Below are 144,179 nucleotides of genomic sequence, written 5' to 3'. Positions count from 1 at the left end.
AAATGCAGTGCTGGATTGCTTTAGGCATGCATCCAGACTAGCTAATAATTTAAGCCCACAGTCGCTAGGTTGCCAACACAACTCAACGCATCTTTGAAAAGGAGCAGCTTGAACTGAGCATAAAACCCACTGACCCTGCGCACACACATACACACACACACCTCCCCCCTTCCTCTCTGCTGCACGTTGCTACGGCATTCCAACAATAGCTGGCATTTACCCTCTCCTTCCTTCTCTCTCTTTCTCTCTCCCTGTCTCTTTCACACTCTCTCTGCTCCTCCAGCTTCTGTTTTCCAACCAGCTGAAGTCCATCTATGTTTGTCTCACTCTTTTATCTGCACTTTGCTCTCATTCCAACAGTGAATGAAGTTCAGAGTTCCAGAAACACTGAGGTCCTTTTACCAGCTTTACCAGCTTTTCTCCCCGCCGCTGTCATTCACAAGTTTGATAAATGTGGCCATCATTCATCAATACATCAACTGTCCTCAGCCAGAACGCTGGAGCTATTCTGGAGGTTTTATTCACTCGACATGTTCATGATGACAACACGATTAAGCATGTAATCTTGCAGTGATAGTTCCGACTTTTGAAAATGTCATTACCAACTCACTGGAATGAGGCTTACAGTATGTTACAGCCAACTCTACTGGGTATTCAAATAAATCTTTGATACATTTTTTTTTTATATTCCCTTCTTCTTTTAGAGCAAAAGAAGATGTTTAAAAATGAGATTCTTCAACTGGGGGCAAAGCTAAAGGCTTATTTCATTGCTGATTCACCAAAAATAAACTGCACTATTATGTAGATCTACACTGGGACTCATACAAACGTGGAGAACAGACAGTTTTACACAATACCCCTTTCTCACAGACAATTCCCCTCTCAATAATACATCTTTTTTTATTGTTATTCTGAACAGCCACACATGTATTTTATTTGCATCATTGTCCCTCTTTTCTAACCTTATCACTTTCCTTCCGTCTTGCATTCGCAGTTCATCTATTTTTTTATCACGTACTTTCTCTTTCTCACTGTTTGCACTTCACATTCATATCATGTCTGTGAATTTTCAGTTGAACTTGCAGCTAACTTTGCCTGCATGACACGTGCGCTACCACAGTGCTAGTGAACCACATACCACAGATAAAAAAGGTTTTCCTCTGATGCTAAACAGGTAACGCTATAGCCTATTTTAAGGGGTTTGCATGAATCTTGCATCTTTGTTAAGACTTCTAAAATGCATTTTCTCCTTCTTCTGTTCTTCTGTCTCAACATCCCCCTCTTCCTTCTCAGTGTCTCTATCTTTTCCCGTCCCTCCCTTTGTCTCTCCCACTCTATCTCCATATGTTTGTTTCTGTTGGTCTCAGCAGACCTGTCGACCTGTCAGCTGTTTCTGAAGACAGGGCCTTGCGCTTTTCTTGTTCCCTTCTTCCTGTTTTCTGTCGTTTTTCACCCCTCTGTTGTGTTCTGCAGACACCAGCACACACATGCGCTTTTCCTCGTACACAAACGCACGCGCACACATCGCAAAACTCATTCTCTCACTTTCTGTCTCAAGTACATCCTCCCGCTGTCTAGCTCTCTCACACTCTCAAAACTACACGCACACAAAAATACACACACACACACACACACACACATTGTGCCAATAACACACTCCTACACAGAGATAGTGTTCAAATGTTCTAACAAGTATGAGTGGGCACAAAATGATGAGTGTATGTCTAAGTAAACGCTTGTGCACGTGAAAGAGAGAAAGTTAGAGAGAGACTGCTAGTTGCTTTTAACAGTGGACATTCTGAGTGTGCATGTGACCGGTTGCCAGCTTATAGAGGTAGATTATTTCACCCTTTACTTTCTTTATCTCTCACTACATGTGTATGCATCTATGTGTGTGTGTTTGACAGCTGTGTGAATTAACTCTCAGAGCTGCAAACAAAGTTCTGACAGCCTGTCTCGAGATTCATCGAAGGATGCCCTCTCGTTTCCTTTCTGTTTACGCACAACAGAAACGTTCACATACAAAAAAGAAAAGGAAAATCCATATTGGCATAAACGCATATAGGCAATGCTGAAACACAAGCACTGGAAGGCACATTATACAGGCACGCATGAGACTCCTGAATGCACACAGGATGAGTTCTGTGGCTAGAAAAAAGCAGCTTTTTGATGCTCCAGTTCATACATGTCTTTAGGGTTGCCGACAAAAATGTAGTACGATATCATTCATATTTTATAGGCCACTTGCAGAATCAGCTCTCAGCACGTGGCCACCTCTAAGGCTGCATCTGCGTCTGTGGGTTGGAGTTCCCTGTAACTGAAACAATTCGGCCTACTTCCTTGTTTTGTTTTGGGGGGTTTTTTTTCATTTTGTTTTCCTGCTGAGTCTTTGCCAGGGTCACATGACAGCCATATGACCCCACTGGTGGCCAATTAATCATGCTGTGCGTCTGTATAAAGCTGCTGAATAACAGTACATTAAAAATAGCTTGTGATACATTTAAAAAAGTGCTCAGAGAAAGAAGAATGAGGATCCACCAACAGATGTAAAGACACACAGTCAACTTTTGAGCAGAGCCTTCTGTCTGGTGATAGTGCAGTTTTTTTTCTTACTAAGCTTTATTCCAATTCAGACACTTCTCTAAGAATTTTTCAAAGCCACAAAAGAACATGACTTCCTTTATTTTCTATAAGCCGTTGCAACATGATAGAAGCATGACACTGACTCGTAACCGATAACCTTTACTGTACGCCATACAGCTTTTCTAATAAGTTAATGTAAGTAACAGCCAACTGACCAATTATCAGCGATGATTTTATTGGCCAATAGCTATCTGCAAATCTACCACTATCAGTATTTATAACAGCTGACAAATTAAAATGTAAAAAGTAATGAGCAATTCAATAACTACACATAACAAACGTTACAGAAAAAAACATATCGGCCGTTATATGTAATAGCAGATTTTTAAATCACCAAATATCGGTAGCAGTATCAGTCTTAAAAATCCTATATCAGTCAGGCTCTAGTCAAAAGTACATTGTATTAAATTTTGGTACAAGGGATGAATACAGTAATGGTTTGTCTCTTTTGCTCCAGACAGAGAATACTGGCCCATGAGCAGCAGAGTCCATTAATAATGGATTTTTAAGAGCAGGCCTGCAGCCCTTGTGAAAGCCACTTTACAACATGTGTGAGGACTTTTACTGACTGCATTCATTCTTTCATTCCACAGCCTAACCTTAATTCTCTCCACTACATTCCTAACTTTAACTCCTATCTAACCAAAAGCTAATCCTAGCTCTAACCTTAAAAATTAATGTTAAAACCAGAGCAAATTACTCACATAAAATCCCTATCAGGTGATCTAAGCATGGCTGAATACACATGGAAACATAATCAATCTGATCAGAACAAGTTGCATGCAAAGGCCATAAGAAATGCAGCTGACTCTTAAATATATATTGCTTGCTCCAGCGGATTACAAGGCTGAGAAGTCCATGTGTAAACAAGGTAATTAAAGGTTTTCAGTAAAGCTATTAATAACGAATCAACTGTCACTTACAAAAGTAGACTCACCCTTCTTAAGAAGTAATGTATCACTCAATGCTTCATTGCCTGACACATTTTGATACATTCGAAGTATGTGAATTCCTTTGACAAAACCACACCTCGATGCCATTGTGTAAAATCTAACCAAAGCCACTTTTACTCTCTAATGCTGTGTCTGTCTGTTCATTGTATCAGCCATATATCAGCTGTGTTATGAATTAAACCAATACTAAATCTAAAGATCACATTGCAGGATACTAGAGAGTAGTCACTAAGGTCTTTGTATGAGATTTCACTCAGTTCTGATTTCTCTTATCAGTTCAGCTCCAAACATTAGGATTCATATCAATCACACAATACTGTTACACACTTTAAAAATATGCACAAGTGACATGTGAATTCAAATTAAAAGTGGAGAGGAAAAATGAAAAATAAAATTGAGACAGATAGAGGCAACACATTTAACACACAAAGACAGCAGTACAAGAAGTGAACATTAGAGTCCCGATAAAATTGAAAATAATCACTGCAGATGCTGGAAATCTAATCTGTGACAGTACGTTTACACCGTGACACAAACAATTGTTCTTCAGGTTTAGTGAATCAGTTTGCATCTACATCTCAATCACGCTACATTTTATCAGCTATCTTTATCTTTGTGAATGACAGACCTGCAGACAACAGCAGATAGCTTATTCAATGTAAAGTTTATAGTCATATATTTATAATATAGCAGAGAAAGACAGAAGGTCTATTAAGGTTAAATCATCACATCTGAGAAGATAAGCTATGAGTATTGCGATTAAGATGATGATCTACGAAACCACTTCTCAAATTATTTGTTTAAAAGAAAATTGGCTTATCAGAAAATAACACATTTTTTCAGGTCTTTAAGCGTATGTTTATTGTACATTCCTGCTGCGAAAAAGTAAGACTTTGAAGTGTCTTTATAGTCATAACAGTCATGATTATTTCAACCAGACCCAGCAGTGAGTTGTGCAATCTTTGCAATGAAAGCTAAGGAAATAAAATTAAAACTGCACAAATCTCTATTTTCACATCAACAATTGCTAAACTTGCTATGTATAACTTACGTGTAATGTGATGTGGGTCTAACTAACAAACCACATGACTAAGACAACTGGCAGTTGATGTGAATACTGTTGATCATCCTGTTGCAATGAACTGTTTTGAACTTTTGGATTCTGGCAATCATTGAATCTTTCGTGATGCAACTGCAAACTAAGAAAAACCCCACATGGCAATACTACTGGCCCAATATACTGCCCACACCCCTATACCGCAAAATTGCTCTAGAACGTGTTAAGGATTGCGACAAAGAGCTCAAGGGGTTGACTCCAGATGGCCAAAATGTGTATACCATATAAGCTGACAGTACACCCATATTGTGCTTAAAACTTAAAACACCCTGAATTACTATAACATGGCTTATGTATAGTTTTGTATCGCACAACAGCACTTTAGCATTATATCACCAGCATTTATGCAGTAAAAGTTCAACTCAAAATGTTACTTTTTACACTCACCAAGATCAAGATTTTTGCCAAGCTCATATTTACCTATTGTATATCTGTAGTATATCTTTCTGTGCATTAGCCAGTGACCAGGTGAGTGCAGTTAATGTTTGTAGAAAGTGATTTTCAGAGATGTGAGGTGGATTGAATTAGGGACTCTAAGAGGATGATATAAGTCATGCTGGGGCCAGCTCTGCCTCTTATAAAACCACTTACACTTAACAACACAGCTCAACACTGCTTGTTTTTACAAGGAGATGTCGTTGTAGCCCAATTCCCAGTACATCTCACCCAGACATGTACAGTACATTAGCAGGAGTCCACTTCTAATCACAGATTAACAGGCCACTGAAGAGGGTACACGCTGCAGGGTTTGTTCTGCGATGCAACAGAACCTCTCGCCACCCGATTCTGCCAACTTGCAATCTCACACCTTTCCCTATCCCCATTTGCCCATCACTCCTTCCCTTCTGCATGAATTGCTTTTCTACATCCCTCTGTCATTTCAATACATTTTTCTTTCCTTGCTGCCCTGCACAATGTGAGTGAGACACAATGGAGGGATCACTCCTATTATGGACTTGTTTGCATGCACATGATTCCTTCAAACACTTCAGATCAAGTGTGAGTGTGCACTTGTGCGTCACTGAATGAGAGGGGTGAAAAAGGAAGCTAGTATGTGGTGCAGTGCATACTTTCAAACATGCTAGAATAGAACGCATTAGATATGTTGCACTTTGACTGATCTAAGTCATGGAACTGGAGCTCTTGATGTTTTTCGTGATGTTTAAGTGCCACTATGCCATGCATAATGCAAACCAGGAGTTTACAAACTCATGGATGACATCAAGGTGGCTACGTGCATCTTTTTTATACAGTCTACATTTGTTTTTGTCAAGCACTTCTAAGAAGTCGTTTAGAAAGCAGACAGTGTGGTCAGTGCTTACACACAACAAACTACTTGTGTTAAGGAATCCTTTCCTTAACATGAATACTTTTGATGACAAATCTTTTCTTGGCTCATTTACTTTTTTCCCGAAATGAGCTAGCAAGTTGCAAGAAGCAAAAAACCAGCATTTATTAATTTGATATGATAATTTTATACACTAATTTTTACATTTTTAAAGGATTTCAACCATTCACAAACACACACAAAATGTGTAATGCATAGTTTACAACACTAAAATAGTTATAGGCACATAACTGTTCACAACAACTCTTTCAGGTATCATGTCATAAGTGATGTTTTTTATAGATCTAATAAAGTACAATAATTAAAATGTGCCCATCCATCCTTATAGATGCTTACAAATATATTATGGTATGTTATAAATAATTAATTAACTATAATCCTAATAAAAGCTACACTGGAGGGCTTAAATAAGTAAAACATGCATGCAGACCACAACTACTTATACATTTGAATACTTATGGCAGGGAATTAAAGCTTTAATCTAACTCCATTAGTGACTTGAGGGGGAAAAAATAGGTCAACTAGAAGCAGGCAGGCAGGCACAGTGGAAGGGAGGGTGAGAGGGAGAGGGGCATTTCTCAGCGACAGTCTGCCATACAGTATATAGACTATTCATGAATAAGCTCTGTGTAAGCCTTGGGCACTGCTGTGGCCCCGTTACTATGGAGTCCATAGTGAGGGGCAGAGGAATGTGGCCTTACTGGGCAACAGGGATTGAGAGGGAGGGAGAGGCTCTAGAGATGGGTCTTTGCCTTGAACTACTTTAGTCACTGGTCACATCTCCACCTTTACCCCGAGCTCAGCCCTCTTGTCATTTTCTTCTTCCCTTCTTGGGTTCTCTCGCTGTCTCTCAATGTTCCTGTAAATCTCTCTAAGCTTCCTTCATCTTCAATCCAGCTTTCTCCCTCTGCGTTTTCTCTTAGTCTTTCTCTGACCATGTCACTATCCCTTCATCCCTTCACCTCTTCTCTCTTTCATCTCAGCTTTCACACCTGACTCCCAGCACAGCACATTAGTCTACTGCCAGTATTAGTGTGTGGTGTCTGTGTGTGTCTGTGTGTGTATTCCTCTGGCTGGACTTCCTGCTGGTTTGCCATCTGTTGCTCTCGTCAGCTGACTAGATGAGCCTGTGCTTCTGACGCCTCTGACCTGTGTGTGTTCGCATCACTTTGCATAAGAACCACTGTCTGTATTTAAAGAATTTTTAAAGTATTCAACCTTGTATGATATTTTTTTATGGTTATTGTGGGTCATGGTAAGATGGGCCGCAGCAGAAACATTTCTGTGAATGCCTCTAGTCAGTCTGGCCTTCCCCACTAAAATGAAACATGATGCATCTATGCAGGTGCTGCAGGGTTGATGTGTCACACCAGCAGATGTTGCAGAGACCTGACAAGGCATATGAAAACAAAGCAAGAGAGGAAAAAGTGCAGAGGCAGCAAACATGAAAAGCCACTTCTCTTTCCACTTTACTTCCCACTCAATTCTGTCTGTCTCTTATGAGTGTGTGTGTCTGTGTGATGGTCATTGTGCCTATAAGGAAGCTCTAGCCCTGGAACAGCCCCCCACCCCCCCATCCATACACTCATATAGACTTTAAAACACAATGCCCCACCATCATCACCAAGCCCAGTATTTATAAGCCCCCACTCAACCCTACCCACCTCGTCAGAGCCGGCTGACCTACTTCCTGTCTAGCCAGTCCAGCAGTGGATGACTGTAAATTCATCTTAGACCATGTGTGTGTCTGTCTATGTGTGTGTGTGTGCGCGTGTGTATTGCTCGGGAAGATGGGTATTGTTCGTACATGTTGAATGGACAAACCTTGGTTTGTTTAACACTTCTCTGGAAATCATTGTTTATTTCAGCTTGTAGAACATGTTGTTCAGGTTGTGTAACTTGGTTACGGAGGAAATCACAAAAGACATTCACAACATAATATTACAAAGGAAATAGCTGGAGTATAGTTTTGGGGAAAAAAATATTAAAATAAAGGTTTTGGCTTCCCTTAATGTAGCATTATGGTGGTAGGAAATCTTTATTCTATTTTTTCTCTTCTATTTTTTCCACTTCCATCTTTTGACTCAAGCACTATTTTTATGAAAAATATGAAAACTTTTTTTTAGAGCTGTACCACTTCATCAAATGAAATATCTAACATAGGAAAAAAATAAATAAAATAAAATAATAATAACAATAATAATAGAATCTTAGCTTTGAGGCTAATGAAAGTTTGAACTAACCTACTGCTCTTGCCTAAAACCTTTAAGGCTCTTAGTGTTGTGAAATCATCACTACTTTTAAGATAGCAGTAATCATTTGACATAATTATATATTCCCATACTCCTAAATGCACTTCTATGTAAAGGCAAACATGAGCATCTGCATGTGTTTGCACGTCCTTGTAAGCTGCCTCTAAGTCACAGTGACAGACACTTGAAATCCTGCCTCCTAAAGAATAAGGCATCCATGGCTGAACTCCCACTCGCCTCCTCATTCCTCTTTCAGTGTTTCTCTGTCTGTTTTATTCTACTCCTCTTCTTCTTTCAGATTTCTCTTTCCATTCTGTCTTTAATAGAGCTCGTCACGCTGATGAAATTTTGCTAGGCGTAAACCTAAAAAGTAGCACTTATTTTCCTAAACACTTGATTCACAATTCCTTGGAAATATTATTCTTCTTTCAAGCAGTGCAAGGAGGTGGGCGCAGAGACATAATGCTAGGAGACAGAGCAACTGGCAGAGAGACAGGGAGGTACATTCAGTCAGTCAGATAGACAAGGTGATAGAAAAACAGGTGATGAAATTGATAGAAAAGAAACGGAATGGAGGTAGATGGATGAGTTGGTGTTAGTGAAGCAGAAACAAATAGGCAAGAAACCATGAAGCAAGAAAGAGACCAGCAAAGACAGAACTGGAGACAAAAATGGCATGTGGGCACAAACAGACGACAACTGCGCTGTGTGAGAGAGACAAAGCAAGAGGGATGTGGTTTTGTTTCTCAAAGCGGCAAACGGGTCTTTAGCTGAAGCATCCCTTACTGCTTTATGCAGTTGACTATCAGCTTGGCAGACACCTACACATTAGAAACACACGTACTGCCCAGTGAAGTGAAAATATGGGTCTCCACACATAAACACAGGCTGTTTGTGTATGCCTGTCTGTTTGTATGCACGTGTGTGTGTGTGTGTGTGTGCATGTGTGTGTGTGTGTGTGTGTGTGTGTGTGTGTGTGTGTGTGTGTGTGTGTGTGTGTGTGTGTGTGTGTGTGTGTGTATTATGGTTTACAGCACATACTGGATGAACAAAAGAACTGGCTATTGCAGCATGCAAGGCTTCAGTTGTGACTTTGAGTAGGTTACAGTGACTACAGGTAGGTTGGCACGCTTGCCTCTCTCTCTTGCACACACACACACGTACACACACACACATACACACACACACTGAGTAAATACCATGAAGAACAGCAAGAGAGAGGAAATCTGGATGAATATGAGTTTGACTTAAAAGCAGTTTCTGTCCTGTTCTTACAATACACTAGAAATAGGTTAAATTCCACTCTGAATCAATTCTGATGAGGCTATAATAGGCTGGCCCACTGAAAGAAGATACACAACACCCCCTATCCAGGTCAGCAAAATCACAGCCTCAATCTCAATTCAGCATCACACACAACACCGACCTTCCGGTAACTGACTTGAATGAAGATAAGCCTTCAGATGTGCAAGCCAGCTGTAATGTTGGTTAATGTCTATATATAATTTGATCTATAATTTGACACACTGTGGCGGCCCGTCTCCCACACATCCGCCTTTTGCAGCCTCCTCTGCTCTGTGCCGGTTGTTATTCAGGGAGCACTGTCAGGTGCAAGAGAAGGAGGAACGCGCGAGCGCACACATCAATTTTCTTACACACAGACACGCACACACACTCTTTTTTTTTCTTTTTTTTCTTTAACAGAAATTAAACGTAAATTAATCTTACTCTCAAAGTAGATAGGTCGATTTCGTCCAGACTCCGTGCTGGAGAGTCACTCGCCATGATGGAGGACACAAAAAAGCCACTGTCTGTTGTCCGATATCCAGAAACGGTCTTAGCTGTCACGACTGTGAGGTCTCCTCTGCTGCTAGGTCTCTACTATCCCCCCTCTCTCTTGCACAGTGATGTGTCAATGGATGATAAAATAATATCAGTCCCTTTCTCGTCAGCAGCTGGACGCTCCTCGGGCCTGGAGCGCACAGCTAGAGCGCAAACGCGTGGAGGATAGAAAGCGATAGCACCGTGTACATCAACACTTGGAAGTCCATGTCTGCGGGATGTAGACCATACAGAGTAAAGTGAAGCAATACGGAGACTGATTTGTTTCTGGTACAGAAGCTGCTGTGACAGCCAGCCAGTAAATATAGAGAAGGAGGGAGGTGGGAGCCGCTTTCCCTCAGCAAACCACGCCTGTTACCGGGCGGGGTTTACTGAGGCAGCGAGGACTTCCAAACTTTTTTCTTCCTCGTGTCTAATAGCAATGTCCTTGTACAAAACAAAAGAAACTGAGTGAAGAAATACTTTCTGATTTTTGCTTGTATTTCCCTGTGTACTTTTGATTAAATAGAACACTATGTGTATTTTCTTTATTTATTCAGTTTTTTCAGGAAAATCGGTATATTTTAATCACAAAAAATGTAACCTGGCCCAACACACACACAAACACAGATAATTATTGAATCCATCAAATGTAAACACACAAGGCAACTGAACTGGTGTCTGTTTATCAGGTTTCCTGTTACCTTGCAACCCCTTTCCCGTTACACTTAGGAGCCTGAAGCATTTTCATAAATCTGTGGAAACATGATAAACAACGAATAACATTCTCATTCCACCAAAGACAAGACGAAACCTCTCTGGTCTCTGGATCCAACTCTAGGTTCCCCTGAATTTGCCTGAGGGCAAGCAAGAGACAAGAAAAACACAGTAAATGATTTATTTATTAATCAATTATTTAAAAAAAAACGACAACAACAACAATACTACTACTACTGATAAAATAATAACAATAATAATAATTTTATTTGTATAGTACTTTTCTACAAAGTGCTTCACAGTGTCAATAGAAGCCACAGATTAAAGTTAAGTATGCCTGTTCAAACATACAGACACATTAATGGACATTAAATCAACAGTACGGTCAGACATTCATTCCAACATACACACTTCCATACATACAAATAGTTATAAAGTATAGCCCAAAGCAAAGGGGGAAATTAAGGGAAAGCTTATAAAAATGTGTTTTCAGCAGTTATCAGTCGACCTGATAGAGGCTAAGCGAGGTTGTCCCAAAGGAGGAGTCTGCTGATTCTGTCAAACAAGAACCTTGGATTTTGTTTATCATCGTTAACCAAACCAGCAACATAAGATGTTCTCGCATATTTCATGAGTGAGTTGAGTGTGGAGGAAAAAAGTTTCCAAGTATTTACGTTACAGTACATCGTAAAAATAGCATTGACTTCCATCCAAATTCAGTCAGTGTAGTTTAATATTATTAGCACTAGGCAAAGCAAGCAAAAGCATGCCAGTAGAAAACAGATGGAAACATCAAGACATTAAAACACAAAATTCCACACTGACATACCTGTGAAAGGAACTTCCTTTTCAGTGGTTTTCATCATACCCTTAACCGAAGAGGGTTTATTTAGCTTCGAGGTGAATTTTTTTTCCATAAAGTTCAAACAAAAATAAGAACAAGGAACAAGGAAAGAGAAAGGGAGCTCTTTTCAGGAAGAGAAAATTGAAAATTAATTATTTTCCAGCTGTGTGTTTTTGGCTTTACACCATTTATTTCAAACTGATTTTTTTTTTTTTTTTTGAAGAGAATTTAGACATTCAAGCAGATCAGAGGTTTTTTTGTTTTGGCTTTTCTTGTCACATTTTGGAGTACTGCCATGCATGACTTCACAAAACCTGTGTCACATGCTTATGAGAATTCTTAATGACAAATAAAGTGAATTTCCGATCAGGTCGCTTTATATCCTTATGTGTCTATGTTTCTAAACCAGCAAGCAACTAGGCCATCTCACATGCCATAACATGCAGCCAACGACATTCTACTGAATCAGGCCTCCTGAGTTTTATGGAGTGTCATTTTCCAGAGAAGGGAGGAGCGTTCTGTACTCAACTGCCTTCAAATGGAAAAACATAAAAATTAAGCCTTTAGCATTTATGCTCCTTATGTTTTTCTATTTCTGTTATGCTCCTTATGGGCATAACCAACAAATTGGTTTGTTAGTACTTCTTTTGCTATAGCAGAGCTGATTGGACACATACACAACTGGCCAACACCCCTGTGATTTTTCACAATAGAAAAAAAACCAATCGTTTAGCATATTATTCACCACTTTCCACTATATATGTTCGGCAATTTGTAATTCTCCATATACATTTTAATGTTTGGTTCATAAACAGTGGGTCTTTTATACAACAGTATAGACTTTCCTACTATATTCCCAAATAACTGAAGATGTCCTCCAGCCTAGCTTTTGCACCCAACTTTTGTTTTCAAAGTTAATGAAACATATTGATTTATTTTCCATATTGCAACTGCTGCTGATTTCACTGTTTCATGAGAAAAGAAATACATGTTTGCTCACATTCTTTGACCATGCAGGAGCTGTTTTCTGGGGGTTAACAGGTTCAACAGTTCTTATTTCTCATGCAACAACCTACCTGTTTGTTCACAGTTGGAGCGAGAGCCGTTGTTTTACTCATATTGACGTGTACTAGAGATGGGAATGTAGTCACACAGGCATTATAACAAATTATTATGCAGGAGCCTATTATTGAAGCTGGTCTGTCAAGCCATATATCTTAGAAATGATCAAGTTTCATAGATGTGCCTATTTTCACGTAAAAAGGAAACAAAAAGTTCAAAGATAGGCGTATTTGTTAGTCATTTTAATTACATAGTTTCAAATGAACAGATAGATATCGGAAATCTTTTAACTGTACAAAAAGGTTATTGTACATTAACTGAATGAAGGCAAGAGGTCCAGAGAGTTTACAGAAAGAACAGCTTCAAGGTGGCTATGAAAAAGAAAACGAGTCCAAAATCATCCATGTGAACGTGACATACATGTAAAAATAAATGTTAAAGAATGCTCAATTCTTTAAACTCCATAAATAATAAACATAGCAGACAATAATGTCAAATTCAAAACAGTTTAAAATGTAAAAGTGTTTTTATCATTTTACTAACAAAGAGAAATAATTTTCAAATAGAAGCACTTGATTTTACATCTGCCAATTTTGTGGTCCCAGTCATTTTCTCTTACATAAATGGCAATGATTCACACACTGGGTAGACAAAGGGTGCTGCCTTTACATGACAAAACTGGAGCTCTATGCCAGGTCAAAGTAATTATGTGGTTGATTTGTTAAATACCTTGTGATTCCAATGTGTCATAATTAACCGACTGTGTGATTAGTTTCTAAAGAAGTGGTTATTTATCTTCACATTTAGGGGATGGTGATGCTCAAATAAGACAACATGGAAAATATTAAAAATTAAAACAAACTGGGTAACACGAGTCAATATTTTCACATTTACAAAATATATAAACTGCTCGTGGATCACCTATCGCAAGTATCTCGAGAAAAGGTCATTTTACTCTGAACTGTTACATTACAATAAAAACAAAAAAATAAAGTCTTTGAAATGCTGTTTTCAATCTGGAACTACACAGAAACTGGAACAAAGCAATTTCAAAGCCTGACTTCATACGAAAGCTTTACATCCAGTTTCATCTGCATGCTTAATGACAAACATAATTGCTGTAGTTTTGCTGTTTGTTTTTGTTACAATGTTCAAAATCCACTTTTACTTACCAAGAGGACCTTAAAGATCCTTGAGATCTTATTTTCTAATTTTGCAACTGATTTTTAGGAAGCTAGCACCATCTGCTGAACAAAGAAGAAATTTCTCTTCACGCCGATTGTCTTAAAAAGCCACTCGAATCATTTTACCAGGTCACAAAACATCTTCAACAACAAATAAAATGTCAGTGATGAGGTTTTGCTTTTTTTTTCTCAGAGGTGCGATTGGTACAAGCATCATGGCAATCAGACTTCAGCATAGTTAGTAAATTGTGCACTGCTCTCGAAACGGTAACATTGTTTCTGTGCAGTTGGAAACAAAGCAAAGAGCAAGCATAACTTCAATTTCTTACACAAACAAAATCTTCAAAACACCTCTGAGATTACATGCTTGTAAATTTAAATAATTTATCAAAAGCAGCACATACTTAACAGAGAACTCTTCCGTGAGCTCATAAACAGCATACATGGCACTAATGCATGTTACGGGCGTACATAAAGAACTCAGTTAATCACATTTTACCACCTCTAATGTTTAGATTTTGTGATTTCTAAACAGAGCTGAATATCTGTTAGTGTCATTATTTGGTTATAGACTTCATCATCATGGTCCCATACAAGCTTTAGCCATCTTATGAGCTTTTTGCACAGTTCAAAGGTCTAAGCATCTAGAATTTAAGATAAAGTGATTCCCAAAACCCAGTCTTCATGTTGTCTTTCCACATATTGAATGCAGTCACACTGCTATCATAGATGCCCGTGTTCTTCACATAATACATCCAAAAACTAACAAGGTATAACTACTGTCTAGTGTCTTCCAGTAGCAAAAGATCTGAGAGATTTGTCATTGCTCAGCAATCGTATCAAGCAAAAAGACAAAGTGTTAATCTGACTTTCATCTCAGAAATATATTATTCAGAAGTGATCTCTTGCGACTTCAGTACTGAACATTTATCATCATTAAACTGTGAAAAACCACCCAGAGGCTTCCCACAGGAGGTCTTCTCAAGGAACAGTCCATTTCATTTTGTGGGTAATGGGGCTGAAACCCTTCATGTCCAGATCTCAGTTGGAACCATGGCCTCCTTTGTCCCAACAGAGGGCATGAGATTATGCTCAGACAGGAAGTCCAGAGGAAATTGCACTAGGAAGCCACGGATTTTGCGCAGCTCCTCCTGAGCTCGGGCAAGATCAGTCTGGGCCAAACCTGGCTTGGACTGGTACTGCTCCAGCTCCGACATGTTTCTAATAAGGGATGAAGGAAGGCAGCGAAATACCTGCAACCAAACACATGCCTCATTAACTGAAACCCACGTTTGTGCCACTCTGAGTGGACCATGAGATTTTAGTTAACTGTTCTGTCCACGACTTTGTCTTATGTTTGAATTATCTTTCTTAAAGCCACATACTCAAAACGATTTCCTACCATTCACTAAACTGGAAGTTTTGTTTCTACGTGTGAAATTATTATATTCACTCTACCTTCTCATAAATGGTGGCATTGCGGCCAGCTGTTGTCATCCACACCTCCTTGTAGAAACGATCACTGATGGGGTCAGACAGGTCAATGCTGGTGTCAGAGTGTCCTCCAAGAATAGTTCTGGTCAGAAGGGAAAGACAGATAGATAAAATGTTTTAGTGATTACAGAAATCATCAGGCATTAAAAAAATGTACTTATCAGCCACTTTGTAAGGTCAATCTACTGAACTGCTTGTTGTCGCAAATATCTAATTAGGCAGTCACAGGGCAGCAACACTTTGTATTTAGGCATGTAAACCTGCTGAAGCTAAAAATGAACATCAGAAAGGGAAGAAAGGTCATTTATGTGACTTTAAAAGTGGGATGGTTGTTGGCACCAGCCAGGCTGTTCTGAGTATTTCGGATTTTGCTAATCTACTATGATTATTCCATAAAACGACATCTAGGGCTTACAGAGAATGATCTGAAAAAGGGAAAATATACAGCTGACCCGCAGTTCTCTGGGGCTGTACATGCCAGAGGTCAGAGGAGTAAGGCAAGACTATTTCAAGCTGATAGCAAAGCAGCCATCTCTCAGGCAACTCAAATAACCACTAGTTATAACCAAGGTATCCAGAAGAGTATCTCTGAACACACACAACACATCAAACCTTGAAACAGATGGGCTACAGCAGCAGAAGACCACACCGGGTGCCTGTCCTGTCAGCTAGGAACAAGAAACTGAGGCTACAGTTCACACAGGCTCACCAAAATTGATTCATCTTGCCTTCTATCAACAACTCAAACAACTACTGGTAGTGTAGTTATCTGTGTGATATTTCCTTGACCCTCTTTGTGCCCTGTAGTATAAACTGGGCAGTGTTTAAACAAGCCTGACTGCTTCCAGGAAGACATTGTCACAAAGCTGAAATCATCTCAAACTGACTTAATTATACTCAAATGGATTCCACAGTTACCAGATCTCAATCCTATGGGATTGGAATAGGATTAAAAAACAATTCTGGAAAAACTGTGTGATGTGATCATATTAATATAGACCAAAATCCATGATTAATACTCCCAGCATCTTGTTGAATCTATGTCAGCTCTAAGGCAAAATTGAGTCCATCCCAGTACTAGCAATGTGTACCTAACAAGGCAGCTGGTGACTGTATCTCTTTTGCATTCTTTCTTTCTTTATTCTTTCAAAGCCATATGTACATTAGCTGTTATTTACATGTACGCATGCAGTGGGATTTTCGGCATGATAAACAAAAATTTCAATATATAAAATGTCAAGCAGTTAAAAAATAGCAATGTGCTTTTAACGTTGTCTTGCTATCTCATACACACATACAAACAGACAAGCACCTGAAGCATTCGAGGCGCAGTTGAAGAGCATAATGCCCAGCTTCATACTCCTCTCCATCCATTACTGAGGGAACCTTTTCAGAGTCTTCAACGATCACTGCCACCTCACTGTCACGTTTACCCAGCATACTTCTGTCATTGATGTTCGCAGAACCTGCAACAGACACAAAGAGCTGGTTAAATGTTGTCTATGACTTGAGCTAACTTCTGCTGTTGGTATGTAACCCTGTTGTTTTGTTATTATTTTGACCGATTCAAAGTGGCGTGATCATGCTACGGATTGAGTTACATATACTGTCATAAACAATAACTTTTAACCTTATTTACATTGATTTGTATATACAAGAGAACAGATTTAAAGAGAAAAGAAGAGGAATAGTAACAAGAAGGCATGAAGTGCTTTTCCTTTTATTGAAAGGGTGAGCTGCACTTTATACACCAGCAGGTGGCACAACAGAGCAACGTACCACTCCACACACATTGACACAACAGCATTATTATGCAAATTTATTAGCTATTCACATGGTGAAAAAAGAGGAAATAGAACCAGATTTTTAGCATTATCACATTTTGATGGTGTCGAGCCAGAGAAGCCAATTTCTTCAAATAGTAGCTGGTGAAAACAGCATAACAAGAGAAAGTGACAGAAGGTGAGACGAGAGAAAGACTAACCAATGATGACTGTATTGTCGTCAGCGATGAGCATCTTGCTGTGGACGTAGATGAGCTCTGTGACGAGGCGTCCCTCTAGCTCAGCATGAGTCCGAAGTCCAGCAAAGGAGATGTAGTTCATCCACTGATCGCCCACTGGGAAATAGAAGAGATCAAAACTAGAATTGAGATAATATTAAGGTGGCGGGTTAATCTGAAAGAATATCAGGAGTTTGTCAGGTCTCAGAATACTTAATTTTATAGCTTATCTCTCAACTTACTCTCCTTTTTCAGCTGGGAGATGATAGAGTACTCTCCTCTGATCATGGTTCTGAGGAGATAACAAATTAAATCTCACCACAGAGCATGTAAACGTCACATGAGAAAATCCTAGTTTTGTGATAATAGTTCCATATGTGCTTTCTCATTTCCCTTCTCCCTTCCTCTTTCAATACGTTCAATACAAAGTTCAATACAACATTCAATACAACACTCAATTCTTCTGAAAAAGTCATGTCATCTACCTGTAGTTAAAGTGCATGACGGCCTGGATGGCATTCCCTCCACCAGTGGTGATGTCGCCCTCAAACCCAGGCAGCAGAGGGGTGACCACATACACACGGTATTTCTTACGCTCTCTGTGCGCAAACAAACATGATTTGTAGACTTAGGCCCAGAAGCATATGCACTACATGTGACATCTTTATTACAGTACAATCAAAACCACTTCTTAAACAAACAAGCTGCTTTAGTAAAGGGAAGTACTTGTGTGCCCTGATGATCCTTTCAATGATGGCGTCTCCAATCTTGTTGTAGACCGTCCTGTTGTCAGCACAACTAATGAAAAACTGATTCTAGGTGAGAAAGAGAAAGAAAGGGAGGAATGACACAAACCCAAAGTGCAAAAGCAACAACAGTTATGGCTGCCAGGTTTGGATTCCCCTAAAAGAATTTTAGTTTGATGTTTCTGACTTGATAAGTTTAATTTCACGATGTGAGAAAGCATTTTCGCTGACATATAATAAAAGGAGTCATCTCTTTACTGGCAATATTTACACATTTCAGACGAGATTGGCTTTCTCATCATCATGTGTTGTTTTGCATCGAAGTCAAACATCAATGCTTTGATAATAAAGTTCGCATATCAGCTTCAAAATGCAGTATTTCTCTTTTATTTTTATACCTGAGTCTCTCTGTTGTTTTACCTCTATGTAGATGTAGTGCTTGCTCTTGGCGATGACTTGGATGTAGGCATTGTGGATGGACTCCTCGTGGTATTTTATGCCTGCCGACCAGTCTGCAGATGACCGTAACACCTTTAACACAGACACAGAGTACAAATGTGTGTGTTGATTCATTTCATGTTTCACACATACAGTTGTGTTCAGAAGTTTACACACACTAATAATAGCCGTGGATGTCATGGGCTTGTAAAAATTGCAGATTTACAGAAGTTGTAAAGGTCTCTAAAAGCCATTTCTAAACAAAGATTCTTAGAACATCAGTTCAAGACAATTGTAGGTAAGTACAAGTCCACTTTGCCATTTGGAAGAACATCCAGTCTGTCACCCTAAGAGGAAATTTGTTAGGATGTTCAGGAAAAACTAGGAACCACCAAGACCTGCCATGAACTGGAAAATAGTGTTAAGTTTTGCATCGCTATATACTGAGAGGCTGCCAACTGAGAAAGAAGCTCCTGCTTTAAAATCAAAACCTTCAAGCTTAATTGAAATTTGCAGCTACCCTCATAGACAAGCCAAATGCCTTCTGGAGAAAAGTTTTAGGGTTTTATGGACAGAGCAGACAAAGACTGAGCTGTTTGACCACAATGGCAAGAGATCTGTTTGGGGGACTGCACCAATTCTGCCAAAAAGACCAGTTAAATATCCAACCAGAATTATGTCAGAAGCTTATTGACAGCTATCAAGTGTCTGGTAGAGGTGCAATTTGCTGAAGTGTCAGTGGGGATATATGCATATGTTTGAGTCTGTGTGTATACTTTTAACCCTGTGGGAATTACAAATATCCAAAATAAATTCAAACTTGTGCAACCAAATTTTTTAAAGTCATTGAAGATGTATATGTTGTACAGTTTTTCCACCCTGGAAAAGGAACAGTTCAAAGAAATCATTAAAAGCCATGATGATAGACAATCATGTGTATGTAAACTTCTGACCGCAACTGAGAACTACATGCAAGAAAAATAATATGATTTCCAACTGTGGTTGTCACAATATTCCTTATCAAGTACAGTTTACATATTTTGTCACTGGTTAAAATATATACTTAAAGTTAAATATAAACTAATTAAGCATATAAGTTAGTTAAATGTATACTAATAGACACAAATGGAAAGCTTGCACATTATGTTCTTAGAGATGTTCCTTTAGAAACATGGCTAACAAAATAAAAGACATAAACAAACTCAAAGCACAATGAAGTAATGGAGTCATGTTTTTTCTGTCCACTTCTTATGTTAGGCAACAATTTCAGTCAGAGGGTTGGTTCTTTTTGGGTAAAACCCTTGAGTATCAACTTTCTGGCCCATAGACAGTTGGATTTTTATCACTTTGTTTGCATTATGTACATGTTTTGGCTTGTTTTTGTTATAGTTTGTACTTCATATAAATATGACATTCACAATATGTTTTCTTTTGAGCCTGGAATGTTGCCTTACCTGAACTTTGGCATTAACACATTCGGGAACTTGGTATCTGAGCTCATTGGCAGTGGAGTGAGATTTAGGCAGCAGGAATGGATAAGACAGGGAGCGATACTTTGGCTTCATGATCTGCAGAAAAGACATGTGGAGAATTTGGGCGGGAGAGGGTAAATACAGTCTCTATGGGAGAAGCATTCTTTTTTGGAAACGAGGATAAACAGGGGAAAAAAGTTGGTAGCATGGAAAGCCTGAGCACGAGGATGAGGATTACATTATATTTTCCACCTCTCCTATGATTCAGTGAAGTTACTGTTTTATCCTGCTTTTTATGAAAGTGAGTCATGATTCCCCTCATTTGAAGTTAACACCATCTTTCCACAACTTATAATAATAAGTAAAGTATTTAATTATTAACTAACAAACCACTAAAATGTGGCTATAAATTCCCAGTTAAAGAAGTTAAATTTTAAGCTTTGCTCCTGCTCTACAACTCTTCGTGTTTTTGGCCAAAGTACACTGCTTGCCTTAGTGAAGTTCCAACGCTGAATAAAGTGTCTTGCCACATCCCGGGCAGCTCTACCATGAACCACTGAGGCAATGTCATGCCAGGGCATTCTGGGAGTGGTGTACCTGTCGATGAAGTCTGCAAAAACAGGAACAGATCCAAAAAGGATTTTTTTAGATTAAGGACTTAAAAATGTGAAAGAAAAGAATGGCTGCAATAATATGGAGAAATATAGAGTGATAAAAAATAAATAGTGAGACCAGCTGAAACAGTAAGAAGACATAAAGTACAGTGAGGTCAGGTATTTTAGTGGAGAGGATTTTAGTGAAAAAAGTGGAACAAATGTTGCCAATGTGACTCAGATCGACCCTATTTGGTTTTCCAGATGATTATATGTTTCCATCAAACTGCACAGAAATTTGCTGTATACAGGATCTGTGACTTCCTGCTAAAGGAAGCCGTCAGGAGCAAGTAAAATCTTGAGTGTCCGTGCGTGTGACCGACCATCAAAAGGTTTCTCCAGCTGGATCCAGTCCTTGTACACAAAGTTGCAGTAGTCCTTTCCATGCCAGAAGCGAGTGTTTCCTTGTAATTCTCCCACACCTGTCTTCAGGCTTCGTACCGAACCGCTCCCTACACATGTGCACATATACAGAATAATGTTACAGTAAATGAATCTACAGCCTTTAAAATATTGACTGCATTTGAAAGTACAACCTTTTACAGCGCGCCTCTCATTCACTCACATTCACATTCTCACCCACACAAACACCCCCGCTGTCGTGAGAGGTGGCGTAACAGAGCATCTCACTGCCAAAATAGCAAAGCACGATATTTTTTTTCTCTGCCTTAACATACCTGCGCTATCAACACTGCTGACACTGTCCACATGCTGCAGAGTGTGTTTGTGCTTCAGTCTGTGCAGACTGAAACGAGCCATCCTGTTGCGACCGATTCCCTTCAGCTTAGGTAAATCTGCCGGATCACTGGGCGGTGTCCCTCGTCCATTGCTCTGAGAGACGCCATCAACAGAGGACAAGCCCTTACTGGATGGAGTGTTGGTGGAGCCAGCCTAGGAACATGAAAACAATCTATAACTGCAGTTTTTTACCTTAAACTACAAGGTCATAATGGAGACAGCTGTTTTAGTGGGTGCTGTTGATTCATACTCCTGCCTAGGGGTGTTGCTAATATTTAATAGAGCCAAATAAGATTTATAAGAAAAGGTTGAAGTCACAAGCTAGAGAGACATTTGCTTTTGTGTGGATATTTGCGATCTTTTTTTTTTGTCAAGCCAAAAGTGGAACAATTCAAAAGGTTTCATTTGCTTTCTGGTTTGCATGGCGTTCTCTAAAGTGGAAACTGTCATCACAGGTATTATTAACAACACATAAAGACTTATTCTCACTGATGTAAATCATGTGAGGAGTCCAAAATGTCAATGCAGTCGGAAAGGTGATTACAAAAAAAAACAAACAAACTTGATATTAGGAATCTTCTTGCTGGTAGCCTGCAGTAGCTCTGTAGCTGTAATGCTGTATGAGAGTTACAGAGAATAAATATTTTATGGTCAGCAGAGCATAATGCGATTGAGTACTTGTGTATAGGAATTCAGCTCAATAAAATTAAGAGCTTGCCAGCTTGCATTGTAATACTTCATTCCCCTCATGCAGCAGTGTGTAAATGGAGTACTTTTGTCAGTCTGCTCTCATCTGCTCATTTTTGCAGCATTCGTCAGGAGATGAAAGCAACGTTTTGAATCTTGTCTTAAATCCTAAAGTAGTGACAGGACATTATAATTAACTGTGCGTGTCTGACCTGCTCTGCAGCCACAGAACGTGTCACACTTCCCACATCCGTGAGCCGATGCTCTCTGTCGTCCCAGCGCCCGTACGCCAGGTCAATACCGCCCACAAAGGCCACCGATTGGTCAATAACTACGATCTTCTCATGATGTGCCCACAGATAGACAGAGGAGGAGACGTGATCCGGATGACGCATCACCTGGAGCATGAACACACAGCACATATGCAGTACACTTGTATACATTGTAATATAAACAAAAATCTTATTTTATTTATTCTCACTGTCAATCTAGTTCTGGCTATGGCATTGAATAATTTGGGAAATGTGGCACCGCACTATTTATCACACCTTAATATCACGTCACTTACCTTAATGTTCGGGTGCAGGTGCAAAAGGGTTCTTTTGCTGTAGCCTGAGTTGATGCCCAGAGCGAGTTCCACCTCTTTATACAACATTACAAAAATTCGGACTCCCTGTTGCTGTGGAAAAAGGCAAATACATTTGGTTATTCTCCAAAAGTCTGTTTCTAATTCATCTATAAAAGCAATGGGAGCAGGTAAGGATGTGGAATATGTGCCCTTAAAGTCGCAAATTCCAGTAACACTAATTTCTTTGGCTATGATAAAAAGGCCTTTGATTTATACCGTCTACAGATGTGGACTGGATGTATTCTTATGTTCAGTTCATTATGAGAAGTTTAGTAAACATAAACCTTGTGAATACTGGGAGAACAGCTTTATCCAACTAAAAACAGCAATTTTTCACAAAAAATGGTTACATTAAAAAAATTAATTAAAAGGAAAGTACAGGGAAACATTTACACTGACTGCTCAGTACTTGGTCTGATGTCTGTTTCTTAATGAATAATGCTGGCAGTTTAATGTGTACGTACTGCTTTGCGCTTGAGGATGCAGTCAAGCCTCCACCTGTTTCCTTCTACAACAGGTCTTTTAAGGAAGATCTCTGGACTGAGCCTGACAAAACAAGAGCGACAGAGAGGGATAAAAGTCAACACTAAAGGACAATAAGACAATAAGACAGGTGAACAGATGAATAAATGATGCATTCCCACTTATTAAGACAGATTAAAAGTAATGTTTGCCTTCACCAGTCAGAGCCTGCGGCACATTTCCTCATAGAGTATGACAGACATGACATAATGATATAGTCTCATGAGTCATTCACATTGGCATCCTGAGCTTACATGTCTACAATACCATTGGCTCATATTACACAGGGTGACACCTCATTGGTTAAGACCATAAGCCTAGTGATTACTGGTTTGGAATGCAGGGATTTCAGCCACGTCCAAACACTGGTGCATTTGGCTCTGTGGGATCATAAACTATTATATTTTAAATTACAATGTCAAGAATATTACACCTCTGTTAGCAGAGACAAATAAGTTGGAAAACTCCTTAAAAAATGATTCATGATTTTAAAAACTGTAACAGGTCATGGGCAATTTTCTTTACCATGCAAACTAACCAAACTGGTTGTATCTGAGATAAGATTTAGCATGAGTTTCTAGGATACTGTAACCCCCCGGGGATATAATGCAATATAGGATGTCATACTGACTAACGTATCACAAGAGAAAGAAAGAAACATTTCAGTTTTATTTTCATATATTTTCATCTAATTATTTATCTATCTTTTTATAGAGTCCTTGGACAGACTGGCAGTCTGTCCTGGATGTTCCATGTACCAGGGTGCCTCTCACGCCATGACATGGATGAATAGAGGGATTTATCTACACATATATTTGATAGCCGATAATAAAAATATAATACGTAATAATTTCTCAGGTGATGATAGACAAGACAGGGATAAAAGGGTTGGGGCAGAAGGATAAACTGATATGGAGATTGTATCTTTGTGTCACTCTATTTCTATGCCCGAAGCAAGGAGATAATAATTAAAGTTAACAACATGTCATGACTCTATAGTACAAACTTGTTGGTTATACATAATGTAATGTTTAACTGCATTTATTACTCTTACAGGTACCAAAGTATCAATCTGTTGTTTCATTCCTTGGAAGCAGCTCAAATAAGCCATTACTATTAATCTGTATATTTATCTTTTGGGGCTTTTGATGACATTATCTAGTTCAGAGCCATCAATTGCTATGGAAACATCACCGAGACCGGAGACGTGGATATGCACTTTAAAATATATAGGTACTATTATTTTATAGATGTATTATTAACTGTGTTTCCAAGCAGCCAGGCAGCTGCTGAGGGCCTCAGTGAGGGCAAAACAAAGGATGTTGAGTAGTTGTGTCAGTATAGTGCAACAATTTCCACTGGGCCTGACCTTTAAAGTTCGCAAAACAAGAAGAGTTTAGCATATAGTGGGAGTGAAAAATCTATGACATTACTCTGGTAGTGATGCAAAAAAAATATGTTCTTTCCTCCAGTTCTTAACCAAAATAAGAACTTCTAAGAACTTCAAAAAGTAATTCTCCAGCATGTTAGCAGGCTAATACAGAGAACTGAAACATGAAGCTGTGGACTGACCTGTTTCTTGTGGCTTTTGTTATAACAATGTCTTTTAAGCAAGGTAGATGCCACAAACTATGCTAATCCAAGGTTCACTGCAGAGGATCAAATCAGAATGTGTCAACGGCTTACTTACTAAGCAACAAACAAACCAATCAAATCAGGCCAATTAGGATTTTTCAGTAAAGGAACACAAAACACAAAGAAACAGCTTTTTCCCCTCAGCTATGGCCTCCATCAACCTCATCCAACCACACCACATACTAAAAAAACTTGCACTCATACCAACTTTCAAGGCTCTCATTCCACCCTGTATAATATTATCTATTATTATATTTATTACTGTCTATTTGATGTTTTTTAGCATTTGTGTTGGGGTTTTTTTTTCTTATGGACATAGTAGAGAAGAAATAATTTCTTTTCTGTAAGAATTTAAAATAGTATGGCTGTCTTTACTTTTCCTCCATAGTTTGCATACATCACACATTTTAACTGCTTGCATAAAAAATTCACTGCATTCAGTGTATTATATGCATTCTTTAAAAGTAGTTTACTCAGCTGTTTACTTACTTAACTTAAACAGTTTCCACAATACTTCTCATGAAGTGCACCCATAATGAATACCTTTTTCTCCCTCACTGAATATCATTTATTGATTTTCTGCATATTCACGGTTTTGTTGTTTCTCCTTCTAGCTATAAACCTCGTCTCTCTCGCATGAACAGGCTCTTACTTGAATCAGAAATCCAGAGCCCCTTGAGCCAGTTTATATCTTTGTATTTCATTACCTAACAATGCCCGAGTTAAGCTCAGATTACTCACGGAGGGCTAGACTGAGATAAATATGGTTTGCAATACATGGCCCCAGTAAAAGCCGTTTATAACACTGGCACATTTTTCTCTCTTATTTTATGTCTGCAGGATTATTATTCTATCAGGTTTGGATGTTATGGTTGTAAAGTGTATGCAAGCAGGGCGCACATATAAGACCTTTATTGTTAACTTGTTTACTCTGGGCTTTCACACTTCAGTGCTGACAGCAAACACTACTTAACCACATCATTTGGCAGCCTGTGTGTTTACACAAAAGACACTAGAACTCACCACCAGTCAGTGATGAAGATTTCCTCTTTAGCCTCCTCCAAAGCATCAGCCACATCCTCCATGTAGGTCTTTCCATTCACATACCTGCAAAGATATATTGCGGTCACACTTGGGAGAACATTTTGTCACTTGAGCTTGTGATGATACATACAGACATATGAAAAAATAAAATAGTTCACGTTGTGTGTTTTTTGTTTTTTTTAAACACACACGAGCTAAATGATGGCGCCTTTCAGTTCATTGACCCGACTGTCATTACACTTTAACAGCCTTACAAACTTAAGTCTACACCCATAGACATGTAACAATGGCGTAATCTTTAAACATTCTCAGCTTTCACCTCCCAACACGTTTTATCCTTCCGACTCCATGCTGAGTACATAGACAATGTAATGACTTTATTACACTGATGATTCAGTCTCACAGAAAGTGCCAGCTGAGGGGGAGAGAATGCAGATAAAGAACAGCACAGCCAGAAGAGAGAGAGTCCAATACATTTCCATAGTTACCAGTGAAAGACTAACAAATAGAATATGTCCTGAAGATTTGCCTAATTTGAGGGGTTTTTTTTTCATTTGCTGTATCTTTACCCAAAATGTGTAAGTTTCTTGTAATAAGAAGCCATAAAACATTTTTCTAAATAATACATTTGGTTACAGTTGTATTGTTCCAAATCCAATATGTATAATAGATACAACACATCTTAAATGTATAACATTGTATTTGTCCGTTCCAAAGAAACAAATGTTTCAGTTTGAAACTGATGCAAACATTGTTGGAATTAAGCATTTCTAACCCCACACAAACTTCCCGACAAAACCAGCGCAGCCAGCTGTGTTGTCTCCCAGTGTAGTTACCATTTGGCAGGGATGTCTTCCTGTTCTTGTGCAAAAGATCCAAAACGGTGATCTCGGAGGAAAGCCTTCCCATGATTCCTCACGAAGCTTTCAATGCTCTGACCCCACCAGCGTGCATGTCTGTAACTGCTGCACTTAAACACAAGGGTCCTGCCAGTGGGATATTTATAGATACAAACATAACCGGAGGAAAACAAGATTATACATATAGTCTAAAGCCTACATGAGAGTGAGGCAGTCGTATCGTTTCACATGTGTATATATGCACATTAGTTGATCAAGGCAGTGGTATCTGTTGTCTTTCTGAGAGATATGAAAGCTAGTCAGTAATTCCTAAAATAAAAGCAGCACTGATTAAGAGCCTTGGAATGAAATGACGCTAAAGAAAGCAATTCATCCTGTAATGCAAGTCTCACAACAACAGCCTTATAAAAAATGGATTTGTGGTTTTTGGGTCCACTCATGAATGTTTTGATTAATATTTTTCTTTTTGCTAAGATCTGTATGAAGGGTTCATCTTCTGGACTAGGTATTGTTCATCACAAACTGATTTTATCTTGAAAACATCTCAGACAGGATTCACTTTTTAACTTGTATCCAGATACGTAAGCCTTGAAATCTCAGTAAGGCTTCATTCAAAACGTAAGCACTAGTATATGATCACTCTCTGGGTAATCTGCTGCAAAGATCAACTGTTCAACCATAACAAACACAAATACACACACACACACACACACCTGGAGAGGCTATCAATCCGGACTCCGTGTTTGGTCTCTGTGTCTTTGGAGTCCATCTTGATGGTGAACTCTTTATCCACCAGCAAGACGAAGGAGATGGCTCCCGTGTCTGGCTTCATGTACAGCAAGAATGAGTCTTTCACCACAAGCCAGCTACAACACACACAAAGTGGTCATCGCAATTAGCGACATGGACATTAATGACTTCTGTGTAAGTTCTGCAGCTTTCTGCTGACTGCTGTGGACCATTTCTTATGTTTCTCGTTTGGAGGAAAGGGTGTAGGAAGAAAATCTTCATCAGGATGTAGGTGGATGGGCTGAGCGTTTCAAACGTGTGGGATTATTTTTGTGTTGTGTTTAAAGAAGTAATAACAACATAAACTGATCGCATCATAAATTGGATGATGTAAAGTGGAAGAGAAAGACAAAGTCAGATGTGAGTGAATACCACTGCCGTCAAGACTGAAGACTTTCTTACAAATATAGAAAAAATGAAAAATGTTGCATGACAGCAAAAATGACCGCCTATTAAGATGTCATAATTATTATGTTTGTAAATATGGAATGCACAGTTGTGTAATACATGTTCACTATTCTTTGACACCCACACTCTGACAGCTCCCTGCCAGGAATTTGAGAATGAACGTTCAAGAAATCCTCCTTCTTGCGTTTACCATAAGACGTTCTGGAGTTGATCAACTATAGCACTAGTCACCATGTTTCTCGCCTTCCAAAATAAACTGCACAGTATATTTAAACTGCTGGCTTAGACAGCTTAATTACAAGAAGAAAAAAACAACTAGAAACAGTAATACTGCTAACACTGCAGCTAAAGCAGTGGGATTGACTAGAAGATGCACAGAGAGAAATAAATTGGACAGACAGCGATAGCTGAAGAAAAACTGCAACATTCACACACCGTTTGGACCAGCGATAGCAGGCCTGGCTCTGACCACAGCAGTTCATTCCAGGGATACGATGTCCGCCTGAGCGTTTAGAAATCATCCCTTCCCTGGAGGAGGGAGAATAACTGGTGAATATTTTCCAAAAACTGTATCATGGGGCTTAAGAAGAGTGTAAAAGAAGTTTGCAATTTTAAAATAAATACACCTAAAGAAAGAACAACTTTGACATGGGACATATGACCCTGATCCCCAGAGATATAGGCACTAAGAAAATGCTCACAGTCCTTTGGGCCCCAAGTCATGAATGAAACTCATCTGGCTGACGTCAATGAACTCCATCTGTGTAAAGAGGGCAAGCACAAACAAGAGACTTCACATAATGATTCTTGCATAGACACACCACTCATTGTGTAATATATTGTTACACATCATCATGTGAACTAGAAACTGTTAGTCCACACACGTAGAGTTAATATGACTCATCTTAAATTGTGTGTTGTCATGTCTCATAATAACTTTAAATGCATAACAGCGAGTTTTCTGCCTAAAATATGCTTTTAAATGTGGAGGACTTATTTAAGAAGAGGCACAGCATAAAGACAATTTCACTTCACTTTATATGAAAAAAGCAAAACAGATAAAACAACTTGAGGCTTTTCCAAATTCCACAATAAGGGAACTGAATTATAACATGTAGAAAAAGACTAATAATTATTTGCTTTTATTGCACATTATCTATAGTGGCTAATAGAAATGAGGCACAAACACAAGTGGTATGACATTATGTTTAAGTGTGACTCTTTGGAGTGTTTCGTATTTACTCACAGTATGGTGATATTTTCGGTACATGGCCATCCTCAGCAGCTTGTTCAAATAGTCTTCTAGCTGTCTCTGTAGGAACACAAACACTATATTTGGACACTGACAAAGCCCATGCATATAAACACTGACATGTGCAAAACAATGTGAAACAGTAGTTTAGAGGATAGACTTGCTGGCAAGGAGTTAAGTACCATGGCAACAAGTGAGTGCCAGGAGAGCTCCTTGCAATAAAGTTGAAATATCACAAGAATCAATTTCATGGCCCTGAAAACAAGGCCAAAGGGGACAAACACAGCGCTCTAACATACCTTCCTGCTGGAGACCTGCTCATCTCGCACTAACTCCTCTCCTCCTCCCCTTGGCAGGGAGGGCATCTCTCTCACTTCGCTCTTCCTCACCGTCTTTCTCCTCACTGTGTGGCTGAAAAACAGAATGTGGGAAATTTAATACTTATCATTTAAATATATAATAACATAAACATAATAATATAAAATAATAACATAAACATAACAAGTTTAAAGACAGAGTATCGTTGGTCCTTAAAGTATAAGATAGAAGAAAGAACGAAGGTCCAGAGCTTTAAAAACACTGTTTAAGTGGCGGATCAGAAATAAAAATCTGTGTATTTCACAGGTGTGTCAGACTTCAGAGAATGCCAAAGGGAGTAAAAGTTTTCACTGGATTTTAAGCCTATTGTTTACTCCAAAAAATAATCTATAGACTGCACCAAAAACGTGAATGTGAAAAGTTCATAAATTTCAGTGGCACTAAAGGACAGTATGTCAATACTTAGCATTCAAGCTAAAAAACCAACTCCCTGCCGGCAATAAATTTGTTGTTTTTACATCTGTGCTTATGTGAAGAAAAGTGCTGATTATATCATCTACATAAAGTAAATACAATACTCTCTTGATACTAGGATACTAGTATGATGGTTGCGTCTATGCATTTGAGTAAGTGTACTTTTGTCACATCATAGACATATATCTCCCATTTAAGGACAAAAAGCTTAAGGTACAAAAAGCGTTTATGTCCATGTGAGACTGCAAATTTATGTTTTACTGTATAGAGTGCGTGCCAACCTGCGTGATGGCAGTGGTATCCTCATAAAGGTTTTGTACGTCCTCAGCTCTCTGTGCAGCTCCATGAAATGCTTCTCCTTCCTCTTAACCATCCAGGTAAATTCCCCATGTTTCAGTTCAATCTTAAACACTGCTGGCAGAGACTACAGAAACATGCACATGCTTAACACCTGTAATCATGGCAATGTCATCAATAACATTAAAAATGTTCAACATTTAATAAAAAGAAAAACAAGCAATACAATGGAAAATGGAAAAATCTGCGGCATAAGTAAACAGCAAGCGCAAGAATCAGGGCCATATAGTTTATAGAGAGGTGTGTGTGCAGTACCTTGTTGACACTCCTTTGGTGTGACGCATTGAAGCGGTCCTGTGCAGTGGTGAACCTCTCCACCTCTAGGATTCGGGCAATAATGGGTACAGTGGGGAGGTACACTTTTGCATTGGCTTCCTTAAAGCCCACTGTGGCATACACTGCTGAAAATGGGATACGACAGTCCCCTGGGACAGAGACGAGGCGGGTGTTTAGTGTGATCTTTCTGCTTGTACATGTAGGAGTTGCTCAGGCTGTAGGAGCGAGTAGGATGTATCAGTGAAAACTCAGCCTTTGTTCAAGACCGTTGTAGTTCGCGAGTTTGCAGTGTTAGGGCAAATGTTACCGTATATTTTCTGGTAAAGTTTGCAAGACTTCAGCAGTGGAACCATCCACCCTCATGTGCTGGCACCGTTAGATAGTGGTTTGGAACCTCTATGTAGTAAGTTGCTTTTTTGACTAATTGAATTATGTTAATACAGTGTGATCCCACTTTGAATTAGTTTGACGGTCATTAAATTAGTAGCGGTCTTGAGAATAACTTTAACAGGATCGTTATAGACTTTTTTTTTGCTCATGTATATTTAAGCTCATATTCTGACAAGTGAAGACTAATAACATTTAATAGTGAAGTAACTGACTTGACCACTTGCTTTTGAACTCTGCGGCTTTGCTAGGTCTTCCTCCTCTTCTGCTCACTTTAAGGGTTATCACAGCTTCTTCTGTCATACCAGTCAGCTCCATATCCTCCTTCACTAAAATCATGATCGTTCACTTCAGCAGCTCCATATTCAACATCCATCATCCATTATATCCGCTATCCTTCTACTCCACATCTCAACCCTGCCTCTCTGACTTTCTTCCTTCATGTCACTGTTACACCTGTCTCCTTCTCGTTCACACACACGTTTTGCTTTGTTTCTACTGACTTTCATTCATCTTCTCTGCAGAGCATATTTCCACCTCTCCAGGCTCTCTTCCACCTGCTGGCTACAGATCACATTATTGTCTGCAAACATCACAGTCCACAGAGATTCCTTCCTGCCTTTCAACCTTTTCATCACCCCAGCAAAGAATCATAATCATAATAGTTTATTAAGGAAATTATGTATAATGTAGGAAGAAAGGGCTCAGAACTGTCTCCTCGTGTAACCCCACCTCCACCATGAATCCATCTATCACTCATACCGCACACCTGACCTCGCTGTCCCCATACAGATCCTGCATCACCCTCAAATACTTCTCTTCCTCTCCCGACTCCTACAGTACCTGCTATTTGCCACAGTTCTTCTCCTGGCACCCTATCATATATTTTCTCTAGATCCACAAATACACAGAGCAACTCCTTTGACCCTTCTCTGTACCTCTCCATCAACTCTCCATATAAAGTAAATATTGCATATGTAGTGGTCTCTTTGCATGAACCCATAATCCTTGACTGGCATCTCTATTCTTCACCTAGCTTCATCAGCTTTATCCCTCTGTAGTTGCCACAGCTCTGCATAGCGCCCTTGTTTTTGAAAATCTGTACCAGTACACTTCTTCTCCGTTCTTCGGGCATCCTCTCACTCTGTGGTAAACAATCTGGCTAAAAAGTCCACTGCCCTCTCTCATATACCTTTCCATACCTCCATACCTCTTCTCAACACACTCTTCACTCATTAGTATCCTTAATCATCCTAACCTGCTGCACATCCTTTCCAGCTCAATCTCTTTGACACAGCCAATCGATACAAACATTTCTCCTTCCTTGTTTTTCTTAGTACTTCAAATACAAGTAATATCAACCAGCCTTTGCCACCTCTCTCTCTCTGTGTTGTACTGCCAGTACCTGTGTCTACATTCTTTATCTCCCTGACCCACTTTTTCTGAGCATACTTTTAACTTTTTCCTGTACTTCCTCATTCCACCACCAAGTCTCCTGGTCTTCTGAGGATACAACAAACACCTTCTTTTGAGTTTCCCTCACCACTTTAGCTGCCACTTCATTCGCTTCCTCAACTTGATTTCCAGAGTCATTATACAGACTACCATTCTATGCTGCCTAACTACATTCTCATCTAACACCACCTACCCCACATTTGCTGAGTGTCCATCAGACTGAGCCCACAATTAGTAGGATATGTCAATATTTTCTTCTTGCTGTTGAGATTTCTTTACAAGACATTATACTGTAAATTTTGAGAGCAACAGGTACATAATAAGTAATTACAATAAGTAAACATATATATTTTCTCATTTCCATAAACTTACCTATGTTGTTTCCATCATAATCCACATCTTCTCCCTCTCCTATGTCCAGCTCTCGGGTATCCAGGCTTTCCACCAGATCTGCCATCTTGATACCGTCGTGTGTGTCTTGAGCCGCTGTGCTGTCAGAATCTACAAAGTTCACCAGGTTGAGGTCACTGGTAGCAGTCTGAGCCTTACTCCTCATGCTTAGCAGTCAGACCCTGGAGCAGGGCACACCTAGAAGAGAGATCAGATGTATGACCATTTCCTGAGTGTATATGTACTCCCACAGAGCAGGACAGTCTTGTGACATTTAATCTTCCAGTGACCTTACTGTGACTTTCCTTTTTATCATGTGAATCAGATAAGAGCTGCCAGGAATACAAACTCTTTAACAAATATGCCCCAAAACAGACGCATATAATGTAAACGTGTATTTCAGCTTGTGCTGAAAATCAAAAGAAAGGTAAATGAATGTATTATTTTTTACCAACAGCTAAGCTTTAGAAGAAGCGTAAATCATGTCCAAGTGAACACCAATGTATCTTAGTGTCTTAGCAGCTTTTGAGCACTGCAGGTAGACATTTACTGTTCACCTCTCTCCTGACCTCCTCTAACTAAAATGATGATAAAAGAAATAAGCAAATTTGGATTCACTCTGTCAGACCTGTGTCCACTCATTTTCATTCCAGTTCTTGTGTTATTTGGCATACCCCAGCCTCTTCTAACCCTTTCCAATGAGCTTTCAGTGAACAACTGAGGGGTCAGAGGTTCTTATTTCTTAAAGACATGATTTTCACATACTCTTAATCTGCTAGAGAGTTTTTTTTAATGTCTGTCACTTCATTTGTCCTCCACCTGTCCAGTTTCCTAGATTTTTTAAGAACACATAACACATGCAGTGTTATATGACCTGCATGGCTAATATCTCTTTGGGAATCACATTATTGCTGCAAAAATACTCTTTTATTCCAGTCTAATTATGATATCCTTTGCATTTTTCATAGATTCAACTAAAAAATGGGACCGAATCATGTCTTTTTGTGGCATACTGCTAGTAAGAAGGTGCCAAAAGATACAGTTAAAAATATATCAATATAAAGAAATATAAAGAAATGAGAGGTAGACGTCTGCACAATACCATATCTATACTTTTACTGTATGTGCATTCCTACTCACAGCACTATTAAGTCACCTCTAATGACCTTTTTGGAAGAATCAACATCTGTAATGTTTTTCCATCTGTTTATTATGTCCCAGCAGACAACCTGCTGGTCACTTCTCCTGGAGATCATAAAACAAACAAACTAATGGTTTTTATATTTTAATGAAACACATGTACAACAAATTACCTCATTTTTCAGTAATACAGTAATAAGATTGTGTATTTTGAATGTTGTTTTTTTTTTCAGGAAGGGGTATAGCACTTAAACTACTATTGTTTTTTTCTTTAAGGAAATCACTTGTAAAGTTCTGCCTGAATTAGTTCAATGGGACCAATAAGTTAATGTAAAAAGAAAAAACACCCTTCCACTCCCTAAAACACTCCTTTAGAAAAATTGATGCCAAATAAAACGTGTCGTCATGTTGTGGTTTGTGACTTCAGAGACATCGTGAGTAGAAATCAACTATGAATCAGACACAATCATCAAATGAAAAAAAATCAGCTGATGCCCTTCATTCTATCAAATTCAGAAAATATGCTCATATTTTTAAATTACTGGTCACTTTGTTGTATATGATACACTTGCACACTACTAAGCGCAGAAAAAAAAACATTTAATTCACTGAGTGGACTACAAACAAATATTTTCTATTAAAATGTTCCTTGAATAAAGCGAAACAAAATACACTGAATTATCAAAAGTAGGCAAACCGGATTTTTATGTAAAAAATTGTGGAAATTGATGTTTTTTGTGTTAAATCTACAAAAGCTCAAAATCTGCTGAAGTCAAAGGCAGTGCAGTTCAAAAACAGCTAGGTTTTGGTAGACTATAAAAATATAGCATAGAATAGAATTAAAGACTAATAATTAGTTTAGACTAATAATTATGTAGTGTGCTCAGGTCTCTCTTTTACTCTCAACTTTACCTCAATACAGAGAGTTCTGACACAGTTTTGTATACCAAACAATTATTGAGACACCAAAACCTGCTAAACTCGTCACAAACATTATTTCTCACGTTTGCTACACTTTGCTTCACTGTAAATCCAATATTTGTTTTTAAAGTTTAAAATATCTTCTTTTATATGTCTAGATAGAAACAAAACTATTTGGTTGTTTTTAAAAATGATGTTCACTAGAACGTGATACATTTTGCTCAAGAGCTTTATAAGAAGGCCTGTTAGTTTCAGACAACAGATGCTCCTGCCATAAAAAAGACAAGAAAATGTGTTAAATTTTTTTGATTTCTGATTAAGGGCAGGTAAAAAGTCACCTATAATCTGAAAAACATCCAGACAGAAAACCTGATTTGGTTTTACAGAAACATAAAGGTTCGAGAGACAGCAATTAAACAACAACGACTGAAAAATAATCAAAATAAATGTTCAAACAGAAGAAAATAGGGCAGAATCTGTTTTGCCTATGGCTTTTCATGATTCAGCAGTGTTGGTAACAACACTCAAAACACACACGCCCAGAGAAACAGAATAACGTCAACTGGTTCTTCAGAGCATGTGAGAAAAAAATGAAACCACTTCCTGCATTTCATTAAAAAAAAGAAAAGAAGGAAACTATGTATGCGTCTTTTTAATTTCCCACAATTAACTGCAGTTTAGCATTAGGCTGACACCTGTGTGGTCAAGTTTGAAAGAGGAAATGATCTTCTGACTTTCTTCTGACCAGCATCAAATTCTTCCAGAGCAAAAACTACTTAAAATGACACAAGCACGTACACTAAGAGATAAAGAGTTGACAGTAAACATTCCCACTACTGAGAACAAGATCCAACATGCTCGAAGAGTCAAAAGAGTCACCAACTGCCTCAAGTGACTGCTGTCTGCTTGGTTTCTGTTGTCCTTGTGAAACTATTTATTCTCTCCATTTATTAAAAAAAGTGAATGAATGGGTTTTGATTAGTTTCCTATTTAAAATAATGCTTAGAATACACTAACCATTGGGTCCAGATGTTTTTTTAAATACTTCTTTTACATTTGGTCTTGATTTGGTTCAGTTCGGTTACTATTATAGCTACTTAAATTTTCATTGTCTGTCACAGCAGACGTGACGATGTGACAGACAATGTGGAGTGGTGATAGAGTGTGGACCCAAATGCAGACACAGACAGTGATGGACTTAAAGTGAGCCTTTATTACAGCCAAGCAAAATACAAACAAACAAAAGCAAAGGAGAGAATGACTAAGCTAGTAAAAAACCTAAAACCAAGTATAAAGAAACTAAAGACCTGAGAACGTGGGGCTTGGAGACATAGAACATGGAGAACTGCAGTGAGTGACACGCAGACGATCCAGCAACAAACAGAGGAAGACAAAGGGCTTAAATACACAGAGAGATAATGAGGGAATGAGACACAGGAGGAGAGCACAGCTGGGAGTAATCCCACATGAGACCGGGAGAAGGCAAAACTGAAAACACTAACATAGGACGCAAGACTGTCAAAGTCAAACAGGAAACAAGAGACATTCACAAAGACACAGACTTGACACTGAGGCCTGGAGACAAGACTGACTGGGGAGACACAGGATGCACAAACATAGAGACCAGGGTGACTGGACATTAAACGTGGAACACGGGAAGGCTTAGTAACAGAAACCTAAACACTAGAAACTAAGGATATAACACACACAGAGAACAATAAGAAGAACCAAACCCATGAATAACACTAAATCAAAGAATATAAATTAATCAAAAAACACAGCACTGGATCACAGACCCAGTATCTTGACACACATAGCCCCAATATTCATTTGAACACACATTACTACGCAAAGCATGTTAACTGAGTCAGCACTGGCTATAAAAAGCTCACTTTGCATGGCTTCATTCTGCACAAAGCAACAGTGTGGAATGAGAAATAGCCCGCTGACATGAATGGTTTTACATCTACAAAGCATCGACTATAGATTAGTGTATAGTGTAGACTGTGCCCACTGTTTCACCATTACCGTAAACACAATAAAATTCCTTGTTAAAAAGTAATTGCTCCCCGTGTTAAATCATGAATTAACCACATTTTTTGGAAAGCTGGGTTCAGTTTCACTAACCACATCCAGCTATAGTTACTATCAGTCCTGTTGAATTAAGAAATCACTTATATAGAACTTGTCTGACCAAATGTAGTATGCTAAAAGATCAACACATCATACCAAAATCTAAAGAAACTCAAGAACATACGAGAGAACATATGAGAAAGTCACTGATATCTACCAGACTGCAGGCTTACAAAGCCATTTTAAAGGCTTTGGTACTCCGGCGAACCACAGTTAAAGTCATTAACCACAAATGGACAAAACTATGAAAAATAATGAACCTTCCCAGGAAAGGCTGGCCAACCAAGAGTGCATCAATGACTCATCCTGTAGGTCACAACTTGCCATAATTGATGGAACCACGAACTCTGCTCTCTATCAGAAAATCCTGAAGGAGAATGTCCAGCCATCGGTTCGTGCCCCGAAGCTATAGCATACTTGGGTTATACTGCAGAATAATAGTCCTAAATACACCAGGAAGGAAAAAGAAAATAAAGGTTTTGCAGTGGCCTAGTCAAAAACCAGACTTGAATCTGATTAAACAGCACATTCACAATCATAAACCAGCTGGGATAAATTACAGCAATTCTGTAAAGAAGAGTGGCCAAAATTCCTCAACTGTGAGGTGGAGGACTCACTGCCAGTCACAAAACTTCATGACTGTACTTCTTGCTACCAGGAATGGCACAACCAGCTATTCAATGTGAGAGACAAACTACATTTACTGGGTTATCTTTGTTTAACATTGAAATTTGTTTCATCACAAAACTTTAAGTGTGGGAAATGTACAAAAAAATGAATCAGGAAGGGGCAAATACCTTTTTACAGCACTGTATATCTGTTAGACAGTAGTATTTTTTTTAAATTAAATATTTTATGCCACCTATAGCTGTACATGTGAACTGAAATCCAGGAAGAAAATTGGCATGCTTGGATTGTTTAAACTGCACATGATTTTTTTCTACTATATAGTACAGCCATGACATTAAGCAAGGCCCTGTTTGCAGAAATTTTGTGTGAAGTGTGTGCTCCAGAGGAAGAATTTATGACAGTCTGGTTATTTCCTGCTCTGAGAATATCCATGACCTCCCAAAAACCTTGACCCACAGAGAGGTTAACGAGAATGTCAAAAAGTGTATGTGTAGACTGAGATGTAAAAAGCACAGTCTGTGTTATCTGTGTCTACAATATGCAACCTGAGAGTTATCTCTCTACTCCATTGTAATAAAAAATTGCCTACTTCCTGCTTCCTGTCCTGTTGTCATGGTGATAGCTTGAGCAGCTAGAGCTGCTTATATATAAATATCAACAGAAGCGCACCCGCCTCTCCCTTCGTGTGCTAGCATCCCTCTTAAATGTCAATTAGTGGGAGTGTGTCAGAGAGTCAGAAAAAAAAGAGGAATTACAAGTAAAGTGGCTGCTCATCAATCTTTTCAATGAGACACATGGGAAATTTAATCTCTCACCATGTGACACAAAGTCATTAAATACATATCGCTTTACTTGCCATGCAGGAATCGGCTGTCTTGCATTCTAAAAAGGGCTAAATCCATTACTGGGGATGTGAAATTTAAAGTAATTTTTAACTAAAGATTTTGTGATATACGTGTATATCCCAGATAGCAAAACTGGTATGGCCCAGATCTGGCCCACACAATGTGCTTACACATGGCCCACATACTGCAAAGAATGACGGCCCTTTGGTGGTTCAGATCAGGTTTGCCACAGGTGGCCCACACATGGGCCAGCACAAGGCCAGTTGCAGACACACTGGTGGTCCTGTGCTGACCCAGAACAGTTTCTGCTCTGGACCCAGATGCCAGCCTAATGTGAACCTTAATCACGGCCATGTAATAACTGTATTACATGCTAAACCGTGCCTTATTTAGCATAGATTAAAAATGTCCCAACAAAGGCAATGCAGCAAATTTATTTTGAATTGAATAATTTATATAATTTATAATTAACAATATATCAAATAATACTGCTGCTGGAACATAATAGTTCAAAAGTAACATGACAAAACTCTGTTCAGACAGTGAATGGATTGATTATTATATACCACTTCTCTACTCTCCTGGAGTACTGAAAGCCACCTTCACCCAATTACTTACTCTAAACTGAGCGCTTCCTAACTACATTCATACTCTGATGGATGCATCGGAAAGCAACTTGGGTTAGTATCTTCCTCAAAGATACTTGACATGCAGACTGGAGGAGCCAGGGATCGAACCACTAACCTTCCGATCAGTAGGTGACCTGCTCTACCTCCTGAGATACAGCCACCCAGTGCTAAACATGAGTAAATCCTCACTAGGTTCTGGATAAAGTGTACACTTACAAACCTGTCAAACCTGCATTTGAAACGTTGGCTACCATAGCAGTATAGTTTGCAACATGGCATTTGGGTCTTCTAACTAAAATAGGAACATAAATAATGGCATCATTGCGAGACCTGACCCACATCTGGTTGACATACACCCTGCCATGACACCAGTCAGTCAGAAGTGCCAACTTGATGCCAGATCCAGCCCAGACTTGTTTTCAATGAGCCTGGGCCACAAAAACCAAACCACAATCGGGCCAGATGTGGCACGCCATCACATAAACAGTGCCATCATTCCCAGGCCTGGCCCATATCTGGATGACATACCACTTACCATGCCAGAAGTCAGCCAGCAGTGCTGGCTTGACATCAGATCTGGGCCAGACCCGTCTGCTATGTGGGATTGTCAGCTGCAGCTTGCTTGGTCTGTAATACTATGTTCGTCAGATAAAGTTCTCCAATGAAGAATTTGTCTCACCTTCTGGAAAAGGACTGCAGAGCATCTGAACCAACATACAGCAAAATTCTTCCCAGTTGTGTGAAATAAATAATTGGACATTTTTGGGGGGAAAATACACTTGTTATTAGAGACGTGATGCCACACTCGAGTCAGTCGTAATGATCCACAGAGGTGTTACATGCATGACAGTTTGCCTTTTTATAAGTGCCTCTATCCAACACTACCAACGCCGCCACGTCTAATGACCAATTTCAAGCTGAGACTTGGAGAGGTTACTACTCTAGCTAAAAGGCAGCCAAGATGACGCATGGTTCTGACAAACCAAGCTAAATGGCCAGCGGCAGCAGATTCATGTTCAATAAATACCATAATAGTTACATTAATAATTTATTAACATTAATAAATCGATAAGCTACAAACTGAAAGGGCATTATGAGAAAGTGGTACTAATAGTTAACTATTTAATCCGTTATCAATACTGCACTATTGATTCATTCACAGAGCAACAATGGCTCATTTTTCTCTACTGCGTGCACACGTTGCATTTACAATCCCTAATTTGGTCCCATAAAGTTTGCTCAAATATACGAATCGATGACTTACTTCTCTCTGTGGTTTTATAACAAGCAAAATTGAGATATTTATGAGCGTTTTTGCACCAGAGCCTCTAGCAGCCCTGTTCCTGTAACAGTGCAACGACCCACGAGAGACACATGGGAAGGAAGACACGGTCACAGCGGATGTGTATCTGCACCCAGAAAAAAAATATATATCTGCATCCCAGTTCAGTTCCGTGGCTGCTAGTGTCCCAAATCAAGTTCAGCCAAGAAGTTGTGTATATTTTGCAGCTAAAAGTTTGGCTCACTCCTAATATTTTGCAGAAAGACAAATCAACATAGATACTTACTTGCCTTTTACATATAACTACAAATAATGACACAAGATACTTTGGAGCAAATCGTGTTGAGTGCCCTTTTCAGATTACAATGATGGAAAGGTGATGTTCAAAAACTGTTTTGAGGTCTATACAGTGCATAAGTTCTTATAAAAGAAACAGAAAGCAGCGAGACCTTGTTTTCTAAGGTGGCTCACATCTGGAAACATGATTCTAATTTACACAGCAACTTGCTGTTTTGGGTGGGAACTTGCACTGCAGTGGTTACTTCTGGGAAATTGGTTGTCTTCCCGGCATGAAGCTTAAACCAAATCCTAAACATTTTGAACAGAGCCGTCTGTTCAAATATACTAAAAGGAAAATATTCTGCTGCTTCAGGGCATCCTGGTGGCAAAAGGGACTTAAGTGTGCAACACAAACACTTTTTTTAAACCATCAAAGGAGATTTCATGCACCAGTTCTAAAATCTCATGCTTTCACTTCTCCACTGTATCTCAAAGTCATCACCTTTTAAGTTGTCTAACAGCTTTGAAGAAGCAAAAAGATGCTTTAATAATAGATCATTAAACAACAGCGACCGGTACTTGCATTAGTGACTCTTAACTGCACTTTTGTTTACATTATAGGTCAAGCAAAGACAATATAAAACCATTACACTGTCTTTTCAGGGCAGCCACATTCAAGGTTCATACCAGAAACTGCTAAAGACATCAAAAGACAAAAATACAGTGTACCACTTCTCTCTGACACATTCACTAATTACGCTCAGTGCAATCAACACATTCATCTAATGTCTACCAAATTAAAAAAAGATTAATATCATCATGATATCATTTTTGCACATTTTTGTTGTACTCATGAAGATTTCTGAGCAACATGAAATTAAAAATGAATAAAAGTTGCTATTCAAGCTTTTGTTTAGACGCATTTACCATTTATGGTCTGTGCCATTGCATTGTGGTAGAAAACAGATTATTGTTTTGTAGATTACAATAAATAAATAAAATTAATCAGTATAAAAACATCAGTGTATTATCTAGCTTCAAACAGATTGGAGATTGTGGGAAATCACCTACTCAGGCAGACTAAGATATGACATATGACACACGCTGATTATATGTTTTTGACACAATAACCAACTCTATGACTACGATCATCACTGCTTATTTACAGATTTACTGTAAAAACTTTTCTTAATCACCTCTAAAACAGACTCTGATGTCTTCATATATGCGTTGATAAACAAATTCATTTTCAGAGCTGCTTCTTGAATCCAAAAGCACTACTTAAAAACACATTTCTACCAGTTGACCTCAGCATATTTGTCCACCTTAAATTGGCATCCAGTACTCCTACTTTTCTCCCTCTATAATAAATCTGCTTGCAATACATGTTTTAAAGTGTCAAATCATTGAAAGGAACACTGGAGGCGGACTGAACATGTCAACCTCAGCAGAGGTGCTGTCACTGATTATCCATTAAGTGTGAGGAAAAATAGGTAGTTTGTGAAATGTACCATCTATCCTGGATTCCTGTGCGATAGCCAGTCTGACATTTACGAAGTGCTGTGGCAAACACAGTGAATGACTGAAACCTTTTTAAACATACAATACATGTAAACGGCATCTTTGCATTAGAGACTACAAGTCACGCTCGCTGATACACGCCATGGTACGTATATAGCAGCGCAACAAAGGTAGCATAAATGTAGCCTGGCATTTATAGACTGAGCAGTGCCAAGCTCCTCGTGGCGCAGATGGTACAAAGATAGAGAAAAGAAGGGAGGGAGGGAAGCAATGAGAGAGGTCTGTGACACCTCTTTTTCTCTGCCCACACTAAAGCTGCCTATTATCTAATCCTTCACACCATGGATAGGGGGATTGGGATGGTCAGAGCGGCAGAGAAAGCAAGACATACAGTAGATGCCAGAAAAAGAGAGCGAGCAATCGTCATCATTGCCAGAGTGTCGTTCAGCTGATGGTAACACAAGGCGTCATTGTACTGAGGGAGTGAGAGAACTGCTCCCTCTCTCCGTTTCAGCCAAGCCTGATTCGGCTCAACCAGTGTGGCCAAGACCGAGCCTGGAAACTACTTAAGTTTAACTTGCGCCAGACCACTGAAGTGAGTCATGATTACAGTGGTAGGAAAAAAGTATAGAGGATCTCTGAGTTCTTGAATTGAAGGGTTGGTGCATGCAAAATATAATTTAGTGTCTGAAAAAGAAAGCACTATGTTCAAAAACAGACACAATATGAATGCAAACATCTGAGGTGCAGATATGCTGTACTGTATGATGTAGTATGAGTGTCAAATGGCCCAGTGAACGCGGGGAAATGTACACCGTGGAGAACAGCAGCGACAGGTTGGTCTCCTGGTTCATTTCAAATACACTGAAATAGCTCGTCTACAGATATGCTGCTGAAAAGTCAATGAAAAACTGTGTTCCGTATAAGAATTTGGAAAAGAATATACTCTATAATGCCTTAATTATACATATAGATATATTTTAAATCATAGTTGGAAAGCCCAAAAGAATATTTGTGGGCTTTTTGATGGTGGCACATTGTCTGGCAGGACACAAGCCAGCCAGAAGTTCACATCTGGATTTAATTTATAGTACTAAATCTGAGAGCCTTGCTAACAACACTGATCCCCTCTGTCCCTTCTAAGCAGCAAACTGCAATGATGCAAAACTTATTATGCTACTTTTTTACTTTAAAAGAATGGTGGGTGGTTATAGCAAAGATCATAGCCAAGAAATCTTCAGCTCAGTATTTTTCTTACACAAATACTTAATAACAAATAAGAAAACACATAGACTTAGGTCGATAAACTTAAACGCATGCATTTAAAGCCTCAGGCACGAATAACAGTAATAAAGTTTACTGTTTAATTATGCTGGCATCACAACAAAAAGTATTGAGGTCATGCCTGTGCAAAAGACTATTGAATGCCAGAGGTCAGTATCCAGTGCATCTGTTGCAAAGACAACAGAAGAACTGCAGAGGGGAGGGGGCTGGTTTTCTATGGGCGAACAGCAGGAAAAAAAAAACATGCACACACGCACACCTGTGAAGTCTTATGCAACAGGTAAAACATTATTTGTCACAGCATTACAGTGGTACAAAGTAAACAACAAAAAGATCAGGAAATTCATCTTCACACCTCACTATAGCACCCACTCTTTACATTTTACACTTGACTTGTGACTAAAGCTTAATACAGCATGTATAATTTTGTGACAAGGAACAGAAACAGTCAAATGCACATTAACCACGTATTTGCTCTGCTGCAGCTCAGAAAGAACTAATCCAACTTATTCAGCAGTACTCCAGTATAATCCACTGTACATTTCTTGTCCATGATTCCAGTGATAACCCAAAACCAAAGAGTGTCACAGGCACATATCTCCCAAAGCCCCTGGACGCAAATAGAACAGAGCAGACACAGAAACAAACACAGAGTCAGAGGGACACATTACCAACCTGCTCTTTCTGTGGACGTGCAGTCCACATGTTGCTTAGTCTGATCCACCTGGCTTTACTCAATGTTGGGCAAAACTAAAGCAACTAAGACGCCTAAGCAGACAAAGAATTGCACAGCAGCAGCGGCGGTGGCAGCAGACAGCTCCTTCTAGTCTGCACTTCTGTAAGTGTGGCTGGGAAAAAACTAACAGTGAACTCTCTCCAACTCCTCAGGAAGGGATGGGTCACACAAACTCTAGGCCAATCACAAAAAGAGACTCTTCCCATAGCCTTTTCTCATTGGATAAAAGATAGTGCTGGACTTGTGCTGAAGTAGGAGGAGTACACTTGGGAAATTCTTTGACACTGACTCTGCCTATTATCTCATCACTTCTCACTTTTACTCATTCTCGGTTATTTGTTTATTTTTCTTGCTTTCCATTATTTATAGCTCATCTGTCTGTGTATCATTGCATATGTCACTTGGGTCTTATACTAAATATTTAAAAATAAGAAGAAGAAAAAAAAACAAAAATAGTTAAGCATTTGATTTGGCTGTGTCTTCACTTAAACTTGGTGTATAAATACAAATTATACTCCGTATATTTTGCCTTCACACTAAAAGGAAAGCGATCTCTTCTTCCATCCAGTGGAATAATTGATGTACTGCACCCCTGTGCAGGCCAAGCACAGCCCTAGAGTGTATATTATGGGTTTGATAGGGACTTCAACCTTAAATCGACCACACCCTGGAAACACTTTCTCAGTTAACATCGCAGATAAAAATGTAACCACAAACCTTTACCACATTTACCACGTGCACTTGACACATGAAGGATGATAAATGTGTTTCATTTTCAAATAAAAATAGATGAGAACTGTCTTTTTCTAAATAAATAACACACATTTCAACATTACTAAAAAGAAACGTATCTGAGAAATTAAATCGATCCCGACACTAAAATAGAAACATGACATAACAGGTAATATAACCAGTCTTGCTGTTAACTCGTGTTGTCTTAGAAACAATTCAATTTTGTGCATGTAAATAGTGAGTCAGTCTGTTATTTGGCATTACTTCAGTTGTTATGGGCACACCAAACCACGACGTTTGACTGTGCAGTACAAATGTCTAAAGTCGTGCTTTAGACCATTGTACAAATACACACTTGCATGTGTAAACACACGCATCCAATGGTCTGTACACACCTCTACATCAAATGATGACAGATACATACCGGAGACCTTCAAAGCACGGCTGTCCCGAAAGCTAACGACAACAAGATCAGTCTTTCTCAAGTCATTTCTAACTAACCGGCTTCGTCTCCTCGCCTAAACACACACACATCATAATTCAGTGGTCATAAACGGTGTCGGCTGGTAAGCACTGAGCAAAGGGCAGAGAGATAACAGCAATTGAAACATGAGAATCTCATCCGTGCAGGAAGAACAGAACTATGCTGCCAGTCAAAGGTGTGATTTTTGCTATTTTATTTTTGTTTTCGCTTAAGACAACGGGAAAATAATCTGATATATCTTAATTATGTGTCATTAAAAATGGTGATAAGCTTCTCATTCTTATCGAGGCAATCCTAACCTACCCTAATAGAGTAATTATGTAATTAGTTTATACCAACCAGTTCAACGGGGCCGGGGCCATTCTATAAAAACTACCCTGTGGTGATTGGTCTGCCTTCCATCCACCTTTGTGGGTGTTTGCACACATACATTCACTCACTGCATTTCTTATACTGCTGACTTACACACTCCATTGTTAGTTAGTAGAGCAGAGATGCCTGAACGTGCCCAGAAATTATCACATGGTGAAGGGGAAGTTATGTTGTTGGGCTTTTTGTGACAAGCCCCACAAGTTTGAAGGTCATTTTGGTTCCTTACACAAATGTAAATTGGGAACTTAAAGTCCATTCATAGTGTATATTATACTTCCACTGATCTACAACCCCAAGTTGTAAATTAGTTCTGTAAATAAAGACAGAATGCAATGGTTTGCAAATTACTTGTTTCCTATTTAACTGAATATAGTAAACTGAGAAATATTATTTATTTATCTATCCATCTATTTTCTTAACCATTTAAGCAGTAGCAATTAAGTATAAGCTTTAAATTATTATGCAAAGTAGGTTTGTAGGTGAGATTGTTGTAAAGTAACACATGTTTATTCAAATTCATGTCTTCTTAGATTCTGAACTTTTCATTGAAGAAATAGGTGTTATTTCGTTGTGGGAAATGGTATAATGTACATTGTTGTCCAAACTAGAGAATGTTTATACAGCACTGAACACATCAGGGGGTATATTTTTCATGGAAATCTGAAAATGCACAAGATCGTGGGGATATTATTTATTCTGTTAGTGTTACCTGCGTTTTTGTTTTTTGTATTTTAATTTAAGGCAGAATGGCTAATTATCGTGCCAGTTCTTAGGGCAACATATGATATATTGTGAAAGTTAAATAGGTAATTGGCAACCCTAACCACATTACACTGTGTCACAATTTTAATCTGTCTGAATAAATATTCTTCCTATAGTGAGCAAATGGCACGTTTTAAGTGTCTTTTTTTGCTTTGCGCAAAGGGGTAATTGAATTATAAACCATATTTCTAGGGCGTATGACAATTTGAGACCTCAGCAGCTGCTGCTTCCAGGCCCTTGTTTGATGAGCTAAGAGGTGGAAAATGGGCGGAGCAAGCCTTTATGGATACTTGAAAATTGGATCACACGACAACTCTGGATCATGGGTGGGAAATGGAATTTATTATGTTAGTTTCAGTTAGGTTTTTGTGCGTTCTAACCCCTTTTGTGTCTTTGTGGGCTGATCAGCCACTATTGAAGTTTCCCTTTTGTGTCATTTAGGTAGGTCAGTATTTGTTGCCAGCTTTTGAGTAGAGTTCTGTATCTTTGACCTCTTTTATGGGCCCAATATTTAGATTTTTTTTTTTTTTTGTATAATTTAACCAAGTTTGTTTTTATGGACTTAAACCTGAGCCTGACTTTCCTTGTCTTCTCGGTCCATCACATCATAAAACAGAGAGAGTCGAATTATTCTCCAATTGCTAATGAGGAATACTCTTTCTCATTGGCTGGTAGTAAACACAAAAGGCATGATTGCTTAAAATGCTGAAACCGCTACAAATCACTGTAACAGTACCGGTAGGTGGTGTTGTAGCATCGCACTCAGAGCAGACCACCACAGACTTCACTTGGGTAAGATGTTTTGCGCACCGCGAATCATGATACACACACTGGATATGCACCATAACTACAGGAGCAGAACAGAAGTCTGGTGTTAAGGTGGATTTTTTCATCGGTCTTGACTGATATTTCTTCTTTGACCATTTGGACTCTTAGATTTATTATTCTATTGACAATGCATCGTTCTTTCGTGGTGTTTGTGAGTTTTATTAAACTGTCTCCCTTCCGTCAGACAGTGATTGTTTTCACGCTAGTTGTTATTTGTCCGTTTGTGTTTGGCTGAGTTTGAGCGCCACTGTCATTTGCAGGACAGATGTTTTCTGCTGCTGCTGCCGCATCATTATGACCCTGAGTCTGACTCACCATCACATGCTGCCAGATGCAACTCGTCAAGCGATCCAATATTTTGCTTTTTATTTTGTGCAAACGCGGGGACTTGCTGCTGCTGAGGACTCTTTGGGACTTCTTAGCGCATGAAGGACCTCAGGCTTCTGGTGGGTTTCACAAATATATTTTTTAAAAGATGGAGAAGATAAGATGCGCTTAAATATTAGATTTTTAAATACTAGATCTGTTTTTATTTTCTGTCATATCCGTTTTTATTGGATTACACATCCCCAAAAATTTCGGCTGGCGATTTATAGCTTGCGAATATCCGGATGTAATGCATTTTGTAACCATCACTCCTACTCTTCAGGTACTTTTGGAACACTTTAGTGTGGGTTATGAAGATGGAGTGGATAATTCGGATCGATCTGAGATGGCCTCATATTTCTGTTATAGTCTATTCAACACCGCCCATTTCGTGTTTGATCTTCAAAGTAAAGAAGTGTTAGGCTACACAGGATTGCTTGCACCACTAAGGATATTACTTGTGTTCACGCCTGATCTCCTCCGTTACACGTTTTTCTTAACTCCGGAAATCAAACAATGAATAACGCAGGTGAGTGCGGCATCGAGGGGCATGAGGAGTCCCAGATCCAGGGTGACATCAGCAGTCAGGGTCAGGTGCGGCCGGGAGAATAACCCAGAGGCAACAATGCCCTCCTGGCCCAGCCAACTGGAGTGCCTCCACCGTAACTGCACCTGGGAGGAGACCAACAATACCATAAGCAAAGCTGACCCTTCCCCGCCCCCTCTCAATTATTATTCAATTCCTCTCCTAACGGCCATCACCGTCGCCTGCACACTGCTGTTTCTGATAGGGGTGGCCGGGAATGTTATGACCATTTTGGTGGTCAGCAAGTACCGGGACATGCGCACGACCACCAATCTGTACCTGTGCAGCATGGCGGTATCCGATCTACTCATTTTCCTTTGCATGCCACTTGACCTCTACCGCATGTGGAGATACAGGCCCTGGCGCTTTGGAGACGCGCTCTGCAAACTCTTTCAGTTTGTGTCAGAATCAAGCACTTACTCCACCATCCTCAGCATCACCGCCCTGTCAGTAGAGCGCTACCTGGCGATCTGTTTCCCATTGCGCGCCAAGGCTCTGGTAACCAAAAGGCGCGTACGAGCCTTGATTTGTCTGTTATGGACAGTGTCCCTTTTGAGCGCAGGCCCTGTGTTTGTCATGGTGGGAGTAGAGCAGGACACGATGGGGCCACTAAACTTCAGTTCGTGGATGAATGAGACTAACTTATTCCTGGAGACTGAGGACACCCGAGAGTGTAAGATGACGCACTATGCTGTGCAATCAGGTCTAATGGGGGCCATGGTGTGGCTGAGCTCCGTTTTCTTCTTCATGCCCGTGTTCTGTCTGACAGTGCTCTACAGCCTGATAGGCCGTCGGCTGTGGCAAAGGCACCGAGAGACGAACATGAGCAACCGCGTGTCTCACAGGGATAAGAGCAACAGGCAGACCATAAAGATGCTGGGTAAGTTTCCAGAACGCGCAAATTATGCAAAAATTCTGAAGTTCTTAGATGATTAGAGTTTGAGTTGTCGACACATGAAAGACACCTTAGGCCTTTAAATTGTGTTCATATAAAGTGATATCAGTTCAAATTTCCGAATAAATATATATATACATTAGGTAGAAAAGGTTAATCAGCACCTCCTTTGACTAACCCCTGCCCCTTTTTATGTCTGTTTTCTTCTTCCAAAAGTGGTTGTTGTGCTGGCCTTTGTCCTGTGTTGGTTGCCTTTCCATGTGGGTCGCTACTTGCAGTTCCGCTCTCTGGATGCTCCTTCACCGTTGCTGTCGTTGTTATCCGAGTACTGTAGCTTGGTGTCAGTGGTTCTCTTTTACTTGAGTGCTGCCATCAATCCCATCCTCTATAACACCATGTCGTGGAAATACCGGGGTGCAGCGGCGCGCCTCTTCGGCCTGACCGACAGCCTGCCGCCACGGGGTCGCACAGCGAGCACTGTGAAGGGAGATGGCTCAAACGGCTGGACAGAGTCTACAATCAGCTTTTGAATGCATGGCCTAAATGGCTGGCGTAATGAATAAAGCTATTCACAATACTCACGTAAAGGCCATAATTTCTGTCAGAGCGATGCAAAATTGTGGTGAGCACTTGCCTTTATTTGACTGGAATCAAAAAGGATGATTAAAAAAGCAAGAGCCATAAACGCTCAACATGCATAAAACACCTTTCTTTTAAACACAATTTGCTCAGTTACTTGTCTTGTTCGGTTATTTCAGCAAGTGCCACACACTATTCATAGAAAACAATTAAAAAGCAAAACTGGTGAAGTGCAAAAGTCACTGGCCTGAAATACTTACAGGATATCAATCAAAAACAGACAGGCACGCCTGTGTGCTCACATATAAATGTCACGCACATCTACAAATGCCTTATACTGCATTTATATTCTGGATGACAAAGAAAGCACTGTAGAATTTGTGGCACTGCTCTGTACTCATTAAGATGGGGGCAGAGGTGCAGTGTGTATGTGCATGTGTGTGGAAGAGATTTTTGCATGTGCTTTGCAGGCCAAGTGTCATGCTTTTGGGTATGCTTTTAGTCACGTTATATGAAGATGTTGTGGGTTACTGTTATAAGTTGTCAGAATTCCCAGTGGCCACTTTTATATTCAAATCCATGTTGTGTTTGGGATCAATGGGGTGAGTCAACAGTCCCTGTGAATATTCTTGTGAATCTTTGTGCTGCACAGCCTTTGCTTATTTTTTTGTGATCGTGAGACAATTTATATTTCCAAAATATGTATCAGTCTCTGATCTTGTTGAATGTATTTCACTGTTAAATGATCAGCACTGTTTAATCTGTAGGATCATCAGAAATGTGTATTGGGGTGTGTGTGTGTGTGTGGGGGGGGGTCCTATAAGGAGGCATCGCAAAAGGTTCTTATAGGTCTTTTGACTCTGCAAGTTTAGGTCTGGTGCATACACAAAGAAAGCTGTCTGTTAATGTATAAATAAACATGTTAGCAGTCACTTTCTGGGCCATGTCAACTGTGCACCATTTTCCAGCAGTGTTATCCACATGTTTTCAGTCATCAGCTATAGTTACATATGTTGCACTGATTAAACATACAATGCTATCTTTTGCTGTGGCTGTAAACAAAAAACATCATTATAAATTTGTCTAATTTACCAATAGCAATCATGCTTTTTTGCAGCCATATTTATGGCGATGAAAACATTCATTTTCACTTGTCCTGCTTCTATAGAAGTAGCCTCCACTGTAAGCTACCCCATGGCTTCACAGTTATCTTTAGGAGACATGGTTTTCCACTGACAAACGAGAGAAGTGAGCTCTCACACGATGTAAATTGTATAATATATGTCTTCTTTTTCTCGTTTAAGAATTTACTAAAGCCTGGAAGATATAAAGTCTTCATGGGTGATTAAGCAACAGATTATGGCATGTAAAGTGATTTTAAATGTTCTCCAGTCTGACGAAGTGCTACAACAATGTATAAGAAAGTTTTAAAATAGATTTTCCTTTGAGCTTGCGTAAGATAACGCAACAGGTGGAAATGTAAAAGTGGTACATTTTGTAAAGTGATTTGTAAAGAGCCTTGTCGAAAAGATCTTTGCTATAATTTGTATATAGATGCTTTGTAATGCAGTACACTCAGGTGGTTTACGCAGTCCAAATCACCACAGCAGCTTCCTTGATTTAAAACATGGCCTCATGACTTTGAAGAATGTATCTGTTAAATGAATGTTTATGACCATATACTGATAACATGACATGCTTTTATCAATCCATACTTATTAACAGTCAAAATGTATTGTTTGTTTTTTTAAATCTATGTGACTATCTTCACTTAGTTAATGTGTATGTCTATGATAATGTCTTGTAAAAGAAACAAAAAGTTTCCTCCTCTTTTGTACACAGTATTTGTATTTTTTGTGTAACTGACAGTCAGAAAATGATCCTCAACAGATATGAGATGCAAACTGCAATCAGGGTTATTAAACCAACAAACACCAGTAAACACCTTCTCACTCACATTAAAAAAAATAACAAAAGATAACAAGGGTATGCAGTCATTTCTCCATGTGGCCCAGTAGTACCCCACTATATAATGTTGACCTCACAGGGGTTTAACAGTGGCCACAGGGACACTGCAATGTGCTCTTTCCCATCTCAGCTGACAGGATTTTCTTGGTGCCACCAGGCTCCATTCTATCACATTAGATAGCTTATAAGACAGCAGGTGCTGCCACTATGAAGCAGAGCTCAAAAGAGCACTCATTCATCACTAAATTCACCTCAGGTACTTGATCAAAACACTTACAGGGGAGTCAGAAAAACCCTTTGAGTGCAAAATGTTCAGCAGATTGACTTAGAAAATTAGAATGACTATGAAAGGTAATGAAGGATTCACATTTAATTAAAGCTCAAAGTTGAGTTGGTAACTCACAGGAAACACTAAAGTCCACATGAAATACCTCAGTGGAAATGGACAATAAAACACAAGGTGAAAGAGAAGAGGCTCAAACAGTGAGTCAGACATCATAAGAGGTTGTTTAAATGAAGGTTGTGAGTGAGGATAAATGAACATTACACAATTAGGATGAGAGTGGAATTAAATAAGTATTTTTAAAAATGCAGCACCTTTTTTATTATTTTGACACCAGTTCAGACAAGCTAATGTTTGCTGGTATACCAACACACTGGCTGTTTACAAGAACACTCACAGGGGTGGACCGAAAATGAAGTCATCTGCGAATGGGATAGTGCAGATGGTTCAGACCAGACAAACGCAGCTATATTTTTTCATCCGTCTCCTGATGATGACAAAAAAAATCCTCCAAGAAGCAGTCGTTCAAATAAGATTAGGCATCTGTGTCCACACTAGTGGCACCTAAAGTTATTGTCAATCTCCTTCATCCTGTTTGGGACAAGCACTCTGTGTCTGTGCTAAATTTAAAATTTCATTCGATAGTCAAGTGAAAACATTAAAGGCATCATTATAAACATCAGTCTGTACAAAAAGCAGCCTGCACTGTTTTTGTTAATACAAAACAAGTGCTTAAAAATTTAAGTCTAAATAGTTCAGTATAGACTTTTGAACATGAAATGAATATGAAATGTTGATTTTCCCCATGAGGAGTATTTACATAACCCTATCAGCGTATTAGCAGTCTGGACTGTTAATCATTAAGCTGTCAATTTTGACCCAAACATTTGAAAGCCACAAAGTGACACTTTTAGTTTTGTTTCTCGGGAATCTTTGGAAAAAGGTTCCTGCATCAAACATGTCAAAACTGGAACACCCAACAGTGAAATCCTACCACTTCCAGTCACTTGACTATATTAACCTAAAGAACGGTATTGTTAAACAAATGCTACCACAGTGCACTTAAAAAAAAAGGTTTTGTAGTTTGACTAGGAAAATTAATGTTTGCTTTTCTTTCATAAATGTAATCTATGGTCAGTTTGTACCTCTTAAGACAAAAAGACAAATGTTCCTCTGATGCCCTTGGATTGCCTCCGATTGAGGAATATTGAGCTTGCAGTGCTGCAGTTTCTGTCCGGCTGCCCTCAGGGCCAGCAGGGCATAAAGTCTGTCACAGCTTTCTGGTTAAACAGTATTAAGGCCACCAGAGAGTAAATCTCAACATGACGAAGCTTCACAGACTCACCTCAAATCCTTGAACCCTAAGTGACAAATTAAAGGCAAAAACTATTACATTAATGATTTGCGGTGACATTTCAAATGAATTATAGTGCTCTTAAGATGAGCTCTCCAGCTGAGTAATTCTAATTTAAACCCTAATATTATAAATATTGATTATCAGTCCTCTATGTTTACAACAGTACACAAAGGTGATGCAAATGAAATGACAATAATAACCCTCTTATTAAATCTGAAAGATAAAAATCAATACTGCCACAGAGAATGTCAGAAGTGTGTTTGTACTTGTTTCTCCACCATATATTGGTGTTTTCAGCTGGTTTGGGAAGTCCTATCCAAAACAAGCACAAACCAACAAACTGCAGAGCATCGTTGTGTTGAAGCATAATGTTCACATTCAATAAACGGTGCAATTAAAGACAGAAAAAAATTAAAACATTTATTGGGCATAAATATATTATATATACGCTACCGATACAGTTACGTCTTACATACATAGGGTAGTATTTGCAAAAATCTATACATTAAAATTGATATGGCAGTTTCTTTTATATAATGCATATGAAATTGTCTAACATTTACAATACAAGAAGAAATGCATGAATTTCTTTTTTTCCTCAATTCGTAGACCATGACAACGTTGGAATGTTTATTTTTGAATTGTGAGGTAAAAATATGTTTCTGTTTTTGTCTTACTTAAAAAATAGTTAAATACCTGTGAGTCTCTGTATGTTTGTCAAATCGCCAATCTCTCAGTCAAAATCTCTACATGTACAAAACATTTAAAAAAAAAAGAAAGAAAAAAAACTGATCAGAAGGCACAGACGTGGGGTTGCTGGGCAAAACATTGTCTCTCACTCTTGACATACCCGCCAAATGTACAGGACCTGCAGGGTGGTGAGTAGGGAGGGTGGGGTTCTATAAAATCACCTGTATTTGGGGGAAAAAAATGCAAAAAAACCCCAACAATGCACACCAAGGGAGTACCCTGCCCACAAACACAATGCCTTTTTGTTAACACTGTGCTAACCTTGGACTATTTAACACTAGCATAACTGGCCTGACAATGACCATACACAAAGCAAACCTCTGCTCTTCCACTGGGGAATTAAGGCTTAAAAAGGGGTAGTGTTGGGCAACATAACATCAGAAGTTTAAGGAAAGGACACCTCACAAGTCACCTGTCAATTACAATGCAACAGGCAGATACAAAATGAACACATCAGACAAAGGCACCATACTCCCTATAAACTTTCCTTTCTTTGTGGCTGTACGGTGCATTCTGCAGAGAGCGCAGAACTGCGCCCCAGCAATGCCAATGTCACAGTGATGCCAATAACAGAATAATGCCAATAAAAGTAACAGACAGTGTTGGCAGTAGAGTTTGGAATAGAGCAAAGGATTGCGTTTCCTATCGCTCATATTTACCTCAACAAGCCTAATGCTTGGCATAAAAAGTGCTTCAACTCTGTTAGTCATAATGAATTTACCATCTTCTTCTATAGCTCTATAGATATCTCTGTATATCATCTCTTAGCAATGTACGGACACAAAACGCTCACTACTGCCATACCAGCACAAGCCTGAAAAAGGATTAATCAATATTATTATTTTCATCATCTGCCGGAAACCATCGTATGATTGTTTTTGCTTTCTTTACTTTTCAGTGTGAAATCACGGTTGTGTAAAAAAAAAAAAAAAAAAACACGGAAAAAAACTCCACCAAAAGGGGCTACACATTTCATAATGGCACATTTTGCTTTACAAAACAAAACAATAAAAGATAATATGAAAAGAAGAAATATCACAGATCAAGTTAATGTTTTTTTGTTCCTTTTGAAAGAATAATGATAATAGTCGTAATGCTGTGTCGTTGCAGAAGAACATCACAGAACCCTTTAGACGATTCAAAACGCAACAACTAGTGGACATAAAAAGTTTGCAATTTGGCATTAAAACAGTAAAAATAGATACCAGAAGCTTCATTATAACACTAATCAGAACAAAAGCCAAAGGCAGCAACGTTTATCCCAAAACAGATGACTTGAATTGACCATAAGTCCTGGCTTGCTACATGTCTCTCTAAGCGTTTTAAGAACTGCTCGCCTGTGCACAGCCAAAACAGGAAATGTAAAAAATAAAATAAAATAAAATAAAAATACATAGGCAATTTGGTTAAATGTTTGAAACGGCAATGATAACTGCAATTCATGGACTGATGAGCTACAGGTTCCCAACAGCTGTAAGAAAAATACTTAAAGGGTTACTGAGATAAGGAATGCTGGCCTTAATCATACAATCTAACATACATCCATTAAAACAAAAGAAAAGAAAAAAACATGCTACAAGAAAAAATTAGTATATAACTACACTTGTCTCTTAATCTTTTAACAATAAATAAATGAAGATTGCACTGTAATTGGCATGTAAAGTACTGTATGCAAATATATAGTATAAATAAAACCTAGAAAAGAACTCTACCTTTACTTTCCCACCAACTTTGGCAAAGGTTTTTTAAGCTAGTAAACCACTTTACTTACTGACACATACAGGAGCAAGGCACAGCACAGACAGAGCACAAGATACAGCATCAAAAATGAGAGAACAAAGGGAAGGAAGAGAGAAAAAAAGAAGAAAAGAGGCTAAAATGATAAATGATGACAGCAATAGGGATGACAAGATTAGATCTCCCCTCTGTGAGGCCTTATCCCTGAGGTACGTTACAGGCTGCCAATCAGAGCTAATCATTACCTCCGTCTCCCATCCAATCCCTTTTACCCCCTGCACCCCACCCGACAAACGTGGACATGTCACACATTATTTACGCAGGTCAGGGTGACTTCTTTGGATTATCAGGGCATGTATTGGGTTGTACCTTGGCTTTGTTGCTTCGGGTTGGGGTTAAAAAGGGTTTCGGGGACTTGGGTGGGTGGGAGGTGAGGGGGCTGTTATGTGTGTTAGAATGCCCTGTTCTGATGAGTTGTGCCCTGTCAAAGGCTTGTTTGGTTAGTGAACATTAGTTCAAGTCCTCAGAGAACATGTCCGTCTGAGGAGAGACCACAGACTTGCTACTGCTCTGATTACATATCAATAAAGCACCTTTTAATAGAGAGAGAGAGAGAGACAAGAGAGGGAAAGTGAGAGTAGTGCATGGGCAGACAGATGGGATGGATCGAAAGCAAGAGAAAAGTGGCCAGAGCAAAAAGGGTAATTACAGATAATCACGGGTGGGAAATGAGAAAAGAGGAGAATAGACTTCAAATGCATCAATTGACAGGCTAGCTGGAAGGAGAAACAGCTTTAGCATTGCTCTGGCTGGCTAATTTTTAGTGGGGGGGGTAAAGCACAAGCTAACTCCTAATGGCTTTCCTAGTTAACACCCATACGGCTCTGAGAAGGCCGGTTAGCTGGCAGACTGTTAGCACCTCTGGGTCTGTGGAGCTACGTACATATCGCTAGTAAAGCTACAGATAAATAGGCTGGAGCAATGGTATTTGAGATGGTAGATTACAGAAGAACTGACCAATGGCCCAAAATATGCTCAGCCCAGCCCTTTCCTTGTCTGCTGCAGCCGATCACAATCACAGCCTGGCTCCCTAAAGCCAGTTTAAGCCTCACAAACCAATACCTTCAAGGGCTCATATTCTGAACCAAGACAAGTGTTTAAGGGCTCCTTCAACTAAATGTGCAAGCTGCTGAGCTGACCTCAGAGCTGCTGTCTATGAGCACCTAGAGTCCACTATTCCCCCTTTTACACTGTACTTCAGACCTTACATTGCCATCACTTATATTACATCAATTTATAGCATCATAGTATTTGCTATAATATACATATCTATATATAGAGTTCATATATTAGATTACTGGTTTTCCATTCTTTTGTAGATATAATAAAATCAAAGGATAGCAGCATCTTAAACCATACATGGATTGCATCACTTTGGTAGCTGAAAGAGTGAATGAGTGAATGTAAAAAGCTAAGCAGATATGTGATTTACTTCTTAGGATGAAATGTCTTTCTCATTGTCATTGCATGAGTGTAATTGGATATGTGTGCATGGTTATGCATGTAAGTCTGCACCTTTGTCTGTGCACTGGGTATTTGTCAGTCTGCATGTGAGAACGGGTGCAGATTGCATGAAATGTCTGACAGCCTGTAGAGTTGTAACAAACCGGTTAAGTAAGAACAACTAAAGCTTTGAAGGCCTACATTGGAATATGGCTGAATGAATAAAGACTACAGCAAAAAAAATGCAAATTAAACACTGAAAAATAAACCAAAAAAGTAAGGCAATGACCATCAAGAAATATATGTTCTCTAAGTGAATATGTTTTAAAAAGATACAAAATAAAAACATGCAAGTCAGTCTGGAGAGCAACTGTTTTGCTCACAGCTATTTTAAGGCTTGATTATCAGCTTTCTTTCCCAAATGAGGTACAGCTCAGACAAGGCTTCCCTCGACAGAAATCCTTAACAAATGAGACGGACAGTGATATGAAGACAACTGAGACAGAGAAGGAAAAAATCCAAAGTGAGTGAAGGCAAAAGACAACAGGAACAAGGTGGGAAAAGCCTGAATCAAAAAATAACCCAAAAAAAACCATAGATAGCGTTAGATGTACATCTCAAGTGTTTGTTTTGATTTCATTCGGTTCTTTCATAGATGTTTTTTAAAGTTTTTTTTTCTGCGATTTTGCTTTCTCTTTCTATCCTATAATTAAAAATTCCCTCACTTCATGAAGAAGTACTGTAGCAAGAAGGCCATGAGGATGGAGAAGCCCGCAAACACACACACAATCAGCGCCGCAAAGCGCTCGTCGCTCGAGATCAAGCCCGCTCCTCTGCCTGCTTCCACGGCACCCTGCTCTCCTGATGATGCTGCCTCCTGGCGACGCAGCGTGAACAAAGAGGAAGGGCTCAGTGGTCCACACAGCTCCTGGCACGTATCCTGGCAACGGCGGCAGGCACCCACGCGGAAACGGTAGTCTGTGTTGCTCTGGAGACCGGAGATTTGAAACACACCCTCCTCTCCCTTGAAAACCTTTGACGGGAGGAAAGAGGTGAAAAAAGTTTTACAGCTGACTTGGATAAGAAAGACATTTTAACAAAGTAATAAGATAAGCACAAAGGATGCAGATTTTCATCCAACTAAAAAGCATAATGTGCTCCTGAGTGAAATCATTCAAACAGACATGCACGCTCACGTAAACTCACATTTTATTCAAAGAACACAGAAAAACACAAAACAAATTAGATGTTTAAAGTGTGAAAATTTTAAGAAATTTGGAATTTAATGGCAGCAACACGTCTCAAAAAAAAAAAAAAATCCTCTTTTACCAACGATTTTTGGGAGAGGAATGTTCTTCTATCATTCTTATTTGATAGGTTTCTAGGTGCTCAACACTCCTCATTAAGGTCTTCTTTGGTGTATTTTGTTTCTCGTGATGTGCCAAATGTTTTCAGCTGGTGAAAGGTCTGGTGAGCAGGCAGGCCAATTCAGCACCCGGACTCTTCTACAAGAAGCGGTCCAGGAGACATCTTTTTAATGACTACCCTTAAAAAGATGTCTCCTGGATGGGAGCATATGTTGCTCTAAAACCTATATATACACACCTTTCAGCATTAATGTTGTCTTTCCAGATGTGCAAAGTGCCAGTTTCCCTAGGCATTATTGGGCTCCCATACCATCAGACATACAGGCTTTTGAACTAAGCGCTGATAACAAGCCGAATGGTCCCTCTCCTCTGTAGTGTGGAGGACGTTATTGCCAATAAACCTAACTAGTTGCAAAATGTTCCTTCAGCTGTTTCTTTTTAGCACCACTTACTTTTTTCACTCTTTTGTTATCTCCACCCAATTCTTTTGACACCTGTTGCTGCCATCAATTTCAAAATTAACTAATATTTTTTGATGAAATAGTAAAAATTTCATGTCTCCTATCTTCTACTGTGATTAAAAAACATGTTTAGGAGATTTAAATGACCGCCTTGTGTTTTTCTTTGCATTTTACAGGGTAGAGTTTCTTTGGAATTGAACTTGTAGAAAGGTAAGTGGTGTTTGTGTCAAGTGAGAAACCCCTGTTGCATTTTTCACGTGTGTAGACAAAAAACACCATTTTATTTTTAGTGCTGCAGCAGAAGAAGTGTTTTGATAAAGGTGCACTGAACTTTAGCTGTTAGGCTCTCAAACTGACGAGAGGTAAATATAACTCTGAGTGCATTTGCTGGTCTTCTCAGAAAGAAATTTAAAAAAACAAAAAACAAAAATGAGGAAAAACAATACAAAAAAAAAAGAACACAAAATGTTAAAAGCAGCATCTGATAACATATGTCTGCAAACATAAAGCAGCAACACATATCCACACAGCACAGGTTTTATCTACTTATGAGAGTCTGCAGTTCTTCCCACCAACCATTCTGTAATTCTATAACAGAAGTTGAAATGGCCCTGAAGACAAATAACTTTTTGTCTACCCGCCTGCCCACCGCTGCAGCTGTGAGCAATCAAATCCTATATTTCCAGGTGCAGCAGACTCTTCCTGAGATACTTCTGTTTTGCAATTTTCATTAAAAGTATTTAATACCTCTCAGCAGGGGGGGATGTATATGAGAGAAGTGTTCAAACATGGGTATTTTACTCTTCCATCAAATGTCAAAAGAAACTTGAATTAATTCATTCAAACAGCTTTCTAGTGTTTAGATGAACTGGGCAGCTCTCTTGTCTACACATTTAAGACCTGTTTACATGTGTGTATTACAAACCTGTTTGTATTCTGGCTCACGTCCCACCAGCACCTGGAGCACATAGCTCACAGGGTCCCCCCTCATTGGTGGAATAGTTTCCCATGTTATCTCACACATGTTCCCCTCCAGCTGGTTCACTCTGGGAGCTGTTGGAATTAATAATAACAAATCATTATCTCATATACATGACAGGATATCGTTAAAAGACGCTTGCAAACAGATGAAGGGTATAATTAGAACACCATCTCTTGCGAAGTCAAGAAATGGTGGTTATCATTTTATGACAACCACCAAATGACAAAAATGTTCTAAACAGTAAAGTGTAAATAAACACACAGTTCAGGGATTTGCCAAACACTTAAAGGCTATATTTAGCTGAAAACATTAACAAGATAACTTATCCAGAGCCGAAACTTGATTCAGCAAAAAAAAACAAAAAAAAAAAGTTGGACAGGGCAAATAATAATAAAACTGGGTACAAAAAGAGCATACCCAAGAAGGTTTATTCTTCTGTGAAACAGTGCAGCAAAACACTTCAATATGGCATTGCAATGACTTTGGTGGTATTATAATGTATAATAATAGCTCCATAGGTAGAGTGGTCACCCCATGATCGGAAGTTCAGGGGTTCGAATCCACTGAACGGCTACCCTGAGGTACCCCTGAGCAGGGTACCGTCCCTACACACTGCTCCCCAGGCGCCTGCTAGTGCTTAATGGGTCAAATGCAGAGAAAATAATTTCAATAAAGTATACATTATTATTATTATAAAAAAATACATCATATAAATGTAAGGCTTATCTAAGGGCCAATGTTCATTTAGGATGAACTGAAACAAAGCAGACGAAACAACTGAAATCTTGTATCAATCAAAAATAGGAAAACCGAGAAACATATGTATGAATGTAAATAGTGAACATTAGTTACAACAAAGTGAGTCATGAAATTCATTTTGTTTTTCAGTTGTAACATTTGTTATGCAATAAAATCCTTGGGGATTAATGTCATTTTACACTGTAAATTACAATGTTAACAACAACGACGTCATTTTGACTGCAATAAACTGCTGCATTAAATACAAAACACATTTTACTAACTGCTTTGATAACCAAGTATCTATATGTTGATCCACCTCAACATCGCCTGCTCTTTATGGTTTCAAATGAATGCTTGACCCTTTTAGATGGCGTACACTGCTGTGAGCTTTACAGAAGCTATTCGGTCCCTCGAGAGGGTTTATGGATATGTCGATGCTATGCGGCACAGCTACAGCCTCGCTGTAATACCCATCATACTTTGTAGTCATATCCAGAGAGGTTACCCCTTACTGCCATTATTGTAGCTGTAATAAGCCACCCCCTCTCTTACAGCAACAATCAGGCAGGCGACAGTAAACATCATCACTAACAGCCAAAAACAGATGCATTCATTGCATGTGTAAAACTTGATTTCATCCACGTAGAAGTGGCAAACATCACTGTATGCATGGATACTTGTGCACTGGTGTGTTTGCATTGCTCTGCCATCATATGTGAAATTGAGCTGACACTGGTGGACTGGCAGGACTACACTGTGAGCACATCTTCACATGACCTGACCCCTGAAGATGTTTAAGTTAGATTTACCTAAATGGAAGATGGTGTGTTTAAATATATCTGATAACTCCCCACTAATATCCCTACAGCACAACTGTACGATCTGAAAAGGCAGTTTGTATATAGCTAGTGACAAAGACAGGACTTCTTTGTGTGAATTGTGTTTGTGCACAAAGACATTTTCTCTGCTTCAGTTTACCTTTCAGGGCAGGGGGTATAGACTTGGTGGTGCAGAAAGTATGCGTGTCAGAGAAAGGACCCTCCCCAGCATCACTGATGGCCTGTATTCTGAAGCTGTAGCTGCTGGACTCGGTCAATCGCTGAACCTTGTAGGTGTGGCTGGGACCACGGTAGATTGTCACAAACCTAAACAGGGAACATAATGAAGAAGGAGAAATAAACAATAAGATGTAAATCTAAAAGAAAGGAAGGACGGTTCAATGTGAGAGAGGGAGCACTGACAGGCCTAGGCTTGAAGGATCACTCCATCAGAGATAAAGGAGAAATGGTGAAGGAAAGTGAAGGTGATGGTGTTATGAATACGTATAAGAAGGGAAGAGTTATGTTAATAGAGAAACACATGGTTAAACATCCATCCATCTATCCATCTAATTCAAGGTCGTTGGGGGCTGGAGCCGATCCCAGCTGTCAATAGGGCTGAGGCAGGGTACAGCCTGATCATGTTGCCATCTTATTGCAGAGCACGGTCAAACAAGAAGAGTGAAAAATAAGGCACAAACACTTAGATACTCACTAATCACTAACTTAGTTATAAGGACTGATATAGACCATGTTCGTGACTTGATATAGTTTAACTCAGCACAGCAGGCGTCACAAGAAAAATGACGAACAGCTCAGCAGTGAATGTGAATATTTTAACACAATTATATGTTAACCTGAGGTAAGATTAACTTCAGAAATAAAATGTGGGGACCTTGAAAAGGAAGAGGAGCAGTAGGAGAAAAGAAAGCACCTTTAAAAAAAAAAGATAGAGATGATTGATGAACACGCAGGACAAACAGTGGCAGGCTATAGTCACAAATCTGATGAAAATGAGCACCAAAAGCGTTCCTGGCTGGCTAGATGGACAGATTCATGGAGTGGAGGAGATAAAAGCAGGAAAAAGAGTGAGTCTGGGAGATAAGTGAATGTGAGCTGAAGAGGGGTTATTTATCTCAGCAATCAGCTTTGCAGCAAAATAAGGTAAATGTCTAGGTGGCAAAGGAAGCCATGAAGCAGAGGAATGAGAAAAGAAAGACAAAGGTAAATGGTTAATGAACAAGAGAAGAGGCAGTAATAGAAGAGTAAAGCCGCAGGAGGATGCAAAGGAGAGAAAAGTTAAAGCAGAAGGAAAGGATTGAGAAACTGATTGATAATTAAAGGACATGATGATGATGTTGAAGAGAGAAAAGAGAGTGCGAGACAAAAAGGAGAGGAGAGAGGTCATGGTTTAGTAGAAAGCTATAACTCCAGATGAGCTCTTTATGTAGCTGCACTACAGAAGTGATGTGTTTCTCTGGCTGATATATGATGTTATTAAACCTTGGCCTTACTGGTGGGCCATACAGTTAACACGCTCAGCGATCAACTGCATGCCTTAAAAAAAACCAAAACAACTAAATGCATTAACTTTTCCATCATCAGGAGCTATGACCTCTTTGCAGTCGACCAGACATAAATGGTAAGATATCAAAACAATTAACATTTAGCACAGCACAAACAAACAATAAATACCCTTGCACAAAAAAAAAATCACTAGGACATAGTTAATGAGATGAATTGCCTTGGTGCTGAGCCAAAAAGCTGACCAATTAACTACAACATGGCACAGCAGAGGGCAGGATGAGAGGGGTCAGAATGTAATGAAACAATCTGTTATTGTTCTACTGCAGGCGTCGTCGTGTAAGAAGAATAAAGCCCTTGAACTACACTGCCCCGTGTTGTCATGGCATTCTTGCAACTCTCAGTTTTGACACAAGGCATGTCAGTGGGTAACATGGATGAGAAGAGGGAGAAATGAATAGGGTACAGGAAACAAGTGAAAATAAAAAAGCCCTGACTCAGGGAGGACAGCGCATGAGCAACAAGTCTGCAAACAGGGAGATAAGAAAAAGAAAAATTAGCCTGAGCAAGCAAGGGAAAGGAGGACGGGAAGGTACAAGGATGAAAAATAAATAATGGGAAAAACACTTTCTTTATCATCATAAAATAGAGAAATGCTTGGGTTTTCTGAAAAATAAAGGAAGGGTAAAAAATGACAATGCGGGGGAAATAATTCATGAAAGGAAGCATACATTAACTCACAGAATCTCCACATTCGCAGTCACCTGTCTAACAATAAACCCCGATTAATAAACATGAATTAGATCAGAGGACAGCAAGATACAGAGGAGGGGAGGAGTCAAGGTCAAAAACATAAGTGTAATATCAGAAATTATATTTGCACAGATTACAGCTGGCTATTCAATATGTTTGTTTACAAAGCTAAATACTTCAAGATTTCATTAGTTCCCTGCTTTCAATGTGCCCTTCCAATCTCGCTTATTATGTCAGCAGTGAAGCTTCTAGTTGCCATGGCTAACTCATTCATACTAAAAAATAAAAACTATTCTAATTCATTTTAACAGAGCGCGATGAGAAAGCAAAGAGGAAAGCGGAGCAGCGTAGGAGGAGTGCCCTGTAAATCTTCTACGTCCATTCTTAATTTTATACGCCTTTGCACACAAATGCACAGTGTACAAGAAACTGTGATGCACCACTAACCCCTTATACCACCTTTTTTTTAACACTTTTTTAAATATAAATGCCAGTAGCTGCAAGTGATGAATGCAAAGCAGAGGCAAGAAATACAGACATTTCTTCTCTTACAGTGGCCAAACAATTAAATCTTTCATACACGTCCAAAGCACGTTTTTCCAAAAGCCTGGTCTTTGCTTTTATGTTGTTTGAAAACTGTAGCTCTGCTTGTATTTATTTTTTTTCCCCGGCACACCTCTCAAATATGTAGCAGCTGTATATGTGAAGAGGAAGACACTTTATTGTCATGCTGCTTGCGTTCGCTTTCCTTCCCAAATGCATCAGTTTGCTGGGAGAGCCAGTTATGCACTAAAACAACTGACTTTACCTTAAACATCTTAAACAGATTGTGCAATACTTTTGTTAAAACAGCTGAATTAGAGCTGAAGGTCTGCACTTTATTTTGATCTTTGATTGCAGTGGAAAGATGCTAAATTACAAAAAAGTCTATGCTTATGCACCTAACTGTAATTCAGACGTATTCATGTACAACCTTTTCTCTTCCTAATGGCCTTGGAGAGCTCTTTGCATATTAACATTTAAATGAGCCACTCCTCATCCCTAAGTCTACTGCATAAAGACTTGGAAAAAAAGACAAATTAACCTTTAGTTTAGTTGCTATGTTTAATACTCCAACTTCTATAACTTCATCGGGTGCATACAGACACATGTATAATATACCTAACTGCATCCAAGCATGATTACAAAGAAAGAAAAATGTACATAAATATGCACAAACATTACTGTGGCAGTTAGAAAAGGGTAAACAAAACTGTGAAAGCTGTTTGCATTTGGCTGGCAGAGAGCGAGCGCATACCTCTATGTTTGTTTATGTGTATGTGTGTCACAGAGGCTAACGGACCACAGCCTGCCAGTTAGGGACCCATCTGTCAGTTATGGTACCCATTCCAAGGGTGTCAAGGTGCCAGCTTGATACAGCCAAACCTTAATTCAAACACTGATAAGGGCCAACCAGAAGGATAAAGGAGGGAGTGAAACAAACTGACAGTTGGGCAGACGGGCTGGTGCGATGCATCACAGATACTCTTAGCTCTAGCTACTTGCAAAAATTCCCTCCTGAATTTTTTTTTGCCCCCAGATGTGTATTTGACTCCCTGTCCATGGTTATTTTCCATCCTCTCCTCCTCAGTCTGCTAACACTCTCTTTCCATTTCTCTTTTTATCACTCCTGTCTGACCAGTCAATTAAATGAAGGCTTGATTGTTGGAGGCTGCATCCCTGCTGTGTCCAGCTCCACTCAACATGACTACTCCCAGGTACATCTAGTTACTGCACACACAGAAAAAGGCACAGATCCCCACAAGTACCTTTAATGTTAAATGCACACACTCCCTCAGCTCCCCTCAGCTGCTCTGGTTTTGTCCTCCTAGTATTTGTGTGTTCTTCTCAATGATGTGCATATTTTTAACCTGGGTTCTAATTTGATCAATTGACTAGTTATAGGGTGAGAAGTCCTCTGAGGGCAACATCACAGTTTCAATCCCTCGTTACACATGAAGTTTCATAGATAAACGCAGATTATCATTCTGTCTATTGCTGTCATAGAGACAGGATTAGTAGGTTAATTCGGTGTTCCACTTTTTGTTTATAAATGGGTAAACATAAGCTTTGGGTCCAAGATTTTAATGTGTTGTTTAAATAAGCTGGACTCAGCCTATTTCCTGAAGTAAACAATGATGATGGAGCAGTATAAACTGGTCCGTGTATACTCCACCTGTGGTTCTTGTCCTCCATCTGTAGTGTGTAGACCATGTCATCAGCAAGCAGAGCACGTGTGTGGCTGGTATTTTCGCCCCACTTGAGCTTCAGGCTTTGAGGGCCAGCCGCTGAGCATTCGAGTGGGGGCGGCGGTGGCGGGAGGGGGCGTGTCCTCACGATCAGTGGTAAACTCTTGGGACTGGAGCCAATGGCATTCACTGCCTGGATCTGCACACTAAAAATAATGGGAGAGGGCGAGAGAGAGATTAGAATTCATTTGTTGAATATTACACTGCAAAAATGTTTATTAGTTTTTTATTATTTATTATCTTAGATTTATATTGAGTGGATATTTGTGGAAATGTCTCTAGAAATGAGACAAACAAGCCAGCATTAAATTTTAATTGAACATGTGTGCACTGATTTAAGATCACAAGCCAAAGTACACGACCGTGAAAGTGCTGTACCATGCAACCTTGAATGCTCTCAGACCTATCGGTCCAATGCTGGACACTAATGTGGTATATTAATTTTGACCTTGGATGTTTGTGTTTGCCTGTTACCATTCTCCTACGTACTCTGCATGATAAGCCTTAAATTAGTCAGATTTCCTGGCCTACGGTTTTCCTAAATGTGTACCAAGTTAGGTAACTGCTATCACTGCTACAGGGTGTTTTAGAAGATTTTTGGTAAGGAGAGAACTTACATACTACAATGTATTCCCTAAAACAGGGGTGTCGAACTCCAGGCCTCGAGGGCCGGTGTCCTGCAGGTTTTAGATCTCACCCTGGGTCAGCACACCTGAATCAAATGATTAGTTCATTACCAGGCCTCTGGAGAACTTCAAGACATGTTCAGGAGGTAATTTAGCCATTTAAATCAGCTGTGATGGATCAAGGACACATCTAAAACCTGCAGGACACCGGCCCTCGAGGCCTGGAGTTCGACACCTGTGCCCTAAAACATAATTATAAAGATTATAAATGACAGAGAAACAACATTTTAAGCACATGCATTTGAACTCATATGCCAAAAATATATGGACTCAACTGGACACACAGACACACACAGATCAGCTGCTAATTAAAGAGAATTGGGAGAAATGGATTTCTGTTTTTCAAACTCCCCTGCCGCCTTTCTTCCAGGAAGCCCCCTCTGTTCTTCGCGGTTTTTCTGTCAGTGCCTGATCAGCTTATTAGCATCAATATCAGAGGCCCTCAGCTAGTTGGTATCTTTCTTCTGACATTTAACCACTGATTCTTTGTAACTGCAACCTTTCATTATAATTCATGGAGCTTAGGTAAACATTTGTGTGTTTGTGTCTGTGAGGTAAAGGGCAACATGTATCTATCCAGTGGATAATTAAGGATACGGATAAAAGATTATGAGAGATTGTGAACAATGTAAAGATAAAGCTTAGCTTTTGATGATAGGTGGGGCTACATTTAGTTATGATAAGTGTGAACATGAATGTTTATGTGTTAGCCCTGTGATGGACAGGCAACCTCTCCATGTTGTACCTTAACAAACTTTCATCTTAGAACAGATGCAGTTTAATTTTTTTTTTAAATTTATGAGATTTTTTTTTTTTTTTTTACACTGTCAAGAGAAAAAACTAGGGGACAAGTAATTGAACAATCTTGAGAAAATCATTTCACCTGTGCAAGAACCTGTGACTGGTAAATTACTTAAATCTCACCTCAATGACTCCAAGAAAATCACTAAAGTAAAAAAACACATCTATCTTAGAGGACAAATTGAACTCTCTCCTTTACTTGAAGTTAAGGTTGACATTGCTGATAATACAGAATGCACCTTCTTTGCACTGCAGCTTTACTTAATGTGTATTCTGTCACTGATGACTAGACCACAACTATACGCTTAAGGGGTTTTTTTTGTTTGTTTGTTTTTTTACTTTAATACGGTTTTGCTATTTATTTGGGGCAAAGATGCAGGAAAGATTTTGAAATCTTGTATTTTAAGGAAATATTTTCAACTCCATTGATAGAAAATGCAAGTCGTCTTAAATCTATACAGATATTTAATTTACAAATATTTAATGTAACTATATTTAATGTTTTATAATTTAGCTTAATGTATTGTCGGTGGGAAAAGAACTAAAAACGAATTTCTTCGTTTTAAAAAACAAACATATTTTTCCTTTTTCATCAGTTTAGAACAGATTCAAAAACTGAAGTCTAAATACTAATAAATAACAATCGTGTGTTTAACCTCCAAGCTGCAAAAAAACTGCACAAACATGTGGGTGTGCACACACACAGACACAAACACACACAAATGTTTACTGTGGTCCTTTACAAGGCCACACAGTCAAAGAATATCTGAAGTACAATTCCTGCCGTAAATAACAACCAGAATTATAGCTATTTGGACACACAAAACTCCCACAGATTCTTTCAAATCCACACAAACACACGCACAGGCTCACATATGCTCTGCCTCACTGGCAGCCATTATGCAACAGAGCACAGTGACACTGGGTCAAAAACAACCTCAGAATGAAAACAATGGTGCAAGATCACCCTGCCTCTGCACATGTCCCCTTACCTTGGATAACCTCTCCCTGTTTTTTTTATTTTTAATTAGAATTCAAAGAACTTGCTGCACAATCATATGCATGCTCACAAACACACTTACAAGCAATCACAGACAAGCGGGATCACAACAACGCTGGGCATAAAGATGATTAAGTGGCTGTTTACTGCTGCTTGAGTACAACATGTTTGAGATCCAAGCTCATGTAATCATCAAACAGGTTATCCATAGTTAAATACAGAATGTGTATAAAAAATAGATGTAGCCTGCTTGTCTGTATGAAAAGAAGCCACTGCAGAAGCTGTAAAACCTGCATTCTCCAAATGGCCAAAGGGGACAGTTAGATTGTGTAAAATGAGCTAATGAACCCGCTTCTTACACCCAATTTATGCTTCAGTGGGAAATTTACATCATAGGCTAAGACGTAACTGTAAACCCCTCTGAACCCAATGCCGTAATCTCCAACATAACTTGATGTTGACCTCCCGACAAATCTAGCTGTCCTTTATTCTCGCTACTTTTCTGCTGTGATTTTTGAATTTATCAGTGATAAAATAGCAATCATCCCCCCAGTATAATAAATAATCATAGGATCAATATAACAAATTATAAATATTAGCAAATTCGTAGGAAACTATTGGAACTGATGTGAGGGAAGGTACAAAAAAGTTGAAAAATTAGAGCGCCAAATATGTCTGCACCAGCATTTTATTTCTTTCTCTCGGCTGGCACCGCACATGAAACAATGGGACACAACCACACGGTAATTAACACGTAATGCACCACACACAAGCATAAATGCTTTGGTTTAGCTATCATTACCTGTATTCACTGTCTGGCTGCAGGCCTGTGACAAGGTGACTTGTCCCTGAATCCACAGTGATGGTTTGGTCGTCCAGGGTGATGACGTAGGAGGTAATCTCAGCCCCGTTACAGTTTGGCTCCTCCCACTTCAGGTGGAGGCAGGTAGACGGGGAGTGGCCCGTCTCTGAGGAGGTCGGGAGATCCAGGGGGGTAAGGGATGATACCTGGTCAGGATTTGTAGCTGGGGTCTGGAAACTGCTCTGCTCACTATATGGACCAGCACCAGCCTGATTGACCGCCTGAGTGGGACACAGAAACACAGAGGGGGTGAGAGAGATTGAAGAGGGGAGGAAACTGCTGTGATTGATAGTGCTGAGATAGAGGATCCTGGTGATAGAACAGAGGTGAGGAGAGAGAGAGATAAAAAGAAAGGGATAAGTTAAGACTAAAATCAAGGCAGACAGATGATGATTAACAATAAGAATGGAAGAAGATAAATATGAAGGGATTTAGTAATAAGCACAGGAGAAAGAGCAAGACAAAGTTAAATGGGAGGGACTGATACGGAAAACTGAATAGACAAGAAAACTAGCAGAAAGATATGAATTCAAATTAGTTCGAAAGAGCATTAATCCTGTACTTGTGCTGTCAAACACATTAATATTCAGCTCAAGTATCCACTATTAAATGCCTTTCAATCGCTCGTTGTAATAGTCTCCTTCATTGCCTCTTACAGACTTCGAGAGGAGGAAGGAAGGACAAAATTCGCATTTTATATACATCTTGTCGATTCGGAAAGCTTGAACTAAAAATAAAAAATCTAGATAAATTGCTTCCTTCCATCCATTTGTGAGCCTTGTAATAGTTACATGTAAAAAGCAACATTAATGGATTTAGTGTACTTTGAAAAAATGTACTTAGCACATCCAAGCAGATGAGCAGCGTTTGTTTTCTTGTAAAAATGCACTGTAGCCACTTTCCAAAAACAGCCCAGCAGCATTCATGAGTAGATACCAAGGAGAATGAATCTACAATGTGTACTTATATATAAATCCTTGACAGTTTATCTCAGCATTAAACTATCTAGATAACTCTGGGTCCAGCAAGAAAAGTTATACTTCAGTAGTTTCTCGGATTTATCCTCAGCTGTCAAATTTATTTTGCAGAGGCTAGAAAAACCCATAGAAACTGATTTAACTTATCCTTACATTGGCGTCCCCCCATTCAAAGCATTCTCATAAAACAAGTGCTTGTCAGGTTGTGCAGATTTGAAACACTGCTACAGCAGATGAACCAGTACAAGTTCATTCAGGTATAGAACGTATGGAGTCACAGAGAGTTCAACCAAGTCAGCGCCTCTGGTGTGATCCATTCCTGCAATCTTCTGAAGGTGTACAGATAAGAACACACAGGCGTATACTTCTAGTGCACAGAGACAAAGAGAAATCACGTACATGTAGAAAAGCAATTATTAGGACGGTAGGTTGACCTTGGATTGTCCTCTTAACATTATAAATAATCCTATAAAGATGTGAGCCATAAAGCATGTTGTTATTGGATTCATAGCTTCAGAGGGTACAAGACAGAAAGGGAGTAAGAGAGAGAGCTAGACAAACAGAAGGAGAAAGAGAAAGACGGCACTTATTTATGCACCACATTAAGGGTCAGAACACAAATTGAATCAATGACCATCAATCTTTCCCTGGAGTCTGAGTGTTTGTGTCGCAGCATCGTGGTTTCATGTTTCCAGGCTGAATTTTTGTCACGCTCACAATTTTGTTTCTGGAAGCGCTTATGTTCCATACACTAGTACGTTCTTCTTTTCTCATTGTCAATTTAACTATGCATGGCTTCAACATAAATGAATGTTGTATGCCTGTCTATGTTCATCCACCGTAGGTATATCTAGTAGTGTGTGCACTACCTGTAGCCTGCAGCAGTAATTTGTGGCAGGTGTCAAATCTGACAGTTCACACTGCGTGGCAGATCCGCAGTAGATGAGCTCCATGGGTTCATCTTCCCTCGCCCACTCCAAACGATATTCAGAGATGTCTGTACCCGAACCCTCAGGGCTCTGCAATAGAAACACAAAATCAGCTCAATTTAATTAATAGATACCTGAAAGTTAATGGATTCAGCTTGTTTTGCAAACCCAAAATGAAAAACAAGATTATTTTTTCCCATCTAGATTTAAGTCTATTGAGGTAGGTAAGTATTTGGACCCACATTTATTGTCATTTAACCTTGGTAAATCACCACAGCAGATTTGAAATCAAATGGTCAACATCTGATTAAAGTGCAGACTTAATTAAAAGGTTTTAACAAAAGTACAGCATTAACTGTTTAGGAATTACAGCCATCATGCATAGTCTGATAGTTATATCATCGTTGCATGGTTACTGGCCAGGTGAGGCCTGTTCCTTAATTTTCCAAAGACAAATTAGGTATATAAATCAAAAGTGTGCAACCTTCATTTGGTATATTTTCAGTGGAATGTATGGACCAAAAAATGATGAATGTGACTATTAGACTGAAAAACAAGAAAATACCCTTCAGAGTGATAGGAAAAAAACTTTAGGAGTGGCCAAATCAACAAGCTGGTATATTCTTAAGAAGGAACGAGCCTGCCAAGCAACACCAAAAGGCCCAAAAGATAACTTTACTACTTTTTTTTTTTAATTTTAGCAAAAACAGTAAAAGGAATGCTAGAGCTCTTTAGCCATGTTAAAAAATGTGGCCTGTCTTTTTGTACTTGCTTGTCTGTTTTTTGTTCCTTCCAAACACAGTTTATTTCCTTTGATAAATGCAGCTGTGTTTTTGGTTTGCCTCACCTCCCAGTTGAGCGTTACACAGGTGTTACTGGTGAGTGTGATTATGGGAACGCCACACTGGGCAGGAGGACCCGCTGCAGTCGTCACCTCTGTAGGCTCAGAGTATGGTCCGTACTAAGGGAGACACAGATCGTTCGACACAAAATAAATGAGAAAGTTGAATCATTTAGACAGTAAAAAGTTTACAAAAGCTGAAAATCAAATTCTAATCCCGAACTGAAAAGCTGTGAAAAATACACACAGTCATCTTGTTCAATAAGCAACAGTGCTGAGGTTTTGTCGCCATCTAATTCACTTTCAGGTGACCGGATAATCAAAACAATCAGATCTTATAATAGTAAGTTAATTTTCTAGGGCACACTGATCCAACTACTCCGTGTCTGTGTCTACACCTACGGTTTTAAGTTGAATTTTCTGCTTGTTGCTTAATATTGGATGTGGATTAAGAGCTCCCAAGTTCGTGTGCTCAATATGCAGAGCAAATTTCAAAACCATAAGTAAACAAACGCTATTTAATTCAATATTTCATGCTTAGCTGTTATAAAACATCCATTCTTTTATAGGCTGACCTATTGAAGTGGCTGGATCAAGCTTCAAAAGGTTTCAGCTACGATTTTCTGTTGTTCTTTAATGGATTTTATGGTCTAGCCTCGTGAATTACCAGATCTTCATCGCTTTCATTTATTTATTTTCATTTTTATTATTGATCACACTCTTGCTGTGAAAAGCCAGACAGTTTCTCACCCCAGCCTCATTGGCAGCCCTCAGTCTGAAGCTATATGTTGCACCAGGAAGCAAACTAGCGACAGTGCACTGTAGCTCCGAGCCATGATACACATCCGTTGGCTTAGCGTCTCCCTCACTCATCTCCAGACTGTACACAGGGTCCTCACAAACTCCCTCAGGGGAGTCTAAGAAGATAAAATAAGAGAGAGAGCGATAAGAAGAAACATTTACAATGAAACTGACAATACATGAATTTAAAAATGATTTGTGATGAAAATACACAATACATATGTCACAATATCTTGTTATACATAAATTCTTAATGATGTATTCAGTCATTTCACAAGCTTTTTATACTGCTTACAGATTAATATACAGGATATATTTTTAATACTTTCTAGGGGTTTTTCCCCATAAACCTGGTGCTATTCTGTGCTTGCAGAAAGATGAAAGTAATAAATAATGGTGACAGTGGGGAAAACCCTCCAATACTTTATGTTTGACCTTCAGCTCGAGCCAGTAATTGCAGCTGCAGCAGTGCCTGAATGTGAGCTGATTAGAGACATGACCAGCTGTATTAAACTGGTAAAAGAAAGAACTTCCTCAGCATGGCAGGCTGGAAGACCTTTTCCTGCCAAGAGATAACTGTACTAATCTGCAATAATAGGCTGACATTAGGAGAGTTAAGTCAGATATGAGGCTAGGTTAGGCATTTAATGAGCTAAATTAGGGCTCAATTAGGCTGAAACGTGGTTGACTTAGCTTACATTAGAATTGGCCAGGGAAACATATTAAACAGCCAGAAGGTGATTTAGCTGCCTTATACGAAAATAATTCAAATATATCCTAGTAAATAAAAGTAAACAGTGTGCGTGTATGCCTGAACTCACCCCATTCTAACTGCACCTCCTTGTGTTTGGCTTTACCCACGATCCTTGGCGGCTGGCAGGGCCCTGGCGGGACGCTTAATGTACGGACTTGAACACAGTCAGTGCACTTAACGAGCAAAAACAAAGGAACAAAAGACAATTACAGATGGGCTTAATTATTGGTGCACATGTATAATTTTAGGAAAGATTATTGAAAAGATTGTTTGACAACAACAACTATATTTTTCAGTGCAAAATATCTTTTGAAAGCCTTTCAGTCTACACCATGGCACTGAATTAAATTGATTCCCATCATATTTAGATAGTGAGCAGATACTTCATGTCCCCTGGTACCTATGGATTTGAATGAACAAAAAGTTTGTGGAGTTCCTCAGGGCTTTATTCCTGGACCTCTCCTATCTAACAGACAATTTTTTTCTTTTACTCAGATTATAGAATATTGGTATTTTTGTATTATTGTTATGCAGATGACATACAACTGTACATATTAGTGTAACCTCAGACCGACAGTTTACAACACACTCAAAAAAACTGACTAAAATGTATTATTGGATGTGCAAAAACTTCAGACAACTGAACTTAGAAACTGCCCCCATTGCCTTAAAGAAAAAAGAAACATATGCATGTATATATATGTATATCTATATATATATATGTATATCTATGTGTGTGTGTGTGTATTGCTGAAATTTGTGTATGCATGCATGTATGTGAATCTTACTGGGCTGTGTCCTCCGGTGGTGATACTACACACACGTAGGCGATAAACGGTCCCTGGTCTCAGTCGTTCACACACACACTGTGTTGCTGGACCACTGTACGCTATGTCCCATTGGTTTGCTGCACACACACACACACATAACAAAGAATTACACAATTTGTCATATTCATGAGCTGAAGCGCACACACATAATCAGCTGCTGTTTTGTACGTATTTCTGCAGTTTCCAGAAACAGAATCCCACTGACAACGCTTTGTGTCTGTTCTGTTGTTGATGGATTGCGTATGCCTGTGAAATATAATACTCTCCCTGTGAAGCAGCACTATGCCGTGCAAATATAGGCCTTGTTTACATCACAGTCTAAATTTCCTAGCAGAAGTGTACTGTGATTGTGTAATGCATATATTATGTTATCTCTACAGACTGAATGTACCTAAAAGTGAAGTTTGAATAAACCTAATATGGCAGAGTCATTCATTTCAATGAGCACATTTTTTTAAGAAGAAAAAGGTTTTAAAAAGCCTGTCTTGATATCTTAAGAGCACAGTGTAAATACAAGTCCAGATGACTTTTTAGGTCAATTCTATTGACAAAAGAACAAAGGCTTTTGATATTCTCTTCTTTTGTGACACTCAACAGCAATCTTTTCAGTTCATACTATAGATTGAAAGGAACTAGACAAGATTAGGTTTCCTGTAGGGCAGGTCTGAGCAACGCTGTGTGCATCAATATCTTAATTTGATGCTAAGAAAGACTAAATTATGGCTTCTATTGTTTTTTAGGCTGGCTTGAGAAAAATCAAACAGCACTCGAAGAAAAAATCTCTGCCCTAAGATGCTGGAAAATCTTTCATGGTATGTTTGAATAGATACACATAAATATAACACAGGTACCTTCAGAACATCCCTCTGAGATCTCAAGCAGGTACGTAAGAGCTTCTGATCCCCCATTGTCCATTGGAGGATCTGTCAAAACAATTGATGAACTGATTTTAGTTTGGAATATTATTGCACATAAACAATATTCCCATTCGCAGGAGACAACATGTAGAAAATAACAGTTATTATTTTAGTTACTTTAGTTAGCTAAATTATTTTATCTGGGACATATAATGTCAATAACAAAAATCTATCAGCATAGACCTGTTGCAGTCTTATGTATTTTTTGCAATTATTCTGAAAGTGTGAAACACACTAACAGCAAACAGTGTCAGGATTCAGTTTGATCTGTACGAAGGTATGACTTTTTGGTTTGGACTGTGGTCCAGGGAAGGTTTCACACATAGTTTTAGCTTGGATAAAGCTCTGTACCAAATAAATTCTGTATGAAAGCATCTCAATGCGTCTGTGTATGTATATGATATGATATATGTGCACGCATGTGTGCCTCTTTACCCCATGTGACAGTAAATTCATAGGGTGTTGCCTCGGTGACACAGGGTGCAGATGGAGGGCCCGGTTTGTCTGGATTGGTGGTGCAAACCAAAACTTCACTCGGACTGCTCTTTCCCTCCATGTTTGATGCTATGAGCTGCAGGAAGAGAGGTGGACAAAAGGGACAATTAGAGACACAGAGGACGTAACAAAGGTACAAAGACAAAGAGTGTAGTGGGGGATCAGAAATCGAGAACAGGTTGATAGAAAGGCCTCCATTAGGCTCAGTGATTGAACAGGCGACTGCATGCTGCAAGGCCAAACTGTACTAGCCTGGGTTCAATTCCAACCCAAGGCCCTTTGCTGCACATCATCACTGCTCCCATCCTCCCTGCTTTCCTTTCTCTTTTTACTTAAATCGGTCTAATACTGGTGAGAAAAATCCAAAAAATAGATAAAGGATGAAATGAAGGGGAAGGGAAAAAGAGGAAAGAAGAAAAGGCGAAAAGAATATAGACAGAGTGGAAAACTGAGAAAAGAGCCACAGCAAGCCAAGCAGAGACACACAAAAGAATTTCTGAAAACTTAAATCAATTGTCGTGATAAATAGGAGCCATTAGTCTCTGCCCCTTCACGTGTTGTTGTTTTGGCTTCTCTGCCTTCTTCTCTTTTGTATTATCTAATTCTGTCGCTACATCCAATAGATAATTTTGCTTTGTTACATTATGTCTACACCAGATGGATAGCACAGGGAAAGCAGAAAGACTTGATTCTTTGTGTGTGTTCATGTGTTTTGTGTTTTCGAAGATGCAAAGCTTTATCAAACAATGTGCATGAGGCAAGGTTAAAAAAAAACAAAATAAACACAAACTCACCTGGTGAGGTACGTGCGAGAGGATTTTGATAGATTTGTACAATTTCCTCAAATTATGAACAGGCACAAAAACCACAGCTGAATGTTGTGTACTCAACAAATGGTTAGTGATTTGCAGTGTTTCACAACTCGTTACACTATAGCCAAAATGACATATTTTGCATATTCTCTCTTAGTAAAAAAGCTTCTGATTTTCGATAAGCGGGACACTGAAGTGCAGAAACAAAAACACAAATGCTTACCCTGAATTTATACTGTGTACTCCTCTTCAGGCCTTGTACAGTACAGCTCAAGTTTTCTCCAGTGTACTTTGGATGAAAGTCTGTTCCCTGTGGGAGGTACAGTGTTTGATTCTCTCAGGGTGCATTAGGATCAGCATAAATTATTGAGCATATGGATGCAATAAATGCTGACTTTTAGCTTACATTTTATTGTATATAGATATATATGGATACAGTAGAAAGAGAGCAGACAGCCTGTGGGAACATATAGTGCAGTTTCTTTTATATGTACAGTACTGTGCAAAGGTTTTAGGCAGGTGTGGAAAAACAACCAATGCTTTCAGAAATATAAATGATTGCTTATTGGCCCCAAATGTATTCTGCAGCAGGACAACAACCCCAAACATACAGGCAAAGTCATTAAGAACTATCTTCAGCGTAAAGAAGAACAAGAAGCACTGGAAATGATGGTATGGCCCAACAGAGCCCTGATCTCAATATCATCGAGTGTGTCTGGGATTACATGAAGAGACAGAAGGATGTGAGGAAGCCTACATCCACAGATGATCTGTGGTTAGTTCTCCAAGATGTTTGGAACAACCTACCAGCCGAGTTCCTTCAAAAACTGTATGGAAGTGTACCTAAAAGAAATGATGCTGTTTTGAAGGCAAAGGGTGGTCACACCAAATATTGACTGGATTTAGATTTCTCTTTTGTTCATTCACTGCATTTTGTTGATTGATGAAAATATATGATTAACACTTCCATTTTTGAAAGTATTCTTGGTTTACAGCATTTCTTCCTCACTTGCCTAAAACTTTTGCACAGTACTGTACATGCTCAGAGTTTATGTCTGTTTTGCATATTTGGATTTACGGCTGTGCATCAGTGGCACTTACCCTAAATCTTTTTCACAAGATTATGAATATAAGCTCCAATATTCCTTTTTCATTTGTTATTTTCATGTGTATATCCATAACTTTCAAACTGAGATTTTTCAGTCTTCGGTTGACTGACTGCTGTAGTACAACATACCCTGATGCTGATTTATAAAACTTGGGCACAAACTAACAAACAGACAAAAAATGTTCTAGAGTCTTGTTTTTAAAAAATAAAAGTTACAAATGTTTTTGTACATGGACGGTACTCACGCTGTTGTCCTCCTGGATCTCAAGTGTGTATTTGAGCTGCTCCACATTGGGACTGCCCTCAGGACGCCCCCACTCCAGGGTCACCCAGGACACCCCTGCCCTGACAAGCCGTGGTGCCAGAGGCAAGGCAGGCAGGGTGCCCATGGTGATATACACCACCTCTGAACTGAAGCCACTGTTGAAAAAGAAATTTACATTTTAACCTTTCCTTTAAAACGCTGAAGAAATGATTGTCATGGACTTCAATTTCAGCTGAGATGGAGGCATGAATATTTTTCAAAGTGAAAGGTGGAGAAAAATCAGTGAAAATGAAAAGGACACTGACAGAAGTGCTTCGGTGATTAATCACAGAGGTGCGTGGGGTTGTGAGTGAAGACGTTACAGGAGTTCCGAAGAGGATGTGAAGCAGAGAAAAAAGGAGTGCATAGGGAGGATGGATGATTTGTAGCTGGAAAAAAAATATTCAAGTTAGAATAAAAGCATGGAACCCAGCTTCAAATCTGCCAAGCTGAAGGATGCATTAAAACTGTTTTGAGTTCGTTCACAGAGCTAATATCTCCTCCCTCACTCTCAGTCCCCTCTATGACCTCTCTGCTCCCTTTCACCCTAATGACTGCAGGCGAGATGGTCCACGCTATAATGACAAGGGGAGGCAAGAGAAGAGTGGAAATAGAGGGAAATGGGAAAAGAGGAAGGCTATTCTTCTGTACGTAAGTGATGTTACATGGAGAATAGCAGTTCGGTGCATGCCTGCTGCCATAGTGGTATACAATGAAGAACAACAACAAAAAAAACATGCAATATGCCTCCCATGACACTGTATTCATGCAAGTGTGCGTATATAACATGTATATATACATTCAATAACAGAACTTTACCTTCTGCCCATGTCGTTGTGTGCAGCCAACCTGAATGTGTAGTCACAGGCGGGGGAGAGTCGTGTGACCTTATAGTGCTTCTGGTTCCCAAAGTAACAATCTCTGAAAACGCTGTTCTTCTTTCCCTGCAGAGAAGACATATACAGAAAAGACATAAAGACAAGAATGGACATTAGGATTGATAAGCTCACCTACAACAAAATGTTAAATGTGAAGAAAAAAATAGCACGACAAAGTAAAGAAGTATAAATAGAAGATGGGAAGAAAAGCCAGATATTCATTGTGAGAGCATAATTCACAGTTTTATTCCATCTTGTCTGAAGAGCCCAATGTTGACATGTGTTTAGGGACACTGGTGATAGGTGTAAGTGCTTTTTTGAGGTAAGGGTAGAGCATGACAGATGACAGACTTACCTCATCCCACTCGAGCAGGTAGTTTGTAATTTTGGATCCGTTGTCACCCGGGGGCTACGGGTGACAGTGAAATGGACCGAGGGAAGCAGACAAGAGAGAAGAGAGAGATCGAGAGATTAGCTAAGGATAAAAGACTCTGACAATGAGACGGACAGAATACCGGCTGTGTTTTTATGATTGGCCTTATATCCTGTCTGGGTGACTGATGTCACTCTTTATGAATGACAGTGTGTAAGGATATAAAAAAATACTAAAATAACAAGTCAGAGAGGACACAGGGGGTGCATTCTAACAGAGTTGTGCAACTACTTGTCGGTGCTGCACGGCTGATGCACTCAAACTATTAACGCATCGAGTTCTAATATACTTCATTTAAAAAATCATTAAATGTGTCACAATGACAAATCACTGTTGATGTTTCTTGGGAGTGAAAATACTTCATGGAGGAGTATCTGGACCAGAAGATGTCTGTAGCTGTACCTTCCACTGTAGGGTGAGGCTGTTCTTGGCACGATTCGTGAGTTTTGGCGGTGACGGGACATCAGGGACTGTGGATTCTGTGGTAAACGAGCCGGCTTCTGAACACGAGCCTCGAACCAAATTGTACATTGCCGACACCCTGATACAGAAAGACAAACGAAACAAACAGTTAAAAGATGTTTTTATCCAACATTTCAGTGATTCCTGGACCCCCATACGCTGCAACACACAAGTAGTTAAATATTAAAAGGATTGAGGCCTTACCGTACGTGGTAGTCTGTAGCTGGCCTGAGATCTTTCAGATGATACTCCAATTCTTCACCACTGAAACACAGACAAGACATCCAAAGTCACCAGTGTCCTTTGGATGACCTTAAGGATTAAATTTGGACGCTGTATTTTTTTCCCAACTTCTATGTTTCCTACCTGTATATAAGGCGATATTTTCCATCTCTTCCCTTATCTGAGAGAGAGACCTCATAGGAGCAGGACACAGGTATCCCGTTACTATGCCTGTTCACCAGTCCTGCTGGGGGGGCCCAGGACAGCCGTGCAGTCCGTGCCTGAATATTGGAAACCTTCAGGACACAAAGAAATACACATATTACAAGTTATAGCAGCATTGCTAGTGAAGTCAATAAAAGCCACTGTACAAATGACTGTTTGATTTGCATACAATGTTACCAATAGCAGTCATTAAAGGCAACATTTTAAACCACAATATCTTGTGGTTTAAATGCCAGTTTGATACAAAGCTGAATCCATCCATCCAGGTGGATATATGCTGTTTGTATATCTCTATGTGTACATTTGCAACAGACTACTGCATTCATCATAAACGCTGTAAGTTATAGGACATCGAACACGCATCATGCATCAGCACTGACAAAATAGTCAGTGTCACAAGGAAACCTCAGAATTATTTTACATTTTCTTTTTATTACTTCTCATTCTCAACTATAATAAACTTGATCAGTTTAGAAGTCATCTGAGGTTTTAAGAGTAGATAAATCACTACTACTGGACATCAATCAAAGGTCTATTTCATGTATTTCTCAGCATCTCCATCTCTAGTTATACTAAATATCCTCTTTGTATCATCACTCAGTTCTCATAGTCTCAAGCCGTGGCGTAAACTCAAAGATGTTAAATGGGCCGCTTGCACAGCATGCTGACCAAACTGTTTTAACTTGGAATGAGCAGTTCCTCTCTACTAAACCATGTCTGCACGGAAGCAGCTCATTCATTCAAGCACATTCCCCTCAGGGAAGGAAAAAAGCTATTACAGAGTGTGCAGCTTGGGTGAGCAGATGCTGCCCTCAGGTGGCCAGCATTAGCACAGCTTAAATTATAATTACTCTCCCTGCTGCTCAAGCCCCCAAAATAATGTTGAAAATGAGGAATGCACTGCATATACAAGTCAGTATAGATATTATTCTAAACGTAAGCATTTCATTTTCATGTGAATCAAAGAGACCAAATAAACATACGGAAAAGTCATCACTGCTTAAGCCAGCTGTGACTGCATCGGACCGGGAGGTGATTGATGAGAGCGGTTTGAATGTGTGTGTGCGTGCAGTTGTGGGAAGAGGTATGCCAACCTGTGGTTTTTCGATTGCAGACAGCATGTCTTGAACACGCTTCCCCTCTGAATCATGATCTGAGGAGAAAGACAAAAAAAGAGAGTAATTCTCAAGAATGACATAATAAATATTCCATTGTAAAAGAGAGGCTTTGTGTATAAAGTGAGGTGAGAATTCCCAAGGGCATTTTTCCCCACATGTCAGGCCATAATTACAATCTGTGAAAACTGTTTCCACCTTTCTTAATGTGAGTTTGATTGCCGATGTTTTAATTGAAATGATAAAAGAGAGACAAATTCTAACTTTCAAATCAAATCCACATTGGCTGCATGGTTAAAAATGAGACGATGAGAACATTTTCAGCTCCCAGATGTTACTGTCAAATGTAGAAATCTAGGGCTCATTATTACACAAGGTCGGCCAAGGTTTGCGTTTAAACGGGAGGAATTAAGGGTGAAAAAGTCACCAAAAAGCATTTGCATTCCCTAATCAACTCTAATGTTTTCTGTGACATTTTCAGTCCAGAAAATAATTCAACCATCTGTGGAAAAATGAAACAAAAATAGCCCAAAATACAATAAAAAACCCCCATCAATTCTTTAGAAATTCTGTTGCCTAATGGTGTGTGATGCAACACTTGTTTTCTTCAGTAAGTGCCTATTTCATCTCATCAAGTCGTTACACAGCCGTCGGGGAGGAGGAGAGAAAAAACCTAAATGCATTCCACAGAAAGGATTACTCATAAATTTCTGACCTATGAAAGAATATGGGGATCACCAAAATACATAAATAAATAAATAAACATGACTCATATTCCACAATGGCTATTCTGGTTTGTACATAAAAACTGATGATGATTTTTAGAGTCAACAGTTCATAGAAATAATAATTCTAATCATTATGATGCACCATTTTCACATCAACTATACCTACATCTGTGAGTAATTGTTCACAGGAACGTCTGACATCAGCTTGGCTGTTGTTGTAGCCCAGCTCGTTGACTTTATTGCGCGACTTCTACTGAATACATGTGTATATGATGACTGTGTTTCGTGCATTCTTTAAAACATAGTTAAACGGATTTAGCCCGGAAGTGACATATATGGATATGAGATTGAGAAAAACGACTACATACTCATGCTTAATAACATAGTAGAAAAAGGACATTAATCTGTATTAAAACGGCTCATGTGATATTGATGTGAAAAGTAATTCTGAAGCTTAGAATGAGACAGTTCACATGTAGCTATTTTGAGAATCAAATATTCATTAAATCATTTATTAAGCAAAAGATGACAAAAGCACATTTCCCATTTATTAGAACTCAGCTTTTGCAGTTTTTCCTCTATTACAAAAAAGTTATTTAGATTTTGACCTAGAATCTGAAGCTGTCTCTAACAGAAAAATATGGGGATCACCAAAATATGTAAGACAGTTTTCAATGACTTCTTTCATTTCTAAAATATAATCTGTTCAAAATAATTATAATGAGAATATTTGTAACCCACAAGAAGATAAAGGCTACTTAGAAAGCATAAAACTACCATTTCAGGGTGTGAGTGGAGCTGTTGTTTTTACTGTCCCTTCTGAGTGTGTCACTGGTTCTGCACAGCCTCTTTGAAAGTGAGCAGCATAAACACATGCATATAGAAAACTGGTCCACCGACACATGTAAAGGTGATTTAGTAGACGCTCGAGGTTGTTATGAGGGTGAGCGCAAGTGAATGTGTGCGCACACGTGTGGGAACTTCCCACTCCACCACTGCTGCCGCCCACCCCCACCCCGTGTGATCCCCGAAGTTGAGGTTTTTCCCGATTGAAGGGGATCTGCTTTCTCCATTTGAGTCTGACCACTCGAGATCACACAGGATGTCTCTATGAATCTTTGCGTGAAGGTAAGCAACAGGAAGACCTGCATGAAACCAAGATTGATTGATGCTTGTGCTACAGGAGCGAGGAAACTGTCAAACATGCAAGCATGCGTGCATGCGCGTGAATGGAGACCTTACACACAAGAGCAGTATATTTGTGTAAAACGCAGTTTGGGTTTCAAAGATCAATGTATATTTGGCACAAGTGATGAATGATGGAGTGTGCATGTGTGTGTGTGCATTTATGTCAGTTCCTCTGACGGGTTATGGAGGAGAGCGCCCTAATGTGCCTGGGTTACACTTATGAGTCATGGCAACAGTGATGTCATGGAAACACAACCTCTACTTGCCCTCCCTGTGTGTGAGGAAAAAAAAAAAGGCAAGAGTAAAAGAGAGACTGTGTGTGTGTGTCTCAGTATTAGGTCACAGGAGATTGCTGATGGGCAGTGGGGGGGAGGTTTAAGCTACTGTTTGTACATGTGTGTGTTGGGGCTGGCAGCACGGGTGGAGTTCAACAGATGCACTGCTTGACACATTAGCTCATTAGTGCACTTTTCTCTTCTTTTTTTATACATACACTTATCTTTCCGTTCTTCCATTTGGACAAAACTGAACTTTTTCTCTTTTATGGAATTACAGCACAGCTCCAGACATGAAGAGCTCCATCAAACAGGCTGACCCAGCTTATCAGACCAGCCCTTGAGTGAAAAAAAAGACAGGGGTATGGCCTGCTCAGTGATTTCGCCCCACTGGTCTCAGCTAACCAATAGCATAAAGTTAAGAGGTGGTCTCAACAAATTCAACTTCTGACATAAAAAGAGCACTTATTTAATATTTCAGAAGATGTGTAATAAAGTTTGAAAAACACTACTTCTTTACCTCACCACTGAGTGTTATGACTGGTGGTGGTTGGCGAGTCCATCTGCTTAAGTGTTTAATACCGAGATGAACCAGGAGATGATGCTGACGGCTGAAATCTGAAACTGAACCTCTACTCGGTGTTACTCCACACCCTCCTGTGTCCTTACTGTTCCTCTCTCTTCTGTTTTTGGCGCTGCCCACGCACCAGAACTTCCTATTCTCGTCTGACCTCACATCCCGTCTGTGTCTGACCGACTGTGTTTGATTACCGAGAACAGCCAGACAGAGCGAGGGAGCACAACGGACAGCAGGAAGAAGAGGAATAAGGGAAAATGATGGGGGGGAGGGGACCAGGCGACGGGCAGATTTTAGAGGAAGAAAGAGAGACACTAAAAGACAGAGTGCAAAGAGAGGGGAAGGGATGGGAAAGATGAGTCTGGGTAAGAGATTAGGTATAAAAACACAAGGAAATTGAGAGACAAAGAGCAAGCCAGGGATCAACAGAGAGGAGGACAAAGGGGGGATGAAAGTGGAAAGAGGGAAAAAGGATTAGGATGATGTGAGGCAAGGATTACAGAAACTTTACTGACATCATCAGTAGGTGCAGAGCAGATGCACACCACTGATCTCAACAGCCGGATAAATAAAGTAATGACTCACTTACAAATCCAGGCTGGCTTTTCCTAAAAGTTACAAAAATACAACAGAAGTATATAGTGTATGTATATATTTTTATTTTGTTAAAACAGCGCTCTGTAGTGGTATGAGACATTATACAGAAGCAATGATAATGTAGGTATGTTATTAAAATAACTAATTGTGATCGTCGTTTGGATTTCTTTTGTTTGTTTGTTTGTTTTTGGTCCAATCTGAATATTTTTCCCCTTTATTAATAAGAATAGTAAAAAAAAAAAACCCAGTTGAATCATTAATAGCATCATTTTTGTCTGTAAAACAGACAAAAGGCATTGACAGTTTCTTCCAGATGCTAGCAATATGCCTCCTAGGGAGATTAATAACCACTCGCATACTTTCTTCTCATGGTGCAACATGCCTTTTCTGGCACAACAGCAACTGCAAACTACTAGGAACAATGGAAACCTGGAGTAAATTGGTGTAATGAACAGGAAACTGTTTTAGCTTAAAACTTCTGTTAAGTCATAAACGTAGGAGAGAAGACAGTCATGCTAAGAAAGTGACCACCAGAATTCCCGCCTGCTTCCCACCTGGTGGAAATGGCCTAAATTCTTGGTTAGTCTCATCATTTTATTCTGACTAACAAAACCTCAGATTAGTCTAAGCAGTTCCCACTATATAATTTGAAGCTTCGTGACTGGATGTTTCTTTCTTAAATATATTGAAGTCGACTTAAAAGCAAAGAGTGAGCTTGACTCTTTTCATTCCTGTCTTTGCGCTCTAAATTGTACCGGCTTGCTCCCTCCCTGTTTACAGCATTTTCCTAAATGTTTAAATGTTACACATCTAGAGACTTCAAAATTAGTTATGTCACTTGCAAAGAGCGTTTCAGTAAAATGTGAGTCACTTTGACATTGAGGAGATTGCATTCCTCCTGCATGACGGCCTATGGCTCGTAGACACAGTCTGTCTGCACTGGGACAGAAAAAGACCTTTAAGGCCTGGAGAAAAAAATGTGAAAAATGTGGCAACGGCCGCTCACTCAGCCCCCACTCCACACACGTACTGGGCCACAGGGTGCGTGTGGTGTGTCGCCCAAAAGGAACAAAGTGAGCTATGATACCCATCTTTAGAAGCCTCTAATCAGGGAGAACAAAGCAAAGTGATGGACACTCAATCTGTAGCAGGGAGAGGTGTGGAGATCAGAGAAAGAACAGAAGGGAAGGAGTGGGTTCAAAAGTGAGAGAGGAGAGGAAAGAGGCAAATAGAGGTAGAGAGGGGTATAGACCTCAGATTCCACACTATTATCATCTACTGCATAGCAAGCATTCCATCTGTTCAACAGCTGGGCTACACACACTAGCACACACACAAAGTGGAGAAGTTGTTGGGACATGCCTGAATTTGTGGTTGTCATGGTGAAGGTTTGGTTCTCATGGCCAGAGCCCTTATGGTTTATAAAAGGGATTAGAAAAGGACAGACGGACGGAGGGACCAGAGTAACATGGAAAAGTTGGAGAGCAAAAAAGAAAAAGGCAGCAAATAAGATGAGTGGAAAGGAAAGAAGCGGGAAGTATATTCAAGAATCAAATATCAAAAACAGACGAAGTGACAATTGCAAATAAGAATCTTGATTATGACTCACTTTCTCTAGTAACCTGCTTAATGGACTTCACATAAATGAGAACAGGATAAGGGGTCATCCTGGGGAAGAATTTGGTTACTACTGCTGGATGTCTGCATACGCAACCCAATCTCTTGGTCATTAATAACCGTTTAAAAAGAGTGCATGTAAATGATAAAGACTATGCAAATGAATGGTAAGCTACCAGAGCATAAGAATAATATATAAAAGTTCATGTGTTGCAAATATTGGAATACAAAGGCCTTCTTATACTCAAAATTAAAATTTTTTGACTCCCTTTCCTAGCCTGTTATCTCTTAATATGCATGCATGCATGCCAATGTAGACACAGAGACCTTCTCCACTGCAACCCTCTCACTAAGGAAGAAAATGAACACTTTAACTGCCAGCTGACACAAGAAGTCTATCCACGTTTTCATACCGTTTGCACATGCATGCACATGTGTTTATACAAGAGTGTACGTGCTGTGAGTGACAAAGCAACCTGGCCAAGCAGTGAGGGATTATGGGGGATGCGTTTCTCAGAACCCTGACCCCATTCGACCCTGCTCAGCCAAAAAAAAAAAAAGGTTTGAGGGAGTGAGTGCAGACTGGCAGACAGCGGGAGGGAATTATACAATCCGCAGATAGCAGGGCTGGTTAAAAAGAGGAACAGTGACAAAAAGGCAAACAAACAACCTAGCAGAGATTAAAAACAACAAAGTGGCAGAACAGTAGATGGATAGAAGAAGGGATAGTTGGAGACTAATCAATGCAATGTCTCCCTTACTGCAAAGGTAAATTAAAAATAAATACCTCAATTTGAATTTAAATGCGTTAGGCTGTTGTTAGGCTCTTTTTAGTAATGACAAAAATTGTCTTTACCCACTGTGCATACTGTGCATGCATTTGATGACACCAATAAGTACATTAATAAGCAAGGTGATAGCTGTCCATGCTCCAATATCAGTCATTTGTACAGTTTTACTTTAATCTAATGGTTTTCTGTGACTCATTTCCCAAAAGCAATTTGTGTAAACAAACTGCAAATACTGTCAACATCCAATTTAAAAAAAACACAACTCACTAAATCCAAATCTATTTTTGAGTTATTGGAGCTTTCATGTGTGTGAATTTCAAGAATGAAATTTTAGGTTTGATGAAACGTTAAAATTATCCCACGATTCCCAAGTGACCTTTTTCATGTGTTTCATGTTGGTTTGTTGAATCATGCCTCTTCATGCACATATTTTTAAAGGAGCCCGTTTAGATTTATTATTTCGTAAGATATGGTCAAAAAAATTCAAAACCTAACCAGCAAACCTACAGGTAGCCACACTGGCTAAGCGGCAACCTATAGGCCTGCAGTTCCTCAACTGGCCACTTGAGGTCAAACACAAGTCAATCCCCTTAGACCACAGGTGTCGAACTCCAGGCCTCGAGGGCTGGTGTCCTGCAGGTATTAGATATGTCCTTGATCCAACACACCTCACTTAAATGGCTTAATGACCTCCTCAACATTTCTTGAAGTTCTCCAGAAGCCTAAAACATGCAGGACACCGGCCCTCGAGGCCTCGAGTTGCCCACCCCTGCCTTAGACGGTACAAACAGTAGTTTTTGTGTTTTGGGCTATATAGCTAATTTACACCTTCATAGGGGCATTTGGGGGTGAATAATGTATAACTCAACTACAAAAATTTTTCAAAACTTAAAGTTTACACAATTACAGACATGCCTGCTTTAACAGAGAAATGGAAGCCAATACAGGTGACTGTAATTGCCAGCTGTCTTCTAACTGTGCTTATTTCAGAGCTATTGACAGTGTTTGTAGCGTTGGTGCTTTTTGAAACAATTTTGAGTGCATTTGTCGTATGAGTGGCTAATTGTACAAACACCTACAGTCAAGTCTTCAGTTTTGGTTGGTGAGATCCAGAGTTTGTGTATTATTAAGCACCTAACAGCAGGTTACTGTGTCGGTGTGGTGTTGCCAGACGGTGTGTGCGCTTGCTAACCAACCTTGCTTTCATCTTATATGGATCGCTGCTTTATACTCTGCATTTTTAGCTTTAATTAACACATTTAAGTTTCCTGGGTAAGTGGTATAAAGGCCACCTGAGTGACATAAAATGGAAAAAAATATCTAAAGGGAAGTAGCGTCAGGTCTTTCCTTTTCCTAAAACTGACGACCAAGGACACTAAATTACTTAGCAAGTTTAAATCAACTATAATTTAGTTTTTCTAAGCAAGACTTGCACAAGTCTGGTCAGTGTAGAATGACTAGGTGCTATAGTTTATCACTTGTATCACAAGGTTCATTCAGCTGAATGGTGAAATATCTGGTGTACCCATTGTGACTAACAAGAATACCCTCCACTTCTAATGCCGTTAGTCCTGTAACACGATATTAGCGGGGAAGACATTCCTCTGCTGGTAAAGCCATCCCATACTCGCTTTCTGTTTTCTGTACATGTCTCCTTTTTGACTCTTATTTCCAAGTTTCTGTCGTTTATTTTTCAACTCTCTCATTTTTTTTCTTGTGCATTTTCTGTTTTTATTATCTCAACTTTCACCTTCTAGTCTCTTTCTTCCACCTCACTGGCCTCCAGCTTGCCATATTGCCCTACAAACATGGCCGTATTTGGGTTTGTGGGAAGGGGTAGGAGTTTTTCTGTGTGTCTGTGGGAACGTGGGGGCCTGAGATTATTGCCATGGCAACTCACAAAAATAATCCAGTAAGGAAAGGGTGGGTTTGTGTTCACACATTTTCAGGCCCGCTTCTGCAATCACAGCAGGAGAAGCTGGAAGGAGCTGGATGGTTAATATACATAATTGATGATTCACGACTGGACTCAGTCAAAGGACACACGAGCTTATAAAACCTTACAAAACACTGCAGTACATGCTTCATTTTACCATTACTATTGCTATGAATTTCTCACTAATTGGCATTTTAGCTTAATTAGATAGGATGGCTACATAGACAAATATAAACCATTGCACTAACAAGAGAAAGAGTCCTGGGACTTGCATCAGGGGTAAAATTCTGCTAAATAGAATAAGTAAAAAGTCAAAAGAAGCTTTTTATGTACGGTAGGAAAAAATTAGTTAAAAGGAATTAAACACACTTGCATTCTATTCAGTGCTATTAGATACTCTGTAACTTATAGCTTATGGTGGAAATATTAATAAAAATAAGTTAAGTAAACTTAATGATTATTTTGCAAAGGACATTGCTAATAGTTTGCCTTTAAATTATGCTATAATTATGCTATAATTCTAACTTCTCGTACAGTTTACTTAAAAACTAGCCGTGCTTTGACTTCGCCGAGACAGTAACATCTGAAGGTCAAGTGAAAATGCTTACTTGAGTGAATTTTCCATGCAAAGTGAAGTGGCCATGATAAATCTCAGTCGCTACTGTTGATACTTTTATAACCTGAAAAATGCATGGCGAAAGTCTGAAAAAGGAGGCCACCGTAGAACATGTAAGGAGAATATTTTTCAAGTAAATGTGTTAGAAATGTTCTTCACGTATGAAGCAAAGAAATGGTTAAACACTGAATTAGTCATGCTTTTTTGCTTTTAAAACGTCTTTCTTGGAACACTGTCGTGATTGTTAGCCTATAAAAATCTCTAATAATCTTATATTTGTTAAGATAACTATGCCATGAAAGTCAAATTAAATCCCAAAGCCACTCACATGTAATTTATTTTTAAAGTGAAAAAGAAATCTCTCCACGTAATAGAGAAGGTGGGTTTCCATACCTCTCATACCTTAAGATAACAGACCACTTCCATATCTATGACTGTGAACCCTTCTTATTTTCCACACCTCATTCACAGAGCCGACATAGTGGACAAAGCAGCCACTGCACACATCTGGTTTCTCCTGCTTTCACAGTGCTCGGCAGTGACGTAGAAACAAAGATGGAGGAGCTGAGGGAACTGGTCCATCTGTTTCTGCTGAAATCCCAGGTTTTTTTTGAGTGAGAGACAGGATCTGTGGTGGTGATGATGCAGAAGCAAGATGGAGGAACAGAAGGGACGGAGCCCACATCTGTTTCTGCTCAGCAAGCAGCTCAGTTCTGAGGAAAAGGGCCTGTAGAGCTGGCTTTACTAGAGAATGGACGCTCTGCCGGCCAAGTAAGCCTGCTGCCTTGCTGGCACTGGGGCAGCAGCCACACACACACACACACATAAAGCAAGGGCATCAAGGGCAAAGCGTAGGCGGCTATGTGTGGTGTGTGTGTGTGTGTGGTATTCTGGGTTGGACTCGACTTGGATGCATCGGGCCAAGGAGCAACTTTGTCGGAATGTTTGTACTCTGCTCTTTAACTTTGCGCCTCTCTGTCTTTCCATCTCTGCCTTCTCTGTGATAAAGAAAACTTTGCATCCATCTCTGTCCTCTCTCATCTGTCCTTCAAATCCAGCATTCCACCCCCTTTCTCGCCATTTGCCCCCCTATCCTCTGGAGCCTCATGCTCTGATTGTTTTACAGGAAGCCCAGTCACGGGGTGTTTGAGCATATGTGTGGCTGTGTGTTGGTGTGTGTTGTGTGATACATCCAGCTGACTCAGCCTGATCTCCAGCCCTGTACTGAGACCCTGGTAGACCAAACAACAAATGACACGCTGACATGCTCCTATCTGTCAAGAGTGTTATGGTTGTTTGAGTTGTACAGTATGTGGCACATGAAACTACGAATCCCATAAGCTGAGATGTTGATCTCACTTCCCTTTTCATCCTGTGGCTGATTTTAGCTAATTCCCTCTAGTGTGTGCGCGCACACGTGTGTGTGTGTACTGTAAGCTGTGCAATCTCCCTTTGTTGCAGCTCAATAAGATGTTTGGTTTTGGTTTGCATTTGCAGATGTCAACTTGCATGTGTACAGATGTGTTAGCTCTTTACTTTAGTGTGTACGTGTTTGAATGAGTTGAATGAAAAAAATTTTTTTTTTTACTTTTACTTTTTTCACTTTTCTAAATTATTATAATGACTATTATTGTGAAAAAATGTAAAAAGGAAGTAGTTTCCATACTAATTAAGTCCAGTGTACACGTTTGATTGCGTTATGTGGACATTTTCCTGGATGGAGTTGGTGGTGCTGTTACATTTTTTTAAAGATCATTTTTCAGTGCTGTGAGCAACAAAAACAAAATTCCGGTCACCAACATTGCATGGATGTGGAAAACGAACTCAGAGACAGACGATTGTTTTGTTTTTTTTCTTTACAATGCAATATTCTGACAGTAAATTTATATTCCTAACATGATTCTTTGAAACACAGCACCTGCCTAAGCAATGCTGGAGATCTGTGTTTATTAAATGAACTAACCAATGGTAGTGGTGACCTCAGCAGACAACGTCTCCCAAAAAAAATTGCCTCAGAAACACAAACAAAGGATTCAAGTTGTTGACCCAGCCTCTAAACTCCCCAAATCCCAATCTGATCAAGCATGTGTAGGATGTAACTGATATATCTAAAACAGGGGTGTCAAACATAAGGGCCTGGAGCCAAAATCATCCCCAGCAAAGACATCCAGTGTGGCCTGCTGGACGACTTTGGAAAAGCATATATTTTGGGACTCTATTTTTAGAATTTGTACAGCTTTTTGTACTGATAAAGACCCATCCACAGCCATTCATACTACATACCAAAGGAGCTAAGTAATAGATAAAAAATTAAATGAGAGCAACATTCCTGTTTTTCGCTGTCTACAATAGAAATTTGGGTTAAAAAAATAAATAAAGTCAGCAATGAACAAAAACTTTTTTATAAATATGGGAAACTCTGGGCAGTGAGCTACCGGAACTTTATCTGCAATTTCACACATGCAAATTGTAAAACTACACATTTAATTACAATACATGTACAAAAAAAACACACTTGTAATAAAAAATTGTAATTTACTTGTGTAGAAAAACTGAGATGTGCTGCTGAAATTGCACTTTCTCATCTTATGTTAAGATATCTCAAGGATTAAATGAGTATATAAATATCTTTACACTGACAGAAAGTGGAGTTTCACTCGTCTAGCCCACTTAAAATCAAAATGGATTACATGTGGCCCTCGATGTAAAATACATTTGACATCCCTGATCTGTTCTGAAGGCACCCCCTCCCTTTCCTTAAGCGATCCAGTGTTCACTCCCTGACAAGCCAGAGCTGTTTTGCCATGACAAAAGAAGCCCACATAATATTGGACAAGTGGTTTTAATGTTGTGCCTGATCAGTATATCCACACCAAACCCAGCTGGAAGATCCCTGTGATCCTGCACCATACTGTGAGTGACTAAGCCGAAGTTTTATGGGGAGGGTAAATTTAAAAGAAGAGCCTGACAAGTACAGTCAATCAATTTATGTCTCACTTTATGTTTCTGTCATCACCTTCACAAACATCACTTTGTGTGTGTGTGTGTGTGTGTGTGTGTGTGTGTGTGTGTGTGTGTGTGTGTGTGTGTGTGTGTGTGTGTGTGTGTGTGTGTGTGTGTGTGTGTGTGTGCATAAATGAAATATTCTGTCATTTTTAATAGCTCAGACATTCATCTTATGCGTCAAAAGACCTGCCATTAAAGAAGAACCGCATGTGTATGTGTGCCTTAATGTCTTTGCACATGTGCTGATGTTCATGTGTGTCTGAGCGATAAGGCTAAGCTGCAGTATCTAAATCTCAGCGCTCAAAGGTTTCCTTCATCTCAAGCAGGGCTCTACAGGTATGTGACTCCACCCTCCCCCATCTCTCTCACCCCTCTCTCAACCATCCCCCCCACGGCTAAGCCTTCACCAACAAGGCCAGTATTGTAGCAAGGGTAAAATGATAGCGCTCAGGGACAGATTCAGCTATGTGCTTACCCAGACAACCCTTACCCCCTTTCTCCACCTCCCCACCCACACCTCCCTATCCCTTCACCTCGCTGAGGCTGCATTCATCCATTCATTTCTTTCTGTGTGAGAAAAAAAAAACGGACAGTGATAGAAAGAGAGGCGCAAAGGTTGTTTTATTTGATTTAATTGAATGCAGAGGGGCACTGAGGTTAAAGAGGACAAAGTAAGTCACACAGTGCCAGACAGAAATGTCAGCGAGAACACAAATTATTCCCATATAAAAGATGATCTTGTTGCATGGTGACATGCCTATTATTTGGAAAATAAAGAGACTGCAGTGACATTTTCTGTTGAGCAGATATTTAAACTTTAAAATGCTCACATTGAGACTGTCTCCTTTCTTTTGATTTGGAGTCTCGGATCTTGCGATAAGTGGATACACTGAAATATTGAGTGTCATTTTTTTTCTCTATTTGAAACTATTTGAACTATATCGATGCATACATTTAGGACAGAAAAATATTCATTGACAGTGGGTACTAGTCTCTCTCATGGCCTTGTGTTTGTGCAAGTCCTACCTTGTGTGTGTGTGTCTGGTTCACTGTTTCGCGGACTGCTGCGGAGCCGTCTCTCTGGCTTCTTCCCTCCTGGACTGCCAACTCCACCACCAGACCCCGCTGACCCGAGCGTTGGGCCGTGTGATTTGTTGCTGCATCCCGAAGAAAATCACAACACAATTCATTGTATTTACATAAAAGACATAAAATAAGAAGTATATAAATCATACACCCTGTGACCAAAAACTGCAGTGACCAAATGAGCTGTTTACCTTTCTCTTCAATAAAAATACTAACAACATAAATGTACGCAATTGGGTGTGGAAAATGGAAAAAAAGGAAGTAAAAAAATCCCTTGCAAAAGATTCCTTCACATGAGCTGTTTTCACACATGGGAAAAGTCGACAGAACAACATTTAGCAATGTTGTGTTTGTGTTTATGGATTTTCACACTAATATTGGGTGTACTTTTTGCAGGGGGGTTAACACATGATGCCTATGTAATCCCTGTGAATGCTTCAAACAACTGTGTGCTCTAACCTGAGTCTTTGTATTAGGAAAGGTGTGGGGTAGAGTTCACTTATTTGGACATTTGCAGCTGCAGCATGTAATGACTAGCACTCACGCGTACATGTGAAAACAGGTCCATTCTTATTCCAACTGAACAGTTAACACGTTAAAATTTTACACAGCTTAGTTAACTGATTTTTATATTACCTACATATAATGACATGACAAATGCAATGAATATATAAATCATCAACATCGCGCCTTCAGAAGCCTAACCGTTAATAAGTTGGCTAATCTTAAAGCGAATCTCATAAATGATGATCACCTGTATCCATTGTGTGCTGGCCCAAGGCTGCCCTTATAGGGAGTAGAGGGAGGAGAATTGACTCGATTCTGTCTCGGTTCCTTTAACTTTTTAGGTTGTGGCTTACTGTATGTATCCTCCCTCCCTATGAAGTTTGACATCCCATAAACTGGGATGATTTCTGCAAGGAAAAAGAGCAGAGAAAATATTTCATGTTAAATTCCGTACTGTGCAGATTGTGTGGCGCATATTCGTAACTGAATTTTAACTCGTACCTGGATCGCCGTACATGGGGGGAAGGTGGTGTTGGTAGTACTGATGGGGAGGCAGCTCCCCGGGGCTGACGGGAGGATAGAAAGAGTGAGAGTTGGGGATGAAGTGAGGGTGAGGCAGGTATGGCGGCAGGTGATGTGTGGGGGAGAGGGCTGGAGAGTAGGAGGGAGGGTAGCACTCCGGAGACTGGGGGGTCACAACCACTCGGCGGACCCCTGTGGTATCTTCCAGCACCTGTGGGAGAGAGGACAAAAGCTAAGTATGGGTTCACAGAGCATGAAAATAAAATTTTAAAAAAGCCTAAAAGACTAAGAATTGTGCGTCTGTGCGCCTGAATTTTAGTACCTACAAATCACGCAAGACCTGAAAAGTGCACGCTGCTTTTGACTGCTTTATATACTGTTGAGTAAAGGTTCCTCAGATAGTGCTGGCTTTAATTTAAGTCAAGTGATTCAGAGAACCGAGTGAATTGCCCATCATGCCAAGAGTACTTCACTGCCCATTATTTTACAAGAGCAGGTGCTCTGTCTGTTAAATGGTGGATATTTAATAAAAGAATTAACTGCATGATTTATTTGACAGCTGAGCGTGTACCAACAGGATGTGCGGTCCCTTAAAGCAATGAAAAACAAATGCTGTAACGTGTCCTTAGATGGCCTGCACATTTTTCTGACAACAAGCTTCAGAGAACTGCCTGAAATTAGCATAGACTCCATACATGTATTCATTTTCACTCGGACACAGATACAGACACACACATTCCAACTATTCAGATACTTTCACAGGCCTGCATTCCAAGAGGAGAGCAAACACTCACTCCCTGCAGAGAGGGGGAAGTCATCTGCTGGTCCCTAACAACAACAACACCGCACACTGTCTCTCACACACACACACACATACACTAAATAACACCACCGTGAAATCCCCACACAAACTGAGAAGCAACAGACACCACACAAAGAAAGATGGTGGGGGATGAAAGAGGGTCACGAGGGGAGGAAGAGAGTTACAAAACTAATCTGATGTGAGAAAAACCTTGAGAGGGAGCAAATAGATGCAGAGGAGGAGGCCCGCTCTCTGCCCTTTCATCCCCTCTGTTGCACATGAAAAAACAGCGTGTTTACAGAAAAACAAGGGCAAAGTCTCTGCAGGGGTATTTGCAGACCAGGCCTACACGCGCACACAGTTATTGGCAAGGACACACACATTCCAAATATGAAGCACCCACAAACACACATGGCATCACAATGCAGGCATTAGTGAAAACTCCCAGAGGACACACATGCACATGCGCACTTTAGACACATAAGACACAACTACTTCAACACACTACTGTCCACCACAGCAGTGCTCTTTCTCCTTTCACCCCTTCGTGCAACCCTAACCCCCCCCTTCCAAAAAAATTTGCCCAATGAATGCCTGTCTCCCGTATCATGCTTGTTTATCTAACAGTGACAGTGTTTCCCGCTCAGGCTTGGCTCAGTCCCTACTCACACACACACACACACACACCCATGGTGAGCCAATGACCCGACCTCCATTGGGTAAGAGCACAATCTCGCCAACAGACAAACCACAGGATTTTTTTAAAAATCCACTTGTGAGGACAGTCTATTGACTTCTTTTTCCCTTCCTTTTCTCATTGTTCTGGTGTTGTTATCTAATAGAGAAAGCACATACACTTTTCCTGTAGAGGACTCAAATATTAATTGAACCTAAAACTCCAAATTCAGCAAGTACTGCTTGGTGCTCTGTTGGGTCAAAAAGACCAGCGTGGTTGCTTTTCTACGACAGACAGAATAAGTGACTTTTGTGGGGGTCGAGCACTAATGACCACTAGACCCACTTCTGATAGCTGTTCAATAAAACACTATACAAGTACAAATTGCTTAGTCTATCAACCAGCCAGTGCATAGAAATATGCTATGCTGCTATATTCTCCAGTTTTTGATGCTAACGCAACTACATTTTACTGTTAACGCATGAGTTTGATTTATTTCCATTTACAGCATCATAACAATTTTCCAGTGACAAGAACCAACATGCTGAAACAGTCTTCAGCAGACTAATCGAGTGAACTGAAAAAATAAATAAATACTGGATACATTTACCTTAAAATATATTAAATTAAGGAATATCTGCATCTTTATTACTTAAAGAAGCCTCTTTTTGGTGGAGAAATGAGAAGCACTAGCTAATTTAGTGTAGTCGTGCATGGAGTATGAGCATGCATAAGACTCCCCCTGTGTCCGTTTTTTTTACTCAAACTCTCCCACACAACCCAAACACGATAAACATAAAATATACGTCAAAGAGTATCAAACTGAGGAAAAATACACACAAAAATAAACTAACCTGTGAGATGTAGCCTGGGGGGACGTGGATGGGAGGGATCGACCCATTTGGGGACATCATGGGAACCTCAGCAGGACCTGTGAGGAAGGAGAAGAATTATTTACTCAACCAGGCAACTAATGCTTACATAAATTCTCATTTACATTCATCAGTTGGCAGTTCACATGCGGGGACACAAAGTAGACAGATACACTGAAGGTTGGGCTGTGTTATTTCATATTAAGCACTATAGTTACTTAGTACCACAGTATGAAGATACTAGGAAATAAAGGTAATTAACCACTTAAAAATAAGAGTCTCTTCCCTTCAAATCTGCCTGTATAATCTCAAACAGCTCACACATAAATATAAGCAAGCCTTTTCCTTGTTACTGGCTATTCAGCAGTACTATTATGATAATTATAGGTATAACAAATGAGGGTACATGGCTGCTCACTGAGAAATGAGGTTTCTACACTGAAGGAGAAGTATGCGAATCTAAATAGAATTAGCAGACTGAAAATGATGTTGACTTTTCCACTGTCTAAATACAACCCCCCCCCCCCAAAAAAAATCTCCCCGTCTCCCTCTTCCTCTGTCTTTCTGTGATGGAGGTCTGCGGCTGTTAAAGTCATTGGGACCCCGTCGGGACAGCTGGAAGCAGACCTAGCCTCAGAATAAATCACACTGCACAGAGGCCCTCACTACCTCCAAGCACACATGCTAGTATGAAGACACATTAACATTTTTTTCCCATGTTGACAATACTTACATACTTGTTGACTATTCTAAAATCTCGTCTGCGTTAAAGGGTTATTTTTTATCTTTTCAGCTGCTTTACCCTCTACCTCCATACTTCACACTGTTTTCAGGGATTTCTCCTCTTTCCCCAGATTCTGTTATTACTCACATCCTTTCTTCCCACCAATATTACTCATTTGATCCTTGCCTTCCTTACTAAGTTTATCCTTTCCATACTTCATCAATGATCTTTATCATCTTTTCTCCGTCCTTCACATCAATCCTCCATTACTCACCCACTTTACTGACCTCTCATCAGCCAAACAAACAGGTAACAGTACAGTAAACACACACCCACCTACACACAGGAATACAACCTGAGCAAAGTCTGCAATGTGGATTAATGTGTGTGTGTGTGTCTGTTTGTGTGTGCGGTGAGTAGGTCACAGGTATGAAGAGACAGGCCTCTTTCAGTCTAGTCTGCTCCCCTACCATGGAGACTAGAACTGGATATGAAAGTCTCCATTGAATAGAAGGTCATAGCATGGGGAAACACACACAGAGCTGCTCTACACCTCTTTCCACCACTGCTCATAGCACACTTTCCCCTCTTACTCACACACTGCCCCAATCACACACACACACACACTCACTCAGGCATCGTCACTCAGACACGCACACACACACTTGGCAAACAGACGTGTGTTTGGACAGTCTCTACTGCCTCTGTGCTCTTCACTCAGCAAACAGCAGCATTCCTCCAGTCACACACACACACTGAACATTCCCATCCCTGGCCCCCAGGACTGGACCCAACAAGCCCAACTACCCCCCAAACCATTGCCAAAATACAAGACACTCTTTGTCCTGCTATTCAACACACACACACACACACACACACACACACACACACACACACACACACACACACACACACACACACACACACACACACACACACACACACACACACACACACACACACACACACACACACACACACACACACACACACACACACACACACACACACACACACACAGAGCTGTCAAGTCATACAATATTAGACTGACTTTCATTCACAAAAGCCTGAGATAATCACGCGTTTGTATGTGTCCATCAAAAGGCTTTCAATCATGTTTGTTTGTGTGCAAATGTACAAATAAGTCACTGTGGTCCTTGATTCACACTGTGGTAACGTCACTCTCTGGTCTCACCCCCAGCTCTACCCTTTAAGCACCACGAATAGAGTCACAACTTCCTCTGCCTAATCCTACTGGAATCCTAGACAACACAGCTAACCAACCCCGCTCCCCTTTGCTTTTCCTCTTCTCATCTTCCATCTGTTGCTTCTTCCACCTCTGAGTTAAAGAGAGGTCAGGGCAGAGATGAGATATGAAGTCATATCCTAGATGGCATGCAATGATATGACTTTACCTGCACCACAGCAAGGAGTCAGCACGTGTAATGAACCACAACAAGAGACAATCAGAGCTGCAAAGACTAGTTTAATTCCTCTGAGGAAATATTGCTCTGTTGTGAGGCTACTGTTTTGAAAAACTCTCAAAAATCAGACATACACACATTTGCTATTTCTTGTTGTCAAAGGTATCTTTAGGCATCTCTTTGCTCTAATGGACTCATTGACAAATTAAAAACACCTCCAGCTATGATATTATGGTTGCTAATAATCATTGATAACATGTTATCAAAGTTAAGGCAAAGCTTAACATCTTTGATGTATACAAGGCAATCAGGAATGTGATATGTAACATTTTTGGCTCCAAAAAAAGTCAGTAACATTTATGTCAATGAGTCTATGTCCAACCTAGTGAGACTGCAGTTGCCACTTTGTGACAATGGTCGTCATTCTGACATGAAGCCAACAAGTTCAGAAGCCATCACATAATGGAAAGCAGTGTCTGAGGGTAGGTTTATATCTTACTTATGTTTGCTGATAAAGAACACTGCACACAAGTTGCTTCCACAGCAGGAACTATGCAGTCCTGACTGGAAGGGTTAATGAAATAAATCTGAGGTCTGTGGTCTAATGTGGGGGTTCAACTGGTGGTCAATGACATATTCTAGTTTGAGAGACTCTGCTTCAAGAAATCTAAGAGGACCACAGGAATTAGTACAAAGTATGTTTTGTATTGCACAGAACAGAGACAGAAATAGCCCAACCATGATACACTCGGGGCAATACAGAGGAATGGTTAGAAAGGTGTCAAATGACAAAAAAAAAACCCAGTGTCATCATGAGCAACAAGTGTAGTGAAGTGAAACACAAAATAATTACATTCTAGTGACACAGAAAAAAGCAATGAAAATAAAAAATTCATAGCAACAAAAAACTCAAGCTTACTGAAAAATCAGAACATATTCAGATCACCAAATTAATTCTGTCTAACATACATTAAAGACTTTTTTTTTTTCAAGCGCCACCTTCAAAAGTGTAGTATTTGTCACTGAAGAATTACACATGAAATGTATACACATGCCCATAACAAGCATCCTGTCTCATCCACACACACATAACAAACAGTCTCATTCACAAAGACACATGTAGACAAACAAACACACACCTACACAAACTTGTGTTTTTCTGCGGCTCCTCATACATACATTCATGCACATACACAGACTCGGACTAAGAAGATGATGCAACACTTCAGATGTTTCCCATGTTACAGCTGTCTTTAACAGCTGTGGCAGGGCCCCCTAAACACAACAAAAATGCTGCAAGACAAAAATGTGGCCTGACACACGATCAATTACTTACCTCTGTAGTAACGAAATAACTTATACACACTGCATAAACACACATCTGTTGATGGGCCAACACTGCTGACAGTTAGTGTAACCCAACAGTGTGTATTAGCATCTTGTTTTTTCCAGCAGAATGAAGCAATAATCAGCTTCTAGAAATAAGCGAACCACTTTCTCTCCTTCCCTTCATCACTAAACATGTGGTTACCACATTGAAAGGAAACACAGACCCTCATGGGATAGCATATGTGCACGAGTGAGTGTGTGTGTGTCTGTGATACTGGTATTAAACCGAAGGAGCCTGTTTGCAAGATGACCTACATAGAGAACAACGAGCCACAAATGGATTTCCCGATAAGGGAGAGACACAAAAAAAACTTTTCATTTCTAGAAAAATTTCTAGAATGCTTTTCCTTTATCTTAAAAGTACATCACAGTCACAGACATACAACCTTTATATCACACAATCAGAGCCTCAAGGAGGCAGCTGTTTTATCTACATGGGTGCAAATGTACCAGTTTGTGTGTATGTTTATGTGGGAGCAACTGTGTATGTGTGTGTCTGGGTCACTTGTGACGTGGCGTTGCCTGGAAGTTATGTAAGCATCAGCGGGGTAATGTTATCTGTCCTAGGAGCTGCAAAAGCAAGACACTCCCACGACAGTTTCCTCTACTGCCATGCGCACACAAAATACACACATGCATGAACACTAAAGAGCCAATTGTCATGTCAACGCTGAATGCTAATTTGTGCATTAAAAAGAAAAAACACACAAAAACAAGCAGCAGCTGCCCAAAGATGTTTTGTAGTCAGCTGATATGGGCACTAGAAGCTTCCACAGAGGAAAGGACTCGGAGGAAGGTGGAACGAAACGTGGACCGTGATGGGAAGTGTAATAAAAATATAAGACAATAAGAAGAGTAAGAGAGAGCATGCTTAAGGTGGTAACATGGGAGACAGCTTCAGAACTACACAGTGTACTACATATACACTGTGTACAAAGATACACACTAATACACAAGTTACAGCCCTACAATAAATCTCCGGTGAGTCAACTCCACCGGACATCTTTTCCACGGGGAGGGTTTCTCAGTGATGGAGGAGGAAGTCAGAACTTCCTGTGCTGCTCTGCCCCAAGTCCTCTGCCCTCATGACACTTACACACTACAGTGTGACAGAAAAACTAGCTTTGCATGGCAAAAACCCCCAAAGAGTCCTCTACAAACGAGTATAAAGAAGCACATATTCACACTTCTGATCCTGAGCCCATGTTCTGTGTTTCCAGCACAGACTGTAATTTAAGCAAGCTGCTGATTTGCTGTGGAATGTAAATCAAAAGTTGGGCAGTTTCTACATTTGAACACTGGGTCATATCTTAAGTACATACTGTAGTGTGTATGCAGGTACGTGTAAGCACATTCCTTAATATGACTGAGCTTCTTTGAACTTCTAAACTCAAAGTTGCATAATGGCATCATAAGAAAACAAGCAGAAAGTATTATCGCTTATGCCAGCTGATGAATATCAGTGCCATGATGACTTCATTAGGATCTGACATCAGCACATTATGAGCTAAAGTAGAAGCTATAAGGCTTGTAAAACCAGCACTATATTTTATTAGTCCATTGGCTCAAGCTCATGTTTCTCCTGTCCGTACATATGAAAAATAAAATAATAACCAACTAAGTTTCCACCCAAACTTGCACAAAAAAATTTCTATCAAAGGTTTCATTTAAATGGTTTTGGAATCTGATGGCTTAAACATTTCCTGCGAAACAAAAGAGCCAGACTTGTGCACTGAGATCTTCAGCTCCACCTGTGGTTGCCTGCCCATAGGCACTAGCTGTGGTTGTCACCCTTGTCCCTATTTGTGACAATATTGAAGTCCAAGTATAACCTTCTTCTGCTTTTTCAGTTTTGTCTCTCCAGTTAACCCTGTGGTTGTGCTCATATCCAGCTTCAATTCTTTGATTTTCTAAGATTAATGCTGCATCCGACTCAACAGATAAACGCTAATCTGACAGTAATAAGAACAACGTACATGTCAAAAATATATTCACATATATCCACAACTATATCTAAATAGTAATCTATGTATAATTTGTAACAAACATATACATCATGCATCTATTTAAAATATTCCATAGTGGTCAATCAATTTGCGACTGAAACATGTTTTCCTAAGACTTTTGAGAAACTTTGGCTTTTTTTTACTTATGTAGCTTTTACTTATGCAGATTAGTTTCAATGAGCTCAAGTGTGGCCAAGACAGCAGCAGCAATTTAAGTGTTTAACACCCAAAAGCCCCAAAGCAATAGAAAACATATGTGCGTTATTATAAATCAAATAGTCCTTTTTTTAAAAATTCCAACTTTCCAAATTTTCAGCTTTGTTATCAAATCTTATACGCTGCTCCTGTGACAAAAAATATATATATATTTTTTAACATGAACAATAGCTCTGGGACAATTTTAACTTTTAAAAACCAAATCTTCTTGAGTGTGATAACATGTTTGGGGCGAAAAACAGCCCCCAATTTATCCCAAGGGTTACATTTTTTAAAATAATGTTAACATCTACGTCTTATCCTGTCCTGATAACTGTGTAAACAGCCTCTAAGCATACAAGCCTAGATCTGTTTAGTGTTGAGCATGTAGCCTGGGTGCCAGCCCATACCTCCACCCAACCCAGATCTATTGCCGGTTCTCCCCCACCCAGAGGAGGAGCGCCGTCGGCCGACCTACTTCTGCTGCTGGGTCTGCTCCAAAGGAGAGCAACGTAATGTCTGGAGGGACACTGAGCCCAGCCACGCTTTGTTCTCAAGATCTTAACATGCGCAAACACACACCCTCGCAGCTGTGCACACACTCACAGGCACCCAAATGTGCACGAACACGCAAAAGCCCTCATCTTAAAAACAGCACGCAAGTGGCCAGATACCCACCTGGGCACTGTGCATAAAGACATGATTGCTCATACGCAACTAATTTGTAGAACACACTGACATTTGGATAGTGCACATTGACAAAACCACGGTCACCTTGCCACACGCAACAAACAACAAAATAAGACGCACATGCATTAAGTCAAAGCCAGACATAATAACAAACAAACACGCACACCAATCTTGCTTTTTCCAGTATTATCACGAGACTATTCGCATGCCTTTAGATACAATTGTTTTGGGACTGGTAACCATGCAACACACATACACTGCATGGGTCCAGCATACTTCACTTATCACTTGTCCGGTCATGCACAGATGTATACATGCTTGTACACACTTCTGATGTGCATAAGCAATAATACATGTGCACACACAAATATACACAATCCAGACACTGATGACTCATTATATCCATTCTCTAATCAACTCTACATGTCTGCTCTCTCTAAGGAGAGAGAGAGTGAGAGAGAAAAAGAGAGAAAAGAGAAATGCAACAGCTGTTGGTGTGTAAACAGCGTCAAATAATCATTTCCTGCTCTGGTTCCCTGCTTCTTTCTCATTCTCACTCACTTGAATACTCAAGATGCATCAAAGCCTTAAACCTTGACCCACTAAGAGTCATATTTTTTCCATTTTTTTCCCCTGCTGTACACAACCTGCTACGTTTGTACCCAGCTGTACTCCTCTCCCATCCTCCCCTCACTTTCCTCCTCCTATCTCTCCACATGTTAATGTCGGGCATTCCTACTGTATGAGTCACAGTCTGAACAGCACCAAGTTTGTGTCCACCACAGAGAGCAGAGAAAGTGTGGAAGAGAAGAGAAGAGAAGAGAAGAGAAGAGAAGAGAAGAGAAGAGAAGAGAAGAGAAGAGAAGAGAAGAGAAGAGAAGAGAAGAGAAGAGAAGAGAAGAGAAGAGAAGAGAAGTTGTGTGAATGTCAATGGAAAGAAAGAAGGCGAGACTGGAAGGCCTAGATTAGCAGGGACTTTCCCCTGCTCTCCATCGCTGAATTCCACTCTTTCTGTGTTTGTGGTGCAAGGGTGGGTGTGCATGTCCCCTGGCTGTTAGTTGATCAAACAACCAAAGAGATGAAGATATGGTTGGTACTTTGTTTATAACCTGTACATAGGAAAGAAAAATACTGAAAAGCATCTTTAAAAAAAGTTATTACTTATCCCGTTATTCCTTATATTCCTAAATGGAATTCCCACTAACTAACGTACTTTTGCCCAATAACACCAGATCAAGGAGGGAAAAAAGAGGGGTTTCCCTACAAAATCTAAAAAAACCATGATGTAAACATTCACATGTGGAATTTCTGCAGCTGTGCAGTGCTTTTCACCCTAACTGAATCCAATCTGAAAAGCAGCATGTGCAACCCGTGGAGAAGATGCAATATCTTTAATGTTCCTACTAGTGTTATGATTGGTTTTATTTACATAAAAAATCATGCAAATCAGCAAACTTGTGTCATTGTTGTGAAAATGAGACTAAAATTAAAAAGAAAAGATAAAAACACAGCAAGAATTAGAGAGAGAGAAGCAAGGGAGGAAGTGACCGAGGCTGAAAAGAGAGGGAAGAGGAGGAGGGAATAAGGTTGGAGAGCGGGAGAAGTGCTCCAGCTGTACCCTGAGCTTCAAGAGAGCCAAGAATTTCATCCCTGGAAAAGATCTTTCTTTTTCTCCATTTCTCTGGAAAAATCTGGGAGTACTCAGCTGCTGGTTTGTCTTTACATATAAAGACAAACCAGTATTCTCAAGAGTTTTCGTCACCCTTCTCTTTCCCCTTATGCAGCCTTCTCCAGAGCTGGCAGACCAGACCAAGTCAGCAGCAGGACAGGGGTGGCTGGGGTCATAGAGGAAGTGGCCTCACCCAGAATGGATGGTAGCAGGCACGACCAAACATGCAGCATGTGATTCTCTTGGTCTCCCTCTGCGCCTCGTTTTCATTCTGCCTGTCTTCCTTTATTTACTTTGCTTCATTCTATTTTATTTCAGCTGTATCTCTCCCTCCCTCCTTTCCTCTGCCTTTTCATGCCCTACTGTATGAGGGCATTGAGTTTATAAGGGAGGACTGGGCAGGGCATACACAATTAAGTCTCTTTTTCTCTCTCCCTCTCTGCCTCTATCTAAACCACGCACAGAAAAGTCAAGCTTTTAGCCACCGTGTATCAAATGAACCAAACCAATTATCTCTGTCCTTTTGATACTTACAAAGTACTTTGCAGTGCAAAATGCTGAAAAAAAGCAGGTATCCCACCCACACACACACACACACACACACACACACACACACAAAAATGTGATCTCTCTAGGCACATAGAGATCGCATTCCATTACACACCACCTGGAGGGAGAGTCCGTTCCCATAGCGACCAGTTTCCCAAAACCAGGAGGACATAACACCAAGTTAAGACATACACACACTAAACACACCTCTAGAATTAGTTTTACATCTTGCCCAAGGGCATACAGTCTTGGAGGTAAAAAGGTCTTCCTTTGCCCAGCTGACAAGGTAAAAATAATAAAATGAAATGCATACAGAGACATGCACACACCCAAACACACAAGATCTCTCTATTATTAGATCCCTCTGCACCATGGGGCCTTACGACCAATCCCATTATCCTTATTCTTTTCAGTGAAATATGAAGCACACTACAACAATACCGATTTAGTCGTTATTAAGTAAAAACATCTTTAAACAGAGGAAGAAGAAGAATTAATTAGTGAAGCATATATTCAAGTCCAATAAACATTTTTAAACCACTGGGTTTTTCAGAAGAAAATGCATTGTTGCAATCTTGAACAGAAGCCATATCTCTCTACCCTGTGAGAAGCTGTGATTTTATACATAGATACTGTTTTCTTGGGACAGATTAACCATTCAAAAAAGTACATTAGGCAACTTAAAGCTGTGGATGCAAGTGTCTCGAAAGGCTGCACAGGCAGAGAAAATGGGAATTTGGGGCATTAATATACTGTACAGGAAATTGGCTATTGGATTAATTATACTTTGGGCTAAATGCAAGTGCAATATTAATAAAAAATGCATTCATTTGTCAAATCACACACACAGACAAAAAGAAGGCAAACAGATTGAGAAACACTTGCATGAACACTTTCCATTTTATCAGATTTACAAAAATAAAGCATAAAAACACAATGAATCCTTTTAGCTGACAGTCCAGCTAGATAACAGACATCAGTCAAACCTGTCATTGCACAGCAATTTTCATTCAGTCTACTGTCACAAAATTTAGTATTCCGATTTTAAGGAAGGCTTGTTAAAAGTTCCTCGAACAACCACCCCTGCTTACAAGCAGCACCAGGACGGTCTGAAACAGTACCGTAAATTAAGGATTTCAGAGAAAAATGTATTTGTGTGTTCTCCCCGAGCTTGTTTAGAACCATCTGGCAAGGTGTAAACACAGACTGAGACTTTCCACCGTATTTCTCTCAACCAGCTATTTCCATTTACATCAAAGGGTTTGCAGTGTAGAAGTGTGCACTCTGTGCAGAAGGCCGGTCAAAGAAAACCTTGATAACTCTATGTAGAGACATAGTGAAGCCCGTAAGAGACTGAGGAAAATGGAAAGAGTAGTAAGACAAAGAACAACCACAGAGGAGGTACACCTAAATTTCCTCCATCAACCCCTTATTTTCCATATAAGTTTAGGTTTGTTAAATTTGGGGGACAAAACCATGTTTAAAATAACAATATGATCAATCGACATTTTTTCCACAAATATAATCATCGAAGGTTACGAAAGTGGATCCATGACAACAGATAAAAGCAAGGGAAAAGGGAAGAGAGTAACAATCAGGGGGGTCCAGAAAGATTAGGTATGAGCAGAGCGCACACCTCTAATGGCCAAAGACAACAGATCTTGCCATGATTCATACAGTACCCTGCTGTGTCCAGATGCAGAGAAACACTGGCAGGGTCCACCATAACCATTGTTTCTCAGAGAAAAAAAATGCCTGGGCTAACAAGGCCTCAGCAGAGACCAGAACCACATTTTCCATTATGCCACTGCAATATAACAGCAATGAGAGTGGACTGCATGCAAATCATCCATTGCAAATTCAGCAATCAGCCTAAAAGGAGAAACATCAACCAATTCTCTTGGCTTAATATGAAGTCCCAACAGCCTGCATTTATATTTGATTATATTTCTTATATGGAGAATTGTTTCGTTAATCTTTTTGTGACCCATTAAAATTTGAAGAAAAAGCAATAAAGAAAAGAACAAAATGTCTGATTTGAGCTTTCTCTACTCTCGAGGCACAAAACAAAATAAGAGCAGGATAATTTTGTGGCTCTATACCGTCAAGATAAAAAAATTACGCAAACCAAAAGTTGGAAGTGAAATATACTTTGCACATAGACCTCTCCGAATTGCATTGTGTAACACAGACAGAAAAGAAATGTAATTGAAAACATTAGAAATACACAGAGAATGTTCTAAACCAGGGATGTCAAACTCACTTTACATCATGGGCCACATGCAGCCCAGTTTGTTCTTAAGTGGGTTGGACCAGTGAAACTCCACTTTCCTTCACTGTAAAAACACTTAACTGAACATTTGATCCCTGAGATGTCTTAATATCAGAACAAGAAGTACAATTTCAGCAGTACGTCCCAGTTTTTCTACATGATCTGTGTGTAAATTACATAAAAGATTTTGGTAGCTCGTTGTCCAGGCTGTCCAGTATTTATAAAACATAAAGTTCTGGTTAATTCCTTTTATTTAACCAACATTTTTATGGTAGATTCTAAAAACAAGAACATTTCTGTCATTTAATTGTCATCCTATTGCGTAACTATTTTACTACTACTTAACTTCTCATGTAGTATGAATGGCAATTGGGAAGTACTACTACTACTACTACTACTACTACTGTAAAACACAGTCAAAAGTCCAAAATCTTTGTACACCTTCATATTTTCCAAATCTTTTCCAAACTACTCCAGATTCAAGTCTTCACCAGGCTGATTCTGGTCCACAGGCCTAATGTTTGACACCGTTGCTCTAAACCAACCATCCTTGTGTTAAGGAAAGAATTTACCGATTGAAATCCCGTTGTAGTACCAATATGCCAAAATATAGTTTCTGTGGAAACAAGACATCTGGGTCGTGCGGCTATTAGACCTTTTTACACAGATATTCCACTTTAAAGGCTTCTCAAGGCCTTTATGACACATTTGCTTGTTTGTACTGGCACCAACCTGGTGAAATGGATCTTGAGTGTCTCATTCTACAAAGCATGCCCAATGAGAGGAGCGGTGTTCCATGGTGCCGGCTCTGGCTTTTACAGATGTTCGGTTTGGTTCTTTGGTAGCGGGTCATGCAGCAAGACAACAAGCCTTAGCACACATGCTCCACCAAGCATAGTCAATTAAAGAAATCCAAAATCATAGTGTTAAGCAATGCAAGAGGCAAAAGTTCTCCATTCACTGTCAAGGACACATTAACAGTTCCTACTCATACTTCTCAGCCTCATAGATACATTTATTATATTACAACAGAGAAGTATAGAAAATTCCAACTGTCCACAGAAGACCAAGGCAAACAAACCCCATGTATTATACTGAAATGCATTTTAAAAACACTGCAGCCAGTAAACTGAGGACTTACAGGATTACTGCTCATTAACTAGAAAACTAATCAACTGCTGCCCTGTGGTTATTATCAACTACGCCCTAAATATCAGAAGAAATTAAGCTGGTGCCACCCAAACTTCATGATGTCATATTCTCCCAGGCAGGGCACAGCTTCCTGCTCTTCACCCTCTGGCCTCATCATCCCTCGTAAAAGTCCAACAAAGACCAAACAACACAGTAAACCAACACAGCCTTGTAAAACACACACAGACACACACGCGCACACAACGCATTTTAACACACTCACATTCCAGAGCAGGGTGCTCTAACACACCCTCGAGAGTCTTGTCCTTTGATGTGAGTGTGGGAAAGCTCAGGGGAATTGTCTTAGTGGGGGAGGGGGAGAGACGGGGAGACGGGGGGGGGGGGGCAAAAGGGAGGAGGGGGAAGGTGGGAACAGTGAGAGGGTAGGAGTGTGTGTGGGGGGATGGCGGGTCAGATGAATCTGGCCCCTGGACCACTGAAGGGTCATGCTGTTTCAACAAGGGATGGAGACATGCAGAGTCATACACATGCAGAGATGATGCTAATAAGTTGCTGGAAAGGATTTCAGGTCAAGATACAGTCTTTCACTGGATCAAGGAACATGCAGAAAGGGACACAAAAAAAGAGATGGTAAAACAGATCGCTAACATTACTGAAAAGTGGTAAAAATAGCTTTAAATATATATTTTAGAGCATTGTGAATTATTTCAATATGCACAAAAAAGGCTCTGAAAGGATTTCATACGCCCTGAGGTTATGGAATTCGTGGACCTTAGTAAGATTTTATGTAAACTTTCAGCTAAAATAAAAGAACATAATTGAGCCTGTAGCAGTTAGCAGGGGTGTGGTTAATGAGCAGTACTTAACATCAATCCAGCAAATACAATAGCCTCTTCTCTGCTCCAGGTTTGCCTTAAGGTCAAGACAGATGAATGAGAGGGATAAAAAGGAAAAGCGAGGGAGGTAGCAGGAAAAGATGATGAGAGGAAGGAAGGGAAGAGAAGTGAGGAGAGGAGAGGAGAGGAGAAGGAAGGTCTTGTGGTTCATATGAAAGAATCTTTTCTGGCTGCTGCGTTGACGTCTTCAGGCTGGTCCTGCCTTGGCAGAGCATCCATGTCTGCCTGTGTACGTATATGCATGTTTGCATGCATGCACGTACCACACTGCAGCAGCTAAACAGAGGTTACTTTATATAAAAGCTGGTTCCTGGCTGTGCCCTGAGGTCTCTGTAATCTTGCTCTGTCGCACACACTTGCACACAAGTACACTGCAATGCAAACACACAAGCAGGGCCACAAATACACAAGCATGCGCGAGCACGAACCTCTGAGGTCTCACTAATCACACCGAGTCTTTCTAAAGTGCAACTCGGTTATCCTTCGGAACACACTGCCACACTCCACCTTTCATTAAACTCAGTGACCTCTTGCCGACTAAGATAGACAGAAAGTTTGTGTGTATGTGTTTGTGCGTGTGTGGTCCTTCACATTAATAATATCTGCATTCAAAGAGGGCTCAAAGTCTCTAATGTTCCACCTAATTTGCTGTCTGCGACTGTAGTAAAAGGCACCAAAAAGGTGCACACAGACACATGTTGTGCCTTCGATGCCAAATTTTCAAGTACAAACACGCAACCACACAAACAAACAGAAAGCTGGCAGATCCCAGCTACATCAGTATTGTGTCTTTTTGCAAATCACTATCTGGTATCCCTCTCATATATCCACTTTCTACATTAAACCATTCTTTCGTCTGTCGTTTAGCTGTTTTTCTACAAGTCACTAATTCACTTATCTTATCCGGCAACTGTATCTTCCCATCTTTGCATTCATCCATTAAATCATGCACCGTTTCTATCTGGCTTTATCTGTGCCCATAGCTCTGCCTGGGGCAGTCTCTCTGATTTGAGGGGAAAATTGAATTACAAGGCGGGTGGAGGAAAAGGTGGTGGGATGCCATTTGTTGCCACACAGTGTTGTGCTAATGCGTCTTTTTTTGTTTTGTTTTGTTTTTTAATAAATGGGCGACAGTGACTGAGTCAAGACTGCTGTCTGTCTTTCTTTCTCCCCTACCCAAATAACTTTGAAGGGTAAGGGGAAAAAAAGCGAGCGAAGAAGACGCAGATTGAAAAAGACCGAGAAGAAAACAAAGATGTCCTTTCAAAGTTACATTTCTGACATCATCAAAGTGAGACACAATTTCAGCAGAGTTGCGGGAAATCCCGTGTTACTGCCACCTCCTTCCGTCTTTGAGCGATCCTAAGTGGCTTATATTTCCAGTCTTTTCATGCACTGCTATCAGATGCAACCACAGTGAAGCCATGGCTGCCCACTCTGTCTAACTCTGTCATTGTGTAGACTATGCTTTCAACTAGCTGTACTTCATTTGGAGATAACACCCTTAGATCCCATTCCACTTGCTTTCCTTTTCCTATTCCAAAGTTCTTCCTGCATTATTGACAAGTCTACTAAAAGGTCTCACCGTTTCTGCTGTTTCTGCATTTGTAGTGCTATAAATACACTCGGAATTTCAAAAGGGTTGAAATCCAGCTGGAAATCACTTCATTTCCAGGCTTTCTGGTTAGAAAAATAAACCATTAAACCATTAGCCATTGTGGTGGTTAATGATACAGTCACACTAATACGGACTGTTTAAAAATAAGTAACTTACTGGCCTGCGTGTGCGAACACATGTGAACGGAAATGTCCGTCTCTCTGTGTTGGCTCTACCATGTACTTGCAGACTGCCCGGGATTTAAGTCTGACCAGGTAGAAAGGAAGACTTCTGAAACTCTCTGAGACTTTATTGGACAGCTACTCCTTTTCATTGCAATGGTTTCCTCTGGTAATGGATAATACTCAAAGTAAAAGTCTAATATTTGCATTCACATTTACGCATCAAAGATTTCTAAGCATAGACTGGATTAACATTATTTGTTTTTCCGTAAATGTTTTTAACTTTTAGGAGTCAGCCCAAAGATCTCATTTAAATCTTGTTCAGCCAGGATATAATTAAAATGATGGGTAATACTCTGTCTCACAGTGACAAACATCAGAGCGGCCACCAGGCTACATGTTAATATGATAACGTAATAATATCATAGAGGACTGACCCTGGATGCATTGCAGTGAGCCGTCCTCTGCCCGGATGGTAAACGTCTCCCCCGGGTTCACCTGCACCAGGATTACCTGCACGAACAAATAAGAAAACCAGACAAAAAGAATCAAACTTAGTGACAAAAATATATATAATTGAAGGAGAAAAACATGTGTTAAAAATTTTTCTTTAGCAATCACAGAACAGGAAAGATACTCAGCTAGGCAGAGCTTACAGCGGTGACATAACACAATAACCATCGGCTCTTATAGTAGGGCAGAGAGTTCACACATATGAATGAGGTGTTAGATAAGCTAATGGTGACACTATTGCTGCCATCTCACAGACTCTTATTTAAGAAAAGCCTTCATCTTTTAACCACTCTTACAAGAATAAAACAAGTATGCACAAATACATTTAACGGACAGATGGAAGCACACACAGACAGGTGAGCGCACACAAATGAATTCAAAACACATGACACCGTTTCGATTTCTCAGCGCTTCTGCCTAATGTGCCTGAGGGGAGAACGCATGCACCTTACCGTCATATTTTCCGCATACAGATTGTTCAGAGTGTACACGTGGCTGTAGACATGAAACAGGTGCCCCTCCATTGCACACAAACACACACACACACATACACGTATTCAGCCACACACGCATGCACACACAGGCACAGCCCTGTCTATGCTCTACAGGTGTGCTGCTGTAAAATCCTCATATCCTACGTTCCTTCTGTAGTGACTGCATCTTCTCCCATCTCAGCGCTAACCTGCTCCTCTCCCCCAGTCACACACACTCACACACTTCCTGCTCTGTCTGCTGCAGCGGCTGCTGTTGCTATGGGAACCCCCAGCACAGGGTGACCCATGTTTCCCAAGGATTGAGAAAACCCCTGCATTAGACCATGTAGGTGTGTATGTGTGTGTGTATGTACACTGTTATACCGTCACATGTCAAGATCACTCAATGCGCAAAATAATCATGTAGCACATTTGTTTTGATATTATGATTGATTAATGAGACTATAATGACTCAGTCAGTAGTGATTAAGTGAAAGTGTCCCAATTTTTCTACCTTTAGTTAGGATTATAGAAAACAAGCATATTTAGTTTTAAGATTAAAACCAGAAAAGGCTTCTAAGTGTAACCACTTATGATTTATGATTTAATAGCTCCTTTTAAAAGACATCAATTACAAATTACATAAGTGCAAGAGCAGGGCTCTTTATTAAACACGGGAAGTTAAATTAGCAAACCCATACTGACATTATTCAACATTTTTCATAACAAGTGGCATATGGAAAACATTTCAGTCAATGTTTCTATGGGCACTTTTGGACCACAGTTCTAGGTTTTAGGGTCTATTTTCACTTCCATAGACTTTCTCTGCAAAAGAGCAACTGAAACCAGATTACAACTAGTGCAATTACATCACCTTATAGTTTTGAATGAAAATGGCACTCTTTGGTCTGAAAGTGGTAGTGTGATGTTTTTGAGCTATATCATTAACTGCATGGGTTACCATCTTTGCTCTCATGTTCCTTAAGGTCTGAAGTGTTTCTGAGGTGTTGTGAATATGTTCATTAAGATCTTGTACAGTACACTGGTTTCACACCAACATGGTTGACACTGAAGCTTTTATGTTTTGAACTGTCTTCGGTGCACTTTTAGTGTTTCTTTCTCTCTTTAGATATTTATCTGGAAAGGCACCTATAACAAGTACAGCAGAGAAGCTTTGCACCATTTCCCCACTACTACCACTGCTGTAGGTTAACAAGAAAATTCCTCAGAAATATTGAAGGGAAGCCTGTCCTTCCTCTTTATTCACTAGTCTCTGACCCATTATTCTGATCCACTGATCATAAACAAAAGAAGTAGACAGCCTAAACACAAATACATTTGTGTTTAGGCTGTCAGATTTAAACAGACCTATTCCACTATGGCTTACAAGACTCATGCATAACAGTGGCCAGATATGGAAATGGATATGAATGCCTGAATATTGCAAATGTTTTGGACAGTGCTTTACAGATAATAACTAAAATAAATGTCTTTAATCAGAGTGCAGATGGATTTCATAGCTCAAGCAATAATAGTCAATAATAAATTAGCGTACCTAAGTCCATTATGTGGTTATAAACTCTCATAAGGATGAGAAGGCCAGCACTCCAATTGAAACTGAATAAAATGATTTACAGGCATTTCAGATAGAAGTCCTTCCTCAGCATGTAAAACTAAATGACAGTCTTACAACAAAGAAATGTGACCAATACTGTAGATCACAATAATGTAGCTAGTAGAAGGTTGTAACTGGAGCCTCTCATTGACTACATTGATGCACGTTATTACGCAGCTACTTCAGGTTTCTATATATGTTTCTATATATTTAATTGTAATTGTAAAGAAGCAAACTTTGTTTATTATCTTGCTCTGAAAACGAATATGTCCACGAAACTCAGTCATGAGAAAGAAGCAATCAGAAGCACAAACAGGCTTCATAGTTATAGCTGTTAAGAAATAACAGAGCCATAGTTCCTGAAATTATGCAACTGACCCAGAGTTTTAAAATGTAGTTTTCTAAAAAGCACAAATGCCATTTAATAAGACTAAAGAAAAAAAAACAGGATTATGAGCCTGCACAGCAGCACTCAAGTACACAAAGTGCTCAGTATACCTTCAATATAACTCAGAATGTCTGGACTTTGCTGGGTGCAGTTTTACATTCCCAAATTAGAAGAATGACAGTGACCAAGAATACGGCCTCTCGTTGTTACAATGACACTGCAATGCACATACTATTACAGTAGGACTGCTGTTCTAATCACAACAGATAATTAGATACTAACTTTTAGATTTTTCGAAAATATAACTAAGAATTTTAACACACTGCTGGATTTGATGTGATAAGAGAGTCCCCATAGTACGGTGGCCCTGAGAGGCCAAACGGGCTGCAACTTAAGAAAACACCAGCAATAAGAAAAACGCTGCAAAAGCACACAAAACACAACGGAAATAGGAAAAAAGAAAACAGAAACAGTTTTTCTTATTGCTGGTGTTTTCTTAAGTTGCAGTCCGTTTGGCCTCTCAGGGCCACCGTACCATAGTGAATTTTGTTTTTACAAACAAATTATGACAGAATGCTCTTACACCAAAACAGTCATGTATGTATACATGATCTCATTGCATGTACCAAAGCCACTGACTGATAAACACAATCATAAACAGGTGAAGGTAGGTGGTAAAGAAACACGGAAGCTGAAACTAAAGCAAGCAGACAAACACATAAGTATGTATTCAGACTCAACACAGACACTTGAGTGCCCACACAGAAACGAATACACACACATACACGCAGACAGACCAAGAAACAAACAAATAGACACACACACGCAGAGTCAAATCTATATAATCATCAGTCTAGATCACTGATTCCATACTGGGAACCAAGTTTTAAACTGCAGGGTGTTAGAATAAAAAGAGAGCCCTAACTGCTGTGTGCCGCAGCCAAAACCCCCCCATAACTGTTATGTGTTGCAGCCAAAACACTCCCACGATGCTTCCTCTGGGCTGTGAGGGAACAGGCTGGGGATGGTGCATAAACATAATCATCCTTCATATACCAAAAAACACACGGTGTGGGGAAAAAAAGAAAAAAAAAGTGTGTGTGTGTGTGTGACAACAAGATTAGTCCGGCGTCAATTAACCGTGATGCTTTTCATTACACCAATCGCTTCCTTTTGCCTGTGCAAAGACCAGGTGCAGTTTTGTACTTTGAAGGTGATCCAGTTGGCTCTACAGCACCTGATAAGATCGCTCTGTCACAGAGAAGCAGATGAGTCCGTGTGCAAACTATTGCAAGAAAAGCCTTGAAATCTATCAATAAATCCATTCAGTGTTTTAAACATTGCCTTTAAAGCTGCCCCAAAGGAATAAGTAATGCATTTGAATATACCTGCATGTTATTTAGTGGTTTATCTTCGGTGAGACACGAGGGCTTTTCTCTAGCAATTTTTATGCCAACAATCCATGTGGTATGTGCTCAGCTGACAACAGAGAAGTGCGTGCGCTACTGTTTGATGTACACCGTTACATTCATCTGATTAACATGTTTGTTCAGCAAGCAATGCACATTGCAGACATGCGTGTGCGCTCGTTTGTGTCAGCGTGAGCGAGTATTTACCTGCTGTGTCGCATCGCCGTTAACCATGTGAGGCATGAGAGGGACCTCCCCGTTCAGGAGGGGGGGCGGAGCCAAGTCCAGTGGAATCTGGTCTGTCATCATCATTGTGACGTACATTCATGGAGAAATTGACTGAACTGCCCTACCTGGGAAAGCACAGAAATAAGAAATACATCAGTTATGAGCATTCATTCATTTTAAAGTCTGATACTTCCTTGTGCTGAATGATTTTCTTTCAAGCTACTGTTGGCTATATTTCAAACATTCAGCTAAAAGAAAAGGCACATTTCTTGTCTGACCAGATTTTTAGTTTCAGAACGTTCAAACCTACTTTTTGGAAGGAATTGTTGGACATTTTTGGGAAATATGCTTATGCCCATCTTGGCAAAATGTCTTTCCTTTTTAAACTGACCTGGACCAAGAGGACAGCTAGCCTGACTTAGCCACAATGACTGGGAGCGGGTTGAAGCAGCTAGATAGGCTCCATTTTAATGTAACACAATCCACCGACAAAGCTCCCCAAGTCACAAATTAAGTCTAGTTTGTTTAATTTTTACATAAACTGAGTTATAAAAAAAAGGCTTTCAGTTTTTTATGTTAACGTAAGCTTATGAGCTGCTGGATGTAGCTTCATTCTGAATGGGCAGACACTAAAGAGGGATTGACCTTCTACTAAACTCTCAGTAACAAATAGTATGCTTTTCTATTTCCCAAAATATTTAACCGTTTTGCAATTAAATTTAAACCTAGACTGTGCCCCACCTGTATTATGCCAGCCTCCCAATGTGTTTGCATTAGTGTTTACTGTGCAGATTCCTGATTAACAAAGCAATTTTCCACTTCATGTGAGCGTGAAAACCTTCTTGAGGCACTTTTATTAAATTTGTCTGGTTTGTTTAACTGTAGCCAAAACAATTTTCATCCCAATGTGGATAAGATCGTGGGTTTTTTTTAAAAAGTGCTACATTTCTTATAACAAAGGTGGAGGTGAAAAATGATACAACGACATATACTCAAAGGAATAAAACTAGAATGAGCTACAGCAAAGAATTTAAAGAGTTTGCAGACAAACGCAGAGATACAACAAGGTTGATTTTAACAAGCGTAACAAAAAGTACAGTTTTGCATAAGAGGAAACAAAATAGACACACAGAAAAGGGGCATTATTCCACTGTTTCAGCTCACAATGAATGTGCACAGGCACATCACCTTTCATAAAATACAACAAGTCATATCATGTCAATATAAAGGAAAAAGATTAAAGAGGCAAAGGAAAATGGAGATTAGAGTGAGAGACTAATTCAAAGCTCTTCACCATCAGCAATAGTCTGGTAAAATAGAGGAGAGATTATATCCTGTTTGGAGGATTAATTTTATGAAAGAAACACTAAATGAATATGGTCTGGCACTTATAGGCGAATGGGGATAACTGCACCTGCTCGTAGCTTTGAAAATATAACACAGAAGACGCGTATTACATGTAAACATGCAAAGAGACTGCTGGAATGGGAAGTCTTTTGAGGTCTTCTGAGGTCAGCTGTGTTGGCACTCTTTGCAGAGTAACTGGGAGCTAAATCTGGAGATGGTTTCTTTGCTTGCATAATAAAGCGGTAGCAGTAAAACCAAAAAGCATAACTATGAAAAAAATAAAAACAACAACCAGTGCCATTCATCTTAAGTGGAAAATAACATGGCATCACCTAAATGGCTACAGGGGGAGAATTTAAAGGAAGCCAACTGACATGTGTCAGCCGCCCACGTGGTCTTCATTAGGGCTGAAAACCAAGTGGCAAACCCTAACCTTAACAGTCAAAATGTATGTACTTCTACGTACACACAGCGAAAACCACGCAGATAAACACGCAAGTGTACCACTGAGATACAGTTACATCACCCATGTAACTCATGCAGATGGGGGAAATATATACACACCCACGCATATACAACAGGTAAAACCAGGAACCCCAGCCAAAATATTCTGCAAGAGCAACTGAAGCTCACACATAAACACATACATAAGCACACACTTACAGACCAGACGCACACAGGTTCATTGCCAGAGGTGGATTTCTAAGTGACATACGGGTTTAAATTTAAGGCTGCTGAGTGAAATCGCAGCTAAGGAGCTACTGACTAATGGCTCTAAGCTGCTATTAGCACACATATGATACACATACAGGATCAAATACTTTAAGTGAATGAAACCTATGAGATATCCATTGCATTCACTCACAAGATAGCTAAAAGGACTGCACAGAAAGCAGCTGCATGTTATTGTGCGACTTCTCTTTCAGCTGGTCGTCTTCTAGCACAGACAAGGTCACTAGAAGGGTTAGTGGATCATACAGCTGTGGCTAATACTGTCGCATCATTAAAAACACACTCACACCACCCTTTGAACACATTTTTAGCAGTTTTCAATCTTTCTCTTCTTATTATTCTTAATTTTTTTTCTTTGTCTGTCTTTAACTGTCTTTCTGTCTCCATCTGAGCCCCGTTCCCAGCTCAGCCTGGCCATCCTGCATTGAAAACACACACAGTTTTGTCCAGGACACATCACAGACAGATGGCAACACCACTGTCGGCTCTGCCAGGAAAAAGAAGAGCGAGACACAGAAGCTAGCAGAGAGGAAGAGAGGGGATAAGGAACTGTAAGATCAGCACAGATAATAAATAGAGAGCAAACAAGGTGAAGTACATTCCAGTACATGACCTTGTGTTCCTAAAACAAACTCAAATTTCCCACGGAAATTCATCGCATGCAGAAATGAGATTCTAATGTGCATTATGTGAACGATGCAAATAGAAACCTGGCGTTGGATGTCACTTGGAGGAAGTGTTTTCTGCATAATAGTAGAATTTCAACTGGGAAATCCACATTCTTTTAAAAAAATACAAATGCAAAGAAAGTGTTTGAGAACTTTTTAAAAAAATCTTCCGGAGATTAAGATGAGAAGGTGAATACCAATTTCACGTTTCTGTCTCGATCAGGGGCAATAAGACTTTTTAGCTTAGCCTAAACAAACAAAAGAAGGTGGAAACACAGAAACCAAATGTAACAAAAGTTGGCTAACAAAACATTCAAAACTGACATATTTATTCCTTATAGACTCTAAAACTAAAAAAAGATCCTGTTATGGTTTATTATCAGCAATAACAGGATCCCAACATCTATGTGAGGGTATGGTCATTTTTTTAAACACTTTTGGAGGTAGAAATACAATATGAAAGGTATCAAATTCCTCCTCTTGTTGAAAAAGATGCAGTTAGTTTATTTTCCAAAATGTCAAATTATTACCTTTCGATCACAGACCAGGCTGGAAACAAATACAATGGTGTTTTATCCAGCTTACAGATGTCTTATATCATTTCTTGGCATTGGCGTTCTCCAAATTTAAACACAACCTTTTTGCTGCAATTTGGAGGAAGTGATGTGTGAAATTACATAGTGTAGAAGCAACTTTATGAAAAAATAAAAAACTCAAATCTATTTTCATTGTGATGCAGGCTTCATTGTTGATTCTGTAAAAATCGCCTAAGGCACATAGAGAGGGAATACGAGCTTTGTTTTGCAACTATTGCATGTTGCATGTTTTCTAACAAATCTCATGTACATATTTGGAAATCTAATGCAATGATGAATGAATAATACCCTTTGTTCTACAGTGGAATCATTACCAGGCGGATTTAGCTGCTGACAGCTTCAGACATCACCGTGCTCACACTCATACACAGTTATACAAACACAGTCAGTGGTTTCCGTTCCCCAAAGGAATGTAGGCGGAATAAGGTGTTGATTCCCAGCAGGGATAAAATGTTAAATTGAAAAATTCCATCTTGAATCCAGAAAACAATCAACCACTTGTCCGTGTGTATGCGTGTTTGTGTGTATGTATGTGTGGCAGAAAGCCTTGTGTAAGCATGGAAACTGCTTCTCCAACATAAAGATGCATAGAGTAAAACATACTCTGAGCTGAGATATATACACTCTCACACAGTAAAGCCCCAGATATTCAGGGGCAGCACTGACCTCATAACTTCAGTCATTACTCATACAGTCATTCATCATTCACACACACGCCCAATGACTCCAGTTTGTCCATCCTGATGAAGCATAATGGATATTCACAACCACCTAACAGACTGTCTGATTTACTTCCAGTCGTCTGCTTCACACCTCATTCTCCCTACCATCACTTACACAGCCAAGGAAATATAAACACACACACACACACACACACACACACACACACACACACACACACACACACACACACACACACACACACACACACACACACACACACACACACACACACACACACACACACACACACACACACACACACACACACACATTTGTGTAACAGGCACAGGTAAAATCTCCTGAGCCTGGCATTCCTTTTCTGCTTAAATCTTGTCTTGAAAACAGCTACTGAAGTCATCATATTAAGCAAAAAATAAACCCCATTCAAAGAGACCAACGGAGAAATTTTCCTGTCAGCAGAAAGTAGACCACCAACTTCCACTTCTCTTTTTCTTCTATGAATGAATTGCCTATAAACAAGAATTTTAAAAAAGGCATGATGAAACTGATCAGCTCTAATTCTCCATTTCCCGAACCGCATTTGTTTATGACGTAAAGAAAACAAAACAGCAGGACTGAAAGGGGTTTCTCCAGGAAAGTAAAAGAAGCCACAGGACCTACATTCACTACCTGACTGTAAATATCTACTACTTCTGCTGCACAAACTGACATTTTTATTCCTCCAGCTGGGGGAAGAGAATCAATGCCATCCTTGTCCTGGTAGTCATCTTGCACAGCAAAGCTAAATCAGTGTGTCTGACTCTTCAGCTGTTAATGAAACTTACCAGACGCATCCCCAGCCCTATATAGTAAAAGAGGTTAATGTTGTAAAAACCTTTAATCTTAATAAAAGTTGAGCTTTGTGTAACCAAAGAAATGAATATTTTGACTAACTGTTAAGTAAATTTTCACATTACCTTGAGCAAAACAACCTTGCCCAATACTCTTTTACACACTAAGATATAATCAGTCCGAAGTTCTGGCTTGTTATCTTTTTATTTGCCTTCGACTCAGTTCTGCCCCAAACATCCAGATTAATTTATCAAAAGTGTACTCAGAAATTTGGCATTGGCCTCAGTCTAAGTCACAGCATACTGATAGATGTAATGCACTACAAATGGGTTTCTTCTAAAATTAACTAAAGGTTCAGCTTTTAGTCAGTCTTTTTAAAAGCACATGACGCACAGTGACACATGACTGACACGACAAGTCTTTTTTAGACGTGAATGTGTGACAAAAAGACATAAGTAGTGATTTCAGATGCAATCCCACAGTTCCCCAAACTACTATCATCAAGGGAGAGGCAGTGGAGGAGAAGGCAATCTACAAGTCAAGACACTTGGGTAGGAAGCAGGTTGACTTTTAAGAGCCGTTTCGCATGAACAGTTAGAACATCTCATTCTGGCCACGTTGTATCGTTCTTATGACTGACCACAGTTTGTGCTGGTTACAAACTTGTTACACCCCTACTTATTTTTAGGTGATCTCAGTTAAAACAATCATGGCTATAGAAAAAAATAAGATTTTAGGCTTTCTTTCTCTCCACCCTGCCCTACTATTGTGCCCTTCATTCTGTCAGTCCTCCTTATGTGCAGAGGCAAAACAAACACAAACTATGTTTAACAAAATTCAACTGATTTTCATGTTGCTGAAGTTTAAAGACCTCATCAAATCCTTTTTGATTGTTCTTCCTCGTGACAAAGGTGTTAAAATGAGGCATGCATATTTACTGTACATTCGCAACAACAGTTCCATTAAAAACAAATGTCAGGTTTGCCCTTGCTGTGTGTATCTAAATATATAAATAGACATCATGTGACCTAACTTTCTAAACATCAGCTGCTGCCTCACTTCTGTGTTTCTATTAGGGATGGGAATTTTATTTAAGGCGGAGAGGAGAAAACAAAAGTTGAACATGAAATATCGAGAGGAAGAACTGAAACTTAGCTGTGCTTGTTACATTTGGAAATGTTATTCTAGGTGTATGTAATTACATTTGCAGAAAGGTATCAGTGATGACCCAGAAATCAACCTGTGACAATAGTTTCATAGGAGGGTACAATACGTGAGCTCTAAACATCTTGTATATGCGTTTTTCATACGTGTCCTATATAAACAAAACATAGATTATGTTGTTCATTTGCCTAGAACAGCACAAGCATATCTACATGTAGATGTGTATGTAAATGTGATAATGAAGAATAGATAAGAGAGAAAAAGAGATGCGCAGACCTAGTATCTTCTTTCTCGTGCTGGGTGTGTTCAACTGAGGAATGCACTCAGGTGTCAGTACTTAGAAACTAAATGAATGAGTGTTCACCGTAGTGCACACACAGGATCACACACGCACACAAAACAGCCACCACAACTGGGATTGGTCCAAACCCTTTAAAACCAATCTTATCAGCTGAATCTTTGCTGGTTTTTAATACACACACGGATGCATTGATACAAGTCTGTGCGTTTGGGCAAGGGGGGGACGAGACCTCTAAATATGGTGGGAAACTGCCACAAACACCACTCCCATTCAACTCCAGCTCATTTTACAAAAGGTATTCAGTCTAGGAGAGACCTGCTCTCTCTCTCTTTCACCCTCTTTCTAATACACACACACACACACACACACACACACACACACACACACAGAGGCTGAGTTAGTACCTTTTTTCCAGGAGCAAGAGAGAGAGAGGTGGAGTGAAGGGGGGGATGCAGGGAAGGAGAGAATGTGGAGAGGACGGCAAAAAGGAATGCTGTGATTGTGCTTACACACACAAACACACACACACACACACACACACACACACACACACACAGGAACACACACTTGGGAAAGACAGAGAGGGGATTTATAAAAGATGAAACCTCTTTTGGTTCCCACATTGGCCGACAGCTTGCTGCACATATGCAGACAGTGTGTGTGTGTGAGGGAGGGAGCAGCAGAGAAACAAAATTCAGAGTTTCAGCTTGTTCTTCAATCTGCCTGCGTGCATTTGGCTTGCATGTGTGCACGCCTTTGTGTGTGTGTGTGTGTGTGTGTGTGTGTGTGTGTGTGTGTGTGTGTGTGTGTGCGTGCGCGCTCTTATAGCTGAAGTCCTCTTGCCCTATAATTGCAGTAATGATATGTCATACACGAAGAAGAAATCTGAACGGGTGGATTGGAATGCAATGGACACATACAAGCGCACACACGTGCTGCACTTGCGCACCGTGTATGAACAAGCTCCTCTCCAAACTACCTAAACTTAAACCTTTAGGGCACCTTTTTTCCTTCAGAACAGATGAGATCCAGCACCTCGAGAAACCACATCTAATGGCAAGCTAAACCAGCCAGATGCTGCATTTCACTTTTAACGAGTCTCTTTTAAAACCCTAAATCAGGCAAATTTTACCTCAATGCCACAACTTACGTAGACGTTGCTATAAACAGTGTTGGCTTTAGAAATCATGAAAAATAACAACGTTTTAGTTGAAAAAATGTGTCTGCTACACAACGCAACCCAGAAAGTAGAGAGAAAGTAGCCATTTCCAAAATGTGTGCATTTAGCAGCAGTCTTCCTCAACTACAAGAGATAAAGTAAAACTAGGATTTTCTGTAGAGAAGAACTGGAATTTTAATGCTGAGCTGAAAGCTTTCTTCAGCTTCACAACTACAGGCTTCTACTGTCTCAACTGCGACAATTATTCTTTGCAATTTCTGCAATTTTTCTTGCCACATCCCCAAAAAGGATGTGCATTTAAGCAGTCCTAGAGAATACCAATAAGTGTCCAGGGTTATACTACGGTCACTGGCTTCGGATTGCTCATAACAAGAGGCAGATGAGAAACTATTAGCAGTTTGCAGTTATTCATATGAAATGCAGGAATGCTGCTACTCCTAATGTCAGTGTCTGAGGAAGTCTTGGACTTTATTACTATGTTGCATAAAAACATCACATGCTTGTCACCGTTTAAAACCTTGAATAAAATCATTCTTTCTCTTTCATTTTCTGTCTGCCTGTATTTATTTCTGTTTCCTCTGAATGCCAGGCATACTGCAGATCACCATGCAGCCAAAGTGTAGGCAAGTCAGGACTTGGAGCCTGGTAAATGATGGCCTCAGCACTTTTTTCCCCATTCCCTCACTCGTAGTCACACACACACACACACACACACACAAAATGAGCACCCTGAGCAAAGCCTTTCTCTTGTGTCATCCTCCCATCCGTGTACCCACATATCCAATGCTCATATAAGGCCAGTAACATAGGCAGCAAACTAATGACTCAGTGACTTTAGGTTAGTCTTCACTCTCCCCCCATGTGCAAGATTTTTTAAAACTTTTTTCATGGTCTTATGTTACAAAGCAAACAGCCATATATGGTTCCTCAATTCACCCAATAAAGGGTTAATGGAAGTTCTTACATGGTCATTCAAGTTGTCAGCGTGCATGCTGACCAACTTCAGATAACTTGAATTGCAACATATGTAATGTTTTTGCCTAAACTTATCTATTTCTTTTAAGAGCTAATGCACCACAAACTAAATCCTTACACCTTTAATCTGCATGTTGCCACACAGACTACTTGGGCTCAGCCCAGGAGTCCAGGATTTGACTCTTTTGCTAGCTGCTTCCTGGAAAGACCCCGCCTTCCTCACATTCCACGACCCTGTCAAAATACGACTGCTGTTTCCAACTGGCTGATGGGAAGCTATTAGCTCTCCTTATAGGCTGTTGCCGGAGCACTGGGCGGGGAAGTAAAAGCTGATCTCCAAGAAGCGGCAGCCCATTCCCAAGGAGAGACTTCAGTTACATAACTGTGCACACAAGCACACACAATGTCAGGAGAGCACCCTCAACACACAGTGGAACGCAAAAAAGGGTCAGAGAGAAAGAGAGGTGAAAAGGCATAGGAGGTAGTGCTGAAAAAGACAGACAGGAGAGGAGCTGAGAATGACAAGAAGGAGGGAGAGGGAGGGTGTAGGTGAGGCATCATTTTTCCTTGGGAACAAAATCAAGAGGAAACGGCTATTTTACACTCAGGTCAGGAGCTGTGGGAGAGGACTTCCAGCCAGGGTGTGTGTGTGTGCGTGTGTGTGTGTGTCTCTGAGCAAGATAGAGAAAGGTTAATTGGTGGAAGTGGAACATCACTTGCATCAAGCCTTAAGTGGCAAAGCAGTGGAATGAAGAGGAGAACTGTGCCAAGAATAGAGCACACCGACAAACACACACACAAACAGCTGAGACAGGCCTGTAGTTTAGTGAAAAACAGAGCAATTTTGGTGTTATTAAATACATATAATCTATTGCTTGTTTCCAAAGGGAGGTATTGATAGTAATCTGTTAAAGTGGAGAAGGGCAGCACAGGCGGTGTTAAAGAAGTAGGGGTGGGGGTAGTGATAAGACCAGAGAGGGGAGAGAAGAGGGGACTGGATGGGGATGGGTAAAAACAAGGAGAGACGAGGGTTGAGTGTGTGGTGAGAGAAATGTGTGGAATTCTAATTGTGTTATTGCTGCAGAACAAACATTAGTCCTGCCTGTCATTCCACAGACAGCAGGCTGTGAGAGACTGTGTGAGTGAAAGAGACGGAGAGGGAGAGAAAATTGAATGAATCCGGCAAATTAAGGGTCAAGCCAAGAGTTTCAGACAGGCTCTCCACTTTTTTTATGAAGGCAGAGTGTTTACAATCAGCTCTGTGTTGCTCTGGGAGTTATGTGTTTGCTGTTAGCTTTAGCACAGCACAGCTAGCTCCAGCAGATGTGTGCATCTGCCAGCAAGCCCTCCCTCTTGCAGCTGTACGGCTGTGAGTTGGCCGTGTGTGTGTGATTTTGTGTGTGTGTTTGTGTGGTTGGGCTAGGGGCCAGTAGGCAGTAAACCCACAGTAGAGGCCTGACAGTCCAACGCCTGCCACGTAGCACCGACGTAACTTAAGGGGAGAGGAGATCTATATCCAAAAACTCTCCTGTGTGTGAGAAAGAAGGCGTAGGCGTAAGAAAGGAACTAATAAATGAAATAATGTGGGTCATTGTCCAGGAGTCAGAGTATAAACAGAGGCATTGCAGATAGCCATACGCACAAAGACAAAGTGACTCTGTGATACCATTTATCCCAGTCAGATGTTTCCACCAATTACATCAGCCAAGACCACCACTCTCTCGCTCTTGTCTTCCTGCTGAGAGCTCCTTTAACTTAAAGATGTTAGTGGCCTTAAACTGATCACCACAAAGGCCACAACAAATGGTTTACAGAATGGCGCAAAGACAAGACCACTTTACTAAAATAAAACAAAACAAAGCAAAGCAAAGCAAAGCAAAGCAAAGCAAAGCAAAGCAAAGCAAAGCAAAACAAAACAAAACAAAACAAAACAAAACAAAACTCATTGAAGGTGTACATAAAAATCTGGTACAGCCAACAGCTTCCGAATACTAATACCAATATGCAAAACTGTTCTAAGAACTAAGAATTTTGAAACCCAGTGACAAGATTTTTTTTGAGAATGCAGAAATGTGATTGGCCAGTGTTACATATGATTCATTTTCATAGCTGTATCCAAGCAGCCCTGCAGCCCTGAACTTGCTCAGGCATCCCTCAACAAATGAGAACACAACAGTCCAATGCAAAGTGACTGGACATAAGCTTGTACATATAGCCCATCGATTTATTAGTACAAAATAAAAGGGTGATGTTGGAATATATCACACATCTAATAAGTCTGATGCATCCACCACTATCAAGTGGGCATGAATGTATACTGCCTCCTTCACGCTCCATGCAAACACATTCGAAGTGAACTGTTTCAAGGAAAAGTGTGGAATATTTTCCAACCTGATTCTCCCAAAATTGGCCAAAGTTCATGTGCCAAATTGTCATATGATGGCAAGAACAACCAGTTTCCCACTTATACTGAAAATACTTAATTATCAGTTTCCTTTTTGCCTCAATATAAAATAAACACAATGAAATAGTATGCTGACATATATAATAATTTACCAGTAGCATAAATAAACCAGGGCATTTCAAAGGTTTTTTTGTCCTAAATAATGACATTGAGACGTTTAATAACTGTAAATGTAGATCAGTTTAAAATACATCATTACAAATAATCATCATGAGCCCTGGAAAAATAAAACATATTGGCGGACGTCTTATAAGAACATTCTGTATTTTGTTGGTGTTTTTGTGTGTTACAGAGGAAGTGGCTATTCTCCCACAAGCACATGAACATGACTCACTCTTCTTCATGCCAGCACTTCCAGATTTTTCTTCTCCATTTGTCCTTTTCTCCCCTTACTCCTCATCTCTCTTTCCCTCTATCATCCCTCCTTCTCTGCCGTCTTCCTCCCATCCCACAACAGTTAAGACTTTTCCCCATCAGATCCAAAGGAGCTGAGGATTGAGGAGTCAGCTCAAGGACAGCTCACAGCAATCTCTTTCCTAACACCTTGGATCTCCAAGGATCAGTCTGGCCACGCAGGGGAAGGCTAACCTACAGGCCAGGAGACTAAAGGCTGAATTGGTCTGACTGGTGGGCATGACAGGCGTCATACACACAGAGGCCGTCTGGGTGCTGGCTTAACACGGCTAACCTGCTAATGCCCAAGTTAAATGGAAATCTCCAGATTAAAGTTCACCTACTCCTAAAATCCAAGGATTGTTAAAGGTTAAGAAATTCTTGTATGTCTTAAGCCTCAAGTCCAGGTTTTGCAAGCAAGTAATCACTAAACCCTATTGATCTTTACCTTTAGGTAAGACTGCATGCCATTTTCAGAAGTGTTTTACTTTGTCAAACAGTTCTAAACGGAAAGACTACAAGAGAAAGACAAAGTGGAAAAAGCGAGAGAATAATGACACAAAGCAACATAGCGCTGGAGTCAATAACCAACATGCATTTTATAAAATTATCCACATTGCAGACTTCCAGAAAACTGATAAACACACTATTTGCATTTCATTTGCATCTCAGATCGGCCAAATGTTATGTTTGCATGCCATTATAAGACACTAGCTCCACATTCTCATTCATCTCTCATCCACTACCTCCTCTCATTTTTCCAGGTTATTGCCATGTAATGCAGTTGGATCCATGTAATACAGTGCTTTAGCATAAATCTGATTCTTTGCCTGCAGAGCTAGATCTTCTTCAAGTTGATGGATTAGATAGGGCTGGGTGTGTGTTGTATACAACTTTTGCATGCTTTTTGAGGCTCAGCTGCTGATTCGCACGAAAGAACAGTTAAACTTTGATTTCCGTGCACCATGTACTCCCTCCCTCATCTTCTCATGTCATCCTGGGCCCTACTTTCAGCTTTAACCTGTCGCAGCACTCCCCTGCCCCTCTTCCTCCCCCTCCATTCTTACCCCCCAACACTATTGGCTCAACTTCTCAAACAACCCCTCAGCCTTCAAAAGACAGCCGCCCATTCAGAAGGGTTTGGGTTAGAATGGGGGAGGAGAGCAGCGCAGACTTGTGGAAGTTTGAATGGTGGGTGGGAGGGAGGTGTGGGGGGGTATAGGTCTCTGATTCCCGCTAAATTGTCCCACATGGCTGAGCGTGCTTAGTTTAAACAAACACAGCCACTTCCTCCTCACTGCACACATCGAGCACACAGACAAGCGAGCATGTACATACACACACGCGCACAATACACACCAACAGGGTGCACAGGCATGCTTAAACTCCAGTATACACAGCATGGGCACACATGAACATAATACATTGTATACCCCAGCAAGCAGCAGACAATACTCTTATTCTAAAACTCCAGCCACTAAAGACAGAAACACAAGAAAATTTGGCCTTTTTTAAAAAATTTACATTGAAACCAGCACATTTGTGAATGTGTTAAACACTGCTTTTAGAGCTCCTGTGCATATGTATACCTTATGACCAACATTACTTACTTGGCTACTTTGGCAATCAATTATTCAAAAGATTTTTCCATTTTATTTCACTTCATATTTGACTCATGTAGCAGTAGTTCACCATAACACTTGCCTCAAGGCTAAAGCACACCAAAAATGTATTGATTTCTCAATTTTTCTTTCCCATGTTTTTCATATTTAGTGAGTTTGGTTTGGATGTCTGATGATGTCAATGGCAAAATACCTCGATTAAAAAAACAATTAGTTAGTTGTGATATTTAAACACACTCTAGAGTTTCAGTGTTACCTTGCATAATATTATTTCTACAATGATTACCCTAGAAATAATATTACAACAGCTTTAAACACACAATTAGTAACTTGTAAGGCATTTGTGTCCTTATTTGTAACAACTAAAAATCATATTCCAAACTGGAGAAAGATTGCCATATACAGCTGTCCAACTAAATATAAATATATATATAGTCAAGTACATAACTGGCAAGAAGTATATTGTGAGAAAACATGAGTATTAACATAATTGTATTTAGACAAGTAAAAATCAATTTTTCTTCTTTTACCAAAGAGCTAACTTCCTTGTGTGAAAGACCTCTTAAAGACTATGTATTTCAATGAAGTGACCTACAATCATTGTAATTAGCTCTGCATTACAAACGGCCTATGAAGAGAGGTAAAGGAGGACAACCGCAGAGTCCAGACAAAGAGCGCACATTCAATGCCGGTGGACCTGCTGCCATCCAGGCCTGCACACACAGCATGTCTTAAAAACTAATGCTGAGCTCCATCAGGGCTGGAGGCCATGAGTCTTAATTAAGACAGCCATGCCAAGTCAAGAAGTGAATAATTCTACTCCCCACCAACCACCACCATCTCCCTATTACACACACACACACACACACACAGAAGCCTAAACTCTCATTTGCAGATGGATGAGGGTGTAGATGCAGACAAACCACCAAGAGAGACTCAGATTATCAGTTTTATGGGTCAGAAAAAGCTTGCTCAGTGAGTAGTGTGTGGATGCCTGTGTGGGCGCTGAGATAGAAAAACCATTTAGTCACACCTACATGAGATACCTGTTGTGTACTTGTGTGTGTGTGTGTGTGTGTGTGTGTGTGTGTGTGTGTGTGTTTGTGTGTAAGAGAGGGAGAGAAGGGAGAGAGTGCACGCATCACTGTTTAATCCATTAGAGGAAAACTGAATTGGGCTGAAAAATGAGAGAAGACACTTCTGGGAATCGCAAGCCAGTTGAAGGTGTACATACAATCACTTGCTCCCTACGATCAAACACACACACACTAATAACACCCCTCCCTACAGCTTGGGGTCACAAGGTCACATTCCTTCTCTTCAATCAGCCTCAGGATTTCACACACTACTTTGGGGAGGGGAGAGAGGGGATGGAGGGGAGGGGGCGCTGTATCTGTGGATTTCAGTATGGAATATTTTAATGATTTATGTGCTCCTGCTTGCGGGTAAGGGGAAGAAAAGGTAACATAGGTCTGAGGCCATGTGTGCAGGAAGCTCAGATAATTTGAAGATGCACTTTTCAATCTTTTTTTAAAAACACCCTCCTAATTAGACTTATAAGTTATTAAGGTAATTAGGTCAAGCAGTTCAGGATTTCTCTTCGTTACAGTTTACAGGTGCCATTTGTAACACATAATGAAAACTAGAGTTGTTTTCACGGATATGTCAATGGCCAATATTCTCTCCTCTGATCAGTTTCTCACTGGTCAGGCAGTAGCAGGTCTTACTGCTGCATCATCAGTAGCTTTTGAGAATTAATCTTTTGCATTTGAAAGCAAGAGGAACAGGCCTGCTATGAAGAATGGAAAGAGACGTTCCCCTTCTCGTCCCCATTCACTAAACTTTTAGTCAGATCGAGCTTCAAAATAACTGGTGCCAGGTCAAATAAGTTGTCACGGTTATTCTAATTTATTAAAACAAATGGTCAAAGAGTCAAGTGTGCACCTTGGAGCAGGAAATATCACAGCTCGGCAATCAACATGACAGATCGTGTTAAAAAGACAGGCTAACCTGTGTGTGTAAGCTGGCTACGTTAACATCCTTGGCTTGAGGCTTTGAGATTTATCACTTTTACATTTCGCTGATAAATCTAATATATCTTACTGAAAGGTCCATCAACATTTTCAATTTCTGAATTTTTAATATGTATCCATTTTGAGAAAGTTGGCTGTGAGTGGCAATATAAGCAGGTGAAATGACAGATACAGGTATATTTTAAGCTGCGATAGGTGGGCGAAGACATGTAAGGAAAGAGAACAAAGGGGTCAAAGTACAATGTAGCATTTATTTCCTCCTTTTGCTGAGCCCCAAACTAATGGTGAGCAATATGGCCAAAAGATCACAATCATAACATCAGTGTTTTACAAGCAGCTTACGTCGTGCTCAGGTGTTGATGAGCACCAGGATTTTTTTTCTTTTTAGGAGAAAAGCTGCAACTCTCAAGGTAGCCACTGTAAGTTATTAGCCTTCTGCTCGTGTTGGGCGTTTTTACACATATAAATCGGCTTGAAAAAAACTATAAAGAAGTTCTAAAACAGGGAATAAGGAGCCAGGAAAGTGTTATTAACTAATACTGATTTACGAGTTCAGTTTAAAATCGTTCATTGCGGTCTCTTTCCTTTTGCAGTTGTTGTACATATGCAGCTCCACTGTTCTGTCTGAAGTTTAAGGAACCGCCCGGTCGAAAACTTTCCTGGCAGAAACCTTGCACACGATGACCTTTTGGGGTAAGATCACTCTCTAAGGTCACAATCTACAGTGTGCATATGGCTATTTGGATACAAAGCCGGGCATTTCTAGTCACACAAATCCCTGCTTCATGGTTTTGCTATGATTTCATTCTGCTGACTAAACATGTTATTTCACGATGCTTTCCACTTTCCATTACTCTTCAACCACAATGTTTTCTTCCGTTTAAAAAAATAACTTCTGACACTTCTGATATGAATAATTCATCCAATGTGTCAAAACCAATCAGTTTGCTTAGCTCATGTGATAGTTTGGACGGGGCTGCTTCTCTGTTAGTTTTAATGACAGGATCCTCTAAGAAACGGATCGGAAGTCAAATTAAGATTCCTCCCCTTCACCCTTAAATCTGGCCCAAATATATCCTCCAGTGAGTGACAACATGTGAAGCACTGCCACACACACACACACGCACAGTTGCATTAATCATACATACAAATAATGATGGTCACATACATAAAGAGACAGGCATACTAAGAAGTCTGTGCATATATGAGTTCTAATTTTGGTTCACAACATAAAAGAAACTGAAAATAACTAGCTACAGATTCTGTTCCCCACTTCAGTGCACACACACACACACACACACACTAGAGACTCAGCCAACTGCAGATTTAAGACACTTGAGATAAACACTCAAAATGCTCACAGCCAGGCATAAAAACAGCCATTAACGACTGGCGGAACTTTCCACGGGCCTGCCAACCAGCAACACCAACACGCCTGGCATGCTAATACAAGCACGTAAAGTTAACTGAGTGTGTACATTTCATGCATATGTGTTAAATCAAGGCTGTGTCTGTGTCTTTGTGTATATTATATATATATATATATATATATATATATATGCACAATTAATGTCTTTGGCCAGCTGACTGTGCATGCTCACACACTTACACACACACACATACACAAAGGCATCTCTTCAACAAGCCATTTCTATGGATGATACCGCTGAGGGCCTGTGAAAGGGCAAAAGGAGGGCAGGGTGACCGAGAGCTACACACCTCATTTGAATCATTCAAACTTTTTTTTTTTTTAACCAAACACACTAAGTTGATGACAAATTTGGCAGCCCACCTTCTTGTTGTGAAACATTTACTTCTTTTACCCTATCACATTAACTATTAGTCTGTCTCTCCCTTTGCCATTTTGCTGCAGCTGAGACCTTTCAATAACACCAGTTGGTAAAATCAAAGATTTAAGCGAGGGCACAAGTTGAATCATGTGCCAGTATTGCTGTGCATTGAAATGCATGTAAGGTATTCGAATATAGGTGGCTCAAATTTCTGCTTGTGGCTTGACTGGAAGTACTGTTCCAGCTTATGTGTCATCTACCCTCATATAGAAATACGGCTGCAACTAATGATTATATTCATTAGCTCTGCTTAAACAAAGAGAGAAGTGAATCATGTTTAACATTGTTCACGTGCAGTGATGCTTGGATATCAACAGAACAGGTCAAATTTGTTAAGTTACTAAAATGGTACATAAGCTTAATTAACCATTATAACTTTTTTTTTAAGTGACTGGTGTAAGGGTCAAGCTAGAGTGTATTATATGCAGCACACTGGCAGACCCAGCACGCAACATTTAGTGTGTAAAACATCATAACAAAGGGAAAATGACTTGTATAGTTTCCGGGTATATGCCTTGAAATAGTTTTTGCCTAACCAGGAGTCTAAAGGGGTTATTAAAATAACCCAGGTTAACCGATTATTTAAATTACTGACAAGAAAATAACCATCCATCATTTAATTCATTAACGAGCTCCTCGTTTATTTTAACTGTCAAAATTTAATAAATCTGCTGCATAAGAACAGCAGTTTGTTTTCATTTTTTAAATGCCATATTAGGTTGATCAAACATTTTCACATGAAATTCAGTTTGTTGACATCTTTAGATTTTAGACTGTCAAACAAAAGGTATTTTGTGATTTCTATTCAGGTTCAGAACACCTGGTGGTTTTCCTGTTCCCTTTTCCTTTTACAACGTGGTGATTTAGTCATTATAAAGATGTTTACTTAAAAGTGAATGAACACTGTTACTATTTTCTTTGCAAAAAAGCATTAAGAGGAAGTTCAATGACCTTTCATGACAGTCTTTGTAAATATTTATTTCCAAAAATATTCATTCAGTTGCATCACATTTGAGCAAATCCTGTCTGTCTTATTTTAGACTGAAACCCTGAGACCGAGATTGTTTGAATTATTTTATCAAACACTACGATTAGCAAAAGAAGAAGCCAAGAGAAGAGGAAAGAAAAATGCAATGGAAAAGGGGATGGGAGGGAGGAGCTGGGGGGAGAGAAGTTGAAAGGCTTCTTTCATCTACTTCTGAATCAACTGTCAACAATGCAGGAAATTATCGAGGGAGACAAAAAAAAAAAAAGAAGGGAGACGGGATTCTGGAGAGCAAGAGGGGCAGGGACGGAGGGAGGAAGGCAAGGAGGCCGAAAGAAAGGGCCGAGAAGGGTAAACATTACAGTTCTATGCCAAGCAAACATCAGATGCTGGGATACTTCAACAAAAAGCCACCGTTCGTTTGGGAGAGAAGAAGATGGAGCAAGAGAGACAGAGTGGGCGAAGATGCGAGTGTGTGGCAACAAGCAGAGACACCCAGTAAAAAGCTGGGAAATGGAAAGTGAAAGCATGGAACAGCAGACAAACAGCTGCTGTTATTAAATAGGACAAAGCCTTTTTTCTCACAACACGTCCATGCATCTCTTTCTCAGTGTCTGTTTGCACAACATCCTGCAGCAAACACAGGGTTTGACCTCATGAATCAGATGAGTCAGCTGTAACTTAATGTAACTGTATATTTGCATACACACTTAATGAAACAAATCAAGAGCTGCAGGATACTAAACCTGCAGCTGTAGGACATCATTACTCCACACTCGTATGTTTTCTTGAACAGAAAGCCAGTGTTATTTACAGTAATTAAAAAATACTTAAAGGTTTTGGATGGATGTTCGGTCTAGAGGTTCCCTGCAGTGGGTCACGTGACAGAAGCAAGGCAGTCTATATAACTGCATGGAGAGTCCATGGACTTTACTGGTCAAGAGACCAGAGAGGCAGCAAGGAGATAATCTACAGAAATCCTGCTTTTGCACTTTAGGTGTTGACCTTTTGACCTCACAGTAGAGGAACTCCTAATCATATCCAACTCACAAATAAGATAACCTCTCATCACTGTGAAGAAAATGCACCTCCGAAACAGTAACAGCAAAGGTAACAATCTTTCTGGGAAGCACACCTGTTGCATTCGGAGAACCAGATGATACAAGAAGCAGCAGGATACATAAAAACTGCAGATATACAGTAGAGCAGTGAAGCACAGTACACAGCAAATACACACCAGTTACTAGAAGGAAATATTCAGAGCAAATTGATATATTTAAATGGTCGTAATCAGTACTATAAATAATAATTACGACTGATTATAAGCAGACATGACAAGAACTGCAGATCATAAATGGAACAAATTTAAATTTGCACAGACTGTGCATGTTTTCCTTCTTTTCTAAAGCCTATGAAGCTGACACACTTGTCTCTTGAAGTAAATCACCACTGTGCTGTAACGACAAATGCAACAAAGCAACAATTATTTTCAAATCTAATCTTCCTTATTTGGTCTATAAAATGTCTGGAACTATATAAATGTTTCACAAAATAGTTTCTGTCAGTCAAAGTGACCCACTAATATCAATCAGTGTTTTTCTTGAAATTAAAAAAAAAGTCTAACGTCTGAAAAACTACAGAAACAGGAATTTTATCATCAGTTTCTTCTTGTTTGCCTCTCTTTCACATGCTCTCTCACACAGACACACATTCCAGGGCAGCATTGTTTTGTCTATGTAACTCTATAGCTGCATCTGCCTGTGTTCCTGATAAACTAGAGCTACTTGGTAACACTACCCATTTGATAGCATGTTCTAGGTTACCAGTCAGACACATAAGTACACACATACAATGGCTAGCATCATCCAGGCTGCCCATTCCCTGACCCCATTTCAACCAGGCATACCAAAGGGTTTTATTAGGCCAGTAGTGAACCAGAGGTCTAAGACAAAGAGAATCCTCCTGGCATCCTGATATCACATGTAACATGACAGTAACTTCCTTATTGTTCTTAGAATAACCACATTAGGAATATTGGACCCAAAGCTTCTTATTTTAATATCATGTATGGTTTCTGTTTAGATGCTGGAGAAGTAGAGAAAAAAAAAAAAACATATGCCACATAAAGAGAACTTTGCCCAAAAGAAAAAAAAAATACCAGTGAATTGACATATAAGATATTTTTGCCTCCTTTGTCCTCATTATTTTGGTTCTCACTCATGCAAAAACTAATTAATTGGATCAAAGAAGCTGCAAAGTTAAAAATCACCCCATGTGTAGGCAATGACGCACCATCACAGTTAGTGGCACAAAGGTGTGGGCTGCACCTGTGTGACAAATTTAAAACTTACATAAAGTGTTATTCAACCTCTGTTCTTTCTCTGTTCATGCAAAATACATGGAAAGCTAAAGGAACAATGGTTACCCTTGTTCAATGTGAGTCCAGCATAACTCCAATCTAACTGTGTCTGCTTAAAGACGCACAGAGAGAACGTGCAAATGAGAAAATAAGGATCATTTGATATAAAGTTGCATCAGTTTTAAGGCAAATCCTTGCTACATATATCCTGGGAGTTTCAGCTGTGCACAATGTTGCACATTTAATTCAAGCTTCAGGCAACAAGCTGTGCTGAATCTGACACCAATGAAACACAAAGAATAATGCTGGAGCTGTAAAGCAGGATGATCCTAAATCTGAAAGCCTATCTTACCTTTTAACCTGATTCCTGTTGGGATCTCAGTTAGATCCAAGAGATGCTACTTTCAGCAGAAAAGGCTTTTAATCATGTTAGAGTGCCACACTTTGATTAAAGCTTTACCTGCATCCAGCTGTCCACCTCTCAGCTTACTGTCCACAACTTAACTGTCTGATGCTAAAAGTTTTTGATGCTCTCGTGGAAGCAAGATAAATTGCTCATTCAAGCAGCACAGGGAGAATTCCTTCACACTCTAAACCCAAACACACCTTTTCAGCTGGAAGCCAACCTCATTCATCCCCCTCAAAGAAAAGTCAGATATCTTTTTCCTTTTTTTCGGGGGGGGTAAAGGAAGGGAAAAAAAATCATGGCCACATCAGCCTTTCACCAAAGGAATGTCACGTGACGTCATCTATTTGGGATCGGATTTCTCCGTCTCCTTTTCCTTCACTTTCTCCCATGAAAAAGTAGAAGAAGCGTACATGTGTTTGATGCGTTGGGTAATCCCCCCAAGCCCGTAACCAATATCATCCGACGTGGACCTGGAGCGCACAACACGGGGAGATATGCAACCCCCAAATCAATGCTCCAATTACACCTCATCAATACTGCCACCACCAGTAATGACATTTTAATGACAATTACTGAGTCCCGTTATTAAACAGGGGGAGAAAAAAAAAAGAAAAAGAAAAATTGACATGCTACCAACGATCCTGCAGCCCAACTTATCTCAAGTTTTCTCCTAATGCAGTGGGATAAGGGCCTATAGTCTTTCTGCAACTACGTGGAAGCCAGATAATCGATCGTGTCGAGCAGAAGACCAATGTTTGATTTCCACGTCTGCATCAGAGGCTGAGTGAAAGATTTGTCTCCTGCATAAACAGACACGTAGTCGTTTCTGGGAGAGAGAGAGAGTGAGAGAGAGAGACTGGCTGGCTGGCTGGAAGGAATGCTAGGATATGCTGGAGTTGGGATTTTTTTTCCTCCTCCAAAGCTTTTCACTGCATTCTGCAACCGCACACAAAGTCAACGGAAAGTCGATCTTAAACGGCCCCTTCAACGCTTCTCGACAATTATCCAACACAACAGAATCCCCTATAGTGTCAATTCAATGATTTCGCAACCCCCTCTGTCAAATCTGACTGCCTCAGCATCTTCCTTTCCAAGTTATTTTCCAGCTATAAAAGTGCTCATTTCCTGATTTTAAGCAGCAACAACAAAAACGACGATTTCCACAATGCAAGTCGCAGCGCACCAGCAGCTGATTATTAGAAACAAGCAACGGAGACAAGGGTTTTCTTCTGTTGCGCACTCACTCCATCTGAAGTCCTCGGAGACAAAAACACATTCTTTGGTGAAAGCTGAGAAATCGGGACCACAAAGAGCAGACTCCAAAACGCACAGTCCGACACATTCACGCGACTAGTGTGAGGAATTAGCACGGCAATCCCCTCTGTTTTGCTTTTCCTTGTTGTTTCAAAATAAAAGGAATTTTTGAGCACAAAAAAAAAAGTTTCGTTTCACCCTCCTCCGCAGTGGTAAAGCAGTTTTCCTTTTTCCTTTGCGTTGGCCAAGTGGCCCAGACTGCCGGCGTCAGCGCTCAGCTCTCCAAACTCACACACAGACACACGCACTTCTAAAACTTTTTCAACATCCACTCCAGTTGCCTCGATTCCCCACTTTGTCCGGGTTCGGGAATGCTGCTTAAAAACTGTAAAAGGACTCACCTCGCTGTAATAAAATAATCTTCAAACCGACGTGGCTGCGCGTTTTTTAATTCCCCGGGTCGGGTCTTGCCTGTCTGCTGGCTCGACGGTACGAGTACTGGGAGACTCCGCCATGTCAATCATAGCCGACCCACATGGAGCGAGATCCCGCCTCTACCGTAATGTACAGTGCGCAGTGAGAAAGTCAAAACAGAAGGCTATAGCACCCTTCTCTCACAGCATAGAATAAATGAGGGCGGGCAGGGGTTTACAGTCATGAAGAGAAAGAAAAGAAAAACAAAACAAAACTAGGGCACGATAATTTTTTAAAGAAATAAAAGTTTTAAATGAATATTTTAGTTACTTTAAAGCTATTAAATGCCAAATTTGCCTATCTAATTTCCCGATATTATCAAGTAGACTAACAATTTTAAAGTGCTTTTAAAGAATTATTTATAGTTATAGTTTATTCTCTTGGTGATTCCACGAAAAAGATTCAAACTAAGCACAGAACATGAAAAAAAATAATCTACGCATAAAATATTAGATCCTTTTATGCTTTTTATTGGTTGTTGACTCCCAAGACATCTGCGTTAAAAGGTTATGTAAGCCCAAACAGGTGGGTGAACTCTAAGGCAAACAAACCCAAGGCTGAATTGATTTTATCTGTCATAATGCTACAGAACATATTCATTCCAGTACCCAGTACCTGTGTCATGTTTCTTGTCATTTCACATTTTTTAAGTTAAAAATAAACAAAAACCTATAAATAAAAAACAAATTTAAAAAAATCACCAAGAACTCAACAATAAATGTAAAAAAATAAATAAATAAAATAAACTTCTCAAGTAATATACAATACAATAATTTCTTATACCATATATTCAAACTAATTCACCAATAGCAGATTTTTGAGAGTGTCAAGTGGGTCAAATCTCTGTTCCAGCACCTCAAACATCTTTAACCACAGACCAAAGTCCCTCTGGTGGCTGAAATCAGCATCATTTAGCCCACCAAGAGCCCAGAGTTTCAAGGGTTTTAGGTTCAGCAGTGATACCTGAAAAAAGGACATCGATCAGTGGTCTGATTTCTTTTTTTAAACATATGTGGTGAATTTGCTACAGGTTTTTAAAAGAATACGACTTTTCCAATACTGATCAGTGTATGATATGATACACAATACAATATTGCATCTGTGCATGCATTCACCTTCTTCCCCCGGGGTTCATTATAGCAGACTTCCACACATATACAAATGTGCATGTTAGTGGTTGAAATTAGGTTATCATTGCCAACAAGTACATGTCACAATTAGAACACAAAACGTGTCTTGGGGCCAAAAACATAATTTGTATAGATTCATTACAATCCCGTAAATCCATCATTTGATGAAAACAGTAACTTTACTTCCACAATTACAAAATAGGAGTAAAATCGCAGATCAGAAATTGTTGTTAAATGGAAATCCACAGCAAAGTTTTACTGCACTTTGAGCCCCTCATTGGCTTCAATCACAGAAAATTCAACACTGCAGAAAACCAGAATGACATTGTTTCATTTAACCCTGGCAAGTGCAACAACAAAAACAGGCCCTTCAATTCGTTACGCTTGTGTTTTGTCTATGTTTGTCCACACTGATAATTCTTACTGTATTTTCAAACAGGCACTCAGAGCCAAATACACTCATTGCCCCTGAGCTCTTGATTTCTCTCAGCTGGCACACACAAACACATTCCAGCAACTGCACTAAGAAAACAGTCACCGGTTGTAATTCGAAGCCAGTAAAAGAAATATGGTCCTTTACCAGGACAATGTGCCTGTGAGGAATTAAATGGAGTTTGGTTCAATTCAGTGAACACAAATCATCCCAAGGGGGCAACTGATATGGCGAAAAAGACAAATCATACTTGCCCACCAAAAATACCACTGAGGATTAATGTAGTGGGAGAACTCCTCTCTTGCTTTCATGTAGGCTTTAAATTTCACCGTGTTCCCTAAACACTTGACACCCTTTTGACTATTGTGCCTTGTATACACAAGATTCTTTGCCTCATATAACTTATTAGATGTTTGGATACAAATATTGTTACATAGCTTCTATAGTAAATCTCACACAAAAAATAATGTCCTAAATGTATGATCCCTTATGCAATATAAAATAATACTTAAACTGTGTAAAGCCATATAAAAATAAATATTTGTGTGTTCTTTTAGGTATTAAATCCTTTCCAGAAACCATCAAGAACACATTAAATGGTCTTCTTGACATTTTGATCACATCAGGTTCTTTTTCAAAGCAGACCGAGTTGGCTCAGTTGTCATGGAAATATGGATGCTGCTTTCTGAGCCCATTAAGCATATCTCGTTCTTGCTTCTCTTGTACCTTTTAAATATAATAGCAAATGCCATACAATTTTATGAACACCAATGACTTATGAGTTTACGTCCTTACACCACACTGAGCTCCTCTGTCTTAAATGCGCCCTCACAAGGGGGGATGTAGATAAAGAGAAGCAGATGAGTTAGGGAAGGGCTTAGCTTTAAAACAAGAGAGAAATGAATTGTGCAACAGGGGCTGTAACTCAGAATCAAGAAGCTGTTCCCACAATTTTGAGCTGTGGAAACAATGTATGTGTAGTAGTTGGAGACAATCAGTCTGTGAATTTTAAAAAATACCTTCTTGATTTAAATAATTCTGTTAACAAAGCCAAAGTAGGCCAACCTTGAGTGACGTGTTGGACCTTTACAGACATTTAGTCACATTAGATTAGATCTGTGGAGGAGAGCGGATGAGGAAAGACTGGAGGGAGCAGATCTTGGAACAGCAACGCAACTATTTCCCCTGTATGTCAGGGCCAGGCCTCCACAACTGCCAGATGTTTACCACCAACCCAGCTGCTTTCTCTCTTGCCTTCTTTCTCCTCATCTCTCCTCCTCAGATTTTTTTTTCCTCTCTGAGGCTCTTTAAACCAAGCCCACCCTGTAATCATGCACACTCACCAAAGGGCTTTGAAGTAAGTGGAATGTGTCCAGCCATATGATAATATGCACTCTATATTCTTATAACAGATAGAAAGTAAAGAAGGGAAAGCGGGAAATGAGATTATTGGACAGCAGCCAGCTCTTCCGTGTGGTTTTCTACATGTTAATTATGCCCTTACTCCACTCTTAGATCTTGCACGTGTGTGTGTTTATGTATGCATTTATGGGTGTATGTTGTGTGTACATATGTAGTGTTTGTGTACACATTATCAGAAATGCTGGTCTAAGAGTGGGTAATGGGCTGATAATCGGCGCCTTGGAACGGAGAGGTGCAACATGATGGTGCGTGCATGTGTGTGTGTGCATGTAAGGTACTTCTTTCCAAAGATGTGAGGATGGAATTTACCTCATCATGAGTTCAAAAGAGTCAACCCAAGGCTCTCAGCAAACCAGCAAGTGCAGACATGTCTCCCACCTCTCTCTGCCCCCTCCAAACCTTTTTTTTTCCTTTTTCAGTATGCAAGGCAGCTGGTTGGACCGTTATATACTAAAATGATTTCTCTGACATATATGTTTGTACCTCCATGCCCTGAATTGTGCATTTAATTGCAATACAGTACTGTGCAAAAGTCTTGAACTACCTCTGAGCTCTTCATATTTTGCAAGGCGAATGAGCAATAGTTGCAGTGATTTATTAAAAGATGTGCAATAATACATGGAAATATAGTATACAAGGCAAAAACAGACTTTTTAGACTTTAATGACCTTTAAAATCAATATTTCATATTGCCACCTTTGTTCTTCAGCCAATCGTGTTCCATTGTGTTTTTTTTCTGCCCAGGTATGCTTTTGCTGCATTGGCCTTTTTGTTTGCGATCATTCTTTTCAGATGGTATTCCATGATCATGCAAAAGCCTCCTGACCTCGTCCGTACACACAGATGACAATTTTAAGATACTGATTATCATTGCAGTTCTTGTGTAACTTGGCACACCTCAGTCTTTCCCTCCTGCTTCCCGTCCTTAAGAATGGCTTCCTGACAGCCACCCTTCCACTGAGACCATTCCTGATGAGGTTTGAGTGAAGAGTATGTGGATAAATGGAATGGTGAGATGCATCTCCCAGATCTCGTCTCAGGTGTTTGCTGGATTTTTTTGTCCTGTTTTTTTAAGGACATGACGTTCATCTCTTTTAGTTTTTCATTTGTCCAGTTTCCTCAATTTTTAAGGAGACAATGCATGCCATGGTGAGATATAACATGTTTTTGGCTAATACCTGTGTGTCAAACTTTGGCATTATGCATTACATCAGGATATATATGTAATGCAGTGAGAATTTAAATACAAATTTACCAACATGACATGCTACAAAGAGAAACTGTAATGTCAAAACAAATTATATCTTTTCTCTTACTTGGACTCTTTGTTACGGTGGCTAGGAAGTGCAAATCACATTTACAACATCAACAACAAAATAACATTTCAGAAAACATTTTTACATAAAAAAAAACTGTAAATGTGATTTGCACTTCCCAGCCACCGTACTTTGTCTTTTACCATTTTAGGCTTGTTTTGGGGGTCTTTTGGCTCGAAATAGTTGGTATTAATATTCTATTTAGCATCTCTGGAACATCTGGAACAAGAAGCAATTTCAAAGGCTTTCTTTGCCCAAGCTCATCTCTTTGTCTCCCTTTGATAAGACGAATTGCTTCCAGTTGTTTCCTTCCTCTTTTCAGGACTTTCTCAGACAGCTTTATCCAAAGCTTATGTTTCTGGCATCACTGGTATGCGTGGAACAAGCACCGCACTCTACATTAATCAAGGCCTTACAGTGCCCATGCACTTCTCTT

At 39.8% G+C, this 144,179-nt stretch overlaps 4 protein-coding genes across 9 annotated transcripts in view; 1 reads left to right on the top strand and 3 right to left on the bottom strand.

Moving 5' to 3' along the window:
• tnika (TRAF2 and NCK interacting kinase a) overlaps nucleotides 1-10,438 on the bottom strand; it is a 56,133-nt gene extending 45,695 nt beyond the window's left edge. Inside the window, exon 1 of the mRNA XM_039603164.1 lies at nucleotides 10,042-10,438. Coding sequence (XP_039459098.1) covers nucleotides 10,042-10,098 — 57 coding nt within the window. The 5' untranslated portion in view covers nucleotides 10,099-10,438. The remainder of the gene's footprint in view (nucleotides 1-10,041) is intronic.
• Nucleotides 10,439-12,978: 2,540 nt separating this feature from the next.
• pld1a (phospholipase D1a) lies at nucleotides 12,979-45,590 on the bottom strand. 2 transcript variants are annotated; one of them, XM_039603430.1, is made up of 26 exons: nucleotides 45,523-45,590; nucleotides 32,949-33,164; nucleotides 30,714-30,883; nucleotides 30,383-30,525; nucleotides 29,609-29,720; nucleotides 29,304-29,369; nucleotides 28,759-28,817; nucleotides 28,493-28,585; nucleotides 27,574-27,726; nucleotides 26,837-26,986; nucleotides 25,980-26,063; nucleotides 23,264-23,345; nucleotides 22,740-22,850; nucleotides 22,384-22,569; nucleotides 21,424-21,637; nucleotides 21,070-21,198; nucleotides 20,585-20,703; nucleotides 20,076-20,189; nucleotides 18,604-18,714; nucleotides 18,164-18,252; nucleotides 17,923-18,036; nucleotides 17,680-17,729; nucleotides 17,420-17,554; nucleotides 16,748-16,901; nucleotides 15,400-15,517; nucleotides 12,979-15,194 (listed from the first exon to the last, which is right to left on the bottom strand). In XM_039603430.1, exons 2-26 carry the CDS (start codon nucleotides 33,130-33,132, stop codon nucleotides 14,970-14,972), a joined length of 3,165 nt encoding a protein of 1,054 aa, XP_039459364.1. In that variant the 5' UTR covers nucleotides 33,133-33,164; nucleotides 45,523-45,590; the 3' UTR covers nucleotides 12,979-14,969. The 2 variants fall into 2 exon arrangements, with proteins under 2 accessions (XP_039459364.1, XP_031592838.1); XM_031736978.2 differs by lacking the exon at nucleotides 45,523-45,590 and adding an exon at nucleotides 44,306-44,469.
• Nucleotides 45,591-47,492: 1,902 nt separating this feature from the next.
• On the top strand, nucleotides 47,493-51,948 carry ghsra (growth hormone secretagogue receptor a). Of its 4 annotated transcripts, none has more exons than XM_039602948.1 (3): nucleotides 47,493-47,508; nucleotides 47,805-49,376; nucleotides 49,608-51,948. In XM_039602948.1, the coding sequence occupies exons 2-3, from the start codon at nucleotides 48,461-48,463 to the stop codon at nucleotides 49,919-49,921; spliced, it is 1,230 nt and encodes a 409-aa protein (XP_039458882.1). In that variant the 5' UTR covers nucleotides 47,493-47,508; nucleotides 47,805-48,460; the 3' UTR covers nucleotides 49,922-51,948. The 4 variants fall into 4 exon arrangements, with proteins under 4 accessions (XP_039458882.1, XP_039458881.1, XP_039458883.1 ...); XM_039602947.1 differs by having other exon boundaries at nucleotides 47,497-47,595; XM_039602949.1 differs by lacking the exon at nucleotides 47,493-47,508 and having other exon boundaries at nucleotides 47,532-49,169; nucleotides 49,266-49,376.
• A 2,029-nt stretch (nucleotides 51,949-53,977) lies between these two features.
• Nucleotides 53,978-139,494, bottom strand: fndc3ba (fibronectin type III domain containing 3Ba). Of its 2 annotated transcripts, none has more exons than XM_031737132.2 (27): nucleotides 139,370-139,494; nucleotides 117,101-117,246; nucleotides 112,933-113,008; nucleotides 97,733-97,809; nucleotides 95,380-95,611; nucleotides 95,126-95,285; nucleotides 94,312-94,442; nucleotides 81,934-81,992; nucleotides 80,759-80,910; nucleotides 80,597-80,656; nucleotides 80,333-80,471; nucleotides 79,853-79,906; nucleotides 79,439-79,563; nucleotides 78,561-78,735; nucleotides 77,431-77,517; nucleotides 76,336-76,471; nucleotides 75,835-75,906; nucleotides 74,942-75,060; nucleotides 74,221-74,326; nucleotides 73,349-73,515; nucleotides 72,605-72,718; nucleotides 71,698-71,847; nucleotides 69,792-70,072; nucleotides 66,430-66,648; nucleotides 62,098-62,264; nucleotides 60,322-60,449; nucleotides 53,978-58,601 (listed from the first exon to the last, which is right to left on the bottom strand). In XM_031737132.2, the coding sequence occupies exons 2-27, from the start codon at nucleotides 117,215-117,217 to the stop codon at nucleotides 58,290-58,292; spliced, it is 3,615 nt and encodes a 1,204-aa protein (XP_031592992.1). In that variant the 5' UTR covers nucleotides 117,218-117,246; nucleotides 139,370-139,494; the 3' UTR covers nucleotides 53,978-58,289. The 2 variants fall into 2 exon arrangements, with proteins under 2 accessions (XP_031592992.1, XP_039458880.1); XM_039602946.1 differs by lacking the exon at nucleotides 139,370-139,494 and adding an exon at nucleotides 138,959-139,229 and having other exon boundaries at nucleotides 58,290-58,601.
• Nucleotides 139,495-144,179: the final 4,685 nt, after the last annotated feature.

Source organism: Oreochromis aureus, linkage group 19 (genome assembly GCF_013358895.1).
Source record: "Oreochromis aureus strain Israel breed Guangdong linkage group 19, ZZ_aureus, whole genome shotgun sequence".
Taxonomy (NCBI): Eukaryota; Metazoa; Chordata; class Actinopteri; order Cichliformes; family Cichlidae; genus Oreochromis; species Oreochromis aureus.
This window is presented reverse-complemented; position numbering and strand designations above follow the sequence as displayed.

Bases quoted from the DNA above. Each gene is read 5' to 3' on its own strand.
- pld1a (XM_039603430.1), bottom strand. From the start codon at position 33,132: ATGAGGAGTAAGGCTCAGACTGCTACCAGTGACCTCAACCTGGTGAAC. The intron at 28,818-29,303 runs GTGAGTAAATAC...CTCTTTACACAG, and splicing joins ACCGAAAATATCACCATACT to ATGGAGTTCATTGACGTCAG. The intron at 21,638-22,383 runs GTCAGACACGCA...TCATGTTCCTAG, and splicing joins GTTCTGTGGCTGCAGAGCAG to GCTGGCTCCACCAACACTCC.
- ghsra (XM_039602948.1), top strand. From the start codon at position 48,461: ATGAGGAGTCCCAGATCCAGGGTGACATCAGCAGTCAGGGTCAGGTGC. The intron at 49,377-49,607 runs GTAAGTTTCCAG...TTCTTCCAAAAG, and splicing joins GCAGACCATAAAGATGCTGG to TGGTTGTTGTGCTGGCCTTT.
- fndc3ba (XM_031737132.2), bottom strand. From the start codon at position 117,217: ATGTACGTCACAATGATGATGACAGACCAGATTCCACTGGACTTGGCT. The intron at 76,472-77,430 runs GTAAGCATTTGT...CTCTTCCTGCAG, and splicing joins GTACACAGTATAAATTCAGG to CTCATAGCATCAAACATGGA. The intron at 70,073-71,697 runs GTAGTGCACACA...TGTCCCACTCAG, and splicing joins ATTACTGCTGCAGGCTACAG to GCGGTCAATCAGGCTGGTGC.